This window comes from Notamacropus eugenii, chromosome 7, assembly GCF_028372415.1.
Source record: "Notamacropus eugenii isolate mMacEug1 chromosome 7, mMacEug1.pri_v2, whole genome shotgun sequence".
NCBI lineage: Eukaryota > Metazoa > Chordata > Mammalia > Diprotodontia > Macropodidae > Notamacropus > Notamacropus eugenii.
The window spans coordinates 115,053,378-115,197,556 of record NC_092878.1 but is presented as its reverse complement, the minus strand read 5'-3'; positions in this window follow the sequence as shown (position 1 = coordinate 115,197,556).

The window sequence follows — 144,179 nt, the reverse complement described above, 5'->3', positions numbered from 1 at the left end:
GATGGTTGATCACTTGAGTTTGGGGTGATTGGCTACAGTGTGGTTAAAGCCAATCAGGAGTCTGCACTAATTCAGGAACTAATATGGAATATGGTGAGCCTTTGGGTGAAAAAAGAGGGTCACCAGGTTGCATAATGACAGTCAAACTGGGCCAGGTTGGAAAAAAACATAACTACAGCTTCTGCACCAATCTACGTTGAGATCTGACTCTTGCATGGTTACTATACATTCAGCCAAGGCAAGGCAGAGAGAGAGATCCTGTCTCCAACAGAAATAGAAACAAAAAATAAAAACAGAAGAGGAACAGATCATGCCAAGACAATGATTTTGATTTTTACAAGATTACTAAATTCATTGGTGGAGGGAGTACAGTAGTTATAATTTGTCAAGATTTTAGCAATGTTTTCGATAAAAAAATTTCATGCTATACTTATGGAAAAAATAAAAAGATGTAGGGTAGAAAATATGAAAGGAAAAATAGAACTGGATGCATGATTAGATACAAAAAGTAGTCATTAATAGTTTGTTGTCCACTTGACAAAAGGGCTCTGAGGAATGTGTTTTTGACCATGTGCCGTTTAACATTTTTATCAGTGACTTGGATAAGCCATAGATGGCTTTCTTACTACATTTGCTGATGTTACAAATTTAACTTCCTCTATGGTTGAGTCAGGAAATAAAAAAAGCTCTTGGCAGACTAGGGCACTGGGGTGAGTTTGAAAAGGTGAAATTTAATATATAAAATGCAAATTCACTAAATATAATATGCATATGTATGCATACATATAAAGGCAAAGAAAAAAGTCAATGTCATAAGTCTAAGGTGGAACTATATTCTTAAAACAAAGAACTAACCATATCATACCTGTATTCACTAAACTTCAATGGATCCCTATCACTTCAAAGATCAAATCTTCCATTTGCTGTTCAAAGCCCTTTACAATCTTGTCCCCCTCCTACCTTTGCAGTCTTTTTATACATTAATTCTCCCTCCCCTACATACTCTGCTTTCCAGTAACACTTGCATCCTTGATATTTCTTGTACAAGATACTCCATTTCCAGAATCGGGGTATTTTTATTGATTCTTCAAAAGCCTGAAATATTCTTCCTTCTCATCTTTATCTTCTTCCTTCCCTGTTTTTTTTCATGTCCTTACTAAAAATCCAACTTTCTATGAGGTTTATCCTCCCTTATTCTAATACCTTCCCTCCGTGATTAGCTCCAACTTATCCTGTACATGTCTTGTTTGTGAATAGCTGTTGAGCTCCTTGAGAGCAGGGACAATCTTTTGCCTTTCTTTGTGTCCCCATCACTTAGTAGACACATAACAAATACTTATTGATTTTCTGACTATCTGGTTCTTTTAGGAGAGTGTGAGATCAATATGAATCAAGAGTATGATGTAGAAATAAAAAAAATTAATATGACCTTGGGCTACATTAAAAGATACATTAGTGACTAAGACTAAGGAAACTATCACCCCTCTCTTCTTGGTAAGAGCACTTCTAGAGTATTAAGTTTAGTAATGTTTTTCACTTGTTATCAAGGACATTACCTGGTATATAGTAGGTGGTTAATGAATTTTGATTGATTGATTGATTGATTTTGACATTGACAAAGAAAAGGTAGTCTCAAGGAAGTAACCGCTACAGAGAAGGAAGAGCTCCTAGGTTGAAAGAATGAGGAATGCTTAGCCTGAAGGAGAGAATGTTCAAGTGACACATCACAGTTATCTGCAAGAATTTTAATTTAATTTAACTTTTGGTTCCGAATTCTCTTCCTTCTTTTCTCCCCTCCATTCACTCATGGAGAGGGCAAGAACAACAAAATATGTATAGTCCAGCAAAACAAATTCCACTATTGGACATGTGGAAAGAGAAGGAGAAGGGGAAAGAGAAGGAAGAGGAGGTGGAGGAGAAGAAAAAGGAGGAGGAAAAGGAGGGGGAGGAGGAGGGAGAGGAGGAGAGAGAGAAAAGAAGTAGGAAAGGAAAGGGAGAGAAGATAAAAAAGATACTTCAAATGCTTTAATCTGCACTGTGAGGGGTCCTTTGGAATGGTGATTGGTCATTGTATTGATCAGCTTCTAAGTCTTTCAAAGTTGTTTGTCTTTATTGTTCAAACTGTATGATTAGTATAATATTGTTCTCTTGGTTTTGTTGATTTCATTATGTACCATTTCGTGCAATTCTTTCTAGGTTCTTATAAAATCATCCCCTTCATCATTTCTTATAGCACATTAGCTTTTGACATACTTTCATAAGCTGTAACAGTCTTCATGTAAAAGGGATATTTAGAAGATAAATTAGAATTATTTGTTTGACCCAGTAGGCAGAACTAAGGGTCACAGGAGGAGTCTGCAGAGGCATATTTTAACCTTGATGTAAAAGCTAAACTAAAGCTAAACTTCTTAACAATTAGAGTTAGCTAAAAGTGAAATGTTTTGCCTTGGGAAGCAGAGGATCTCCCTTCACTGAAAGTCTTAAAGTGAAGACTAAATGACTGCTTGTCACATATGTTGTGGTTAGGGTTATTTTTCAAGAATATATCATACCACATAGACGACTTCCCTTCCAACTCTGAAAATTGGTTACTGAACATTATCACAATTAACTTATACAGTAAGAAAGTGATTTAAGACATTTCCCTTTCCTGAAGCAGGAGGTTTTTAACATGGAAACTACCATTTCCAAAGTGCTAATAACTAGGTTGAGTTGGAGCCCCAGAAGAGCTACTCATTGGAGCTGTTGGATTTTAGACAAGCCACTTAACCTTTCATTCTGTGCCTGTTTGATCATCTCCAAGAGGAAAGCAATAATAGTTGCACTGTCTGCCTTAGAAATTGGTTGATTTTTTAATGAGGAAATACTTTTTGTATTTTCAATTGTTATAGAAATGTAAATCCTTAGTAACTACTGTAATTGCTTATGTAACAAAACTTTTGTGATCCTAAGGGTAATAAAGTAACCTCTGTTATTTGCTTTTTGGATTGGCTTTATCCTGTTTAACTCTAAAGAACAAAACTAAAATTGAAGTGTGGAAGGCAGAAGGAAGCAGTTTTTGGCTAGAAATAAGTAAAAATGTTTTAATTAGAGTTGTCTTAAAATGGAATGGATTTCCTCAAGAAGTAGTCCATCTCTTGCACTTGAACTTGTTCAAGCAGAGAAGCTGGATGAACACATGGCAGAAAAATTGTCAGCTGCTGTCCCTCGTTCTCAAAGAGGACCAAAATGACATCACTCTGTTGGAGTCAAGGTATAGTGTGTCCGAGTGTGACTGATCTGACTAATATGAGCTTAGAATGCTCTGCCACAAGTCTAGTACAAATAGTCCATGTGAACATTTGGAGTGGAAATGTCTCTAAATTTGAGCATCTCATGTTTTTTCGATCTACTGCAAGTCTGCTTTACTCAAAGAGCACAGAGTTTCTTTGATTCAAGCATGCCATGCTGGATAATTCTTTGCCAGTGTCTCTCATGTCATGAAATCTATTCCAAAGTTTTCCAGAGAGACCTTGAAAGTATCTTTGTTCTTCTGAGCTCCATGTGAGTGTTTGCCTTGGTAAGGTCTCTGTAAAATAGTCTTTTAGGCAAATACTTTTTGGCATTGGAATAAGGTGACTAGCCCATAGGTGTTGTGTTCTCTGCAGTAGAGTTTGAATGCTTGGCAGTTCAGCTCAAGAAGGGACCTCAGGGGCTTGTAACTTATCCTGCTAGGTGATCTTCAGAATCTTCCTAAGACAATTCAAATGGAATTAATTCAGTTTCCTGGCATGGCCATAGTAGACTATCCAGCTTTCATAGGCATACAACTATGGACCTCAATTTGGTATCCGTCTAATACCTCTTCTCTCTGAAACTTTCTTTTAGAACCTCCTAAACACTGAGTTAGCTCTGGCAATACATCCATCAACCTTATGTGTACATCACTGGAAGGTATGTTGCAAAGGTAAGTGAACTACTGATCTACAGTGTTCCAAATTTCTCCATCTGCTGTAACCAATGGTTTCATGTATGGCTCATGTGGTGCTGGCTGGGTGGAGAATCTGTTTTCCTGGTATTAAATGTTGAACCAAAATTAGCACAAGCAGCAAAGAATCAATCCAAACTTTTTGCATTTCAGCTTCATAGGCTGAACTGAGTGCACAATCATCTGCAAGCAAACAAACAAAAAAAAACATGCACCAATTCTCCCTCCACTTTAGTCTTGACTTATAGTCTTTTCAAGTTAAACGATTTACCATCAGTGCAGTAGCTAATCTTGATGCCACACTCATCCTTGCTGAAGGTATCTGACAACATTACTGAAAAACAGAAATATTTCAAATAGTGGTTACTGAATTTTGAAGTCTCTCGAGTTATGTGTCTAACATTCACTGATTCTCCTGATCATGATAAAAATATAGTGACTTGAAGAAATCTTTCCACCACTTAAATTCATATTGCTGGTAAATGAGTTAGTTGAGTATGCTCACTGTAAACACATCGTACAGGTGTAATTAACTTTGAGATGAAAACAACATATGGCCCTTCTCAGCTGTTTAACTGGGCATCATCATAATTGGGTACGGCCACCTGCATTCCTCTTTTTCTTTTAAAGTGATAATTTTTATTTAAAGTTATTTTGGGCATTTTCAGAGTTGTGATTTTTTTTAAAACTGTAATTGTAAAGTCTAACAAATCAAAAGGAATATTTTTCACTTATAAAAAGACATCTGTCAAATACCCTATATTAAATTTCTGTTAATGATGACCTTGGTGATATAGATAGATATCTACATCAATATCTACATCTATCTGTTTTGAGAGGGGGAAGGGAGGGAAGAGAGAGAGAGAGAATGGGAGAGATACAGAGAAAGAGAGAGAGAGAGAGAGAGAGAGAGAGAGAGAGAGAGAGAGAGAGAGAGAGAGAGAGAGAGAGAATGAGAGAGAATATGGTACAGGCTTTCCATCTTGTGCCTTAGTTCCTATGAATATGCCCAAGGTCCATTTGTTAGCCTCAATGGTCAGTTTCACACATTCGCTTCACAAACCACAGAAAAGACAAATCTGTAACATTCTTAGCGTCAGATATTTCACTATGAATAGATGCTTAGTTCTTCTAGGTTTAGCTGAAGTCAAACCAACTTAAGTTTTACAGGTTATTTAAAGAGGGTATTTTATGGGGGAGAAATGTCAGCATCTTGGTGTAGATTCTCTAACTTCTTACTTTCCTCAGAAAATTTAGACCTTTTAACACGTTCCCTCTTTTCCACTTCCCTTTATGTCAAAATCCCTTGATATTATTTCCTATTCTGACCTTCTTTCCCTAATCACTGACATGAGGCAGCTTTTCTCCTGGTCAAAACCAAACCAACTACACATGACTTTGACCCCACCCCCTCCCATCTTCTTCATGAGACTGCAATCTCAGTCATCTTCTCGTGTCTATCTCTGTGCCTTTGTGTTTGTGTCTGTGTCTGTCTATGACTGTCTCTGTCTTTCCATGTCTCTCTGTGTCTCTCTTTCTCTCTCTGTCTCTATGTCTCTTTGTGACTGTCTCTTTCTCTGCTTCTGTCTTTCCTCTGTCTGCCTGTCTCTGTCTCTCTGACTGTCTTTCTCTCTGTGCGTCTCTGCATCTCTGCCTCTGTCTCTGTCTTTCTCTGTTTCTGTGTTTGTCTCTCTCTGTCTCTTTCTCTCTCTGTCTCTTTCTCTCTCTGTCTCTCTCTCTCTGTATTCCCCTCCCCCTCTATTTTACAGATGAGAATACTGAGGTTAAAAGACTTTAAGTGACTTGCCAAGGAATCACAGAACCCTTATTAGAGATTAGATTCAAACTCTGGTTTTTCTGATTCCAAATTGAACACTGTCTCTACTGAACCACCCAGCTGCCTCCCATTAAAATACAAGCTCCCTAAAGGTAAAAATTTTTCCATTCTTTGTGAAAATGCCCAGAATCTAGTTCAATGTTGGGTATATAGTAAGCTCTTAATAAATGCTTGGTGGTTCATTAACTGTTAGACTAATAGAATCGAATACCTTTAACACTCTCAGGGACTCCAGACATCATCTGATTCAATTCCTCCATTATGTGTTTAGTATGTTTATATATGTATATGTGTGTATATATGTGTGTGCCCATGCATGTGTGTGTTTGTGCATGTGTGTGTATGGAAACTGAGGCTGGCTGAGTCACTTTCCAAATACTACCCAAGCACAAAACTGGAATATGAATCCAGATCCAATGATTTCTGTTGTAGTGATCTTTCTAACACACCAGGCTGCCCTTTCTGGACATGAGAAATGATGCAAAGACCTAATTGTCTCAGGAGTATGTTGATATTTAATGCTTATTCTCCACTGTACTTTGAGTATATAAGCAGTACATTAAGCAGCCTGTTTCAGACAGCACTGAGTTTAAGTTCTCTCTCTGATATGTACAGCCTGTGTGATCCTGATTTTCATTTAACCACTAAATACCCCCAGGGAACTTACTGAGACTGTAAGTTGTAAAACAAGTGCATATTGAATTTGATAAAGAATGTTCCTCCCAGAAATTTTTCTATATCAATTAAATCATGTCTGAGCTAACCCTCTACTCCTCTCCCCCAAACAATCTATATTATCATTCCATATAAAATTTTCTTGGGTTATCTACCCCTTTTTGTCTCACTGGCTTTACTCATTGATATGTAGTGAACCTTTCATCTGTACTCCCACCTAAATGGGCCATTGGCTCCCATGTTTCTGGTGTACACCAACCATAAACCTTTGGTTGATACAGAAAGGATCAAAGGGATGGGGTGAGAATAGTAATGGAACAAGCTTTTCACCAACTTTAGGAAGATAAAACAGCAGCAGTGCAAAAAACTAGCTGTGATAATGAGGCTGTTCCTCAAAAGGCTCATGAGCGTAGGCAGCAGAGGTTAGAGGTATAGTGAGAACAGCGCAGCTAAAGGAGGACTGAAGATCTGAATGAATCCAGATGGCCAGATATCAGCCCTGTGAAGAAATCCGAGACCAGGTGAGACCAGGTGGACCTCAGGTTTCTTTAGCTGACTAGATCTGACCCTCTTGGTAGCCAAGAACTGAATAATACTGGTGAATATGTACTCACATCAGGTGAGAGCCACTGAGGGGAAAAGAAAAGAATCTAGGAAAGTGACCTACATCTAGGAACTCCTGGGTTTGGACTGCATATATATTGTCTTGAGACTGCCTAGATTTGGGGGATCCATGGTGGTAGATATTGCTTCATTCTTTGTACTGGTTGTATCCTCATGGATATACTTTGCAGTTTGCCTAGCTCCACTGGAGCCCTAGCATATGATAGACACTTAATAAATATTGTTATTGTTTTGTTTGGTTTTTGTTTTTTTCCATAGTAACAAGCAAAGACTGTATATGGTTAAACCGTGCCTATGGTCAACTTCTCTAGGCCATGTTTTAATAATTAAGGTCTATTGAATGGAAAAGCACCAGAGAGTAGAAGAAAGTGAAATTTTTCCAGTGGGTGGGAAATTGAACTAAGCTATTTATTAGATAAATCCACATAATTTATGGAAAACACCACTCAAGAAAAGAAAAGTTGGGGAATAATAACTCTCTGAAAACCATACTGAGAGAGGAACATCCTCTAGGTTTCCCTGGGGATGAGTGGAGAATGAAACACCTCATTACCTAGAGGAGAGTGGCTGGACTTGAGTAAGTTATACATTAGCAGCAGATGATGTATTACTAATTTACCCATAAAACCATTAAGTTAATAATGCCTTCTAGCATTTTTTCCAATAATTACAATCCAGCTCAATGACCTTTAGTTGATAGAATTTACCTCCTTATCCTTTTGGAAAATCAAAGCTACAAGTTACCCAGGGCCATTTCTTGACAGAAAGGGCCTTCCCAAAGATTCCTGATGAATATGAAGAATTTGGATAAATGGGAAAATTGCTGGCCAGAGTTAGGATTGTGATGCCTGCACCTGATCAGGAAGTCACACAGGCAGTCTGAATGAACTGATCCCCTAAAGCTTGCAATTTGTTCCTGTTTGATATTGTCATGTCAGAGAACTCATGGACAGGGTACATAGGCCAAACCTCTTCTTCCTTCAGCCATCCTAGAGGGAAGTCACCTTCCAACTCCAGTTTCAGTAAAAACCAATAAGTTCATTATTTCCTTATCTCCTCTTTCTGAGAAGGGATTGAAATTTTGAACATGAAATCTGAAGAAAAATCACATCTCAGATTTGAACTGATCCTTTGCCAATCCGAAAGGCAGTGCAGTGTTATCAAGCATGGACTAACATAGTTAAATACCAAATAAATTAACATAGTAAAATACAAAACAAGGAAGAAAAATCTATTAATTTATCTATGTGTAATACACAGTGTTAGGCACTGGGAAGAGAAAGATTAAAAAAGTAAGATCGCTTGCTCTCAAGGAACGGGTAAGGAAACAGCTCTTATGATCTTATGGACCTTTTCAATGAGATTACATGACTGATGTAATCAACATGAGTTTCTAGAATCTCAGAACCACCAGTATTTAAATTTAAGAGCTAACATATTCTCAAATAGCAAATATAATAAATTAAGAATATTTCCCATTATGCATTACCTATAATACTCTCCCCTTTCATTTTAAGATGATAGATAGACAGATGGACTATAGAAGATAGATGATAAATAGACAGACAGATAGATAGATGATAGAAAATAGATGATAGACAGAGACAGACAGACAGACAGACAGACAGATAGAGATAGATAGATAGATAGATAGATAGATAGATAGATAGATAGATAGATAGATAGATAGGCTATACAAAGATACGACTGATCTTAAAGCAAGAATAAAGAAATGTTCTGTTGACTGATTTATAACAAAGTAACCTAACTCAGCTTGCTTAGCACTATGATTTATGCTGCACCATTTTTTCTGCTTCTGAATCTCAGTTTGAATAAGAAACAGGTGGGTAACCTAGCATGTAGAATCTTACCATCTTGCTTTGTTAGGGCAGTGTGTTCTCATCTTCCACTACTTAATTAGTTAGATGCACATGAATTGAAAGGGGGCGGAAGAAAGTAATTTGATTGGGATGGTTTTTACTTTGTTTCTTAGAGATATCCCAGCATATAAAACAAGGTTAGTGAGGGATCATTAACATCCTCCCATAACTCTGGCCAGAGACACCTTGAGTACTCTTCTACCCATCTGATTTCATTTTATTTGTATATCTCTTTTTTGCGCTGAAAAATGAAGTGTTGCCATCCAGTCTGGGAGCGCCATCTTTTGTATGTCATAATCTGGTTTCCATGGTAATCAGACTCTGCTCCTGAACTTTGCTGTAGCCACCTTTTTTTAAACTATGAATTCCTACCAGGCAATTTGCATAGAATCAGCTTAATTGCTTTGACAAGAGGGCTATTCCAAGCACCCAATAATGACGAGAAGAAAGAATTTTTTATAACCATAAAAGCAGAACTCACTAATGATAATTTTATCTTTTAAAAGATAAAGGAAACAACAAGAGAGTTTTCTTCTGGGCTTAATTCTTACCACAAGAAGAAATTGTTTGCTTAGGTTTAAATCATGGGAATGTTGGAGAGAAGTAACCATGAACCTAACTTGAAAGGTGGGGCAATGGGAAAACTGAATCAAGACCGTGATTGCACTTCCCCTTTTTTCCCCTTCCCTGATTTCAGGTTACCTAAAATGCATCCAGAATGGCTAGAGGTGGGCAGAGAAAGAAAGATCGACCCCAACCAAAAGATCTTTTACTCCTTGCATTTCCCTTATCCCTTCCAGAGCCCCAGACAGGTAGAACCAATCTTGCTACTTTACCACTCACACAGTTTAGATGAGACAAGTTACCAACTCTACTCATTCCAGTGAGATAGAGGACCACCAAGCCTTAATACTTGCCCTGCAACTACTTCCTAAAGTCCTCCAGTGTCTGCCTCTGTACCCTTCACACTCCTGACACTGTCACCTGACTTATTGATGTAGCCTAAGGAGCCCTAGGCTTTGCCATTTGCCTAGCTTCTGTACCCTTAGGAATTCTGGGACTTTGCAACCATCCCACCACTGAAGTTTCTTTTACATGTTATCTCTGATTACATTGTAAGTTCATGAGAGTGGGAACTCTTTAACCTTTCTATTTTTATCCCAGCACTTTCTGCAGTGTTTGGCACATACTGAGCACTTAATAAAAGCTTTTTCATTTATTCATCCATTCATTCATTCATTTATTCTTCCTTTGTAGTGAAGGAAAGTAATATTGGACATAATCTAACCCTGGGGAGAAGCTTCAAAATGTTCAGAAAAAGAATAAGTAGATTTCTACGGACAAAAATTCAGTAGAGAAGTACTCAAGAATGAAATTCTGAAGATTAAGGAAAAGTAAAGAATAAGAATTTCAAAGAGAAAGGAAAAGGGAAAATGTGTAAAAAGATTGATGTAATTACATTATGATTTTATTAACCCACTTAGATTTACTTAAAAATATATACAGAATGGAAGCAGAGGGAAGTGATAAAAGCTAATATAAAAATGCAAAACATCAGGATATAAAAACATCCAATAAGAATAAGACCTGGGGAGATACATCTGAGGATAAACTGAAATGGGTAAGGAGAGTTAAGGACAAAATAGGAGGGATTTTTTTAAAAGCTATTTCTGGAAAAAGGAGATCAAAGAAGGAACAGAACCCCTGCTCTAAGTGGATCTGGTAAACATAGAAAGGAAAAATTACTCAACTCATTTTGTTTTCATTTGTTCTATCAGTGAAGATGGATAAGAATGGTCTTTGGACTGAAAAGGACAGAAGAAAGGTCCCTCAACAGAAAGCTGATACTCAAGATAAGTGATTATGTTACCCTTCATTCTTGAACAGGACCATGACTATGTTGGGTACAGTGTGTTCACTGTGGCTGATCAGATGAATATAAACACAGAAGACTGTACCCCAGGTTGGGCACAACGAACATTTAGAGTCTAAATGTCCCAAAATTTGTGCATCTTGTGTTTCTTTAGAGCTACTGAAATTCTGTTTTGCTCATAGACTATCATGCCTTCTTTCATGAGGGCATACCAGATCTGTGCAGATCTATGCTTGCATTTTCCATGTCTCATGATCAATTCCAAAGTTCTTCAGAGAGGCCTTGAGAATGAACTTGCATTGCTTTTCTCACTTCCATGTGAGTACTTTCTTTGTGTGAGTTCTCTGAAAAACAGTCTTTTAGGCAAAAGTATGTTTGACAGTTGAACCTCATGGCCAGTTCATTGGAGTTGCACTCTCTGTAGTAGACTGAATGCTTGACAGTTCAGCTGGAGAAAGGACTTCAGTGTCTGGTACCTTATCCCTGCCAGGTCACCTGCAGAATCTTTATAAAACAATTCAAATGGAAGAATTCAATTTTCTGATGTGACACTAGTATATTGTCCAGGTTTCATAGGCATACAACAATGAGATCAGCACCACGGCTCTGTAGACCTTCAGTTCTCTCCCACACTTTCCTTTGGAGCCTCTGAGCTAGCTCTGGAAATGCATGCATCAACCTCAGCATTTATGTATACATCTCTGGAAGGTATGCTGCCAAGGTAAATGATGTTGTCCTTATAAAAATTTTTTCCATTTGTTGTAACCAATGATTCCACATATTAAAGGTGTGGTTCTGGCTGGTGGAAAACCTCTGTTTTATTGATGTTAATTGTTAGGTCAAAATTAGCTTAAGTAGCAGAGAATCAATCCATACTTTATTTTATCTCAACCTCAGAGGCCACACTGAGTGCACAATCATTTGTGAACAAAAAGTCATGCACCTTCTCTCCTTCCACTTTAGCCTTGGCTTGTAGCTTTTGCAAGGTGAATAATTTACCATCAGTGCAGAAGCTAACCTTGATGTCATTTCTGTCCTCATTGAAGGCACCTGACCATATCAATGGAACTCAAAATAAGTAAGGAATCAGTAAGCGGGCCTCTAGCCACTCTTCACGAGATTGTAGCTCGGCCCAAATCAACCATGTCCTCAAGTACTGAAAGGACTGCAAGATGTGATTGCTGTTTCCTTGCTAATAATCATAGAAATACTATGGAGAAATGAATGCTACTGTAGTATAGGAAAATGGTAAATTTTGATTTTTGAAAATGGGAAGAAAAGGGAGCCTACAAACTGCAGTCTTTTGGCTTGACTTTGATTGACAGAAAAATTCTAGCATGTATCATTAAAAGACTAATTAATGAAAATCTAGAGTCAACAAAGAGCCAACATGGCTTCATCAAGAACATATCATGATGAGCTAACCTTGTTTCTTTTTCTGATCAAGTTATCAGAGCAATGCTGGAGATAGTTTTGCCTAATTTGGGGGAAAGCATTTGATAAAGTTTCTCATGCTATTTTGTGTAGACAAAATGGAGAACTATGGGTTTCATATAAATACAATTAGGTCAGACCTGGTTGAATGACTGAACCCAAATAGTAGTATTTAAGGGTTTAATGTCAATTTAGAAGGAGATCTTCTTGCCAGTGGAGTGTCCAGGGAACTGTATTTGGGCATGTGCTCAATAATGCGGATACAAACACAAACACTGTAATACAATAAACATATATGAAGTGGTTACTATTTTCCAGGCCCTGTGCTAAGTGCCTAGGATACAAATAAGACACAATATTTCCCCTCCAGAAGTTCATCATTTAATGAGGGAAGATAATGAAAGAAAGGAAGCTGAAAAGCAGAGGGAAGAGGGGCAGTGGAAAAGGAGGTACCTTCAAAAGGGGACATGATGATGGTGGAATCAAATCCAAAGAGTGAGGCTGATGGGAAATGATGAGTCCATTTGGAGTCTGAACCTTCTTTAAATGGAGGCCTTGGGAGAAGAATTTTGTTTCACACGCACCCCCCCAGCCCTGCGATTAGAGGTCGAGAAGCAAATGAGAGCAGCTAATGAGGAATGAATACCAAAGCTGTTGCAATCTCTTCAATAAGGAGCTTCCTGGTGATGAGGTTTTTATGGAGGGGCATGATGGTGGCTGAATCTAATCCAAAGAGTGTGGGTTTTGGAGGGGGGGAGGGAAATCAAATGAAAAAAGAAAGCTTCCTTATTTCAACGAACTCACATTCTAATAAGGAGAGAGAATATGTAAAAGGGAGCTGAAAGAGTTGGGGTAGGGAGAGGTACACTGGGAAAACAGCAACACAACCTAGAGAGGAAAAAAAGATGATTGGCCTGTGTCCCTTCCTCAAAATGGAAGTTCTAGGGAAAAATAATCCATAGGAAAAGGGAGAGGGCTCAGAGGTAGGGGGATTTACATAGTGTAAGAAAACCCCAGGTACTGAAAGAAGTTCCAGGGTGAGTATACTTCTAGCATTCCAGATTCTAGAGATTTGAAATTCAGATTCTAAAGTCAGAAGCAGAACCAGGAAAGGAACAAAGGGATATATTAATCATTTCACCAGCTGAAGATGTTTCTATCAAATCTTCAACTGGCACAAGACTGGGAATTAAAGTACTAAATGAGAGAATCAGAATACCAAAAGATTATTATAAGTAGGAATTATTCATTCTGCTTGTATCTCTAGTGCCTAGCATGTTGTGGGTGCTTAATAAATCTGTGTTGATTGTTGACTGATAAATCAAAAGTCACCTTACAGATGATAGTCCAGAGAAGTCATTTTCCCAAGGGTACAAAGGGAGAAAATGGAAAATTTAATTAAACTCATGTCTTCCATCTCCAAATCCAGTACTCTCTACAGTACAGCCTTTAGGCATAGGATCTAAATAGCCATTGACACTTAAGTGGCAGAGTAGACAGAGAACTAGGTGTGAAATCATTTAGATAGTTCAAATCCAGCCTCAGACATTTGCTAGCTCTGTGACCCTGGGCAAGTCACTTAACTTCTCTCTGCTTTTGTTTTTTGTTTTGTTTTGTTTTGTTATTTATTCTGTCACTTTCAGTTGTGTCTGAATGTTTGTGACCCCATTCAGGGTTTTCTTGGTACAGATACTAAAGCAGTTTGCCATTTCCTTATCTTTTAGATGAAGAAACTGCAGCGAGCAGCATTAAGTGACTTGCCTAGGGTCACAAAGTTGGAAGTGACTGAGGCCAGGTTCAAATTCAGGATGATGAATCTTCTTGACTCCAATCCCAGCATCCTATCCACTGTGCCACTTAGCTGCCTCAGTTTACTCATCTGTAAAATGGACATAGCAATAGTACTTACCTCACCTGGGTGTTATGAGGAAAAAATAGCACATAATAAATACTTCCTTCCTTCCTTGGTGTTCCTGGATAGAGTCATAGAGCTTGGATGATTTTGAAAAGAATGTTAACCACACTCTGACCCTCACACTTTGTCACACTCTTCTAAATCCTCTTCCCACAGCTTGGTTTAATTGCTTGAAAATCAGCCAAAACATGAGAACAGCTTCCCAGGGATGAGCTCTTGGAGCTAAGTAATATTCTTGGCCACTTGCCTTTAAGAATTACCAATAATGCTCCCTGGAGCTTGCCTAAGTTGAAAAGCTGGTCCCAATGGGCATCATTTCTTTCATCCCTACTTAGACCAGGTATTACATACCCAGACTGACTCTAAATGTAAGCTCTTCTGTCACTTTCACAAAAGGTCATCTGTTGCACCTACCTGGGGAAATCTTAATTAAAAAAAAAAAGCTCAAGGCACAATCTGATACATGGAGTTGTATGTTCAACATGAGCATTTATAGCTCAGGAATCAGCAAACCTACCAAGTAGGGCATAATTTATTATTTTGTTGATTTTCTAGACTTAAGAAAGCGAGGGAGAAAATGCAGACTGAAAGTAAAAGTGTGTCATGTACTTTTGGAAAGCTGAGAGTTAAACATTTCCTATCACATCTCTAGAGTTAAGCTATATTTATGTATTGTTAAATGTTCTAGATCAAAAATACAAATACATGGCCCTTCAGGATACATTTCAGACTTCAATACTTCAAGTACTGTTCAAAACTGTTTAAAATGCAATTGGAGAATATTTAATATGATCAATTAACATATGGCTCTCTAAGTCAATATATGGCCCATAGGGATCCTTACGTACAGTGGCCTCCATTTCTACCTGATTTTGACACCAGAAACTTTAATTTGAATCAATCAATGGGTCTTTCCTTATCTTCCCATTGTAAACCTTAAGTGACTATAATTTAAAACAAATAAAAAGCCTGGCTTAATAGTAATATTCTTCCAGTGTTGTTAAATGATAGAGGACAGTAGTACAGTGGAGAGAAATGCTGTCCCTGATCTGAGTTCCAATCTCAGTAGAGGGTGAGAGAGAGAGAGAGAGAGAGAGAGAGAGAGAGAGAGAGAGAGAGAGAGAGAGAGAGAGAGAGAGAGAGAAATTTTCATACAAGTTTGAAAAAAGTGAGAGCAAAAGTAGGTGTTGCCAAGTGTTGAGAAAGAATCTCCAAGAAGATGTAACAGTGAAATCTAGGAATTGTTCTTGTAAAGAACTTAAGTCTCTAATTAGATGAAAGTCCTCCAACTCTTCAAAGATAAGAAAGTCCCAGCATTCTAAGAAATAGAGAGATTGCCTCCACTCAAGAGAAACTGAGAGGGTGCAAGTCTTTTTGTACAGTGGTAGGGAGAAAAGACAAAGATGGACAGAGACACCTAAAAGAACAGACAAAAAGATTTAGTTAGTATCCCCCACTTAGGAAAAATAATGAGAGAGAAAAATAAGAAAGAAATAAAGAAATCTTGCCTTGACTCTTCAGTTTTAGATGTATTTTTAATTTTGAAAAATATATGGGTATCATTGGCACCCCCCACTTTCCCATGGAAAGGATGTATTATTGTTTTTATTATGTATCTTTCTGCTTTTTTATATGTGTACATAAACATATACACACATATATTACAAGTAATATAGTTTATATATCTTTATATATGAATATAATTTATATACTGCGTTTATACACATATTTAGGTATACATGCTACATTATATGTGGTATGCTTTTTATAAACATGTACGTATTAATATGTAAATATTATGATGTGCATCATTACATTAATCATATACTAATATTATAAATATGAATATACAATTTATATTATATACACACATCAAAGCAGTTAGATATCTATTAAAAAAACCAAAAGAACTAGCTATGGAAAGGAGAGAAGAACATCCTGGAATAACACAGTTTGGAATTTGCTCTGTTTCATTCTAATCCAAAACTTGTTGAATGACATTTTATACATAATGTGGGTGAACTGGCCTGTAGTCCCATTCCTAGCTGTTCCCTTCCTGTATCCAGTCTAGCCATGAAAGATGGAGGGAGCCTGAGGACCTTATATAATATGATGATAAAGAGCTCCCTAATTGTATGCTGAGCTGGAAGGATTGATGATCCAGGGGTTACACAGAAGAAAGCAAGTTGGCTCTTAGAAGACTCTTTCAAGTTGTGAAGTATGCATAGTCTTGTAAATTAGTTATGGAGAAAGCCAGGTGGAAGAGGAGATCACTAGAGCTCCTCATTGCTTTTGGTATTCAGGCTAGCAGATATCAATGTTTAAAACCTAAATGTTTAGTCTCCCGAATCAATAAAGTCCCAGGGATAGTTTCAATGGCTTCCCTTAAAAGAAAAAAAGAGAGAGAGAGAGGTAGACAGACAGACAGAAAAACTGGCCCAGGTATATGACCAAGGTCTTTAGAGGTTATTCAGTCAACTAGGTATATGACAGGAAGGTGCACGTCTTCAGTACCTGGGAGACCAAGAAAATGGTCCAGCTATGGTAAGGCATAGTTTTTCCAGGTTTAGTTTAATTTATCCCTATTTTAATTATCTATAGTTTGAACCCAAGATTTATGAGTTATGCAGTATATCTTCATTCCTTCCTAGATGGTTAACAATTAAACCTATGACTGACTGGATAAAAACTACCCACCCCAAAGAAGGAAAATAATGAAGTCTTTGGAGAAGGCCTGCCTCTGTATTATGAATTTACTCTTCCGATTGCTTCCACTTCTTCTGAGTAACTAAAAGAAGTTCAATAATCAGACTGGTTTTTCATGACAAACTGTCTTATGGCTTCAGTATTCCTTTTCTGAGTATTCTAATTAACAGCACACCAAAACTATGGCTAATCAAATGTAGCATACAGTCCTTAGAATTGTGAGATTAAAGGCCTAACAGATGCTGTCTCCTGGTAGGTGGAATATAAAAATAGATTTGTTTGTTCCTGAGAACAATGATCTTCTTTTCCCCCTCTCTCAACCATTTAGTTTAGATATTGAGATCTAATTGTGCTTGCTTAATAAAAGGGAAAAAAGAAAACTGGCAATATGAGTTTGCCTGAGTATTTAGTTACATTTTATCCCCTGAAAATTGATCCTCTCTAGCTATCTCCAGTTAGCACAGTTATCATTACCAGCAGTAAGAAGATAGTGGATGCTATGATGGATACCCCAATAGCTTTCTGTGGGACATGAACCAATTCACCTTTTTATGAATTGTGACTATAAGCAGTGTGTTATGCTGATATTAACATCTCCAGTATGCCTCTAAGGTTTGTTTTCTTTTCACCTTGTCTCCTTTTCTTATACAAACATAGATTTTTTTTTAAAAAAGCCAATAGCAAAATTCAATTTCTACACAGGACAATATGATTTACAGTGCCTACTGTACTTTATATGAGTAGAGGAGAAACTCATGAATCAATGTGAATCAAGTGGCTTTATTGAGCTAAGATGCCACTTTTTCTCTGTTGCAATTTCATTTATCAGAACCAGTTGTTAGATAAAATTTTGAATACATTTATATCAGTTTTTTCATCCATCACTTAGAAGAGTAAGAGAAATGAAAAAAAATGCACTCGCAATTCTCCTCAATTCAGCAAAGATAGATAAGAGCCTGTTCTGCGTTATTAACTACTTAAACATAATTGTTCCTTCTTCATTTTAAATGCATTTAACCAAGGTCACCCTCAGGACAGTTCAAGTTCCTTATGGAACATAAGATTATGTTTTTCTTCATTTAGGAATTTATTTTTTAAATTCTAAACTTTGTCACTTTTAACATTAAAAAAACTTTTTAAAATACGTATATGTAAATTCATAACCTCCAAGTTATTTATGAGTTGAAAATGTTTGATAAATTAGTAATAACACTGATCTTCTAAAAACACTTTACTCCAAGGTCTTATTGTAGGGTAAACTTGATGTTGCGCTCTTGAAGGCTATGTCAGAGAATCACAAGCACATTCTACTATACTGGAAATGCTTTATGTGCTAGCCAGTGCTGCATTCTTAAGCTCTTGTTTGAAGACTGAACTGCTTAAATTCAAAGATGCATCATCAGTTTGGTAACATGGCAATTAAATTTTCAGTTATTGGTGGAGTTAGAGCCATTCTCATGAATTCATGGACCCTGGTGGTATTGAAACAATAACATCAATGTCTCACTTTCTTCTGTATCGACTCAATCTGTTTTTATTTTGTGTATTTTCAATTTTTTCTGTCATTGTTGCTATTATGATGCTTTTATAAAGCATCATGGTGTATGTGTGAACATGTATGTATTACTGATTCTGCTTTCTTCACTCTTTGTGGCTTCATTTAAAACTCTCTAAAGTTTTTTTTTTTCATTTTTCATGTGTCCTTTTATATATAGGTAAGAGGAGGTTAAGTGATTTGATCAATGTGGAGAACCCCCTTGTGTTAACTCCCTATGTTAACAAGTCAAGTCAATAAGCATTAATGAAGTGCTTACTATATTCCAGGTACTGTGCTAAGCCACATATTATGCTTACAAATATTGCAACCTGTCTGTGGTTTAGCACATATAAATGTTAAATAACTCACCCAGCGTCATAAAGTGTCAGAGACAATATTTAGACCCAAGTCTTTTTGACCTAAGCCTGGCAAAGTGCTACCTTACACCATATTCTCTCTTTTATGTCTTTTTTGTGGTGCAAAAAGAGTCCATAACATGCAAGGCATTAACCACCATTCCACTATAATTGGATATGTATGTGGCTTATTTCAGTGTGTTTTTTAAGGATGAATAAAGCTGCTATGCATGCTCTTTATACATATAGATCTCACACCTTCCACAGGCTATTTAGATGGCTCCATGGATACTGATCCTGGAGCCAGACCTGAATTCAAATCAGACCTCAGACATTTGCTAGTTGGACAAATCATTTGACACTGTTTGCCTCACTTCCCCATCTAAAATATGAGCTGGAGACCCCAAATGAGATCACGAAGAGTTGGACATGACTGAAACCACTGAACAACCTCTTCTACCTCCCTGTATTTAATCATATTCTAAGCATAAAGTCATAATATTGGAAGCGTATGAACACATTACAGTCTTATTATTCATTTCCATGTTGTTTTCCAAAAATATTCACAGATCTTTCAAAATAATAGCATCTCCTTCTCCCACTGATTGCCAACAGTTTTATCTCTCTTGATTAATTGAATGTGTATAAAATAGTTCTTCAATGGTGAACATGTGGACTTCAGAAAAACCTGGACTTATATGAACTGATGCTGAGTGAAGTAAGGAGAACCAGGAGAACATTGTACACAGTAACAGCCACAGTGTGCGAGGACTTTTTCTGATAGACTTAGCCCTTCACAGCAATGCAAGGACCTAAAACATTTCCAAAGGACTCATGCTGCAAAATGCCATTCATATTCAGAGAAAGAACTATAAAATTGGAACACTATGTTTTAGTTTGATTTGGTTTTTCTCATGGTTTCTCCCATTTGTTTTAATTCTTCTATGCATGTGAAAATGTGGTAATAAGAATGTATGTATAGAACTCATATAAGATTACATGCCATATTGGGGAGGGAGAGGGGGAGATAATTTAAAGCATATGGAAGTAATTGTTGAAAACTGAAAACAAATAAATTAATTTTAAAAAAGAATGAATACCAGAGACCATGCAAAAAAAAAATCTTCACTTTAGCCAACCTTTTCAACTTCTTTCATCATTAAATCTGAAACCACAGCAATCAAAAAAAAGTTCTTCAGATTTGTTGTATGTGTAATTTTCTAATTATTAGAGAATTAGAACAAATGTTCAAGTGGTTGTTTCCTAGTTGCTTTTTTTTCTGGAACTACCCAGACATTTGACATATAAGCAATTGGGGAATTGATTATACTTAAATATTTATTTCATCTCTGTGGGTGCTAAAGGTCAGTATGTTTCTCTGTTTTGTTTCTTCCCTTTGTATTTTCAACAGTTTTTTTTTTATTTTGTGCTATAAAAAAATCTCTTTTTATACAATCAAATATATTCACACTGTCTCCTGAATTTCATCTATTTGTTCAGGAGATAGGAATTTTTTTCTTCCTCACAAATGTGATAAGTGTATCACTCCTTATTATAATGTCTGGTGGTTATTTTACATTTGTAATTTGGGTAACTGACCCACTTGAAAAAAGTTTTTTAACATATAGTGTAAGATGGGCAGCTAGGTGGTGAAGTGGATAAAGTGTCAGCCCTGGAGTCAGGCTTTAGAGGTTAATTAGCTGTGTAAGCCTGGGCAAGTCACTTAACCCTGCTTGTCTCCGTTTTCTCATCTACAGAATGAGCTGAAGGAAATGGTAAACCCTTCTAATATCTTTGCCAAAAAAAAACCCAAACAAGGTCATGATGAGTCAAACATGACTACTGGACTAAACAGTAACAGCAAACGGTAGAGGACACGAATGCATTAAATAGTTAACACATCTAAGAGCTATGATTATAGTACTTACTATGTGCCAGGCACTTTGCTAAGAGGGTTACAATTATTTTCTCATTTACTCTTCATAACAACCCTGGGGGGTAGGTGCTATTATTATCCCCATTTTACAGATGAAGGAACTGGGGCAGACAAAGGTTGTGTCTTGCCAAGAGTCACACAGCAAGTCAATGTCTGAGACAAATTTGAATTCAGGTCTTATTAAATCTATGTCCAATGCTCTATGAACTGGACCACCCAGCTACTCACAGTTTTTATTTTTCGCCCACATAAACAGTAATGCTCTATTTTTTTCTCAACTTTTTATTTTTGGGGGGAGGGGGAGAGATTGCTGGGAAAGGGATGAATGCTACTTCTCTTCCTCATTGTTTTACTATTGTAGAATTATCAAGTCCTGGTCTATTATGTTGCTTAGACTCTAATTCTAGATTTTCTTTTGGCTTCTCTCTTTTTAATCTGATATTATTTTTAGCAATTACCATTTTGGAGTTTTGTTTGAAACTTGGCTATTTAATTTATTTTATCTTTTTTTATCTTTTCATTTTCTATAATTTCCCCTAATACTATGGTTCTTTGGGAGAGCCCATTTTAAATTTGACATTAAATTAAATCTAGAAATTATTGTTGGTTATATTGGGTTTTTTCGCCCGAATTAGAAGACTGGACATCTCTTTAATTTTTTTAATCCTTCTTTTATTTAAACTTATTTCATATTTGGCTTAATCTATATAATTAGATCTATATTATTATATAGATTATATATAATATTATAAAGCAAGGACCCTGACATGCACAGGAGGACCTGTTGTACAGGTTCTTAGATCTGCATTTCTAAAATGAAAGCAACTTTTGAGGGGTCAACAACCACTTTAATCAAGTACATGTATCAATCCTTTAGTCAAGCACATATATCCTTCACCTAGCTCAGGGGAGTCAACAACCTGAACTCCAAAGTAATCAATAGACATGGCTGACCATAATTCAACAGACAGGTACAGTTGTCAGACCAGTTACCAGAAAGGGAAGCATGACATCTGGGTTCTCAAAGCCAGGAGGCTCCTTAAAACAGCTGTCCAGAGTCCTCCTCTGCTAAACCAACACTTCCAGTCAGTAAGTCCCAAGTAAAACCTCACCCTCAGAGGATTTACACACTTTTTAGAGCCTGAGGACATAGACCTCTGACCCAGTGCCTCAACAGAAAAAATGAAAGGTACTTGGGACCCTCCTATAAAACAACTCCCCTAATCAAGCTTCCCACAATGGGTAGGCCCATCAATGGGTAAGAAAGATCCTCCCCAGTCACATTATTCAATCAGAGGCACTTTTAGTAAAACAAAAACCCACAAAAGATCCTATTTTGATTGCCATTACATTTTATGACTTCCTAAGCTCCCCAAAGCAGCACAGTAACAAGCCTAGTACCAGTTTAGGAACCTCAGGCTTGGCTCCAGCCCTGCAACAAATCCCCATTTACCAACTTGGCTGGGCCTCTGCCCCTGATCTTTCCATCTACCCTTGTCTTGCTTACCAGCTGGGCCTGTGACCCTTACACTAGACAAACCCTAGTCTTGGCCAGAGGTCCCAATATCATTTTGAAATGAGGACAGGCCCTAGCACCTGATACACAAAGCTAGACTTAGGCTTAGCCAGAATTCTATGAACCAGCCCAAATCCAAGCCTTGTCTACCGTGAACACCAGTTGTAACAGGCATGGTATGACTACACCGCTCTGGTAACTAGGTTTGTTCCAGTTTGTTCTGTTAGTCAGATCAAGGAAGCCCCTAGAGGTTCTCCTTCTCTGTCTTTTTATTCCCTCCATAGACTAGGGAGCTATGCCAGTGACCCAATGCTTTCAAAGTTGTATCACTTCCATCGTGGATTTTTTTATGTAAACTTATTCCCAGCCAAATGCTTTTCCTGTCTTTGTTCTAGTTAGTGACATTTCTACCTCTTCTGTAAACATACTCAGGATTGGAATGTCCTTAATAGCAAAAATAAATAAATAAATAAATTTATTTTATACATTTTTGCAGATCTTTTCCACTATTCATCTGTTTGTTCCATCTTTACATGTTCTCAGGGTAATAATAATAGCTAAATTTTACATAGTGTTGACTGCATGCCAGACAGTATGCTAAATGCTGGACAATTATCTTCTCATGTGATCCTCAAAACATCCTTGGGAGGTAAGTGCTATCATTATACCCATTTTGTAGATGGAGACTGAGACAAACAGAGGTTTAAGTGACTTGCCAGGGTCACAAAGCTATTAAGTGTCTGAGTGGATTTGAACTTGTCTCCCTCACTCCGGACCCAACCCTCTTTGCATTGTGCCACCTAGCTTCCTAAATAACATTGCTTAGTCGTGTCTTTTGCCACATCTTCCTTATACTGGCTATACTGCCTTTTTTATTTTATTTTATAAGGCAATGCTATCATAATCTTTCAGCATAATTACTCCTAAGAAGAAGTACTAAGGCCAAAATGCCATAATATCAAACACCAAATTCAAACGCATACTTTGAAAGAGCACAAAACAGAAACAAAAAACAAAATCAAACACATATTAAGAAAAAAAAACAAATTCAAATGCACATGAGAACAATCAAACAGAATCGTATTAGACAATGCCAAAGGAATCAGAGTAAAGAAAAAATGATATTTTAAGAAGCAGAGGAAATTGGTTTGTACCCCCCAAATCATAAAATCTGAAAAACTGATGGACTGTCAGAAAAATGAAAAAATTCACATCATTCCTTCAAAAGAAATGAGGCATACGGAGGGCATTTGACACATAAGCATGCCAAGCTACAGAAACATTTAATTTCTTCTGTTTTAATTTTGGTTTTTTGAACTTAAAATATCAAAAAAAGTCTTCTTACATATATAATAGAACATACAACAAAGGGATTCTATATGAATCCATAACTCCCCATTTCATAATGCTTGTTTTTTTCAAGTATATAAGTAATTTTGAAATTGTACTGTTTGTGTCTCCTGAACTTCTTTCTGTTCTCTTCTGTTGTGCCATTAAAAAGAGCCAGAGAAAATTATGAAATTATGCTGATTAGGTACACTAAAATTTTATTTTACATTATCTCAACTTAATCCTCACTACAAGTTTACAGAGTTAAAGCATCCATCTGAAATAAAAATATTTTCTGCAAGTTTTTTTTTTCTCATTTCATCTCTCAAAAGAATAACCACATACAAACTTACCAGAAGGGAGCTTTTTAAAAACATATTTTTTTTTGGTTCCAAAATCTCTCACTCCTTTCAGCCCTTCCCTGACCATTGAGAACACAAGCGATGTGATACCCATTATACCTGTGACATGATGTAAAAATTATTTTTATTCTAGCCATGTCGCAAAAGAAAAGCAAGATAAAGAAAGTGAAAAAATATGCTTCAATCTGCACTCAAGAGTTCTGTCTCTGGAGGTAGTTATCATTTTTCATCATGAATCCTTTGATTTTTTTGTGGATCATGTACTGATAAGAGTTGCTTAGTCTTTCACAGTTAATTATCATTGCAATTATCGCTGCTACTGTGTACAATGTTCTGACTTTGCTAACTTCACTTTACATCATCATATAAGTCTTCCCAGGTTTCTCTGAAACCATCCCCATTATCCTTTCTTATAGTACCGTAGCGTCCCATTACAATCATATGCCACACCTTGCTCAAGTTTCCCCCAGTCAATGGACATCCCCTTAGTTTTCAATTCTTTGCCCCACAAAAGAGCTGCTATAAATGTTTTTGTACATGTGGGTCCCTTCCCTTTTGCTTTAGTCTCTTTGGGGTACAGATCTAGTAGCAGTATTCTGGGTGAAAGGGTATACACAGTTTTATAGATGAGTGGGCTATAAATTGTTCCAAATTGTTCAACATAATAATTGGACCAGTTCACAATTCCCCAAAAAGTGTCCCTCTTTTTCCACATCCCCTCTAGAATTTCTCATTTTTCTTTCCTGTCATATTAGTCAATTTGACAGGTATGATGTAGGACCTGAGATTTGGGGGGTTTTTTTGAAGGGGGTGAGACAAATGGGGTTAAGTGACTTGCCCAAGGTCATACAGTTAGTAAACAACAAGTGTCTGAGGCCAGATTTGAACTCAGGTCCTCTCTCTCTCTCTCTCTCTCTCTCTCTCTCTCTCTCTCTCTTCCTCCTTCTCTCCCTCCCTCCCTCTCTCTCTCTCCTATTCTAGAAATTCTACTTGCATTTGTGTTCAATCTGCATTTTTTTCCCTCTTACAGGTTTTACATGTAGATGTTTTCACTTCACTGTCCTCTTTTCAGTTTGTGTCTTCTGTTTCCCTGTGACCAAATCAGCTTTAAAAATAGGGAGTTTTCTTGTTGTTTACTCATTTTTCCAGACTTTTTCTTGACTTTGAATTTAATGGTACCTCTGGGGTCAGAGTGGGATCACTGTCCTGAGCTTCAGACTTTTTGCCCTGCTCTTTTTAGAACTAATTCTGAAGGTGTCTGAGTTCTAAGGGCTTCCAAGGAGGTAAGATCCAAGGAGAGGTGTGGTCACTGCTCTCCTGGTGGGTGTTGTATTTCTTACAAAGTCAGATCCCCTCCTCTCTCAAGACCTCAACCCATATCCTTCCTAAAACTGTGAACTCTACCCAGGTAGGACTCCTTATCACTTGTGATTGCAAGAGTTCCCTTCCTCCCTGAAGCTGGACATTGGGCAATGGAGTTGATCAATGGTGTGTGGTCCTGTGCTCAGCATAGGGGTTCCTTAGAATCTCTTTCTAATCAGCTGTTCAATCACCTTACCATTTGTGGACAAGGAGAGCTCCTAACACTGCCGTTGATGAAGCTCCTGTCATCACTGCCTCCAAGGTCCATAGCTGGTATTCCTGTCACACTGAACGCCCATCAACTTCCACCACACACAGCTCCACAGACCCATCATTCTAGCCTCCTAAATTGCCCTAGGCTAGAAAAATTTTTGCCTCAATTTTTTTGTTGGTTATGTTGCTTTAGAATTAGAGTTAATGCATCATTTTAAGATTGTTTAGATGGGGGATATCTGACTAGCACGCTTCCTTAATTCTGCTATCTTGGCTCTGCCTTCCTCATGAGAGCCTTTTCTTTTATATTACCTCATATGTTCACTAGCAGCAGGATATTCTGGAAAGAGCACTGAACTTTGAGAAAGGAGATCTGGGTTACAGACCTCAACAAGCCAATTAATTCCTGAGGCTCAGTTTCCCTGTCTATGAAATAATAATATGGAACTTCAAGGCTTGTAAAACACGTTACAAATAAAATTTCATTTGATGTTCAGAGCAATCCTGAGACACAGAAGCTATTATTGTGCTCATTTTACAGATGAGGCAATTGAGACAGTCAGAAGTTAAGCGACATATCCAGGGTTACACAGCTAACGTGTCTGGGACTGAATTTGAACTCAGGTCATCCTGACTCCAGGTTTAAAGCTCTAATCACCATGAGGTAATTATCTCCCCTAAATGAGGTAATCATATTTAAATGATCAACTCAAGTACAAGAAATCAGCTTTTTATCCCTTTAGAAATGTGAATTTGTATTATCATTCAAGCTTAGAAAACATTAGGAAATAATAGTCTTCCAATTGCCTCCACATAACAGTGACAATTTATCTAAGGATAGTGCTGAGCTCTCAGAAGTTAAAATAAACTCAAACTTGGGGTTGGATAGAGTTTCTTTGTAATTAATCATCTTGTAATTAAGTTATCTGACATGTGAAGAGACTGAGCCACTTAACCCTTAGGAATTTCAAAATAGGGTTCAGATGTCCTGAGCACAATCCCCAATTTTTATTTCCCCGAGGCCATAAGGCTGATTGACATCATTGTGATTACTGTTATCCCAGTGAGGGAGAAAATGTGATAGGTATGGTTTCCAAAGTTTTCTTCAAATAATTCAATTACCTGTTTTTAATCTGATTTTTTATTTCATTTTATCTGATTGATACCTTTGTCATGACGATTTTTTTTTAATGAACGCGACCCATTTCAATGATATGCTTGTATGTCAAAACCTTTATTACCAGAAGTGGAAATTTCTGGAATTTATTCCAGGGTGTCAAAAGAGATATTTGGATTTAAAAAATCATTAGTAGCATCTTAATATTGTCAAATGCACCAGAAAATGTAAAACATGTACCTTCGCGTCTTGAGAGACAGGGAGTTTTAGACTGATTCTGTCTCAGACTGACACCCTGTTAGTTAACATTTGATGCTAGAAATAAATGAGAGACTCGTAAGTCATCCAACAGTTAACACAAGGAGATTTACTTAGCCATAGCAGAAGAATAATGGACAAGGATAGACTCTGGGGAAAGCTTGGTTCAATTCAGCTGAGTGAAACTTTCTTGTCTAAGTTTCCCATCCTGACCCACCAAATAAGCATCAGAGAGTCCCCTGGAAATCTCAGTCTTTTAAAAATAAGGTTGTAGTAATAAATAATATAATGTATAAATATATTTAATAGTTATATAAATATTAATATATTATCTAAATATATATTAATTTATGTTATATTAAATATATAAAATAAATAATAGTAAAATTTTGTAATAAATTTGTCAATAAAAAGGGAGTGATGTCAACAATCTGGATCTTTAGTCTCCTGAGTCAACCAAATTTTGAGGAAATTTTCTTTTTAAGGAAAAACTAGATTAAATTACATGGGGTAAGGTGTTAGATTATTCCTATCCTAGGGAGGAAAATATTTGAGTCTGGTCATAAGAGAGGACATAGGTTCCTTTCCTCACCTTTTCTTCCAATGTAACTTGTGCTTGAGAAAGAAAGAGAAGAAAATGTCCTGGAGAGAAGGTTGTTGATAGGTTGGAGCCGTGTTATAACAGAACTGTCTCCAGATTATGTTTGAAGATAGTAATAACAGGGCAGATGTTCCAGTAGCCCTTGGAATTAGGCTTCCTTCAGCTTTAATCAAACCAGCTTGGAAATTTTCTTTCCCAGGAAATCATGAGAAGAAGAATTTCAAACTCTGTTCTGAGCTATGCAGTGACAAGCATCAGTGGCTGATTGCAGATCTTATGGTTTCTAACATAGACAATGAATATAGAGTGACTAAATGTAAGGGGAGTGGATAAGAAATGCAACAGAAAAGCATTTTGAAGACAGACTTTGTCTTCTCAATCTGGACCATGTGAAACCTTGTTCAATTTCAAATAGGTGTAAGAGAAAAGTTTTTACATGGTAGCATTGTTGTTCTCAGTAGTTAGATGCTCACACTTCTTTGTGTAATGTTTGAGGGTTATGTTTGTTTGAAAATACCTTACTTCCTAATAAAGGAGCTTTACTCCTGGATAATTCCCTGGGGCATTGTTGCATTAATTTATTTCTTCAAAATTGAATGTTTATTAAAGGAGGAAGCATGGAAAGTATAGTTAAAATGGGGAGAGCAGATACCAAATCTTGACTCTAACACTTACCAACCTGTGACTCTGGAAAAATAATTTAACTTCTCCAAGCTTTAATCTCCTCATCTGAAGAGGTGACACATATCTTTATCCTACCTATCTCACAGTGATGTATCTAGAAATCACTTTTTAAACTTTAAAATGTAACTGACATGAGATTTTTTTCTTCGGTACCTATTGTGAGTAGAAGACTGTGACAGATACTTAATATTACATAATCAAGGAAAGAGATTCCACAAATTCAATCATAATGAATTTGTGAAACTTCTGAAATTATGCCAAATCCAATCTAAGTTGTTAAATTTCATCTAAGGATTATTTAGTTTTAGTTTCATCTGAATGCATCCCCAAACTAATAATCAAGGGTCAGGAAAGTTTATTGAGGTGTTGTTAAGCAAGTCATACCTATTGCCTTTAGTTAAATTGTAGCAGAGTTTTAAAATTTAATTTAATTTTATCATAAAGCCACAAATATCTTTCAAGTACTGTACATGCCAAAGACAATGAAAACTTTTTTTTAAAGGAACACTAGATAGAATTTGTTGATATAATTGGATTCAAAATAAAACTCAAATTATTTAAATTAATTAAAAGTTTGTAGCCAAGTCTGAAAAATCAACTCAAATTCAATTTGATTCAGTTTAGAAAAATACCATTATGTGTTTAGAGAAAGTTTGACCAAAGTAGATAGGTAGTCAGCCTCAGTGTCAGGAAGACCTGGATTTAATCTCAGATGCAAACAGGCTGTGTGTCCCTACAGAGGTCACCTAATCTCTCAGTACTCAGACAGCTAAGTCTATAAATTGCAGAATATTTGATAATCTGATTTGGTGGAGGGAGATTTCTCACCATGAGTTCCCTGCCCCAGTGGTATTTTAGATCTGGATCAATTAAAAAAAATAAAAAAACGTATTCAGTGCGGTGACTATGAGGAGAAACAATGGTCCAAACTCTTTCTTCATTGCTTACAAAAATATTTAAAGCTTTTTATAACCTATCCCCAACACACACCTTTCCAGTTTTCTAACACATACCAACCACCCCCAAGAGTAGTTCTTAAAGCAAAGACACTAATCTCCTTGCTGTTTCTGAAGAAGACATTTAATTTCCAGACTCTAGGTCTATTTACTAGCTGTTCCTCATGTATAGAATGCTCAACCTCCTCATTATTTCCTGGCTTCCCTGCCTTCCTTCAAATCTCAGCTAAAATCTTTGGTTTGTCTCCACATTAGCTCCAACATGAGCGTGTGCTGGGAAATGTTTAAGAGACAGCTCTCTGTGAAACGAACATGTACATGACTTCATTTTAAGTTTAATCTGCACCATTAACACTTTCTCCATAATTTTCTTAAGTCTAGAATTCAGCCAAATAATAAATCAAGTTGTGACTTGTAGCATTTGCTAATTCTGAAGTATAAATACTCACATTGAAAATTTAATTGGCTCTCAAGAATACATACAAGCTTGATCCAGTTCACCACTAGCTGCAATCCACTTTTCTAGCTCTACTCAATTCAACTCTTCCACCAAACAAGAGAACTAGTTTTCCTCAAATTTTTTTTCCTGCTCTCCATTACTTTTATGGTGTTGATCATGCTGCCCCCGTCCCATACTTGAAACATATTCTCTACACTTCCTGAAATCTATATCTTTCTTCAAAGCTTAGATCTTTAAAGACTTTTTCAGTCCATCCTCTTAACCTCTAGTTAAAAATTAGTTCTCTTTATATTTTTTATAATACTTCATATAGATAGTCATCTATGCTTCAATCATACTCTACCATATATATTTGTGCATTTATCCCATTTCTTCTAGTAGATATCTCCTTGAAGACAGAGCTCTGTTATGTATAGTATATCTCTGGCATCTAGTGTAATACCATCCAAATAATAGGCGCTTAATAAATGACAGTTGAGAAGGCAATTATTGAACACTCACTATATTCCAGACACTGTGCTAAATGACAAAAAAAATTTGTTGAATAAATGAATTACTATTTGGAAATGTCAGAGAAGTTTGAGTGAGAAGTTGGAATCTAACCAGCATGGCAGCTGATTTCCTAAAATTAGGGATAGTTGGGGAATAACTTGCAAATAGAAAAAAAATTAATATGAAGGAATGAAATCATTAAAGACTCTTGAAATTAAGAAGAGTTTTGAATTTTACATGGAACTTAAAAAATCTAAAGGTTATCAGTTCTAGGAAATCAAATGGGAAAGAATGATATTAAGGTTTAGTTCAGTCATCAAGAATTTGGGTAAAGCTTTTTTAAAAAACAAACAAACAAACAATGTGTACTATTTATTATATCAGCTTTCTTATTTTTAAATATATAATGTATTTATTTTTCAGTTCTTAACATTCACTTCCACAAGAATTTGAATTCAAAATTTTCTGTCCATCTCTCCCCACCCCAAGATAGCATGCACCCCATCCACTCCTTCCAAGATACTGTCTGCCCTTCTATTACTCACCCTTCTTCCATCCCCCTTCCCCTCTATTTTCCTGTAGGGCAAAATAGATTTATATACTCTGTTGCCTGTATAGCTTAATTTCCAGCTGCATGCTAAAACAATTTTTAACATACATTCTTAAAGCTTTGAGTTCCATATTCTCTCCCTTCCTCCTCACTCACTGTCATTGAGAAAATAAGCAATTCGATATAGGTCATACATGTATAACAATGCAAAGTACTTCCATAATATTTATGTTGTAAAAGACTAAACACTTTTCCCTCTGTACTATCCTGCCCTTCATTTATTATATTCACTGATTTTCTCTTTCCCCTATTTGCTGTCCCTTCTGTTATCTTCCTTCTCCTATCCCCTTCCCCCTTGCCTTCCTTCAGGATAAAATAGATTTCCATGTACAATTGAGTGTGTGTTATTCCCTCCTTAAGCCAAATCCTATGAGAGTAAGGCTCAATTATTTCCTTTCATCTCCCCCCTCTTCCTCTCCATTGTAAAAGCTCTTTCTTTCCTTTTTTATGGGAGATGATTTGCTGCATTCTCTCTCTCCCTTTCTCTTACTCCTAGTATATTCCATTCAATAGTAAATTTTATTTTTAGGTTTTCTCCCTTCATATTCAGCTCATCCTGTGCCCTCTGTCTATGTATATGTATATACATACACACATATACCCATATACATATAGATACCTATACATAAATAATATATATAGGCATACATACCCATACACACCTACATATATATATATATATATATATATATATATATATATATATATATATATATATATATATATATATATATATATATATATATATATATATATATATTCCCTCTAACTACCCTAATAGTGAAAAGGATCTCATGAGTTACAAATAACATCTTTCCATGAAGAAATGTAAACAGTTCAACTTTAATGAGTTTCTTAAGGCTTCCCTTTTCTGTTTACCTTTTCATGTTTCTCTTGATTCTTGTATCTGAAAGTCGAATTTTCTATTCAGCTCTGGTCTTTTCAACTAGAAGTACTGGAAGTCCTCTATTTCATTGAAATTCCATTTTTCCCCTGAAGTATAATACTCAGTTTTGTGGGGTAGGTGATTCTTGGTTTCAGTCTTACCTCCTTTGAACTCTGGAATATCATATTCTAAGCCCTTCAATACCTTAGTGTAGAAGCTGCTAAATCCTGTATTATCCTGATTGTATTTCCACAATACTTGAATTGTTTCTCTATGACTGCTTGTAATATTTTCTCCCTGACCTGGGAACTCTGGAATTTGGCTATAATATTTGTAGTTTTCCTTTTGGGATCTCTTTCAGTGGTGATTGATGAATTCTTTCCATTTCTATTTTACCCTCTGGTTCTAGAATATCAGCACAGTTTTCCTTGATAATTTCTTGGAAGATGATGTCTAGGCTCTTTTTTTTATCATGCTTTGTAGAGGGCCAGGCTCTGGACCATGGCCCCCTGGTGAGCCCGGAGATGCCTGGGAGTGAGAACCCGCCTTCGGGTGCTGGGAACACCCCTTCCGGAGCTGAGCTCTGCCTCCAGGGTGGAACATGGGAGGAGCTACGGCAGGGCATATAAGGGGGAACACGGGAAGGTCGGGAGGACTGGGGTAAGCAATAAAGTGCAGTAAGCAGCTCCTCAAGTGCACTGTTTGGTCATTCCCCTCCCTCACAGGAGGGGGCTGGAACCATTGGAAGACCGGTAAAGCAGTTGGAGAGGTAAGCTCCAGGCGACAGCTCAGGGCAGGCCCTGAGCAATGCTTTTCAGGTAGACAAATAATTTTTAAATTATCTCTCCTGGATCTATTGTCCAGGTTAGTTGTTTTTCCAATGAGATATTTCACATTTTCTTCTATTTTTTTCATTCTTTTACTTTTGCTTTGTAAATTCTTGGTTTCTCATAAAATCATTAGCTTCCATCTGCTCCATTCTGATTTTTAAAGAACTATTTTCTTCAGTGAATTTTTGAATCTCCTTTTCCACGTGGCCAATTTTTTAAAACATTCTTCTCCTCATTGACTTTTTGAATCTCTTCTGCCATTTGGGTTAGTCTATTTTTAAAGGTATTATTTTCTTCAGCATTTTGTTGGGTTTCCTTTAGCAAGCTGTTGACTCACTTTTCATGATTTTCTTCCATTACTCTCATTTCTCTTCCCAATTTTTCCTCCACCTCTCTTACTTGATATTCAAAATCCTTTTTGAGCTCTTCCATGATCTGAGACCACTGCATATTTTTTGGAGGTTTTGGATGTAGAAACCTTGATTTTAATGTCTTCCTCTGACAGTATGCTTTGTTCTTTGTTCTTTCCCATCCAAAAGGATGGAAGAAAATGCCTGTCCACCAAGAAAGTAAACTTCTCTAGTCTTATGCTTTTTCCCTTTTTTGGGCATTTTCTCAGCCAGTTACTTGACTTTTGAGTCTTTTGTCAAATGGAGGGTATACTCTAGGGACCTTTAAGTTCTCAGTTCCTCCAAGGTGGCACAATCAAGGGAGAGGAGTTTACTCCTCTCCTGGCCTACACTCTGGTCTGTGAGCAACCACAAGCATTCTTTTCTGGCCTGGATCTGCAAGTAGGATTTGCTCTCCACAGATACCACCAGCTCCACAATGCCAGTGCTTTTCCTCACCCCCAGACCACCACTCAGAACTGGGACCCATATCAGCTACTTGATTCTCCAGGGTCATTAGGCTGAGGGCATCCAAAATGGAAGCTTCTGCCACATTGGCTTCTACTGCCAGACCGCACTCCCCTCTCACCCAGGTGAAAGAGCTTTCTCTCTGAACTTTGAAGCTGTCTTTGGCATTGTGGGTTGAGAAATCTGGGAACCACAGCTGCTACCCATGATTTCACTCCCTGAAGACTGCTCTGGTCCTGCTGCATCGCCAAGGCTCTGTTCTGAGCCCAGTGCAACAGACCTTTCCTTTTGGCCTTTCAGGCTGATTTGGGCTGGAAATCTCTTTCATTATGTCATTTTGTGGCTTTTGATGCTCTATAATTTGTTTAGGTTCTTTTTTCACAGGTATTTAATGGGTATCAGGGAAGAGCTACACCAGGTCCTTCCTTCTACTCCACCATCTTGGCTCTGACCCAATGAAGTTTTTTTCAACAAGAATTACATCATGAAAGTTGTATTCCTGATCAAAAGCTAAATTTGAGTCATCAATCAATGAACTGATTCCTGGACACAAGTTTAGGTTTGACTGATGAATGGAATATGTAGAAATAAAAATCAAAAGATTGTTGAATTTTGTAGGATTGTAGAAATGTATAAGTTAATAATGTAGAAACACACCTTTGAAAACTCCCTGCGAATATTCCAAGCAATGGCAAATTTATTTAGCAATATAAGTAACAAGATATAATTTAAAAATAAAAGCTTTATCATAATAATATTAAACAATTATAAGTAGAAAGGTTTCCTAAGACTAGATGGTCAAACAGTACTTATTCTCAATTAACATTAGATTTGTGCACAAAAATTTTTAGGAATCTGTCAAGTTTGAACTATGTTGGTCATTGTTATTGGCTTTTTTTTATTCCAAACCTTGGCTCTGTGCCTTTTTATTTGCTAGTGGGAAATAACAAGCATATTAGTGCACGTAAATCCTTGTTTAATGCAATGCCAAGACAGGGCTTTGAGAAGGATATGTGTGTGTGTGTGTGTATATGTATACATATATGTATACATATATATGTATACATATACATATATGTGTATGTATGTATATATGTGTGTGTATGTATATATGTATATATATACATATGTATATATATATATATATATATAAAAATATATATAAAGATTGGAAGTTGCTATTGAAAGTTAAAATGTCGATGAACCCAATATCTTTAATTTCTTACCATGGCTTGGGTAGACTGGATGCAAATTTGCAGATTTGGCACATTCACATTTTGGATACGAATTTGGAAAATTAGCAGTATTAAACTTCTGGCTGGTGGGATTCTCAACTGTCAAAATGATTTGTTTTGTTTTGTCTTTACAAGGGCAGACAAGATGTAGTAATTGAGGGCCAGACTTATGATTCCATTGTTGTAAAAAAATTCCTATGAAGAAATTCCCTTTACTTATGCAAAGTAGTCATTGTCCTACAAACGAAACATCTTAGAGAGTTTTCTGTGGCACTTAGAGGTGAAATTATTTTCTCAGGGCTATATCATGAGCATATGGTAGTGGCAGGAGTTAGACTCAAGACTTTCTGATTCCTGAGACAGCACCCTAGGTACTATGCTCAAATTCTCTTTTATTTTTTAAAAGAAAAATGGATAATATTGAGCCTTCAATAACTGATTCTCTAGTTAAAGCTATTTATAAAGATACTTTTCTAAAGACTTTAAACTTCTTGCATGTTTTATCTCATTTGATCCTCACAACAACCCTGTAAGGTAAATTCTAGAGTTATTAATGTTCCCATTTTAGAGATGAGGAACCTGAGGTTCAGAGAGATGGACTGACTAATATATGTTCACACAGTTAATAAATTGGGTGGGACAATTAAGGGAGGACTGATCCCTCTGATGTAAAAGCTTACTGAGTCCTTTTCATGGCTGTTTTTCCACCTTTGGTGTCCACATCTCACGCACTTTTCACTTGTGACTCCAAAAAGCTGTAGCATGTACAGTGACCATACCAAAACTGTCTCAAAAGATAGATTCAACCAGCTTGAAGGTAACCAATGGGCCTCTACCCCTTGGTGAGTCAGGAAGAACTTATCTGCCCAAAGAATGTGAAGACATCCCCCTTCAGAATGGGTGAATGAGAACACTCTGTTCCCAGAGCCATGAAGGTCTCTATTGTGTTCATTGCACCAAATTGCCTCTCAGAACTGTGACATCATGTTGAACTCAGTCAGTGAACAAACATTCAGAGCCCACTATGCGCCAGGCAATGTGCTAAAGAAAAGTGAAAGGCAGTCCTTGTCCTAAAGGAGCTTACAATCTGATGGAAAAGACAACATGAAAGTAACTCTATACAAATAATCTATACACAAGATAAATTGGAGATAATCAAGAGAGGAAATGCACTAGATTTGAAGAAGGACTGGTGAAAGCTCCTTGTAGAAAAGAATATTTTGGGACCTGAAGGAATCATGGGAAACTAGTAGTTGAAGATGAGGAGGGAGAGAATTCTAGGCACTGGGGACCGTTGATGAAAATGTTTGGAATCTCATGGGTGGAATATCTTATTTGAGGAAAATGAGGGAGGCCAATGGATTACAAAGTAAGCAATAAGATGTAATGTGTCAAAAGGTAGAAAGGGGCTAAGATATGAAGGGCTTTAAAAGACCAACAGAGGTTTTCATATGCTATCCTGGATGGCCATAGGGAACTACTAGAAGTGATGAAATAGAGGGGTGGAATGGAATGGGTCAGAACTTTACTTAGTCAAAGATCACTTTGACAGATACATGGATACTAGACTTGTGGCAGGCAGACTAACCAGCAAGGTATTCCAATAGCCTGGGTGTTAAGTGATGAGGGTCTGTACAAGGGCAGCAGAAGTTTAGGCAGACTAACCAGCAAGGTATTCCAATAGTCTGGGTGTTAAGTGATGAGGGTCTGCACAAGGGCAGCAGAAGTTTTAAAATGGAGGATTTTTGAAGTCAAATTGACAAGGAGGTTAATTTAACAGATTAAAAAAGGGATGTGGGGGGAGGAGTGAGGGATAAAGGATGACATTTAGGTTTTAAGTTTGAATAACTAGGAGGATGGTGGTACCTCCAGAGTAATAGGGAAGTTAGGAAGAGGGAAAAAATTCAGAGGGTAAAGAAATAGTTCAGTTTTGGAAATGATGAGTTGTAGATGTCTGTGGGACATCCACTTAAAGGATGGCCAATAGGCAGTTAAAGATTTGAGACTGGAGGCTAACTGAGAGGTTAGAACTGGACAAGTAGATTTAAGAATCCTCAGCATAGAGATAATAATTGAAACAATAGGAGTTGGTGAAATCACCAAGTGACATAGGACAGGAGGAAGCCCAAGACTGAAACCTAGAGGACACTCATTGTTAGCAATTGTAGCCTGGATGAAAATCCAAGAAAGAAGACTAGAAAGGAATTGAGAAATAGGAGGGAAAAGAACCAGCATTAAGTAATATTGCAAAAAACCCAGAAAAGGGAATATCAAGAAGAAAGTGATCAACAATGCCAAAGACTACAAAGAGATCAAGGAGGAGGAGAATTATGAAAGGACCATTGCAATTATGATGTCTTTAGCAACACTGGAGACAGCAGTTTTGATTAGATCATGAAATCAGGATCATAGAAAGTTAAGGAGAAAGTAAAAGAAAAGCAAATATAGGTACCTATTGTAGATTGCCTTCTCAAGGAAGTTAGCTACAAAAGGGAGGAGAGATATGTGGAATTGGGCAGTGAGATTGCATGCATTGTAGGTTCTTTTCAGGATATGAAAGACATGGACATGCTTGTAGGCAGTAGGGAAGTAGCTAGTAGATGAGGCTTCTATTAAAGATCTGTAAGACAATAAATTATCTGCTTCAGGGGATGGGATGGAATGGGATCACTTGTACATGTAGAGGGGTTTATCTTGACAAAGGAAGACTACTTCCTCATGTGAAATAGGAATGAAGAACATAGTTGTAGAAGGCATCTGAGCAATAAGAAGAGGAAAGGGTGTAAGGGACGCTGACCGCCACACCATCTGGGACACCACACTGACGGACATCAGGTAAACTGAGTCCAGTGCAGGGAAGGGTGAACAAGATGGCACTGGAAGGGACAGCCCCACCCCTGGTTTGTGTTTGTTACTATAGTTCTGGCTTGTGTTCATTACTATAGTTTCAGGTTTGTTTGTGTATGTTGCCATGGTTCACTGGGCTGGCTGGCAGAGACTACATAATTAGAGTGCTTGCTTGAATAAATTGGAGTTGCTTCATGACTCGCTCTCCCACCTCATTCTTTTACTCGCGAGCTCCACAAGAGGATGAGCAGCCTGCTGGTCAGGCATAAGACTTGTTCCTCTTGGTGTGCTATGCCATGACCATAGCAAACGGGGACAAAAGGAAATCCTTGACAAATGACCCCAATATTTTTAAGTAAAAAATGAGGCAAAATTATCAGCTGAAAGGAAAGGGAGAGGAGTTGTGGAAAATATAAGTAGGCATGAAAAAGATTAGGAAAAGTTGCTATGGTGAGTGAGATAATGAATCAATTAAGGAGGTGTAACATGATTGTCTTGCCACAGGGAGGGCTCAGTTCAAGTACTGGAACACAAATTTGTAGCGGATCTAAAATGGTTTGTTCAGTTGTACATGAGTAGGAACACGAGTAGGTAATGGATGGTTGAAGAAATTCAAGGCTGGAGTTTGGCAAGGCAAGATCTTCAATAATAGAAAGAAGCAAGTGACTCAAGAAAAGAAGAGTATGTAGAATTGAACTGGTTTTATATCAAAGGATCAAGATTGGGAAGGGAAGGGGGTGTAGCCAGTGCGCAGCTGATAGAAACAAGTAAAGACTTAAGTTATTGGACAAAGAACAGGATGGATCTGTAAAACAATGGGAGAGGAGAACTGGCAACAGATTATAATTAGATAAAGGAATGTCAGAGTTCATTTACATGGATGCTGAACGTTTAAGACTGATGGAAAAATCAAAGGCATGACTGTCTTTAATGGTAGCTGTGGTGAGGTGGAGTACTATGTCATAGGAAGTGAATAAACTGAAGAATTAGGAGGTTAGGGTGTTCACATAAATATTTATGTTCAAGTCCCATTGTAGGAGGACAGGAGCTGAAGAAAAGAGATTGCGAGGAGTTTTGGGTTAAAGGGGATAGGGTAATGAAGTGGTCCTTGAGGATGGAGAATATGATCATTCCAAGGAATTAGTCAGCTGTATGTACCTGGAAAATGGAGAAAGGAGAGTACCCTGGAAGGGACAAGACAACCCCAGTGGAGCTGTAGGTGGGAGGAGATCATGCCAAGAGCACATAGATGGAATGGCTACTCAGAGTAGCAGGCAACCTTTTATATACGTCCATCTATAATTTATGCATTTTCCAAGAAAACATTTAACCTGTTTAAAAAGTTTAAATATTAGCTTCATATGATGAAATTTCATTTTTAAATAGCATCTTATTTTTTCCAGTTACAATTCAAGACAAATTTTAGCATTGATTTTGACAAGATTTTGAGGTTTGAAATTTTCTCCTTTTCCCCTCCTCTCCCCTCTTCCAAAAATAATAGGCAATTTGATAAAGGTTATTCATGTGCTACCATGTAAAACATATTTCCATATTAGTCACAGTTATGAAAGAAGAAACAGACCAAAATAAAAAAAAAAACCATGAAAAGAAGTTTAAAAAGTGAAAAAAAAATGTGCTTTAATCTACATTTAGTGTCCATCAATTCTTAATCTGGATGTAGATAGCATTTTTCTTTGTGAGTCCTTTGTACTTCTCTTGGATCATTGTCTTTCTGAGAAGAACTGAGTCGTTCATAGTTGATCATCACACAATGTTACTGATACTCTGTACAGTGCTTTCCTGGTTCTGCTCATTTCACTTTGCATCAGTTTGTACATCTTTCCAGGTTTTTTCTGAAACTTGCCTGTTCATTATTTCTTATTGCACAATAGTATTCCATTACATTTATATACCACAGCTTGCTCAGCCATTCCTCAATTGAGCATCCCTTCAGAATCCAATATTTTGCCACCACAAAAAGAACTGCTGCAAATATTTTTGCATATGTAGGTCCTTTTCTCGTGTTATGATCTCTTTGTAATATACACTTTGTAGTGATATTACTGGATCAAAAGGTATGCACAGTTAGGTTGTCCTTTGGGCAGACTTCCAAACTGCTCTGCAGAATGATTGGATCAGTTCACAACTCCACACATAGTGCATTAGTGTCCCAATTTTCCCACATCTTCTCCAGCAGTTATCATTTTCCTTTTCTGTCAGATTAGCCAGTTTAACAGGTGTGAGGGGGGTACTTCAGAGTTGTTTTTATTTGCATTTCCCTAATCAAAAGTTATTTAGAGCACTTCTTCCTATGCTTATAGATAGCTTTAATTTCTTCCTCTGAAAACTGCCTGTTCATACTCTTTCGCCATTTACCAATTAAGAAATTGTTTCTATTCTTGTCAATTTGACTTAGTTCTCCGTATATTTGAGAAATGAGGCCCTTACCAGAGACACTTGCTGTAAAATTTGTTTCCCAGCTTTCTGCTTTCCTTCTACTCTTGGTTGGATTGGTTTTACTGTACAAAAGCTTTTTAATTTAATATAAACAAAATTATCTATTTTACATTTTGTAATGCTTTCTGTCTCTTGTTCAATCATGAGTTCTTCTCCCCATAAATTTGACAGGTAGACTATTCCTTGACCTTCTAATTTGCTTATGGTGTCACCTTTATGTATAAATCATGCCAAAGTCTGTCATATCTAACTTTTCTAATATTCTGTTTACCTTCTGAGTTTCTTTCTCATTTATTTTTGGTTGCATTTATTGAGTACTGAGTGAGGACAGTTGGAAATCCTCAATGAGTAGAGTCTTGTTGTCTCTTTCTTCTGGTAATTCAATTTCTCCTTTAAGAATTTGGATACTAGATTGGGGCGGAGCCAAGATGGAGGAGTAGAAAGATTAACATACACTAGCTCTTACCCAACAGCCCATAAAATACCTGTAAAGAAGAACTCTCAACAAATTCTAGAGCAGCAGAAGCCACAGAAAAATGGAGTGGAGGAGATTTCTATCCCAGAGTGACCTGAAAGACTGATGGGAAAGGTGTGTTGCACACCAGACGTGGAGCAGAGACCAGCCCAGCCTTGGCCATGCGGCACTAAAAGGAGGAGATCCAAGCAGGTTTCAGGGACAGAATCTTCAGCAGCAGTGCAGATCCCTCAACCCACAGATGGCAAAGGTCAGTGATAGGGTCTTATAGGCTGGCCTAGAAGGGAGCAGGGTGTTTCCATAACTCGTGCCTCCTCAGGCGGCAGCAGTGGAGGCAGCAGCAGACAAGGCTCCCAAAGCAGGAAGTAGCCGACATCCATTGTTGAAGATCTCAACATAAACCCCCTGCGGGAACTGAGCCCTGTGTGGGGCCCTGCCCCCTCCTGAGCAGCTGATCTTAATCTCATACTGAATAGCAGCCCTGCCCCTGTCTAAAGCCCCTGAGGCTTTGGAGCACCTCATCTGAATCTCAGCCCCCAGTGTTGGCTTGGCAGAACTGGAGGTGAGGTGGTTGTGGAGAGGAAATTCAGAAGGTAAGTAACTTGCTAGGAAAATGCCAAAAAAAGGGGAAAAAAATAAGACCGTAGAAGGTGACTTTCTTAGGGAACAGGTGTCTCCTCCCATCTTTTCAGATGAGGAAGAACAAGGCATACTGTCAGAGAAAGTCAAGGCTTTTGCCTCCAAAGGGAACTTAAACTGGACTCAGGCAACAGAAGACCTTAGAAAACAAGTTAACAGCTTACTAAAGGAGAACCAAAAAAATACTGAGGAAAATAACAGCTTTAAAAAGAAGCTAACTCAATTGGAAAAAGGTCCAAAAATCCAATGAGGAGAAGGAGATTTTAAAAATCAGAATTAGCCAAATGGAGGACAAGATTCAAAAGCTCGCTGAACAAAATAATTCATTGAAAGAGAGAATTGAGTTCAGGGAAATGAATGACTATGAGATAAACCAAGCAATTAGTAAACACAACCAAAAGTTTGAAAAAAAAAGAAGATAATGTGAAACATCTCATTGGAAAAACAACTGACCTAGAAAATAAATCCAAGAGAAACAATTTAAAAATTATGGGACTTACCTGAAAGTCATGATCAAAAAAGAGCCTAGACATTATCTTTCATGAAATTATCAAGGAAAACTGCCCTGATGTTTTAGAATCAGAGGGCAAAATAAATATTGAAAGAATTCACCAATCACCTCCTGAAAGAGACCTGAACAGAGAAACTCCTAGGAATATTGTGGCCAAATTTCAGAGTTCCCAGATCAAGCAGAAAATACTGCACGCAGCTAGAAAGAAACAATTTGAGTATTGTGGAAATACAATCAGGATAACACAGGATCTGGCAGCTTCAACATTAAGGGATTGAAGGGCTTGGAATGGGATATTTCAGAGGTCAAAGGAACTGGGACTGAAATCAAAAATCACCTACCCAGCAAATCTGAGTATAATACTTCAAGGGAATAAATGGTCATTCAATGATATAGAGGACTTTCAATCATTCATATTGAGGAAAAGACCAGATCTGTAGAGAAAATTTGAATTCCTAAGACAAGAATCAAGAGAAGCATGAAAAGGCAAGCAGGAAAGAAAAATCATAAAAGACTCTCTAAAGCTGAACTGTTTACATTACTACATGGAAAGAAAACATTTATAACTCTTGAATTTTTTCTCAGTATTTGGGTAGATGGAGAGATTGTACATACACACACACACACATACATATAGATAGATAGAGAGTACAGGGTGTTTTGAATCAGAAGAGATGATATCCACATGATAAAATAAAATAAAAATTAAGGGGTGAAGGAGGAAAATGCCAGGAAGAGAAAGGGAGAAATGGAACAGGACAGATTATAACTCATAAAAGAGATAAGAAAAATCTTGTTCAATGGAGGAGAAAAGGGAGAAAGAGAGTGGGGAAAAATGAAGCTACTCTCTCCACATGTGGCTGAAGGAGGGAATAATATGCTCACTAAATTTGACATGAAAATTTATATCACACCACAGGAAAGTGGGAGAGGAGGTGACAAGTGGGGTAAGGGGAATGTTAGAAGGGAGAGCAAATAGGAGAAGGGAATTACTAGAAATAAACACTTTCGAGAAGGGACAAGGTCAATTGTGGGGGGAAAAATTAGGGGGGATAGAGTAGGACAGAGGGCAATATAATTAGTATTACACAACATGATTTTGCAAAACAACACATATTTAGTCTGTATTGAATTGCTTGCTTTCTCAGTGAGGCTGGGGAGGGAGGGGGGGAGGGAGAGAAGTTGAAATTCAGAGTATTAGCAATGAAAGTTGAGAATTTTTATTGCATATAATCGGGGAATAAGAAATACAGGGAATGGGGTATAGAAATTTATCTTGCCCTACAAGAAAAGAGAGAAGATGAGGATAAGGGAAGGATGGGGTGTGATAGAAGGGAGAGTAGATTGAGGGAAGGAGTAATCAAAATGCAAGGTATTAGGAAGGGGGGGAGGGGAGTGATGAGGAGAAAAATTGCACATGTTACAAAGTGAGGTAAAAGCAATTAGAATTAAAACAATTGACTGAATTAATTACCGAGAATAAATCAATGACATCTTTAGTCTGGGGAAAAGAATTTTAGTCTAAATTTCCTAGGGGAAGGTAACCTTAGGTAAAATTTGGCATTGATGGAAAAGTTAAGGTTTTAATGGTAAATTTGATTTTATGATTGCTATTTAATCAGGAACTAGAACATGTACAGAAAGGCATGTAAGCCACTTAAGACTTGCCTCAAGAGATGTTCCTTAGCCAAAGTGAAATTATAATCATATTTGAAATCTGGTTATTGGAACCTGCCATTTTTAGATGCTATGGGACTATTAAGTGACTGCTCTTCTGAGTCTAACTTCAGGTATGGATAACAAGAAAGGTGGTCTGAGCCTCCAATCCATGATGCCAGTAAGCCAGTGAGATGCTGGTATGAACTGCAAAAGGTGATCTCATGGGAAGGGCTGAGGTAGGATTCTCCTGACTCAATTTCCCCACTGACACCTAACAGACTTTAAGCCTGACTGAATGCAAGAGAACAATGTAATCCTGCCTTGAACTGACATGAAGTTGGGGAGATATTGTATTCCTGCAATGTCCCTACTCTTGGTGGCAATTTCCTATAGTCAAAAGATTTGTAAGCTTAATACCAGATGTATTAAATTATACATTATTGGTATGGGAACATCCGAGGTTAAGTCTAAAATTAAGCTATTAGGCATAGGACTTTAGACCAACAGCATTAAGTTAGGGTCCTTTAATTCTTAGTAATACTGTGGAGACAATTAGGTCAAGAGCTTGTGAAGTTAGCAACATAAATATTACTTGTGTAAAGAAATTCTTTTGTGGTCCATACTGTAAATGCTTTAAAAAGAAGTGTCACCTGACAAAAAGTTTTAATTGTTTTCTCTGTTACAAACTGTGTTAAAAATGAAAAGTAAAATTAAAAAAAAAAAGAATTTGGATGCTATACCACTTGGTATATAGATGTCCAGCATTGATATTGCTTCATGCCCATGGTTCCTCTTAGCAAAAATATAGTTTCTTTCTTTAGCCCCTTTAATTAGGTCCATTTTTCCTTTTTTTGTCTGAGAACAAGACTGCCACCCCTGCTTGTGTGTGTGTGTGTGTGTGTGTGTGTGTGTGTGTGTGTGTGTGTGTTTTACTTCAACTGAAACACAGTAGATTCTGCTCCAGCCCCTTACCTTTATTCTGTGTGTCTCTCTGCTCCAACTGTGTTTCTTATAAACAACACATTGTAGGATTCTGGTTTTTGATTCACTCTGCTATCCACTTCCATTTTATGGGACAGTTCATCTCACTCACATTATAGATTATTAATGTAGATTAAAGCATATTTTTTCACTTTCTTTCTTTTCATTATAGAAATCCCTATGTATTTCCCTCTGTCTTATTCTTCCTCAAGTCTGTCCCCTCTCTCCTCTCATCATTTCCCTCCTCATCAGCGTTTTGCTTCTGTCCACAACTACCCTGATCTGCCCTCCCTTCTGTCTGTCCCTATCCTTCCTTTACCTGATCTCTTTCCCTCCTACTTCCCTGCTAAGTAAGATAGATTTCTATATTCAGCTGATTATATATATGATTCCTTCTTTGAGCCAATATTGCTGAGAGTAAGTTTCAAGCAATGTTTATCGCCTATCCCCCCATCTTCTCCTCCTCTGACATTGATCTTTCTTTCCTCTTAATGTGAAATAATTTACCCAATTCTACCTCTCCCTTCCTTTGGTACCCATTGTACTCCTCTTTATCATCCTTTAATTTTTTTTGTCATTCCCTCAAATACACCTATGTTCCTTCTATCTTTCCTATTAGTGATACAAATTTTTTAGAGAATTACAAGTATCATTTTTCTGTGTTGGGATGTAAATTGTTTGGCTCTACTTGATCTCTTATGTTTTCTTTTCCCTATTTATCTGTTCATGCTTCTCTTAGGTCTTAATATTGAAGGTCAAATTTTTTGGTTTAGTTGTGGTCATCTTATGAAAACTTAAACTCCTTGTATTTCATTGAATACCAATCTTTTCCCTTTGTGTATTATGCTTAATTTTGGTGTGTAAGTGATTTTTTATTATAATACAAGCTCCTTTCCCTTCCAGAATATCATATTCCATAATCACCTATCCTGTAACATTGTCAAATCACTGTAATCCTGATTGTGATGCCCTGATAATTGAATTGTTTCTTTCTGGCCACTTGTAGTATTTTTTCCTTGAACTGAAAGTTCTGAAATTTTGCCATGATGTTCCCTGGAGTTTTTATTTGAAGAACTCCTTCCTGAGGTGACTGGTGGATTCTTTCAATGCCTATTTTACTCTCTGGTTCCAGGACATCAGGGAAGTTTTCCTTAATAATTTCTTAAAAGATGATTTCCAGGTCTTTTCTTTTTTTATTTTGGCTTTCAGGTAGTCCAATGCTTCTGATATTGTCTCTCTTGGATCTATTTTCCAGGTCAGTTTTTTTCCCATGAGGTATTTTACATTTTCTTCCCTTTTTTCATTGTTTTGAATTAGTTTGATTGATTTATGATATCTTATAGTCAGTTTCCACCTGCCCAATTCTAACTTTTAAGACATTGTTTTCCTTAATTAATTTTCGTACTTTCTTTTCCCTTTCTCCAGTTGTGCTCTTCAGTTGTTTTCTTTGGTGGATTTTTGTATCTCCTTTTCCATTTTGCTAATTCTACTTTTTTAAGCAGTTTTCCAAGTTGTTGACTCTTTTCTTCATAATTCTCTTACATCACACTCATTTCTTTTTTTCTTCTTCCTCTCATATGATTTTAAAGCTCTTTTTTTAGCTCTTCCATGAGTTCTTTCTGGGCTTGACACCACTTTCCATTTTTCTTTGGGGGTTTTGCCCATGAATGCTTTGACAAACTCTTCTGAGTTTGTGTCTTGGTCTTCCCTGTCACTCTATGGTCAGATTCTTTTGTTGTTTTTTTTTTCTCATCTTTTTTTTACCTTTTAAATTTGAACTCTGCACCCAGGGTAGAAGGGGCACTATTTCAGGCTTCTTGTGTGAGTGACTGAAGGCCCTGGCTGTTTACCTAATATTACCTAAGGCCTACAGGAGGCCCTTGTGTCTGATGTTGTGCTGAGGGGGTGGAATGGTAGCTGACTGGCACTGTTGGAAGTTTTATGGGTGTAACAGCTTATTGGTGCTGAGCTGAGGACCTTGTGTTGGTGTCTGGTGTGTGGTGAGGCATGTTAGGGTATTTCTCCATTTCTCCAGAGCTGCACTGAAGCACTTGGAGCTCTGGCCCCCTAGACAATGCCTTTTTGCCTGGAGCTAAGCTGAAGCACATGGTGGTTCTCAAATCTGGAGTCTGCCAGTTTCCCTGACTATGCCAAAACATGTGGGGAATCTTGATGCTGCTATTTGCCTGCTCCACAACACTGGAGTTCAGGACCTCCCATACAATGACATTTTCATCTGGTGCCTGGGTCACTATATTCTCAAACTCTTACTTATGAGCTTACTAATGTAATCACATACCACAATAACTGATTTGTATAATATCCTATCTTGGCCTTCTTTCCAAACACTTACTAGTTTTCAAAAAAGGAATCATTCAAACCTAGTTGGCATTAGCCACCTATTGAAAAGATAGAAAAATTATGTTGTTTCATGAAGAAGTGATTTGTGTTTTTATTTTTAATCATTCAAAGTTTTCCGTGGAGACAAATCTAAATCACCCAACTCCCTCCTTTGTGATTTCTCATTGGCTTATTTTAAACAGGCAGGAAATATTCAGTAAAATATTTTCCTCCAGTTATGAACTGGAAAGTTCCAAAACATTGTTTCAAAGACTACTTTATTAAGCCTTTGATATTGGGTTTGCTACTGAGCTAGAGAAATAAATGTAGTTATCATTTGATTATCTGAGGGAGCTCAAGGGTTGCCTTTGTTAAATTCCAAAGCATCCAGTAATTATGAAATGATTTCTATCAATGCCTGAAGCAACTTCAGCATATCAAATGTTTAATAAATTTGTTTGTGCCTGCCTTGGAGAAACCCTTAAACTTGTATCAAAAACTGAGCGCTAAATCCCTTACAATAGAGCCACAATTTTGATTCAAATGCATGGTTCAGATATGAAGATTGCACAAACTAAATTATGATTGCTATTGAATAACTATAAATTCCCCTACTGTGGATGAAAATAATCTGGGGGTAAAAGGAGGCTACTTCTTCGATTACATTAAAGCAAGGCCTATAATGATAGAATATTAGAGCTAAAAGAGACTTTTTTAAAAAATATTTTACTGATATATTCTGCTTTATATAACCTAAAAATTTCCCCATATCCTTCATGTTCCTTCCTCCAGAAATTCCACAAAGAATTCTTTAAGATATAAAAGAGGCAGAAGTGAAAATAAAATTGCTAAAATTAATTAATATACATAAAAATACATATGTGTGTATATCCAACCTTGTAAACTCTTGACTCCCTGTTCCACATGGGCAAATCTAGCTGTCACCCAACCTGGAAACTTGTTAAACAGGAGGCAAAGAAGTCATTATTATAGTTTGTTTTGCAAGCCCAGGACATCTGTCTGACATCTGGAATCACAAGATATCAACTTAGAAGCAAACATACAAGTAAATTAAGTACCAAGATGTGACAGCAGTTAGTCTGAGATAATATCATTTTAGCACTGAAACATTTTCAGACACACCAGGAAGACCCATATAAGTCCCCCCACCAATTATCAGATCTTATCACCAAGGTATATTCTTTTCCTCAGGCTTGTCCACACTTCTGCTCCAAAAGGACATTTGCATGAACCCCATGCTCACCTAGGATCAAGTTGACTAATAATGAATTTCCTAGTCATATTCTTTGCTAGTGCCATTAAAGAGCTCTCATCTTTTCTTTTTTCCCCTCATCATGGTGGGAACAATCACCAAGGGATTCTTGATGGTTATGTTAATGGAGTCCTAGATCTGGAACCTGCCAAGCACCAAAGCCTCTGAGTATGGGGCTCACAATGGACTGAACATTGTCTTCTGAGTACTAGATTAACCCTGTTAGAAGATACTCATCACTGGTTTGGTCACAAAGGGGTCAATTTCTTGTCTATAGAAATTCTTTAAGAATAGATGGTGTCCACCTAGGCTGATGGAGGAAATATTCTCACCAATGAAGCCTGGGACCATTAAAGGAGTGAAGTTTTCCTTCCACTCTATCATGTTCCTCATTCAGAGTAGGCTAAGTGATCTCAGTCTTTTATGAGGTCTTAACAACTCTCTCAAAAAGCAATGTTTACATATTTCATAAACTTCAAACAAATTGTACTCTCATTGATGTAGGGAAACTACTAATTATTAAGACCTTCTCCTTTTCTGCTAATTACAAAATTGCATAGTTGGAAGAGATCTAATTCAATCCATACCTGAAAAAGGATCCCCACTACAATATACTTAAGAAATGTTCATCTAGAAAGAGGACTTCAGAAAAAAACCTCAAAAGACTTGTATGGACTGATGCTGAGTGAAATGACAAGAACAAGATCATTGTACACAGTAATAACCACATTGTACAATGACTGACTTTGATAGACTTAGCTCTTCTCAGCAGTGCAAGGATCTAAGACAACTCCAAAAGACTCACGATGGAAAATACTATCCAAATCCAGAGAAAGAACTTGAGAGTCTGAATGTGAATGGAAATATACTATTTCCTCTCCTTTTCTTTTGTTGTTCTGTTTTGTTTCTTTTTTCTCATAATTCCTCGCATTGATTCTAATTCTTTACATCATGACTAATGTGAAAAGGTGTGTAATATGAATGCATCAGTAGAGCCTTTATCAGATTGCATGCTATCTTGGGGAGGGGGAAGGAGAAGGGGAGAAAATTTGAAACTCAAAATCTTGTGGAAGTGAATGTTGAAAACTGAAACTAAAAATAATAATTAAAAAGAAACGTTCATCTAAAGACTCCCTAACTTTCCTCCTAAACCTACCTCTCTTTCTAACTTCTGTTTTTCCCCCTGGAGGCCATCACCATTCTTCTAGTTTCTCAGGTTCACAAGCCAAGAATCATTCTGAACAAATTGGTGTTTAGTGAGCCTGGAGTCAGGAATACCTGAAATTCAAATCTGCCCTCACACAACTTAATAGCTATGTGACTCTAGACAAGTCACTTAACCTCTCTCTGGTGAGTTTCCTCAGCTATAAAATGGGAATAATAATAGCAAACATCTCCAGGGTTGTATGGAGGGTCAAGTGAGATTATATTTGTAAAGTACTCAGCACATAGTAGGTGATTAATAAATGCTTGTTCCTTCCCACCTTATCTTTTCCTTCTCATTCTTTTAACCAACTGCCAAGTCTTATTAACTCTAACTATTCACTGTCTCTCACATCTGTTCTGTCTTCTCTATCTTACCATAATCAACCTTATCCAAGACCCAATCCCCTCTATCTTTGATTATTACAATAGTCTTTTAATTGGTGTATTCATTTTCTATATCCATTCTTTCCCCCTCTCTAATCCATCCTCTTCCCAAATGACATTCCTAAATGTTCAAGTCTGGCCGTGTGTGTGTGTGTGTGTGTGTGTGTGTGTGTGTGTGTATGTATGTGTACGTGTCTATGCATGTGTATGTCTGTGATTTTCCTAATCTAGCTCAAAACTGCCTCTTCATAACTCTTCATAACTCCCTCCTACTTTTGTTCCCTGGGGCCAAATAGAATAAGTCTCATCCCTCTTATACACGATGACCTTTCAAATAGTTGAAGATAGCCATCATATTTCCACCTGTTTTCTCTGCTCTAGGTTAAATATTCCCAGTTTTTCAACTAATCCTCATATAGGATTATGTTAACTTGAGATCATACACCAACCTGGTTGTTCTGCTTTGGATGCTCTCCAGATTAATGAAGTCCTTCCCCAAGTGTCACCCAGCACTGAACATAATGTTCCAATTACCCAGGGCAACATATGGTGGGACAATTAAATCTCTGTTTACTCATGGATATTATGTCTCTCAATGCAACCTAAGGTTGCAGTTGCATTCTACATTGCCACATGTATGTTGACCCCTACTGAGCTTTCAGTACTTAAAAACTCGCTGGTCTTTTGCATACAAACTAAAATTCAACCTCTCCCATACTGTATTTATAAAGTTGCTGTTTGTTTTTTTTTAACTTAAGCATGACTACATTTATACTTCTTAAATTTTATCTTGTTTAATTTGACCCAATCTTCCAGTATGGCAAGATCTTTTTAAATATGAGTCTGTCATCTGTGTTAGTTATACCCTTTATCTCTGTGTCATCTACAAAACAAATAGCTATGTCATTCACACCTTTATCAGTATAAGACCAACCTCCATTAGAAATCTACTTTCATTTAATGTCAAACCATTACGACCTCCTCTTGACTCCAGTCATTTAACCTGCTGCAAATTCATCTGACTGAATCCTCTTGTTCCATCTTTTCTATGAAAATACTTATTATTTTAGCTGCTACTTTTGTTACATCACAGTCATTCCACAATATTCTAATTATTCAATATATTGCATGTATTAACTTATATGTGCAATTTTGCCCATTAGGATGTAAACTTTTTTGAAGTCAGATATTATTTTTGCTTTTTCTTCATATCTATAGTTGTTCTCATAGTAACTGGCACATAGTAAACCCTTAATAAATGCTTGCAGATAGAACCTTCCTTTGTTTCAAATACACACACACACACACACACACACACACACACACACACATACACACACGCACACATAGTTAAGTATAAGTGACTGAAAAATCAATCAAGTTTTTCAACATATACTACATCCTGCACCTGTAGTCCCTCACTTCTCTATCAAGAGGTAGAGTACATATCATATCTACAAGAGAGATTTTGCTAAATACTTTGTTAAAATCTTCATTAAAATATCCACTGAATTATACTGATCTGCCATATTAGTAAATATCCAAAAAGGAAATAAGGTTAGTCTTCATGACATTTTCTTGGTGGATAAATCTTTCCTTTTTAAGATATTTACTAGTCAGGCCTTTAATAATACAATACAGATTTTGCTAGTAATCAAAGTCAAGCTCATTAATCCATATTTTTTCACATGCATTCTCTTCCTTTCTTTGAAAATCAGCACATTTTTGCTTCTTTCCAAAGCTGGGATACATTTCTTTATGCCAAGTCAAATCAACTATGTGCCAAGAATTATATTAAGCACTGAAGATACAAAAAGGGGAAGAGGAAAAGATCCTGCCCCCAAGACACTGTTTTCTACAATCTTTCAAGGATCTCTTATAGTGACTAAGCATCACATCATATCTGGAATTTTTCAGCACCCAAAATTTAATTGATTTGCATGAGGTAGCATAAACTCATCAAAGGCAACTAGGTACTTGATACAGTCTTCTTACTCATCTAAAGTATCAAACACTCTAGTAGCCATATTTTTTTCCTGTCTATTCTATTCCAAATAATCTCCCTTGGCAGAGAAAATCAAAATTAGAGTTGAGTTGTTCTCTCTTAAGAATCCAATGCAATTTTCATGACTGTTCCCCCATTAAGAATCCAAAGATTGTTAGCCCAGTGTTCTTGAATATCTTGCTTTAGGCCTTTTTACATTTGGGGGCTGCCAATATATCATTCTGGTTTATCATGTAATATATCTCTCACTTTTATTATATGACAGACCCACCTCTTTTTCCCACCATCACATCCTGTGTGGCATTTTTTATACAACTTTTTGACAATCATTGGAAACATACTACTATATATTCATGCCCATCATTTCCCTCTTCTCATTCCTTGAATAATTTAAAACTTTGATTTTTCAGAGATGGCAATGCCCTAAAATTCTCAACTTCAAAGGGGGAGCACTAGTGTTTAAAAGATAGACTCTGTGTTCCAGGAAGCAACATAGATCACTAAAAGCTCTACTTAGTCTGTCAAATATAATGCAGCCCCTCTCTCCCTTCTTTTCATTTCTGAGCTCAGCTCATTGTTTAATTGCATTGCTTATCCAAGACATATGTCCCAATAAACTAATTCAATGAACTCAGTATCCAACGCATGTTGCAGTCTGGAGCAAATAATTTTTAAAAGAAAAAGTAAATTGTGCTGATGCATAGATTTTTTTTATTAGACAACACAATAAGAACTAAATTCTGGTTGATATTTCTTCCAAATAGTATATCAGATTCAGCTTTGGGTCAATTGAATCCAAGTATTTGGAAAGATTTATTGGAAAGCTTTTCTGATAATGTAATAAACTCCTCTCTTTCCTCTTCCTTTCATTATCACTCTTTTGTAAAAAAAAGATTTGCCAAAGATCCAGGTACAGAAGCAACACTGCTGATGAGCTATGCCATGCAGTCTGCAGTATTCAATGAATATTAGGTGTTTATAATGAAGACAGTCTAGGAAGCTGTGAACAAAATAAAAATGACTATTTTCTCCTATTTTAAATTAAATATCTCCTTTTAAATTACAGCTCACTATTTCTATATGCACCCAGGTTTCACCTTTCTTCCTCTTCCCTCTTTAATATGAAATCTTCATTCCAGAATTCTATTAGAGCAGGTGTGCCATTCTCACCTCTAACCCCAGGTTCTGGGTCACTCATCAGGCTCTTCCCAATGCATAAAATACTGTGCCTTCTCCCATTCCCCTAACTAAATCTTACCCAAAAGGAGTGAGCTCAAATTTCCATCTCTGCTATCAAAGCTTCTCTGACTTAATAAAGTTTATGGAGTGTTCAACAAGGACTAGCCCCTCTGGTTAAGGGCTTACTTAGCCCTTTGCAGGGCTGCTCACCCACCTTTGGTGTCCACCTGGTACTCAACTCTCACTTGTGGCTCGAAGAAGCTCTGGAAGTGCAGGGGCCACACTCCAGTAAAAACATCTCAGCAGATAAACTAAACCAGATGGAGGGTAACCAACAAATCTCAAGCCTGTCGGTGACTTCAAAGATGTCTCCCCCAAGCATGTGAAGGTATTCCTGGCAGAATGGGCAGATGAGGACAATTTGTTCCAACATGAAGGTAGCTGAAGCAGTCATTGCGGAGCTCTTAGAGGTCGGTCAGATATCAGACGCCAAGATCATCTGTTGCATCCCAAGCCATTGCCAGTTATCTAGAATTTGTCTTGCCACTACACTTAAGTGACTCTGGAAGAGAGAGTGAAGTTGACAACTTTCACTATGTGCAACTTTGCCTCACTTAAATCCAATTCACGCGCACATCAAGACATCACCCTATGGTGCCATTGTTCATCTTAGAAGATAAAGGATCAACCACAAATACACTAATAACAAGTTTCATTAGGCTTACATTGTGACATTGATTTTTTTCCAAACTTAGCGCTATGAAAAAGACCTTTCAGTATGAAGCATGTAGTTTAAAGCACAGGTGAGATTGGTTGTTTTCTTATTTTGTAAGTCAATCAGTCAACATGAGTGTATCGAGCATTCACTGTGTGCCAAGCACTGCTAAGGGAGAAAAAAATAAGTAAGATTAAGAACCAACTTATTTATTTAACCAATCAAAAACCATATATTTAATGGTCAGCATGTATGTACAGGGTCTCTGACCTCAAGGGTTTGCAATCTAGTTGTGAAGGCAAATTATGCTCATGAATTCAATTCAACAGATGTTTCAGAGCACCTACTATGAAAAATCAGTCACAGTCAACAAGCATTTACTATGTTTCAGGTACATGGTACATCAAAAAAAAGGTAGGTATTCTAAACCTTGAGTCCACGGAGTTTTTAAAAAATATTTTGATAGCTGTATTTCATCATAATAAGTTTCTGTTGCAATTCTAGATATTTTAGGCACTTAAAGCATTTCAAGAAGGGATCCATAGGCTTTGCTGGGTTGCTAAAAGAGACCATGATATGCAAAAAAGACTAAGAATCCTTGATAATAAGGACAAGAAAGCAGGAATTATTATTCAGGAAGATCATGGTTTGAGTCCTGCCTCTGATGTAAATTGGGCTCATAACCCTGGGCAAGTTATTTTCCCTCTCAGTGTTTCAGGCAGCTCTGGGAGACCAAATATTTCAGAGCAGGTGCTAATCTTTGTTGGTGCAGGGAGTATCTTCTTTGGAAATTCCCCTTAAAAGTAGAAATCCGAAGTCTGATCCCAGTCACCCCCAGCCCCAAAGTGAGGAAAACGCCTTAGAACTGATGGACACTGGAAAAAAAATATGATGTTTTCCTTGCCTCCTTGATTTTATATTCTAATGGGGGATTTCACCCATTCTCAAATAAGGGAAACAAGTTCAAAATGATTACAATACAGTATATCAACATAAAAATGTAATATAATAGGCAACTAGTAATATACTAGATTGTGCAGTGGATAGACGTAGGGAAGATGAGTGTTCAAATCCTCTCTCATATGGTTATTAGTTATATGATCCTGTGTAGGTCAATTAACTTCTGTTTTGCCTCAGTTTCTCCCTCTGTAAAATGGAGATATTAATAGCACATACCTCCCAGGGTTGTAGTGAGGATCAGATGTGTAGTAATTGAGAGGCACTTTGCAAACCTTAAAGCCCTCTATAAATATTAATATAATGTGTATCTATTTGACACACAAGTGATGAAGGATTCATCTTCTCTATTGAAGTCATTTTAACTGATTAAAAAAATCCATGTCTTGTAAAAGAATGAAGCATCACCAACTAAACAGCCAATTTATTTCATGTTGCATCACATACTTGTAAACATTAATGAAGCATTTTCAGCTGAGAAGCAACTCTCTTAAGGAAAAGAATTTGCCCTGATATCCTGATTTAAAAAGTAGAATTTGTGCAACTAAGAAGCTTTTTTTTTCCCTTGGTGTTTTTAATAATTAAGTAAATAAAAGGCAGGGTGATTCATATGTTAAAATTATACAGCTAGGGGTCTCAGAAGAGAATCAAACATTCTTCAAGCCCTTTTTTGAAAAAAAAAATCACACAAGTAGTCATTTGTTAGTCATCAGTGACTATTGTGTCCACAAGTGCAAACATTTTAGAGCCCTGCCCATATAACAGAATGATCAGACATGACTCAAAAAATAGCCCTAATGTCATTTTGATGGTATTTGACTAAAAGGTAATTTAGGAAAAATATTATTCTTTGCCAATTGAAAGAGGTCACTGTTAAAACTATCATGAAAAATTCTCCCATGTTATACCGAGTAATATTTGTATAAAACTGATACCCAGTAATAGAACATTGCATAATAGCTGATCATTATTTGTAAGGTTTCTTGTACTACTGAAAAGGAAGGCAGGAAGGGCGAGAGAGAGAGAGAGAGAGAGAGAGAGAGAGAGAGAGAGAGAGAGAGAGAGAGAGAGAGAGAGAAAGAGAGAGAGAGAGAGAGAGAGAAAGAGAGAGAAATCATAGGGACCACATTGACTCCACTGCCTGAAGGCCAAGTATGTTATATCTCACCTCTATCCTAGGATTCTATGATGCTCTTAAAGGAGGTTTGGGGGCATACAGCCTCTCTGTCATTAGCTCCAACTCCCACTAATGGAATACACCCAATTTGAATAGGTCCCCTACACCACATTTCAATCTAACTACTCAGGGTACAAAGAAATAACTATTTCAAAGTTGTAACAAGAAAAAAACACTCAACACTGTTGATCATAATCCTTTCCTGTACTATCTGAGTGTCCACCAGGAGGAAGAAGATTAGGTTCACAATTCAGCTGTTACTATTATAACATAGTCCCACCAAGTTCCCAGTCCAAAGCTTGCCATTGGTTTGAGTTCCACCCAAATAGGTTCATGGCTCCAGTTCTGAGAGTGAATAGGACCTTAACCCTCTTTGGATGCAACTGGGAGGCTTTCCCAGTTTGGTGATCCCAGCCCATTCCAGCTTTATAGCCAAGAAAAAGAAACTACTCCTTCCCATGCAGTAGAGGAACACAATATATTCTCCCAGAGACTGGTCCTTTGCCTCTCCCATATGGGTGCTTCCATCTTAAGTGATTTGGGCAAGTGCAAAGTAAAGCTCTGTTACATTAAGATCCTATGAGAAAACTGGAGATAATGTTACTGATTTGGATAAAGCCATCATTTTCAAGTCATTTAAGCTTTCTTGGCCTCTGATTAGATTAGAAGTTGTCTGAGGTTCACTTCAACTCTTCTTCTATGACCCTATGAGTCTTATGAAAATATGCAAATGAATTTTGCCTCTATAATAACCCTGAATTAATATTAATTAATAGGAGTTGGGTCTGACCCTAAGGATTGACTTAGGTTCCCAAAGCTCTATTGTCATCATCTCTTTTTTCATTGTTCTCTGAGACAATGCCTTCTCTGCATGTCTGTTCCATTCTGGAGTATCCTGGGTCCACCTCAAAGAGAGCCTTCAGGGAACCATTTAAAAAGTCACTGCATATTAACTCAGTGCTCACTAGAGTCATTTTTGCATACAAGGCCCACAACACTTATTGCTAAATCACACATTCCAGAAAAATGAATATAGCAGTGCCCTGGAATAATCCCTTTACCAATAAATGTCATTAAGCAATATTTAGAGCACAAACATAGACCTTTGATGAATAATTTGAAGATCAGTTAAAATTAACATCATCTTTACCAGCTCTGCTAAATGTCCTTGTTATTCAGAGAAGGTAGTTTCTGATAATTTACTAGGTAGAAGTAGACACTTCATATCTTGATGTGTTTCCATTTTTTTTTCTTCCCTCAGGAAGAAAACCAGGAAACACTCTTAGAAAAATCTCTGCACAATTGTAGTCATCAAGTCGGGTAACATGCCCTACCCTTCTCTCTATTTTTATCTTAATCCAATCTAATCAGAACCTTCTAAGATTTTGGCAGAGAACATTAATGCTGCCTGGTTTTTTATAATGTTTTGATTACTTTGCCTTGTTATATGAGGCAACTTTTGTTTAATCTTACTAGAACCTAGATTGGAGATATTCCTGTCTGGAACTTGTTTAGACCTACAAAACCTATTATAGAAAACAGATGAGGGACTGATCTAACTGATAGCAACTGAGTGGCAGCATATCATATCTTCAATTAGAAGTCCACCATGAAGGTTTCCCCAGGTCTGAGAAAGAGGCATCAGTCAAGTAAAAAACTGAACTCTGCCCCACACATGAGCAAGCCCTTGGAAGCTCAAGCCCTTCACAGCTGAAAGTGCCATTTTTATGATAGCATTTAACCAGGAAATCATCAAGATTGCTCAATGCTGAAGAGTTCAGTGGCTTTCCCATGATGTAATGTTCCTTGGTAGCTTGGTGTCAGGCTGAGAAAGTGGGGTACATGGGGCAAAACTAAGTGGAGATTGTGACCTTCACCAGAAATTTTCCAGGTTCCCTCAGATTACAGGGTTAGCTCCAGACCCATGGAGGTACTTGTCTCTGGAAGCCAATATTTTGGACTGTGAAAGGAAGGGTAAAAAATATATATTCTGCTGTACAATTATCCCCTGCTTGCTTCACAATAAAACTTTTCTATTCAGTGAGATCAGAGCACTTTTCAACGTTCCTATTATGCTCCAGAAACTTTGGGCAGTTTCGATTTGCTTCAAAGAATGAGTAAGGGTGAGGGTGTTAATATGGTGCTTAAGAGAAAATGTCACCCTTGAGTTGGATTTATTGAAAATCATGATGGAGGCAAACTAGGGGACTTCAACAACACCTTCATAGTTATAAATCCATAAAGAATGATGGAAGAAAACTTTTTGACACATTTGAAGAAACACCCCAGCTTTAACGTAAAGAAAAGAGAGAGGAACCATGTACGTACACGATAGCTAAAGCCTACCCTCATATCTACTTTGCCATTATCTCAAAATGACAAATTTTTTTCATTCTTTTCTTTCTTTATATTATTTCCACTCTAACCTACATTGTCTTCCATCATTGGGAGAACAATGGTAATTGAGATTTTTGATATTTTTTTCTATAAGAAACTAGGGAAAATGGTAAAATTAAAAGGAATGGGGAAGAAATAAAAGGATAAATTCAGGGTTGTGCCATGTACATTTTTTTTAACAGGACAGGTGTATATATTAGTGGCTAAACAGTCCTGAGTGGTTTAACCGAACGACCAGTGCAACAGGGTAGGGGCAATGGCATGCTGGAGCCAACTTTCCATGGACATATGACAGCTAATTCTTAAATTTCGGTATGAACATTTACATCTCAAAATCAGTAAACACTATAAATCAGGGCTTGATTAATTGTTTGTTGATTTTTAGACTTAAGGAAGTACTGAAGGAAAATTTAATCATGCAGATTAAAGGTTGAACTATGTCCTGTGTACATTATTTTTCCCCTCAGAGAGCTAGTTGTTAAACATTTACCAGTACATTTCTGCATAGGGGACATAGTGAGGCACTAATTTATAATTATTTTGTCGACTTGGAATCATAGGCTTTAGAGTTCATGGTGTCACAAGAACCTTGTTTCACAAATGAAGAAAGTGAGACTCTAAGAGAGAACTTGATTCCCTCAAAGCCATGCAGGCTGTAAATATCAGATCTGGGATGCAAAGTTGAGACCTATGATTCCTCATCATCTATTCCTCTTTCTATTTTACTACATGATACTTAGCAAAGAGGTCATTGCCAAGGAAATCAATTCCATTCTCTCCATTTGGAAGCAAATGGCACTGAATTCAGGGACATTAATTTCCTGCTTTCATCCATCCTGTTTCTTGGTTTTAATTTACAACCAGTACCATTTATCTATGCTGGCTCCATAGGATCAAATTTCTCTGAGAGAATGCAGCTTTTCTTCAGTCAGTACCAAAAGCTTATCAGATTTAAGGTAAAATAGAGGTAATTAATATACACTGCTGGTTAGTTTTTTTTATTTTGGTTTGTTTTTTCATTTGTTTTCGTTTTTGCCTTTCTTTCAGTATATCTCTTCTATCAGAACCAGAAGGGCGGGTACCAGTCCTACCTCAGATCTCCCATTTCATCTTCCAATTCATCTATTCCATCTAGTATTACTTCTATAGTGTGTAGAAAATTGAAGAACATAAAATAGGTTATTTGGCCTTGTTGGTCTCTAAAGTCTTTTACAACTCTAAATTGATGACCATGTGATTTTATGACCTGAGTTTGAATTCTGGCTCTTCCACTTACTCTATCTCTCTCATGCAATTTCTAAAATATTTATAGCAGCTGTCTTTGGGGTGGCAAAGAACTGGAAGTTGCAAGGGTGCCCATCAATTGGGAAATACCTGAATAAGTTGCAACATATGATTGTGATGTGCTCTAATAAATGATGAGTTCAATGATCTTAGAAAAACATGGATAGATTTGCATGCGATAATGAAGGATGAATGAGCAGAGCCAAGAGAACGTTGTATACAGTAATAGCAATATTGTTTTTAAGAAAACTTTGAGCAAATTTGTCTTTTCACTATTATAAATATCCAGATTAACTATAAAGGGCGTATAAAGGAAGACACTATCTGTATCCAGAGAAAGAACTGATATATAGAAGCATGTAAACAATGATTTCATATATATCTATATATATATATATATATATATATATATATATATATATATATATATATACACACGTATATATATGTATGCACATGTATATATATGTATACACACATATTTGTGTCTAATGGCAGCTATTTCTGGGGTGGGGTGGAGGGAACAAAGGAAAAAAAGAAATTTACATTATAACTTTGTTATATATTTTAAAAGAAAGGCAAGTAAAAGATTTGCAGTTTCATATGCAATCGTATTTTTTAAAACATTATAGCATGTTATGAAAATGCTTATATTATTCCATAAATTAAAAATTAAAAAACAAACAACTTTTGCCATGAAAAAAGACCTTTGATAATCGGGAATTTTCAATTTTTTCAGATTTATAATTTACTTCCATATAACACAACAAGAATGTCAGTATGAAAATCATTGGATTGATGTAAGCAAGTAGCTTGGAATCTCTGAAGGCATATTCCATTTTCTTAAAGGCCAGACACCCTGCTTTCTTGTTCCTCTTCAAATCTAGGTCAAACTTAGCTTTATGTCCAGTACCTTTCCAAGTACTGATGAACTAAATCAACGGGATGCTAATCCAGACGCATGTCATGATCAGAGCAGTGTGCAACGTTCATCCACTTAGCTTTTTTTCCTATGTAAATTGCTGGGACAACTTCTTTTGAGTTGTCGTTGGTCTCGTTGAGGCAACTTTGTAGTATTCCAGGACCCAATGCATTTAATACATTTTTACCCATAAACAAGATCATCTCCTTTTCTGTTTATTGTTTATAGAGAAATATCTTTCATCACACTAATAAACTCTTTTTGTGAAAATACATCTCCCTGTTTTATGGGATGGTTGGTCTAGCATCTTAACAAACCTCAGAAGTCACCTAGTCTAATCACTCATGCTACAGATGAGACTCATGGGAGTTGAGTGACTTGTTTCAGGTCACACAAGTAGTCTCAGAAGTAAGATTTAAGTTCAACTCATCTGACTGTAGAGCCACTGTACTGATACTCAAAAACACTTATCCCTACAGTTGTATCTATGAAGAGATCTTATATAATCTTAACAGATATATATATATATACACACTGGGAAGAGATATTATTGGAGGAGAACTTAGAAGTGTGTATTTTGCTCTATGGTTGTATTTTACTCTACTAACAATTTTTTTTAACAAAATCAACAATAAACACAGCAGGAATTTTCATTCTTTTTACTGTTCAGTCTCAGAAAGAGTATGATTTTTTTTTTTAGAAAATCGTTTGCAGAGGTCCATTTCTTCCTTTCTAATATTTTATCAAAGATTTCCTTGATGTATACACAGACAATTCTCATACATATTTCATAGAGATAAAAAATAGTTGGACATGTCATATAAGTCCCCTCCTTTTTATCAGAAGAATAAATTCCATAGTCTTTTCTATTCTTCTTGAAGTTTCCCCTCTTTTGAGGTATGTTTTAAAAAAGTAATTCTTAACTTTTATCACCAAGGGAAGACAGAGGGGAAGGTCTCATACACACCAAAATATTTATAATAGCACTTTTTGTAGAACAAAGAGAAACAACATGGTCCTATCTATCAGGAGTGGCTGAACCAACTGGAATTATGAATGCAATGGAATATTACTGCTATGACAAAAAAAGGATGCAGATGAAGAATGTTGAGAAAAACAGAAAAAAATACCTATCAACTGGAGAAGAGCAAAGTAGATGGAGTCCGGAAAACAATGTAAAAACAACTGCAATAATATGAAGGGAAATGATGTTAAAAGATATCAGGACTCAGAGAAATGTGATAAATGTATCAGTTAACCTTGCCTCCAGGAGATGTAGCATGTATCTTGCCTCCCTCCTCTTTCTTGCAGAGAGGTGATGGAATTTAGTTACGGACTCAGACATATGCTCTTAGATATGGTGTGTTCATTTATGTTACTTAACTATACTACTGTGTGTGTGTGTGTGTATGTGTGTGCTTGCTGTGAGGTATATGTTGGGAAATGATAGTAACTAAAGAGAATCAATAAAACACTTTAAAATGAAGTCTATCCATCACATAACTGGGGGGGACGAAGAAGAAAAGGAAATAAAATCAATTCTTGAGTGACTTTAAAATTGTTTCACTGTCTGATTTCACAGTGCTGATTTCTTTTATATGTGTTTGACCAGGTCCTAGCGACAATTTTGGCTGCTGTCTTCATTCATTCATTAATTCATTCATTGACTTCTTCACATAGTATATCAGGTATTGAGGTGTTATCATTCAAATAGAATGACTCCATTGCTGACAAGCATGACAACTGGTTGCTATAGAGCTACTGACAGATCTGTTGCATTTCATATCTATTAATTGTTCTTTCAGTTTTATTTCTAAGGACTGTACTAATGGCTTAGTTGGGTCTCACTCCAAACTTCCTATCAGGACTTTATGTTCTCCACTGCTTTTCATTGTTTTGTTGAAGCAATACTGCTAGTAATAATCCAGCATCCTCCTCTATAATATTTTGCAGATGAGTTTATATTCTAAACCTGCCTTGCTCTTGACTACTATGTCTTTAAATAAACTGAAATCTAAGTTTAGGGTAGTAAAAAAAAAAGAGCAAGCAATAAATTGGGGAATTTATTGTTTTCATTTCAAAAGAATTCCTTGTTTTGTAAAAAAGATTGACTTCAAGGTTCTGTTAATGATCATCTAACCCTTTTGGCATTTTACATATTCTAATTATAAGAAATTAAGAATTTTAAGACTCTATAGTCTCTATAGAGTGAGACATGCCTCTACTTATTTACTAGGGCTAGAAACTGAAGATTTGATGGTCACAATCATTGGTTGAACCATGGAGCATCAAATAGAACTGATCAATTTTGCTGTGTTATAGCAACAGAGAAAGCAAATTTGGGGTTAGTCATGATTTTAATCCATCCATTAAAATCTGATCCTTATAAATAATAGCTTATTCTAAGAACATCAGGAAACAAGTTATAAAATACTCAAAGATATGATTATCAGCTTTAAGTTTCAAAAGAGGTTATCCTCTATTGGACTTAAACCAGCAAAGACATCAAAGAAAGAACAAAAGTATTTTATTACATTATAAAAGTATTTATAATAGCTCTTTTTGTGGTAGGCAAGAACTGGAAACTAAGAAGAGCCCCATCAACTGGGGAATGACTGAACAAATTATGGGATATGAATGTGATGGAATATTATTGTGCCATAACAAATAATGAAATGGACAGTTTTTAGGGAAACCAGGCTCCAAAGTGAGTTCAGTTTTTACAGAGCATGGCTCCCATCAAGCTCATGTCCATATACAGCACAAATGTCAGATAAATCTTTCTGCTGGAGTGTAGTCCCCACAGTGGCTCCTTATTCCTCATGGTATTGATGCTGTACTTGCTAAAGAACCTGGCCTGGACTCTGATTCCCAGATTCCTGGGATTTGCTCTCTCAACATTTCCAAACTCCTGAGACAAGAGACTCCACTTCCTTCACCAGAATCTAGCTAGACTAGCAAGGACTCATACATTTCTTAAGTGCCAGGAACTGTGCTAAGCATGTTATTGATAGGATTTCATTTAATCCTCCCAACAAGTGAGAGGTGAGATAGGTGTTATTATTATACCCATTTCATGGAAAACTAATCTAGATCAAGATGAAGTGATTTGCCTAGGATCACACAGTAACTGTCTGAGCCAGGATATGAACTCATCTCCTCGTGACGTTAGACTTAGTACTGTATCCTTGCGGCATTTAACTGCTTCTGAAATAGATTCAGTGACATCCTTCAGAACTGAACAAGGCAAAGACAGTAGCTGGAACTGATGGGTTTTTTTTAATGCCTCCATAATCTAGCAACGAGCCTTTTTTTCAATACAAAGTTAGAAGACCAGAACCAGTTATAGATTTGTCTAGGCACATTCCACAGACTGTGTTTGCAAAGCATTTTCCTTCTAGATCATCATGATTTTCTAAAAGACAGCTCCCTAGCATCCTGGACATAAAGAAATGTCATGTGAGGTTTTGGAAGATAACAGATCCCCTGCATGTTTGTATGAAATAACGCAGACTAAGTGAACAGATCCAGAAGAAAGATTTATACAATAATAGCAATAATGTAGAGAAAAGATCATTTTAAAAGCTTAATCAATGTAATGACAAGCCATTATGATGAAACATTGCCTCTTGATAGAGAGATAATGATCTCAAAATGCAGTATGAGATATACATTTTTTTAAAACGTGGACAGTATGGGAATTTGTTTTGCTTGACTATGAATATTTGTGTCAATTTTTTAAAATGTATTTTCTTTTTCAGTAATGAGGGGAGAAAGTAGAAGGAGAAAGGAAGCTAGGTATAGATCTCAAAGGTAACTAGATGGCACAGTGAATAGATCATTGAGTCTGGAGTTAGGAAGACATGAGTTCAAATCCAGACTCAGATGCTTATTAGCTGTGTGACCCTTGCTAACTCACTTAATTGTTATCTGCCTCAGTTTACTCAACTGTAAAATGAGGAAAATAATAGCACCTACTTCTTAGAGTTGTGAAATTACAAGAGATAATATTTGTAAAGTTTCTTAACACAGTACCTGAGATATAGTAGTAGATACTTTAAAAATCTTTGTCCTTTTCCCTTTAAAAAAATAAGAAGAGACTAGAAAATCAGAAGGAATCACAAACAAGCAGGTCAGCTTTGAAAACTACTTGTTGAATTTATTATATATGTCAAAAGGAAACAATCTCTGTAGTCACAGAGATTCACAGATTCAGGTACAATCCACTCCTGTTCAACAATGTATTTGGAAATGTTCATTCTATTTGGTATTTGTTAAGAGCAGAATAAAAAAAAATTAAATTAAAAGCAAACAAAAGTGTTTAGCCAGTTTTCCCCATAAGTAAGAAGAAAATATTTTCAGAGCTTTCTTCTATATGAGCCATCTTTGCCTTTAGATAATAAATTTTATTAATGGAAATTTCTACAGAGCCAAAAGAAGAAAAAGATCATGCCATAATAAAAAAAAATAGTTGACATTTCCAGAATGCATTATGGTTTTCAAAGTGCTTTGAACCTATTAGCTTATAGGATTCTATTATAATTCTATAGGGTAGATATTGTGGGTGTCATTAACTCCAATTTATTGATGAGGAAACAGAGGCTCACAGAGTTAAGCAACTTGCTCATAGCCACACAAAAAATATTGGAAGTCAGATCTGAACCCAGATCTTCCTGACTCCAAGCCTATATCTCCTTCCACTAAATTTATAGTTCTGTTAGTAATTAGAGAGAAAGAAGGAAACCTAACCTTTAATGGACAGGCCATCTACCTCGGCTGGAAACTATATACTGTTTCCAGTCTTCCAAGCCTGGATTCTTTAGGATGACATTAACAAGTTGTTACAGCCTGTATCATCATTATCATCATTCTTCAACCTGAAATTTTACTGAATAATTACTATATGTTTTATCCAGTTCTAATTACTGTAGAATTCTAAACGATAGACATAATATAGCTTCTAGTCTTCAGGAAGTTAACAACATAAGCTTTGCTCACAGGGTTTAATTGCTGAAACCTCACAAGATATCTTGGGGTTTTCAGGCTAGTTTTCTTCTTTTAAGGATCATAGCTTAAACTCAAATCACTCTGGCTCTCATGGATTGACCAACATCATAGATCCCAGCCCAAGCTTCACTTAGTCATTGTTTGGGCTCTGATAGTTCACAGTGAGTGTAAATAGCAATTGTTTCTATTTTAGACAGAAACTTTGAAGGTCTTTCCCTCTCAGATTGATTTTTCTTTTTTGCTTAGGTAAAAGAGACCCTTCTTTGCCTCATTTCTTACCTAGCCTAATCTCTGAATAGTTTTTGTTTCTGACAAACTGAGACCTTGAAAGAACTTAGCATCTGGGGCTATCTCTAGTCATCCTGATTTATATGGTTCTGGAGAAGAGACTGAGGTTGGTGACTTCACACAGCCCTGCCTCACTTAAATTCAAGTCACTTGTAAGTCATGACATCACCTTCCTGATGTCATCGGTCCTCTTTGAGAATAAAGGACCAACAACAACACTTAATTAAGCCATTATATCTAGCTCCTTCCCCTCCCTCTTACTCTCTCCTCTACTATGAAGTCACTGATCACATAGACATACAGACAGGAAATACAGGATTTTTAAAATGACTTAAACAAGAACACAAAAGTAAATTTCAATCATAATACAAACAACGATTCTCTGATTTCTAATTCAATTAAATTCTACAATCATTTATAAAAGCACCTACTATGTACCAGACACTCTTCTAGATACTGGGAAAAAGAGAAAGAGGAAAAATTACCTACCCTCAAGGACCTTGAATTCTTCTTCCTCCTCACCAGAGTTACATAATCTGAGTGTCTCTTTAAATACATTCAGTGATTGTCAGGTGGGTTTTCAGAAAGCTCTGTCCCCTAAACCAACCTAACTCTAACTTGAAAAGCAAATACAGCAAATATTCTTATTTTTAAAATCTGCTATTGACTTGCTTTTTGATGGTGAGCAGGAATTTCCCTCCCTCATCACTGTTGCACTGTTCTTACTGTATGATTTCCTTCTTTGAAGATCCCAGGGATGGGATCTTAGCACACTTATTGAGCGTACAGAGAAGGCATAAAGTGGAAATGTCTATTGATAAGAATAACATGTGAGAAGATACTCAAGCTTTTTCGGATGTTGCTATGGAACTGAAGAAATTATTTTCCACCCTTCCATGTGGATTTTAAAAATCATTGCTCAGGGATCCCAGGTTCTGTGGAGGTAGCCTTTTGCTTAAGTTCTTACAGTATTTTCTAGTTCATACATGAATTACCATGATTAGTCAAACCAATTAGATATCTATTTCCTATTCCATATTAACATTTTTTTGAATGATTTTAGCTTTGCATGTTACTATACCTCAGATCTTTGACCTAGGAAGTGGGCACTCATTTCAGCCTCCTTGTTTCTCACCTCCATATTCAATTTCATGCCATGGCCTGTTAATTTCACCTTTGCAACATCTTTTCAACACACCCACCACGTCTCCTCTCACATGTGCCACCACTCCAGTGCTGGTCCTCATCATCTCACACCTGGACTACTGTAATACCCTGCCAGTCAGTCTATCTTCCTTAAATGTCTCCCCTCCCCACCACTGCACTCCATCTTTCTATGATTTCTTCTTTAACCCAACCCTTCTTTAGAATTAGATTATTTAGTTTCCAATTGATTTTTGGTTTCTCTTTCCATGGCCTTTTATTACATGTAATTTTTAATGCATTATGATCTGAAAAGGATGCATTGATTATCTCTACCTTTCTGCACTGGATTGTGAGATTTTTATGTCCTAGTACATGGTCAATTTTTGTAAATGTTCCATGTACCGCTGAGAAAAAAGTATATTCCTTTCTATTCCCATTTAATTTTCTCCAAAGATCTATCATATCTACCTTATCCAGAGTTTTATTTACCTCCTTAACCTCTTTCTTGTTTATTTTGAGGTTGGATTTATCGAGTTCAGAGAGGGGGAGGTTGAGGTCCCCCACTAGTATAGTTTTGCTATCAATTTCTTCCTTCAACTCCCCCAACCTCTCCTCTAAGAATCTGGATGCTATACCACTTGGAGCATACATGTTTAGTAATGATATTGCTTCATTGTCTATGGTGCCTTTTAGCAGGATATAGTTTCCATCCTTATCCCTTTTGATTAGATCTATTTCTGCTTTTGCTTTGTCTGAGATTAGGATTGCTACTCCTGCCTTTCTTACATGAGCTGAAGCACAATATATTCTGCTCCATCCTTTGACCTTTATCCTATGTGTATCCCCCCGTTTCAAATGTGTTTCTTGTAAGCAGCATATTGTTGGATTATGGCTTTTAATCCATTCTGCTATCCGTCTCCGTTTTATGGGAGAGTTCATTCCATTCACATTCACAGTTATGATTACAATCTGTGTATTTCCCTCCACCCTCTTTCCCACCATTTGTGCTTTTAGCTCTCCCGTCTCCCTTCCCCTCCTCAATAGTATTCACTTTTCTCCCCCTCCTCCTGCAGCCTTCCCCTCCTTCTTTTGACCCCCCTCCCTTTTAGTTCCCTTTACTCCTATTGCTTCTTTCCTCCCTTTTAGCCACCCTCCCCTTTCTTCCCCCTTCCCCTCCTACTACCTATAGAGCTACTTAGGCTTATCTACTTAAGATTATTGTTCCCTCCTTTGAACAAATCAGATGAGAGTACCTCTCAAACAATGCTCATCTCCCTCCCCTCCTTCCCTCTACTATAGTTTTGTACTTCTTCCTGTGATATAATTTGCCATTTTCTGCTTCCCCCTTTCCACACCTCCTATTACATTCCCTTCTCATACTTAAATCTTATTTTTGACATGACATCATTTACTTTATGCCCGTTCCCTCTACATATATCCCTTTTATCATAATAGCTGCACAGTTCTCAAGATTAACAGGTATCATCTTCCCTCATAGGGAGGTAAACAGTTTGCCCTAATTGAGTAGCAAGTTTTTGTTTTTGTTTTTTCCCCTCTGTTTACCTTTTTATGATTCTCTGGAGACCTGCATTTGAAGATCAAATTGTCTATTGAGTTCTGGTGTTTTGGTCAGGAAGCTCTGGAAATCCCTTATTTCGTTGAATGACTTTCTCCTTGCCTGAAATGTTATGCTGAACTTTGCTGGGTAGTTGATCCTTGGTTGAAGTCCCAACTCCTTTGCCTTACGGAATATTGGGTTCCAATTCTTTCGATCTTTTAATGTAGAAGCTGCAAGGTCCTGTGTGATCCTGACTGTGTGTCCTTGATATTTGAATTGTTTCTTTCTGGCTGCTTGTAGTATTTTCTCCTTCACTTGATAGCTCTGGAATTTGGCAACTATATTTCTTGGGGTTTTGAGTTTGGGATCCCTTTCGGGAGGGGAACGGTGGATTCTTTCGATGACTATTTTGCCCTCTGAGTCTAGTACTTCTGGACAGTTTTCCTTGATGATTTCCTGGAAGATATTGTCCAGACTCTTTTCTTCATCATGGGTTTCTGGCAGGCCAATGATTCTTAGATTTTCTCTCCTGGATCTATTTTCCAGGTCAGTTGTTTTTCCAATTAAATATTTTACATTTTCTTCCATCTTTTCATTCTTTAGATTTTGTTTGACTGATTCTTGTTGCCTCATTGAGTCATTAGTTTCTACTTGCCCAATTCTAATCTTCATCGTAGTGTTTTCTTCAGTTAGCTTTTCCATCTCCTTTTCCATCTGACCAATTTTTCCCTTTAAGGAGCTATTTTCTCCATTTAATTTTTGTACTTCTTTTTCCAATCGGCCAATTTTCCCAGTTAGGTTTTGGGTTTCCTTTTCCATCTGATCAATTTTCCCAATTAGGTTTTGGGTTTCCTTTTCCATTTGATTAGCTCTTCCTTTTAGGGATTATTCTCTCCAGTTAATTTTTGAACTTCCTTTTCCATTTCTTCAATTTTCTTTTTCAGAGTGATGTTCTCATCAGTGAATTCTTTTTTTATAGTTTTAAAATCATTGGCCAGTTTTTCTTTTATATCCTTCTTCAGACGTTCCAGTAATCTAGTTGTGCTTGCGAGAAATTCATAGTCCCATCTGAGGTTTCAGATGGAAGTACAGTCTCAGCTCTGACCTCTTTGGTGTTTGTGTTTTGGTCCTTATCCCCATAGAAAGATTCTATGGTTTTTTCACTTTTCATCTGCTTTTTCCGATTCATGATGTTGGCTGAGTGTTGTAGCTTTTTCTCCATCTTTCATCCATTATTCAGCCACTAAAGTGATTTTCCCTAAAATGTGGGTCTGATTATTTCACACATCCCATACACATCTCCCACTAAACTCTATGTCTTCCTATTTATTCTGGAGCAAAAACAAAATACTCTGCTTGCTATTCAAAGCCTTCATAACCTATTCCCTTCCTATCTTTCCAGTCTGCTTGTACTTTACTCCCCAGCATATACTCTTCCATCCAGTGATACTGGCTTGTAGGCTTTTCCATGAACAAGACACTTCATTTCTCAAATGTGAGTATTTTCTCTGGCTGTCCCCCATTCTTGGAAAGTGCTCCCTCCTCCTTTCCAATTACTGATTTCCCTGGTTTCCTTTAAATCCCAATCAAATCCCTTCTTTTACTGGAAGCCTTCCCTAATTCCTCTTAATTCCTATTTCCTGTTCATCTTGTATACAGCTTGCTTTGTATATATTTGTTGACAGATTGACCCCCCCCCCTTTAGATAGTAAGCTCCTTGCGGGCAGTAACTGCCTTTTGCCTCTTTTTCTCTTCCTGGAGGTAAGCACAGACCCTGGCACACAGTATATGCTTAACTAATGTTAAATAACCAACTGCTTTGCAGTATCATTTACCACTTGTGTTTGCCAAGTGCACAGCTCACTAGTACCATCTACTGGATCATAGCTGCCACCATCTTTCTCCTTTTTCTCACCTGGAGGGAAGTAGGAAAGAATGTGATTTCTTCCAATTTTCCTTCCCCGATTCCTTAAAGCAGAGCACCATTCTTTAAAGTATTATTTTTAAAAAATATCTTATTGTATAGTGAAGGGGCACAGCTAAAATGTCGGATTATCGGCAGGACCTGCTGAACTCTCCCAACATTCTTCTCCAAACAACTTTAAAATAATGCCTCAGATCAAATTTTGGAGCAGCAGAGGCAACAAAGGTGAGAGGGAGACATTTTTCCAACTTAATACAACTTAGAAGATCTGAAATAGGGGTCAATAATGAATAGGGTAGACAGGTGCCAACAGCATAATGAGACCACCAATAGTGGACCTTAGAGGGAGCTGTAAAGTGGCGGCAGCAGCAATACCTTCAGGAGCTCTCAGCCCAGAGATGATAAGCTGGTTGGACAATTGATCAAAAAGAGACTACAATGAACCCTTTGCTATAACTTATTGGCAACTCTATTTCTCATAAGTAATTCTAGGTTGTAGTGCCAGGGTGGAGAGGATCATCTGTGATTGATCACAAGGGTGCAAGGTCCCTAGTTCCAAGGCCAAGAGGAGTACTAGTTCTTATGACTGCATGGGAGCAGGGACTGTTTCTGTGTAAAGAGCAGAGTATAGACCAGGAGAGCAGTGATCAGATCTCTCCCAGCATAACACCACCTTGGAAGCAATGAAAACTTGGGGACCCCCAGAGCTAGCTCTGAAACTGGCAGCATGAAAAAGCCTGAAGTTTAGCACAATGCCTCCCACCTCTTAACATAAAGTTCAAGGGAAGAAATAGTCTGAAAAAAGTCAACATACAACCACAGAATGTTACCATTAAAACTACTACAATAGCAGGAAAGACCAATTAAAATGAAGACAACAACATGGCAACAGCTACAAGCAAAGCCTCAAAGAAAAATGACAATTGGAACCAAGCTCAACAAGGATTCCTGGAAGAGTTAAAGAAGGAGATAAGAGTGGCAGAGAAAAAATTGGAGAAAGAAACGAAAATGATACCAAAATTATGAAAAGTAAGTCAACAGTCTGATAAAAGAGGCACAAAAAATACTAAAGGAAATAACACCTTGAGGAGAATTGGCCTAAGGATAAAAAAGAGGTACAAAAATTCATTGAAGAAAAGAACTTCTTAAAAAGTAGAAATAGTTAAATGGAAAAAGAGGAATAAAATCTGACTGAAGTAACTAATTACTTAAAAATTAAACTTGGGCAAGTTGAAGCGAATAACTTCGTGAGACATTAGGAAACAATAAAACAAAATCAAAAGAAGGAAAAAAGTAGGAGAGAATATGAAATGTCATTGGAAAGCAATTGACCTGGAAAATAGATCCAGGAGAGGTAATTTAAGAATTATTAGACTATCCAAAATCCATAAAAAATAGACATTGTATTTCAATAAATTATGAAGGAAAACTGTGTCTATATCTTAGATCCAGAAGATAAAATAGAAATTAAAATATCTGCTAGTCATCTCCTGGCAGAAATCCCAAAATGAAAGCTCCTGGGAATAGTTTAGTCAAATTCTAGATCAAAGAGATAATATTGAAAGCAATCAGAAAGAAACAATTGAAATATTGTGGTACCACAGTTTATCATATAAGATATAGCAGTTTCCACATTAAACAAGCAGAGGGCTTAGAATTTCAACCCTCTAAGAGGAGCTAGTATTAGGAGCTAGAATTACAGCCTAGGAAACCCCACTCAGTAAAACTGAGTATAGTCTAATCTTTCAGGGAGAAAAATGGATGTTTAATGAAATATAGGACTTGCAAGTATTCCTGATGAAAAGACCAGAACTGAATAAAAAGCTTGACATTCAAATAAAAGACTCAAAAGAAATATTAAAAGGTAAATGTGAAAAAGTAATCATAAAGAATACAATGAAATTGTTTGTATTCCTGTACATGATACATGTAACCCCTAAGAACTTCGTTATTAAGGCAGTTAGAAGTCTGCATAGACAGAGGGCACGCGTGTGAATCAATGATGTTAGGATGATCTACACAAAAAGAATGTAAAGGTGAGAAACAGGGATGTACTGGGAGAAGAAGGAAGGGAAAGGTAGAATAAGGCAAATTTTTTCACACAAAGGAGTCATTCAAGGAAAAGGTTTTATAGTGGAGGGCAAATGTAGAATGATAGGTTATGTTTAATCCTCTCTATCATTGGAATTGGTTTAAAGAAGGAAGGAGAAAGAGAGAGAGACAGAGAGAGAGAGACAGAGAGACAGAGACAGAGAGAGAGAGAGAGACAGAGAGAGAGAGAGACAGAGAGAGAGAGAGACAGAGACAGAGAGACAGAGAGAGAGAGACAGAGACAGAGAGACAGAGACAGAGAGAGACAGAGACAGAGAGAGAGAGAATTGTTGAGTTATTTCAAATGTGTCTTGTTCTTTGTGACCCCTTTTGGATTTTCTTGGCAAAGATACTGGAGTGGTTTTCCATGTCCTTCATTTTACAGATGTTCGTTTTACAGATGAGAAACCGAAGCAAATAGTGTTGTGACTTGCCCAGGGTCACACAGCTAGTAAGTATTCAAGGCTAGATTTGAATTCAGGAAGATGAGTCTTCCTGACTTCAGGTTCAACCTTCAGCCCTCTATCCACTGTGCCCCCTAGCTGATACATACATACTTACACACATACACACACATGTATATATACATATACATATGTACACAAACACACTCAGAATTGGGTATAGAAATTTGTCTTACCAACTGGTAGATAGGAGGGGAAAGAAATGTGAGATTTGGAGGGAGGAGTGTTAAGGGAGAAGGTGGATTGGAAGAAGCAGTGGTCAGAAATAAGATACACTGGGACAGCATAAAAGAGAGAGAAGGAAAAACCAAGGAAAATGGAATGGAGATAAATGCACAGTTAGTGATAATAAGTCTGAATGTGAGTGGGATGAGCTAACCCATAAAACATTATTGGATAGCATAATGGTTCAGAAACTAGAATCCAACAATATGTTGTGTACAAGAGACACACAGAGTTGAAATGAATGGCTGGAGCAGAGCCTTTTATGCTTCTGCTTAAATGAAGAGAACAGGGGTGGCAATCATGATCTCAGACAAAGAAAAAGTAAAAATAGACCTAACTGAAAGGGATAATCAGGGAAACTATATTTTGTTAAAAGGTACCAGAGACAATGAAGTAATATCAAAAAATTTCACGGCAAATTTCTCTGATAAAAGCCTAATTTCTCAAATGCACAGTATTGAGCATAGAAATGAATCAAATTTATAAAAATAAAAGTCCTTCCCCAATTGATAAATGACCAAATTATATAAACAAGCAGTTTTCAGAAGAAGAAATCAATGCTATCTATAGTTACATGGGAAAATACTCTAAATCACTATTGATAAGAGAAATATAAATTAAAATAGCTCTGAAGTACCACCTCACACCCATCAGAAATGACAAATGCTAGAGGAGATAAGGGAAAATAGGTGCACTAATAAATTGCTGATGGAGGAGTAAATTGATCCAACCATTTTGGAGAACAATTTGGAGCTATGCCCAAAGAGTAATAAAGCTCTGCATACCTTTGATCCAGCTATACCACTATTAGATTTCTACCCTAAAGGAAAAAGACTCATTTAGTAAATATCTCTATAAGTATAGATGTAGATATATAGATTGATAGGTAGATAGATAGATAGATAGATAGATAGATAGATAGATAGATAGATAGATAGATAATCAGCTCTTTTTGTGGTGACAAAGAATTAGAAATGGAAGGAATGTTCAATAGATAGGGAATGACTGAACTCAATCTAGCATATAATTGTAATGGAATGCAGTTGTGCTATAAGAAATGACATGGGGGGGGTAGTTTCAGAAAAAAAAACATGACAAGAGCTATATGAAATGATTTTGTGAGATTTGGAGATCATTTTGCACAGTGACAGCGAAGTTGTCATGATCAACTGTGAAAGACTTGGCTATTCTCATCAATACAACGATCCAAGATGATTTCAAAAGGCTCATGATGAAAAACCACTATCTACCTCCAAAGAAAGAACTGATTAACTCTGAGTGCAAATTGAGATATAATTTTCTTTTTTCTCTTCTTTTTTCCTTCTTTTCCTTCTTTTTTGTTCTTTCCTTCTTTTGTGAAATGGATAATATGGAATTATGTTTTGCAAGATTTTACTTGTATAATTTATATCAGAATAGTTGCTCTCTCAGTGGGTGGGAGAGAGGGAAAGAATATAGAACTCAGAATTTTAAAAGAAAGTTGAAAATACATAATATTTTTAAGAGTTATTATCAAGCACTACAAAGGATGGCTTTGGCAAGGATAGTGGAGTGGTGAAGGGATGAGAAAATGGTGCAGTAATAGGTTGTAAAGGTTAAAAGTTTTGCATGTTCATGGTTCTTACAGATTAATTGCAGACCTGAACTGAGCAATGGCTAATGGCAACATTTTAATGTCATATTATAAGATAGAAAAGAGACTTGTAGGCATAGTATACAGAATACCAGTGTTAGATTCAAAACACCTGGGTTCCAGTTCAGCTCTTGATATCTACCAGTTGTGTAATCCTGGTCAAGTATTTAACCAATCTATTTTCCCAGGCAATTTCCTAAGAATATAGGTCACGGATGAATCATGGATTCTGTGTAGAAAGATGGAGTTTCTACATTGATGAAATAATATATCTGGATATCCACCACTCCCCTCAAAAAAAAAAAAGTTTGTTGCCTAACTGAAGTTAAGCTTCTTTGAAGTAGCTTTAAGAAACCAAAGTGGGATAAAAAAGAAGAAAGGAAGAAAGCCAAAAGACCATGATTCTCTTCTTTTGTAAAAGAATGTGGTAAAAGGTGATTATCTGTCATTTTACAATACAGAGAGAAGATAATTGTATTTTTTATTGTGTGTGTGTGTTTTTCTTGTAAAGATCCATTAGAAGGAACTACAAACCAATCTAAGTCTGTTTCTACCAAGCACCTTATAATTTTAGGTGAAAATTGTGCCATGATTATAGTTATTACTTATACTATTGCTATTTCGTCCTCATCTAAAGACTGAGTGCACTTGGCATTTGAATTTATCTCATCTACGGGTACCCTATGTCTGTTGAAGCCTAGTTCTTCCATTCCACCTGTTCAAGGTACCACAAACTAGAGAGGAGGGGAAAATCTTTGATCATCACGCCTGTCATTGGGAGGTAGACTTCTACCTCCCTGAAATCTGTGGAGCACCTTCCAATAATAAATACCATCTCCCATTTCTATAGCATGCTAAGGTTTTTGAAACCCTTCTCTCACAATAACCCAGAGAGGCAGGTGAGAAACATGCCTTCTAAACTCTTTGAGACTTTCAAAATCTGGCTTTAATATTCTGTCCCCACAAAAATGGAAGTACTGACTCAAAGTCCTATGCTAGACCATATTGCTAACCAGGCAATTGTAGATTCCTTAAGGAAAAGAATTGTTTCACTTTAGTCTGTGTATTCCTGGAGAGTCAGGGTGGAAAGGGGAAGGCAAAGATTTTCTAGTGCTCTAGCAAATACTTTTTGAAATTGAATTAAATGAACCATCAGTTAAAGAACTAGCCACTTGAAAATAATATGTATGAATCCATTAAGCCAGCAAGGACTTATTAAGCACTTATTTATGCCAGGAAGTTACAAGACACACACACATGTATGTATATATGTGTGTGTGTGAATAAACATATATATGTATGCATATTCAGGATACATACCAAATGAATATGAAATATTTTGGGGAGTGAGAGAGTAGTAGCTGGCCAAATCAGGGAAAACTCTACGTAGGAAGTAAGTCTTTGAGCGAAGCCTTGAAAGAAATCAGGGTTTTCCAGAGTCAATGGTTAAGAGAGGGTGCATCCCTAGAGCACCATAGGGAACAGCAAACCGATCACTGTAGCTGGATCACAGAGTGTGTAGAGGGAGCAACATTTAGGAAGGGGAAACATTGTAAAGATTTTTAAATTCCCAAACTAGAGTTTATATTTCTTTCCCAAAGTAATTGTCATTAGTTATTTATTGAATGGGGATTGGAGAAGGGGGAGGAAGATTAACATGGCCATGTATTCTAGGAACAGGATTCTGGCCACTTCCTGGAGGATGGATTAGAGTGCAGAGAGGATTGCGGCAGGGAAACCAATTAAGAGTCTATTGTAGCATTCCAAGAGAAAAGTGATGAGCCCAAGGGAAAACCCTGAACTAATGTAGCAGCTGTATGAATGAAGAGAAGGAAATGTATATGAGAGATACTAAAAGAATTATGAAAGATATCGTGAAAGTTTGAAAGTCAAGATTTGTCAATAGTTGTGAAAGGTGAATAAGAATGAGATGAGGATGATGTTGAAATTGCAGCTTGGATGACTGGAAGCAAGTTGGTGTCCTCAACAGGAAGACAGAAGTTCAGAGAAAGAAAAGGTTGAAGGGAGAGTTTTTGACATATTGAATTTAAGATATTTATGGGATCCACTTCTAAATATGTAATAGGCAGTTTGTAGTGCATGACTGAAATTGGGCACCATGACAGATAATACTGGGGAGGATTAATTGTCACTCTTTTCATGCTTTCCTAAGTTGTTCATCCTTTGTTTTCAAAGAGGAGTACGAACATCATGGTTGACATCTAGGAAGAGTACAAAATGTATAGGCTATCGATAGGCTTCTGGGAAAATATCCAGACACCCTCAGAAATCATCTGATACTAGAATTTCCAAGACATTTCTTAGTTAAATCTTCTAATTTTACTTATTTGTAATTGAAATTGTGGAAAATATTTTGTTTTCTGAGAAGAATGTTATGGGTTAGTTGGTCAAGATTATTATCTCTTTGAAATACATCAAGAACTTCTGTTTTCAGTGGGGTAGATGTTTCCTTGTACACATTCATCCCTCAAGGACTTCAATCTTTGATAGCTGCTATGACCAAAACATTCATTACTAATGATGAGCCTTTTAGAATGTACCAAGGCTGGTCCAAAAAATAAATAGACAGACAGACAGACAGAGAGATGATAGATAGATAGATAGATAGATAGATAGATAGATAGATAGATAGATAGATAGATAGATAGATAGATAGATAGACAGACAGATAGATAGATCAACAAATAGATGAATGAATGAATGAATGAATGAATGAATGAATGAATGAATGAATGAGTGAAAAACATACAGATTTCCAGATCAATATTTTAGGTCTTTCTTCCTGGGTATACAGAACCTGAAAGAGTTTGCAGTGAATCTAAACTACTTGCTCTCCAACCTGCTATACCCCCATGACATTCCATCTCTTGTCTCAATGGCATCACAGATTGTCCACCATTTCTGGAATGTGTTTGTTTCCTCTTCCTCTTCCTCCTTAAGATCCCTCTTTTCCTTCCAGGTTCATCTCAGATGCCATTGCCTACAGAAATCCTATCCAAATCCCAAGTCATTAGATCCTTTCTCCATGCTAGATATTACTTTCTTACTATGTATTTTGTGTTTGTTTTCCTGTGCATGTATTCCCACCCACTCAATAGAATATTCTCCTTGAAAACAGGAATGCTTTCATTTTTTTATTGCTTTTTTAGTACCTACAACAGTACCTGGCATACAGCATGCCTTAATCAGTTAACATTTATGGAACTTACATATATGTACCCTTGACAATAATAGGGAAATTTGGAAGAGCAGAGGGTTTTGGAAGAAAGATGAGTTTTATTTTGGACATGCTGAGTTTGAGATCCCTATGGAACATTCAGTTCCAAATATCCATTACAGTTAATGGCGAAGACTGGAGAGGAAGTTACTGGTGATCAAAGACAAAAATTAAAGATCTCTAGTCTCAGGGACCTTACATTCTATCTATTATAAGCACTTGATAGGTGTTTGTTGAATGATGGAATATATAAATGATATAGTTGATGACCCTCATAGAAGGCATGTTGGTACCACATGAGCACATAAGTTTATTCTAGAACAGCATAACAGAGTGCAGGCACAAAACTTAGGATCTTAGGATCAATTTTAGCAATTGGTACACTATGAAAGTTTATTACACGCAAGGAAACACAATATAATGAAAAGAGCACCATATCTAAAGATAGGTCATCCATATTCTAGCTTCAGTTCTCCCACTAAAGCTGTGAATACTTGTGTAAGTCATTTTCAAAATAAGGAGGTTGGACTAAATGATGGGCCTAAAGTCCTTTAGAACTCTAATGTTCTGAGACTAGAATTTTTTCTGAGAGACAGCTTGGTATAATGAATAAAAAGCCAACCTTGTAGTCAGGAAGATCTGAATTCAAGACCCACCTTCCATACAAACAGACTGTGGGAGCTGGGGCAAGTCATTTAACTATTAAGTGCCCCTAGGCAACTCTGGAGACTAAGCTTCAGAATACTTGCTGATTTGCAGTGGTAAATGGAGTTTCCCCACTGTAAGTTCCCTCCCCCAATGAAATCACAGGAATAGTTCCCACCATCATCATCACACACACACACACAGACACACACACACACACACACCTTTACCATTATACTCTGAAAAATAATGCCCATCAGAAAAGACCAGTATGGGAACTATCTCTGATGAGCTCATTCCTGTAATGTGGAATATGTGAAATAAAGAGATAATTGAAGATTTCTGAGACTTCACTGTGTTATTATAATTGCTGTTGTTTTCCAGAAGGAATGGAGATTCTATCAGAATTTCAAATAGAGCCTCTGCACCCACGGATTCTTTAGGAGTCATTCCTCTTATCATGATATTGAAAGTGAAAGTTTGTGATTCTAAAGATAAAATTTTAAATTAAACTATAAGAGATAGAATTTTCTGGAACAATTGTCCATGCTTAACACCTTTTTATAAGCCTCCCTGCCCTTGTCTTCCCCCCACCCATTACCACCAAATCCTACAATCACCATTCCAAACTATTCCGCAAATGATGGTTAATATCTCAAAGTGATTTTTTAAAAAAGAAAAATGACCTACACGCCCAAAAATATTCATAGTAGCTCTTTTAATGGTGTCAAAGAATTGGAAATTGAGGGAATGTCCATCAACTGGTTAATGGATGAACAGGTAGCTGCAATGATTTTGATGGAATGTTATTATGCTATAAGAAATGACAAGCTAGATGCTCTCAGAGAAACCTGGAAAGACTTTTATGAACTGATTGAAAATGAAATGAGCAGAACCAGGAGAACACTGTATACAGTGACAGCAATAATATGATGATCTACTTTTAATAACTTATTCTCATCAACACAATGATCCAAGACAGTTCTGAAGGACTTATGAAAGGTACTGTCCATCTCCAGACAATGAGTAGTAGAGCCTGAATGCAGATTACTTTTTTTTCTTTGCTTTCTTTATATTTCTTGAGGTTTTTTGTCTGTGCTTTCTTTCATAGCATGACTTATATAGAAATGTGTTTTGGAAAGTGGAGCCAGGATGGTGGGAAAAAGCAGGGACTCCCTGGAGGTCTCCCTCAAAACCCTTCCAACCTTTTTAAAATGACTCAACAAATTCTAGAGTGGCAGAACCAACAATAAGGAAGGATAACACAATTTTCCAGCCTAAGAAAGCTTAAAAGGTCAACAGGAAAGGTGTGTTGCACTCAGTGAGAGAGGAGAACAGTCCAGCATGGGCCATGCCACACAGACCCAGGCCTAGCAAACCAGGAGTAGACCTTGGGGCAGCTGAATCAGTGGCAGCAGTGGCAATTTCCAGACCTCTCAGCCCACAGATGGTAAGGGGATTGGAAAATGGGTCAGCATATTTGCAGGGGTCCCTTTGCTGGCACCAAAGGTAGCACTCTGTTGATTTGTCTATACTTGGATCTGGGTCTCAGTCCCGCACTTTAGTCCCTGTACAAGAAAGAACACTAGAACAACAGAGCTTGCAAACCACGGAGGAGCAGGGACCTGGTCACAATTCCAGGTTTGAAAAGACCGCTTGCTATAACTCACAAATCAGTGCACAGTACAGAAGACTAGTAAATACACCTGTCTCTACATCACACCATCTTGGAAGCACCAAAAACTTACAGGTCCCCAGAATTACCCCTGAACACAACAGCACAAAAAAACCTAAATTTTGGAACAGTACCATTCTTGAGAGTAATTTGAACCTACGCCAAAAGGGCCATATAACCATGCAGACCCTCTGACTAATCCATGTCTTTACTAGGTCTGTATCCCAAAGAGATTAAAAAAAAAAGGACCAATGTGTCTTACCTCCACGCACTTAGAATCTTCATGATACTTTAAGCTCCCCATTTTCACGTAGGCTTGTTCAACTGTGCAAAATTTTTCATGCTCACAAATTACTGCCTCCTTCCCCCTCCCCATTCTTCATTATCAATCTCAGCTCACATGCCCTCAGTATAGCTGTCTCAGGTAGGTTCTGGGAAGTACAATCTGAACTAATTTACACTAATTTGTTAACTTGCCTTGAAAATTTTCATTTTTAAAGGAAGATGCTCTTTAACCTAAATGAGTCTTTAATTGAAAGAAAGTGGCAAACAATGTAATGGAGTGAAATTCCATTACCAGAGAGTAAAAGGATGGATATTGTAGAAGGCATCTCCATTGTGTAGTCTGCTCTCAAGGCCCACTCCCCTTTGACATTCTTAGATTTATCAACTTCTTTTCTTTCTTCTCTTCCAAATCTACAACTTCTCTAAAATCTCTAAACATTTTTTGGTTTAGTTTTGTTGTGTTTTTTTCCTCCAAAGACCCTTCATGTTAATGGCAACAGAGATACAGGTCTCCATGCCTATTTTTTCAAGTACCTTCATATCGACAGAACACTTTCCTCTCAACCAATCCTTGAAGTAGGTAAAGTAAACAAAAATAAAACAAGCAAAACCAACTCATTTTAACTGAGGAAATCATTGAGATGCCCAGAAGTTCAGTGACTTGTTTAGGGTCATGTAGCTCATAAGTATCAGTAGCTGGACTGATTTCTATGTTTCTTGACTCCCAGTCCAAAGGTTTTTTGCACTATATCACATAGTTTCTGTGCAGTAAGGAGCAGAACTGCACAATGCAGTAGATGGAAGTGAACTATGTTCCTAATAATAATATTTAATATCTACAATAAGATAAATCCCTCAGGATGGAAGTTTTATATTTCCAGGTAGGAAGAAAGGAGTGGGTACAGGTTGAGTCATTGCGGGAGAGAAAGTTTCTTGCCTCTTTATTGATCAAGCCACATAGACTTCAGAAATGTTGCATACGTACAAACTGATGTATGTATTGATGGAGGGAGCAACCATATTTATAGGAATGGTATAGATCCATTGAAAGGCTGAAGTATGTCTAACATACTTCATCTGTGAAAGATGTCAATCAAGTTGTTTGTGACAGCCATGTAGAATACAGAGATAATAACAGACTTATCTGCTACTGTTAAATTTCTAGTGTGCTTCATGTTTAGAATTTTTCTTGTTTCTTTCCTCCTTCCTTTCCCTTCCTTTCCTTTTCTCTCCCTTCTTTTCCTTTTCTTTCCTTTTTCTTCCCTTACTTTTCCTTTCTTCCTTTCTTTTCCTTCCTTCCTCCCTTCCTTTCTTACTTCTTTCTTTCTGTCTCTTTTTCAATATGGTTGTTTTGTTTGTATTAATTTCTCTAACTAGACCATGTAAGGCAATCTCTGGATCTGAGTAAGAAGATTTATTCCCTAAATTTTTTATGTCAACTCTTCCTTTTGGTGTGACACTGGGCAAGTCATTTGAGTCTTTTGAGTCTCCATTTCTTTCCTTGGGAAATGAAAGAATTAGACAATATGATCTTCAAGAAGACTTTTATAACCGAATGTGGGCTTACATAAATTGAAGATAATATTTACTTGATTGTTTTCAGTTGAGACATTGGAACCACTATCACTTTGGGTTAGTGAATAGGGAGCTGGTCTTAAGGTCTGGAAGACCTGGCTTTGAGTCCCACCTCTGACATATTCTGACTGAGTGACTGGGTAAACACTAATTTCTCAATGTTCCAAGGAACTATTATTTTCATTTGCCAAGCAGGTGCCAACCTGTATTAATAGAAGTTTTATTATATATCCCCCAAACCGTGCAACTTTGTATACAATTAAGTTACACGTCTATGTCCTCTTACGAGCTAGGCAACTACTTCAGGTCATGTGACTATAACTTGACATGTCATCATTAGATGAACTTCTGTTCTTATTCAATACCCAGCTATACTCTCCAAGTTTTTTTTATTATTTCTTGTTATTGAAGAATCTTGAGACAACTTTCATTTTCTAAGCAAAGTTAGAACTAAAATAGTTGTCTATTAAATTATCAATAAAATTATTAATAATATATTTGACATCAGGACAATCTCAGAATTGAAATACTTATTCCTGTAAATAATAAAAAAAAAATACGTAAAATGGTGGCCCAATTTAGAGTCTCATCCCTACCAGTGCAATTGTTGTTAGGTTACTTTTTAAATAAACCTTGGATGTACTCCTTGCGTGTCATGACACTGAGTTGATCTTTCATAAAAGTCAGAAACAATTCTTGCTGCTCAGATGGGACTCCAGCATTCAAACAGCATTATATTCACTATTTGTAGAAAAGAGCCTCAAGCTATTTGGGCTTGTCAAGTCTTAAAAACAACTGGACTTCTGGGTTTTCCTTTATTCTTATCCGTAATTATCTTTTTACCACTAGTGAATCTTTTCTTGTTTGACAAATACAGTATGTCCCAAACCATATTTTGAGTTCATGATTATTTTACATATGTATATGTGTATACACATTAACACACATGAAGAGAGACAGAGACAGAGAGAGAGAGAAATATGCATCTATACATAAAAACTTGAATATAAAGTGTCCCAAAATTCTAAGTGCAGTTCTAAGCCTTCATACCTTAGAACTGCACTTAAGACTTTTGGGGCAGTCTGTAAATATACATGTATCTTACCTAGAAAAACTCAATAAATGATAAATATTTGTATCCATAACTAATTCCTTTGGATGCATTCCTGCTTTTTAAAGATAAAAAAAAGCACAAGGTTCATTACTTTACTCCACTTTACTCCACTGGAATACATCATACCTCCAAGGAATGAAAAGCAATTCCAGACCTGAATTGTTTTCTGAAACTACCATGACCTAAGAAAGAGAGAAGTTAAGCAGCAGTGCTCATCTATTTGCATTGATGGCAGCGTGGTGAGAGCCTTGAAAGAATTTAAACTTAATTTGCTATTAAGTGCAAATATACTCAGCAGGTCTGTCCTTAGTGCTAAGACCTCCAATCCATAGTATTATTTTGATATTTCCAGGAATAAGTGAAGCTTTCTATGTTTACCTTATTTCCTATACATTCTCAAGGTTAGGAGGCTTGGGGGGAAGGGTGATCTGATATTTAATTCTAACTCATCCTCAAATCTTTTCTGTGATTCCATTCCCAAAGCTCTCCATGACACTTGAGGGAAAATATGTCAACGTTAAGTAGAATAAGTATTTAGTTTTCCATTTACTAGGAGCTATATTTAAACATTAGTAATTTTAGAGGGTGAATAATTTCTGAAAACATTATAAACCTTATTTTATCCTGGTCCCAGTATGTACTTATGCATATACATATACATAACATATATTCAGACGTATATTTTGTATTTATATAGGTATATGTAAATTTACATATATGTATATGTATGTATGTATGTATGTATGTATACCTGACCCTCTTTGTCTCCTTTGCTGGATCTTCATCCAGGCTACTCCTACTGAAAGTGGTCACTCTGACTACCCAACTGAAGGTCTACAGAGCCATTGTGCTGACCTCATTGTTGTATGCCTGTGAAACATGGATGGTCTACCAGCGCCATGCTAGGAAACTGAATCATTTCCATTTGAATTATCTTAGGAAGATTCTGAAGGTCACCTGGCAGCATAAGGTATCAAACACTGAGGTCCTTACTCAAACTAAACTACCAATCATTCAAACTATGCTTCAGACAGCACAACTCCGATGGACTGGCCACATTGTTCAAATGCAAAAAGTATACTTGCCAAAAAGACTATTTTATGGAGAACTCACACAGGGCAGGAGATCACATGGTGGTCAGAAGAAGTGATACAAGGACACTCTCAAGGGCTCTCTCAAGAACTTTGAAATTGATTGTGTGATATGGGAGACACTGGCACAGGACCACCCAGCATGGCAGGCCCACATTCAAGAAGGTGCTGTGCTCTATGAGCAAAGTAGAATTGAAACAGCTCAAAGAAAACATAAGATGCACAAAGTATCCACCCCAAATGTTCACATGGACTATCTGTACCCAACCTGTGGTAGAGCATTCTGAACTCGTGTTCGTCTAATCAGCCACGGTCGGACACATTCAAACTTGACTTTATCATAAGGATGTCATTTTGGTCCTCTTCTAGAACAAAGGACAACAACCAACTAAATGTGGGTATCCTCTAGGGGACTCTTGTCTTCCTGGATGTGATTTCACTTGGTGATCTCATTAGCTCCTGTGTTTTCCATTAGGATCTCTATGCTGATAACTCAGATCTACTTATCAAGACTTAACCTCTCTGTTGACTTTCATACTCATGTCTCCACTGCCTATTAGATATTTCAAACTGGATATGCCATAAACTTCTTAAACTCAATATATCCAAAATTGAGCTTATTTTCTTTTTCCCCAAAACTGTCTGACCTTCTGAACTTCGCTATTACCTTTGAGGTCACCACTATCCTTCCCATCATGCAGAATCACAACCCAAGTATTATCTTTAATTCCTCACTCTCTTTTACTCCACCCCATATTTAATCTCGTGCAAAGTCCTATTGTAATATCTCCTATATACCCCCTTCTCTCCCCTGATAATTCCATCACTCTAGAACAAATCTTTTATCACCTCATCCTTAGGCTATTACAATAGCCAGTTGGCTGGTTTCCCTGCCACAAGTCTCTCCCTTCTCCATCCTCTACTCAGTTGTCAAATTAATTTTTCTCAAGTTCATATATAACACAACTCTCATTCAGTAAACTCAAGTGGCACCCTATCACCTCCAGGATTAAATATAAAATCTCATCTTTGACCTTTCAAGGTCCCTCACAATTTGACCTCCTCTTAACCTTTTCAGTTTTCTAGAACTAGACCTTCCAGTACAGCAAGGACTAATTCCACCACCACCACCCCCCCAGCTTTCCCTCCCATAATTTTTGTACTCTGCCACCCAAAGACACTGGCTACCTTACCATTTTTTTTTTGTTCAAGATTCTCCATTTCCAGATTGGTCATTTTTCCTGACTATCCCCCATGATTTGGACACTATCCCTCCTCATCTTCACCTCCTGACTTTTTCGGCTTTTTTTGAAGTCCAAGCTAAAATCCCACCTCCTACAAGAAGTCTTTCTTAATTTCTCCTTAATTCTAGTGCCTTCTTTATGTTGATTGTGTTTTATATACAGGAGATAATATATAAACTATATATCTGTCTATCTAATCTATCTATCTATCTATCTATCTACCTAGTTTGTGCATAGTTGCTTTGCTGTTACAACTTCTCTATTAAATTGTGAGCTCCTTCAGAGCAGAGACTGTATTTTGCCTTTGTTTTTGAATTCCCAGTGTTTAGCACAATTCCTGACACATAGGAATTTAATTCTTATTCATAGGAAAGAAAAAGAGAAAGGTGGGGGAGTTTGTTCTCTAACATTCAACTTTGATTTTACTGGGTAGGGAACTCACTGTGGGAATTCTTTTGACAGATATGACTGATTCAATTTGGAGACATTATTAATTTATGGTTTTCCCTAATCTCCTGGGACATGGAGAAGTTAAATCACACAATATATACATATATAGGATTCTGCTCCTGTATTCTATTGATCTACTTTACCTGTCCAAGGAAAACATCATCCACAGGATAGATAATGAATTCATTCATAGTCTCCAAGTATTGAATAATCTGATTGAAATTTTGATTGCTTGCCTGGTTGAACACTGTTGTAAGGAGAAAAAAAGGATAACTATGTCCATATTGATCTGCTATATCAAAACTGATGATTTATTGAATTGAACTAAATCAACCCCACTCTCTTCCTCAGTCTAGGTTCAACAGGATCTCCCCACATCAAGAAGTTAGCATACCTTGAGATGAGGAGGAGAAGGAAAAGGAGGAGGAGGAGAAAAATAAGCTAAATACTTCAGCTCCCATTGATATGATCTGCCCAGCCCCCTTTTTGTCATCTTTTCTGAATAAGACACCCACAACAATCAACGTACACTCTAGTTTCGCTAGAACTACTAGGCCAAAACTTTCCCTTCCAATACATAGAACTCCAACTCTCACCAGGCCATTTAACCACATCAGTGATATGCTACTGTTTTTAAAAGTACAGAATAAACATATCAAATAAGCAAGGCAATAAGCATTTATTAAGCACTTACAACATGTCAGGCACTGAGCTAAGATCAGGGGATTCGATCACAAGCAAAAAGAAATACAATCTTTGTCCTGATGAATCTTATATTCTAATGTTTTCCCAAACAGTACATAAAAGAGAGGTAAAAGTCATGGAGGGTGGTGGTGTCCAAGGGGTTATCGGTGTGGAGGCTTGATATTAAATTCCATAAAGTCAGAAACAGAGTCAGGAAGGGAAGGAATGGTGGCCAGCTGGGGATCCCGCACTCAAAATGGAGGTCTAGGAAGAACTCACCAATGGAAGAAGAAGACCTGCATATTAGATGGATGTTCCACTTTTAAGATATCCCAGGCATTGAGGGAAGTCCCAGGGTGAGATCATAGCTAAGGCATGGTGGCAAAGTTCAGAAAATCAGAGGAAGTACTGGGAGAGGAGAGTAAATAAGAAAAATGTTCAATTTTTGTATGCCCTGCTATGCTTCTTTTTCTTTCATTTAAAATGTTTTATGATGTCTTTTTTCTTCTCTATTATGACCCATTATTCACCATTCAAAAACAATAGAAGCCCACTCTTGTCATTGTAACAAATGTGAATAATTAAGCAAAGGAAGACAATGTAATTGACCATATCTGAAACTGTATCTCTCATTCCTTATCTATTCTCTTTGACAAGAAGCAAGATAGAGGCTCCGTTATTAATCTTCTGAAATTCTGACTTTAAAATTATGTTCTCATGTAGCCAGGATACTTGCCTATTTGGCTGACAATATTTCTTGATTTTCATCTGGAATCAAAATGTCTACATTAATTATTAGTTCCAACTCCAAGCTCCTCAATTAATGAGGATTTACCATGGTAGGGCTGCTAGGTTTCTCTGGAACCTGATTACCAATCTTTTCTCTAAATGTGGAGCTCTGGCTTGAGTAAGATACTGACCTATTTGACACCAAGAATTTCTCCCATGGTCTTCTGGATGTTGCAAAAGCTGATGTAAGCACCTTCTTTATGACTATGACCCTTTTTGAAATCTTACCTCTTCCTTTTCAACCCAAATTTTTAAAAAAGTGCCTCCATAACGGACTTCAAAGAGCCTTTTCTGTTCATCCCACAATAACTTTGTAGTTGTCTATATCAACATTGAATTTTGATGTTTCTGGTTTTTTTTTTTAATATCCAATTTCACTCAAGACAAATTCCTTTCTTTAGTGATCATGTTTTGTCAAACTTCAAACTTTCTGATTCCAGGTCTAGAGCACTATCCATTGTACCATCTAGCTTAGTTACAGGCAACAAAAAACATGCTGTAGAGATGAGCATAAAACACTGGAGATCCATGAAAAAGAATCCATTTTTAATGGTGCCTAGAAATGTTACCTTGAATTAGAAGTTTACTCAGACAGAAATTTTCAGCCCCTGTACATTCTGAGAAGATCCAACATACTGTTACATTAGCCTTCAGTGTCCTTCAACTCTATTCCTTCCTGTCAGATAACTTACAGATTCCATCCTTACTGCCAGGTTCATGTCCTTTATAAAATGATCCAATCATATCCCTGCTTTGTTCAAAATCCTCCACTGACTCCCTATGGCTTACTGAATAAAGTACATTTATAATAAAATATAAATATTTTTAAATATTTATAAGTATATAAATACATTTATTCTATATTAGATTATATATGCATTTATCATATATTTATTATATATAGCAGATAAATATAAAATAGAAATATAATGAAATATAAAAGAGGAGCTAACCTCCTTTTCTGGTCTTGACTTACTATATAATTTTTCATGAGTTTTTTCCTAGTCAAATTGAACCATTTGCCATCCCTTGCACATATCTTTCATTGTCCAGACTTTGAGGTTTAATGAACATTTTTAACATTCCCTATCCTCCTATTCTCCTATTCTCTTTCACCTCCAATTATTTAAAATCAAACAAAACAAAATCCCACATCAGCCCTGTCAAAATATCTATTTCTCATTTTGAGTCTTGAATCCATCCTCTCTCAGGAGCTGGGTAGCTTTATTCATCATCTGTCCTGATGATGATGGCTGACCATTGACTTGAACAGAGCTCTTAAGTTTCTCCAATTTATTTGTCCTTTTGTAGATCCTGTTCAGCTGATTAGTAATATCTGGCTCTTCACAATCCTGTGGACCATACCGTTCATAGGGTTTTCTTTGCAAAGATACTAAAGTGATTTGTCATTGCCTTCTCCAGTGGGTTAAGGGAAACAGACGTTAAGTCACTTAGTGTCCAGGCTCACACAGCTCTAAGTTTCTGAGACCAGATTTGCACTCAGGTCTTCCTGACTCTAGGTCCTAACTCTGTCCAATAAGCCATCTAGCTGCCTCTCTACTTGTCTTTACAATGTTGTTATTATATAAATTGTTCTCATGGTTCTGCTACCTTCACTCTGAATTATGCATTATTTCTTACGATTTTTTTCTTTTAAATTTAAATTTTTAATTTTTTCTTTTAAATTTTAGATTTTAAATTTCTTCTAATTCCTTTGGTAGAAGGAAGAAAATCAATTTTGGTTATTTTTTTTAATTTTAGTAAAATGAAATTTATTAAAGTAAAAAAAAAAATCTTACTCATCTTTTAATGATCTTTTCACATTTCATCTGTTCCATGATCCCCACACTAATTTCTTCTTCATCAGATCATTACTTTACTTTTCCCTTTTCTCATGTACTCTTCATGTATCATTTTGCGTTATATCCATTTCTTTAAGCAGAGGTTGAATGACCATTCATCAGGTTGATAACAGTGAAGCTTTATTTTGAATATGAGTTAAACTAGATGACTGGTATGATTTCTTCCAAGTCTCAGATTCAGTGATCCTGTGGTTCTGTTTGTAGATGTTATGTCATATTTCACAGCAGGAATGTGAGCTCCATGAGGTTAGGCACTGTATCTTCACCTGGGCTCTGTACATAGAAGCTGCTCATTAAGTGTTTGTTGAAGTTAAAGTCACATTAATTTAGTCTTGGTTTTTATATAATGACAACAACTTTTTAAAGTTAATTTTTGATTTAGGCAAACTACTTTTCCTTTCTATAGTTTCAAACTCATTCTAAATTATTGAGTTCATCACAGTTTAATTTATACCAGAGATGAATATTCAGGGAAAACAGATGTTTGCTTCTTTCCAAAGAAAACTTATTTATTTTCTGTTGGTTGTTCTTACCAGACGTAACCCTTGAAAGAAATATTTCTTTTGATTAAATATTTTTCATTATATTTTGCCTACTTAAATCTCTGTGGTTGGATCCTCCTCTTCTGGACAATAATGGTATAACATTTAAGATTTTATGCTATATCATTAATCATTCCATGAGTAAACTCGAGCTGATTCATTAAAATTGGTCAATAATAAATAACATAATTTCCATTTTACTCAATAGTATTGTAGGAAATAACAGAAGGAATATAAGCTCCTTGCCTTTATATTCCCTAGGTTGATTAAGTTGTGTGGTTATATCAAATCCACCAACACTGAAGAGTCTAATGGAAGAGATACATAACACTCAAAGGAGGTTAGACTAACCATCCACATAGAAATAATAATTATTATAATGACAATTATAACAATAGAAACAATAAATAACATTTATGTGGATCTTACTATACGCCAGGCGCTGTGCTAAGCACTTTACAATTATCTCATTTGATCCTCACAACAACTCTGTGAGGTAGGTGCCATTATTATTCCCATTTTGCAGATAAGTAAACTGAGGCAAATAAATACTAAGTGACTTGTCCATGATCACACAGCTAGCAAGCGTCTGAGGGTGTATTTGAACTTACCTCTTCCTAACCCTGGAGTCAGCTCCATCCACTGGGCCACTTAGCTTCCCTAACCAAATAGATGAAAAAAGTCTATTGCCCAGAATATAATGAGCAGTTTAGAGGACCATAGACCAGAGGATTACAGATTTAGAACTGTAAGTGACCTTAGAGGTCCTGGTTGTGTTGTCAACACAGCAGTTCCCAAAGAGATGAAAAAGAATCTTACATAGAAGAGTAATGGAGAGGTATGTTGCAGGTTTGAGCAAGCTGCACCATATAACCAATGAAGAATACCAAAGAGAAAAAGGAACAAAAAATGTCATCAGGGAAATGAATGACAAAAGGAGATGAGCTAGTCATAAGGTAAATGTAAAGGTTGGCAGATAAACAATGTTATTTCACAATATCGGAAAAAAAATCAAGGAATGGTTCCAGAATATTACTATGGTAAATTTGTGTCCCAGAATAGTTTATGCTTTTTAGTTTGGGCAACATTTCTGTAGAGGTTCATGAATTTGGTATTTCAAGACTTCTGAGTCTTTGAAAGTGGAGGAGTGATCCATCACACAGATATCTTCATGTGCCTATAGGATTCTGCCCAGACATTAATTTGACCTCCTTTATCGTCTAGCATGGTTAAATGGGAGAAACACCCATTTGAAAAGAAGGTAGAATTTTAAGGATCTATACTAGAAGCATTGTGGAATTCAAGAGACAATGGTGTGGAATGATGAGAGAGTGGAATAGGACTTGTTAATTTATGTTGTATTAGAAAAAGGGCAGAGTCAGAGATAATAAAAATGTTTCAAATATGGGAGACACAATGAATAATGTTACTACTAAAAAAAAAGTAAAAATCATGATGTTTAGGGCTGCACATTTGTGTATTGTCTCCCCCATTGTATTGTAACCTCCTTAAGGGCAGGGACTCTTTTTTGCTTCTTCAACCCCTGTTTAGGAGTGATCTGTGGAGAATGAGTGAAAATGCAGCCTGGAAAGGGTGGCCAGGGCAGAAAAAAGAAAATTAGCTGTATTTTCCATAGACCTTAATAGTTCCTCTTGTGCCATTAAAATTCATTTCACTGTTATTTTTCAAGGGCTTGTAATACTCCTTGTGTCTCTGAAGTACAGGTGCTATTGTGAAATGGAAGTCTGAGGTCAGAGAAGTTCAATTCACATACTGGAGTTGTAATTCATTATGGAAGAATAAAAATCTCTTTCAGTACATGTTCACGTTCAGTACATTATGACGGTTGATATGTCTCCTTTACATTAAAGTCTAAAGTGTACATTATGCAGTTGAACTAGGTAAGCATGAAAAGAGAAAACAGCACTGGAATGATGAATGGAGGAAAACCATTGACCCTAAATATGCCAGTCTCCAAATAATTGTTATTAATTCAAATACAGAGACAAGGAAAGATCAGTTAAATTTCCAGTGAGGCAATGTGTGGTAGTTGATGGTAGACAGTTAAAACAAATATTACAATCAAGGAATAATTGAATTCACTGGTGAAAAGAAATTTTGTTGTTTCCTGGAGATTCCGCAAAGAGCTACTTCTAGCTTTTAGTTGAGAAAGGTAAACATAGGTATTCCCCAAACTGGTTGGAGAATTATCACTATCCAGACATTAATCATAGAACAAAGGAAGCCTAGAAGACCCAGACTCCCACATTAAAATATATGAACCTAATGCGTTAGAATGTAGAACAACACCACAGTTGGCAAAATTAAATTTAAATGAGAATTTATTCAAATTTATATTTTAGTCATTTAAAACTCATTTCCTATAGTATAGTATTCTTCAAAATATTAGGACCTAATTTATACAATTCCTGACTATTGATCAATATTATTATTATTATTATTTAGTCTAGCATTACTGATCATTTTGTATTTTACTTATTGTTATTTGTAACTCACTAGACACACCATGTTGATCCTTGACAATTTATACAAGCCCATTAGAAATTTTTTGCAGCATTGGAACATTATATAGTCATGTCATATTTGAAATGAGGGAAAATAAGCAACTTAATTTCTAATTTCTTTTAATTGTATTAATTTTCATATACAAGATAGTCTGTGGGTCCATATTTACTTAAAACCATAGCTCATGAGCCCTTATTAATATGTTTGCTTTTTCTAGTCAATCAGAAGTCAGAGGAATTTCATTAAAGATTATAATAAGAAAAATCGTCCTGTGAACCATCTGGAAGACTTCACCATTTAGGAAGGTAGCCCCCCAAGTCCTCAAATATTGGCCCTTGAAAGCTATACACAATCCAAGGCATATTTTAATTTGGAATCTATTCAAACCCACAGTTCATGAACCCCACAGATGGTTTCCTTTTATCAAACAAAAGCAAAAAACTCCTAAATCACAATAAAAGCATTTAATTAAACAGAATTGTTAAGTAAATAAGAATAAAATCCTCCAAAACACATGGAGACACACTGTTTCAGAGTTTCTCATACCAAGAATGGGAAAGAGAACACACACTGCAAATGTAACTCATGCCAGAGAGCTGCTTCCCAAGAAGAGCAATTCCAGGTCTTTTAAATTATTGGGGGGTTTTTTGGGTTTTTTTTTGCTTCCTTCCAAAACCTCTGATCTCATCCCTTAATCTACTGAACTGCCCTCAACTGGTTCTTTGCTGAATTGCTGCCACCATCTCCTGGTTCTCTACTGAATTGCAAATACTAAGCAGCTTCTCCAGAAATTCATACAGGTCTTTATTGTAAGCGTAGCCTGTTGCATATTTCAACTCTTTTATGAGTCAGACCCATAGTCATGCCCGGTTCTAGGGGGAAAAAATGACCTTTAGATAAATATGACTTTTTGAGTTCTTTGCTTTCCACATCAACAACTCCCTCAATCCAGATTGATGTTTGGGTTAGGGTCGGTAACTCCTTCCAAACTCCAATATACCCCTAGCCACAGTTCTATTGCCATGTAAAGTATTCTAGAAGTTGAGTTAGACAGACTAGAGGAAGTGTATTGAAAATGGTGACTTTTGTTCTGACACTAAATTACTCTCCCCCTTTCACCAAAATCTCTAATCACTTTGTGGAATTGTTCCCTATGATAGTGCCTTCTGGCAAGCATACACCCTAGCTGTTTTAGACCTTTTCTGATACTATTAGAAAATCACTAATCAAGATATCGTGGCTGCTTCTCTCAGGGAATCTTGAATAACTTTAATGTATTCATGGCACAGTAAACAAACAGAGAGCTAGATTGGGAGTCAGGAAAAGCTGAGTTTAAACTCTTCCTCAGATATTAACTGTGTGATTCTGGGAAAGTCATTTAACTTCTGTCAGCTTCAGTTCAGTAAAGTGGACCTCCTAACATTGCTGTGAGGATCTAATGAAATAGCATATATGAAATACTTTGCAAACCCTAAAACATTATATAAATACTAGTTACTATATTCGTAAAAGAAACTTGTTTGAATAAAGAGTCTTTAAGGCTGTACTCTATTGAGTCAAATGCTAATTGAATAATCAACAGACAATAAATTTAGCAGAATCTTATATTCTCTATATCTTTCAATTAGACATATGTTAAGATATATTCTATGGTTGAAAATCATATTTGAAAGCATGACTATTACTTTTTCATATTTTTATTAAAGATACTCTCATAGCGCATGTTTATCATGTTCAGAAACATTTTATAGAGAAGTGCTCTATATATGTGTATATGTGTGGTATGTGTGTATACACATAGTATAATACTTGGCACATAGTAGGTACTTAATAAATGTTTATTGATTGATTAAAGTGAAAATAGACCTACTCTTAGCTGGAATGGTCAATACGTGAATCTGGGGTATCTTTGGTGAGATGAGAAAAGAAACAGGCAGAATTTCATAGACAATTCTATAAAACAACATCTCTACAGTCACACAATTCACTGAGAGGTATGGAAATATGAAAAACAAACTCAATAGATCAAAGACAGGTTTAAAGACTCTTCTCTAAAAAGATGTTTCATATACCAATAGGAATTTGATACATTTCTTTATAGATACAACAATCATTTGATTATAAATATTAAGGGTAGAACAGGTAGACAACTAATCACCAGTGGTCTTCACCAGGACCATGGAAAATATCCTATATAACTTCCAATTAGGAAGGGAATTTCTACTAGTAGATCAAATTCTTCTCAGGTTTCCCATTTATAGATGACATTTTTGGTTATACGTTGATCCCTGGAACACTAAAGGATCTCTGCAATGAGACACTAAAATTTAGACTACCAATACATAATTTAATAAAATGAATGAATGCCAGTTGTCTATTTTTCTAAAATATGATATGAATTTGAATGAATAGTACCTTGAGTTGATCCATCAGTACATTACACTTGACTTAGAAAAAATTCTGAAGGTGGACATTGAACTCAACACACAAAATTGAGTATAAAAGGCTGAATAAAGCACTTGATAAGTATTTACTATGTGCTAAGCATTGGGGATGAAATCTAAAAGTAAGACATTCCCTATTTTCATGAAACTCACATTCAAATGGAGGGGACAGTACATATGGCTGGTTTTAGCTACAAGCCAGATGGAAAAGTAAAGTGGTACTTTAGGCACAGTAGCTAACAGAAATATATGCTTTTTCTTTAAGGTCATTTCCAATGATAAAATCATCCTCATTTCTGAAGCTGAACCATCAAACAGAAGCAAAAACTTTGGTGACAAGAACATTCTTTTAAGGGTTGTCAGCAGCTATGACTATAGCATCTGGAGGAACAGTTGTCAGGTTACGTCTCCACAGGGGTTGCTTCTCAGAATGATTGCTTCAGGCTGGAAGCATTGCTGTTCCCAACGATCTTAGGTTTTAGAGTTCTGGACTGTCACCATCAGGGTCTAAGGGAGTTGGTGGTCAGGACAGTGATGGTAGTTTGACTAGCCTGGGACAAGCTACTTCCTGTCTTTCCTTCAGGATGCCTTGCAGCTTCAACTAGGCTGGCTTGCCTTGCTCTGTGGGTAGCAATTGATTTGCAAATGCTAAGGATGACTTGGGGAGAGAGAGTAAACTATTACATTTCAGAAATTTTTCAGAATTTTCAAGAATCCTATCTACCCCCTGACATCAATGCACATTCTTTTTAAGTGTGTGGGGGTTTTTCCCCAGTAACTCTCTATGACTAATAAACTTGGGATACTAGTCTCCAAAAAATAAAAATATTTGGTTATACAAAAATGCAGTGGAAAAGTATATTGCCAAATATAATGGAAAAGTATATTGACATATATTGCATCTTCAAGAAGTAGCCAAGCTGGCATCAAGATTGTATGTGGCCAGAAAAGGAGGTGAACACATAATGGAGTAAAAGCAAAGGATAAAAGATGGACAGTCCAAGTGTTGAGCTGATATTCAGAGGAAAGTTGCCAGAGTATTTGGTAGATGTTTTATGGGAGATTAATGGAAGACTGTAAAGAGCAAACCCATAGGAGGATACAGAAAGGATGCATTGTACAAAGATCGCAAAGTTTATACAAATACTGAAGCATACAGATTGTGTCTATATGATCACTATATATTAATATGTATTATATATAATTACTACATATTATTATATAATATACTAATTATAGTAGGATGTGGCTATTATCTAACACTGTGGATCTATCAAGCGTCAAAAATGATACAAAGCTATATACTGATATTTTTACCTAAATGTATATTCATAGATGCCCCAAATGAGAGATTTTGATTAGAGTTTAATTTTGATACTAGACTTTATATCATCAGTTAGAATTGTGATCAAATCTTTCTGGTTGGCTCATATAGAAATGTGTGGGATATTTTTAAAAAATCATCAAAAGTCCAGTGAATTTTCCTGATTTTGATACTGGCTAAAGGGAGGATCTTTGCTAATTAAATCTTTGCTAATAAAGAATAAGTAGACTGAAGTAGGATCATGATTTGAAAGCTAGAAAATGCTTTAGAAATTATTTAATCCCCTCATTTTACATCAGAGAAAACTGAAACATGGAGAACTGAAGTGATTTTTCCCAAGAGTCCATCATCATCTAGTCACAGGCTGCTGTTGTGTTTGTCCTTTGTTTTGAAGATCATGCCATCAAGGAAATGATGATATGACTTGCAGTTGACTTTGATTTGAGTGAGGGAGAGCTGTGCAAGGTCACCAGCCTCACTTTCTTCTCTAGAGCCATCTGGGTCCAGTGACCAAACATTCATCAGGATGACTGCAGATTGCCCAGGATGCAGTGAGAGAAGAGACCCTTGCCCTTTTAGGCTAAGACCTTTTCAGGTACTCACTTAAAAGTGAGGCAATGCCTATTCAGGCAATAGACCTCACCTCCTCTTTAAGAAGTGAGTTAAGGGTTGGCCCCTTTTATTAAAAAGAAAACAAAGCAAGACAAACAATCAAGCTGGTCAGGGAAGAGTCTCAGGGTTGCTGTTCCAAGTAGAAACAGTTACCATTGACATTCACTGTAAATTCACTGAAAGCTGGGAGGGACCAATACAGTCATTAAAGGGTTTCAGAGTGAACTGGGGAGGAAGGAAGGAAGGAAGGAAGGAAGGAAGGAAGGAAGGAAGGAAGGAAGGAAGGAAGGAAGGAAGGAAGGAAGGAAGGAAGGAAGGAAGGAAGGAAGGAAGGAAGGAAGGAAGGAAGGAAGGAATGTAGGCAGTAAACCCCAAGTTAACTGGAAATCTATCTCTCTTTGGAGAAGAGAAGGAGAAGGGCAGGGAGAGCTGAGTTGCCTGACTAACTGGGTCCCCATTCAGGCAGGTTGTATTTGTCCTTCGTTTTCGAAGAGGACCATGACATCAGGGAAAGGATGACATGACTTGCAGTTGACTTTGATTTGAGAGAGGGAGGACTGTGCAAGGTCACCAGCCTCTTATTCCTCCTGAGCCATCTGGATCCATTAAGGATCTACCATGTGTCAGACACTGTGTGACAAAAGAAGATAAAAAACAACTGTTCTCAAGAAACTCATGGTCTGATAGGGAGAAAACACTTGAACAACTATGTACAAACCAGACATATACAGAATAAATTAGAAGTAAGTAGCAGAGGGAGGGTCCTAATATACCACCAAGGGGTATTAGAAAAGGCTTGCAGAAGATGGGATTTTAGTTGGGACTTGAAGGAAGCCAGGGAAGCTTAGAGGCAAAGATGGAAAGGGAGAAAATCCTAGGCTTGAGGGATAGCAAATGCAAATGCTGGAGATGGAATGTCTAGGGAGAGGAACAGTAAGGAAGCCAGTGCCTCTTGGTCATAAAGTATTGAGGAAAGGAGGGAAGGGGTGGGGATAGGAGTAAGAAGACTGGAAAGGTACAAAAGGCTAGGTTACAGCAGTCTATAAAAAAAAAAAACAAATAGAGGATTTGATCCTCGAGGCAAGAAGGAGGTAGTGGAGTTGACTGAAGGAGAGGAGTACAGGAGGTATTAGTCAATGAGTCAGTCAAGAAACATTTATTAAATGCCTACTATATTCCAGGCATTGTGCTCAACTCTGGGGATACATAGAGATGCAAATGATAGTCCCTGCCCTCAAGGAAATCACAATCTCATGGGAGAGACAAAAAGCAAACAAATAAGCACAAAATAATTATATGCAGGATAAAAAGGACATAATTAAACTTTCTTTTGGTTTCCATTCTAAATCAATCAACCATCTACTATGTACAAAACACAGAACACTATGCAAGGAATGAGTGTACTTTCTAAGAACGATGCTATTTCTTCTCACTTTTCACATAATATTCATTTAAAACAAACCTAAAACATTAATTTCTAATAAAGAGTAAAGTCACAAGATTCCTCTTAGCATTTTCTGGTCTGTGACTATGTTTATTTTTTTCCTCTTTTCTCTAGTATTTAGTACAAAAATGTAAAATCCTTCTACCTGATTAAAGAAACTGGAAGTCATTATCTTGAGGAGAATATGTATCTATAACTGCAAAGAAAATTAATGTCAGCACATAATTAAGGTGCTATATTTAGATGCATTTATCTTTATACAATTTATGTAGCATTAGGAGTGATGAGTTTCTAACAATAATATAATCACTAAGGAGTTAGGAAGCAGAGATGAACCGAGGGCAAATTTATGAATTAAATTTGTGTTCTTACTTCTATTGTGAATAACAGCCCTAACTTAGAGAAAGATTCACTGCCATGATTACAAGTATCATGATATGAAGATATTGCTTGAACCTACTTTCTTTTCTTTTAAAGGAGCAGAGCTGGGAGACACTACTACTAGATAACATTAGGGCTCCCCAAGACCTTGAGAGGTTAGAGCATGGAGCTGAAATAAATAAGATAAAATTTAATAAAGGTAAATAGAACATCTTGCCATTGCGTTAAAAAAAATAAACTTTGTCACGTGCAAAATGGAGGAGATATGGTTATATGGCAGTTTATCTGAAAAATACTTGGGGCTTTTAGTGGAGGATAAACCCAGTAAGCCAAGAATATATTATGCCATCAAAAAATAAAATAAGAAGCAAAACTTAATGTTAAGTAGGGCTACACTAAGTGAGGCATAATATCCAGGAATAAGAAGGTTCCATTGTACCAATCCTGATTAGATCACAATTTGCATTCGATTTGGGGTGACATTTCTAGAAGGGCATTGATAACCTGGAGACCATCTAAATGAGGGTAACCTGGAATGGTAAAGGACCTTGAATCCATGTTATATAAGAAGCAATTGAAAGAATGGGGGATATTTAAAGGGGAAGTGGGAGAGATAACTCAAATGTAACTGTTCAGTTTGGTTGTACAGAAATATGGAGGAGAGATTAGATTTGTGTAGTTTGATTGCAGAGAGCAGAATCAGGGGAATGGATACAGATTTTGCAAACGGACTGCTGATAAAACCTACTATCCATGGAAAGAACTGATATTGTCTGAATACAGACTGAAGCATGCTATTTTTCACTTTCTTTCATTCTTTTTCTTTTATTTTAGTCTTATTGTACAAAATGACTAATATAGAAATGTTGTATCTGATTGCTTACCATTTCAGGGAAGGGAGAGAGAGGGATAAAATTTAGCACTCAAAACTTTTTTTAAAAAAAATATTAAAAATTGTTTTAATATGTAATTGGGGAAAATATAATATTTAGAAAAGAAAATTTAAGCTTGATTTAGAGAAAAACCTTCTAATATTAGGGCTAGATGAAAGTAAAAGATGCTACTTCAACAGATAGTGAAATCTACATTATCAGAGGCTTTAAATGAAAGCTCATTTTTCAGGCATGTTGTGGTGGGATTCTCTTTAGAATAGGAGCTGGACTAGATGACCAGCAATACCACTTCTACCCCTAAAGTTCTCTGCACCAAGTATAGTCATTCATAGGGGTATTTTAAAAAATTTTTTTAAGATTGACAGTAACATTTGCATCATTTCCCAAATATAGAACTTAAGGCAAAAATAACTTCTTATACCATAGGTTCTGTTAGCTTGTCATTGACAGTAGACACAAGATTATAGTCACTGAGCATCTCTTGTTTAGTTTCCTAGAAGTTTCTGGGTTGTTTTCTCTAAGGAACCACAGTCACAGGAGAAGGGAAGTAACTAGTACAAAGGCTAAGAAATTAAATTAGGCAACCTGAAATGAAATGACAAGACAAATGTGATGGACATGCAGCACACAGATATGGTGGAAGCTCTATTTCAGAATGAAGTAAAACATGAAAAGACTCTGTTAACATTAAAATAGCCATTCTCAGCTTCTTGACATAGAATATAGTGATATATAGATATAGATATAGATATAGATATAGTGCAATATAGAGATGGAATCATCAGGTTTATTAATATAAGATTTAAAGTCCAACCCTGCAAGTCCAGTCACACAAATTGAGCTCCAAAACATGAATACTGGATAACATGATCATAGTTCTAATGTTGATAAAAATACATATTTACAAATATTGATAAAAAATACAAAACAAAAAATTAACCAAGTCAACATCATTCCACTTCCTGGTTCTTCCTGAAAAAAATTGTTTCATTTTTTTTTTTAACCAGGAGAGGGCAAAATTTGACTACTTATGTGTGAACACATCTGTAATTCATCCAGTACAAATGTTTGAAGGGAAATAACCTTTCTATATTCTGGTCACGAGTATCTGAAGAAATACTCTAAGGTCTTTTGAATGAATACAGTTGATCTCGAAAAGCCTCTTTCTCTTTTTTAAAAAAAAACCCTAAATGTATTTTCTTTTTCTACAAGAAATCTTTCCTAATCCCCCCAGTTGTTCGTCCATTTCCCTCTGAAAATAACCATATTTTGTGTTTTGTATGTGTCTTCTTGTACATGTTTGTAAGTTCCATGAGAACAGGGACTGTTTCATTTTTGTCTTTACATCTTTGGCACAAGGCCTGGTACAGAGTAGGCGCTAACTAAATGCTTTTTGATTAATTGATTGCTTCACTGCTTGTTTGCTGAATTTATGCTTGAGAACTGCATATACATATGACTTTCCGACTCCTGGGAGTTGCATCCAATGAGATGGAGACTGAGGGGGTCGGAGTCCTAATGGCATAGATTTAGAACTAGAAGACACATTAGAAAGTATGTGGTTTAATACCTTCATTTTATGGATGAGTAAATTGAGACCCTCAGAGGTTGAGACTTCCCGAAACTCATAAAATTATGCTTTGATACAGGTTTCATGTGACATTTGTTGGGGGCAGAGGAGGAGGGACGCATGTTTTCTGTGTGATTTGGAAGGGGCAGTGCTTAATTTAGAACTGGAAATATTCAAAGTTTCTGACTCATTGGTTAACTTCATCTGTAGCTTCACCTTATCCTAACACTATTTTGAAAATGGAGAAACTAGATGATTTACTAACAATTAACTTACAGCTACTATGCATGGCAGAGCAGGAATTCTAAATCAGGGAAACTCCTTGCTACCAATCTACTTAGGCACTGCCTTAGAAATTGTCATGGTAGGACTGCCTTCTTTTTGAGTTCATGTGATAGGTTGTTGTACAGTCTTTCAGTCATATCCAACTCTTTGTGACCCCATTTGGGGATTTCCTGGCAAAGATACTAGAGTGGTTTATTACATCCTTCTCCAGCTCATTTTACCAATGGGGAAACTGAGGCAAACAAGGTTAAGTGACTTGCCCAGGGTCAGATGGCTAGAAAGTGTTTGAATCCAAATTTGGACTCAGGAAGACGAATCTTCTTGACTCCAGGCCTGGCACTCTATCCACCATATCCCCTCATATGGTAGGTAACTGTTGCCCAAATATATATGCTAAATATAGCAGTTAAAGAGGTTAAAACCTAAGCTGCATCATGCTTAAGCACAGGTTCAGATCGCAGACAAAAAATAGTATTAAACCTGAACAAAGATTAGAATTCTAACAAGATCTTTTATGGACAAAATTCCATCAGAGTGACAGAAATAATTCTACATATTACAATCTTGTACAGTCCCCTTAGGCTATAAAAGTTATAAAGAAGACGGATTCATAATCCCATGCTTCCTTCAATATCATGAAGGTTAAACAAACTTAGTTAAACAGAGTCATAATCTCATACATCCCCTAAGGAAACAAACCTTGTTAAACAAACTCTATAGGTAAACTAAGTCAGGTTATAGATTAAAATATATTTAGAGGTTTCACAAATAAGCTTAGAGATATGGGATTTACATGTTGCCAAAGAGTCAAGAACTTGTAAGAATATTTGCCAGGCTTCTTACAGAAGGAATTTTTGAGACCTTAAGTAAATTCCTTATCCCAGAGGATAGGTTTCAGACAGCTCCTAGCTAGAAGAAATGATTGTGACCTTCACAAATAATAAAAATTAATGAAAGGAAATCAATATTTTAAAAAATTCCCACGACAAAATAATGTTCTGATTGTTTCACTTGAGACATTACATGCATCTTATTGAACTAATGGGTGTGGGGGATATATGAAGAAAATAAGCATTTACATAGTGCCTCCTCTCTGCTAGATACTGTGCCAAGCACTTAGCAAATACTGTTTCCTTTAGAGGTACTGCATGGACCACAAAAGTACAATTAGGAAAAAAAAAACTTAGCCAATCATACTTACCTCCTTTCCAAATAGGAATTGTCCTCTCAGTAGAAAAAGGAAAGAGTGAAAGTGGGTAAAGCCCTCTAACTGTCCTTAGAACTGGTCCCAAAATTTTAGACATGAATGGAGCTTAAGAAATTGTAATGCCATGAGGGATGGGTTTGGTAGTGAGTAGGGGAAGGGAGAGTACACACACACACACACACACACACACACACACACACACACACACACACACACTACTAACTGTTCTTGCCGATTCATCTCTGAACCATTAAATCTAAGACCTGAGTTTACCACCAACCATTAGCACATAGATAGGAAGCTTTGGACTGGAGAGGAAAAACCCTAAGCTCTTTCTCTTTCATCTTTTATTTTTCTTTGTCTCTGTAATAATATACTAACATATTAGATTTGGGGAAAGGGGACAGATTACAAAGCACTCTAGGGGAAAATAAAGTAAGGGGGAGGGAAATGTAACATGTGCCATTGTAGACTGAGGATAAGAAGATGTGGCTTCACCTCTAGGCTCTGCTCCCTGCCAGCTGTGTGAACTTGAGAAAATCTCGTAACTTCTCTGGGCCTCAGTTTCCTCACCTGTCAAACTAGGAGGCCAGATAATGTGATCCTTCGGCACCTTCCACCTTCCTGTAAATGCATTTATTTGAGTCTCAAGTTTCTTGTGGCTGAGTTTTAGTCCTGTGCAATAACTATAGAGGTCAGATACACTTTTCTCAGTCATGTCTTTTCTATTTTAGACTTCCTGCCTTATCCTTGGGATTTGTTCTTTCTATCTTTTACTGTGGACTTGACTGACAAAGTTAGCCTTAAACTTCTTGTATCTGTTCATTCCAATGCTTTAATAAAAGATAAGCTCTTTATGGACATAAACTATGTCCCTACCACGTGACATAAGGCAGTGGGGTCACAAACTTCAATAGAAATTGGGGGGTAAGGAGAGCATTAAATGATACATAAAGATCCTTACTAGCCACATACTGACTTAGAAAACCACATATTAACATTATCTGTGTTCTATTCTATTTTCATTTTGTCAAATATTGCCCAATTACATTTTTATTTGATTCTCACAGCACTAGGCAGTGTTGTGGGTCTCAACAGGGCCCAAAGACCTCTTTTTTGACACTTCTGGGATAGTGGATGGAAAGACAGCCTCAGCTCCTGGAACCTGTGTTCAAATACTTCTTCACGTTGCTGGATGACTTTGGGGTGCTCTGCAGTACTACAAATTACAGAGAAGGTACCGACCCAAGTTGTTAGAAGATGTTTCTCATCAAGAAGATCACTGAGTCAGGGAAATAATAGGTCTAGTCCCTATCCTGTCCTTAGTGCCTGGTACACAGCCTACCATATAATAAGTAATGGATAAATGATTGTTGATTGATTTGATGGTCAATTGTTATGGGAATAGGAACCTCATATAAAGATACTGAGGTATTTCTGGTCTGGAAGAAGACATGGGCCCAAAAGAGTGTTACCTCAAACACTGATTGCTGCTTTCGGTCCTTCATTCTCAAAGAGGACCAATGACATCTTGACTTGATAGCAAATTGGATTTAAGTGAGGCAGAGCTGTGCAAAGTCACCAGCCTCACTCTCTCCTCCAGAGCCATCTGGGTCCAGTGACAAGACATAGATCAGAATGACTGGAGGTGGCCCCAGAAGCAGTGGAGACCCTGGCCTCTTTAAGCTAGGGTCTTTAAAACCTGGGATCCATGAACTTTTTTTTTTTAATATTTCAATAACTATTTCAACATAATTGGTTTCCTCTGTCATCTTATGTATTTTATTTTATGCATTTAAAAAATAATTCTGAGAAAGGGGTCCATGGGCTTCATCAGACCACCAAAGTGATCCAAACCACACAGAAAAGTCATTTAAAAACCTACACTCAGCAGCTAATGCAAAAAGTGGGTCATTCCATTGGCATTTATTGCCAAAATATGTGATAACTTTGGAGAATAGGAAGGAAACACGTATATGAGGTTTAGTGAAACTGGAAATGGAAACTGGGTAATATTTGAATATGGTTGGGAAAATCAGTGAGTTGAATGCATGGTGCCTCTGCCCGAGCTTCCTCTCCTTGATCTGTTCCGGTGGTATGTTGGAGGTATTTTTTTTTTAATAATCCAGGTCATGTTTTATCCTGCTACAGAGAGCAGTATGTGCCAGAATGGAAACCAAGGAAAACATCAAATAAAATCCAGTTTGGCATTGTTTGTCTGAATGATAGTAGTTCCCTTTGCTGGAGCATGGTGCCCACTAGGGATCACTGTACACACCTAAAACTAATATCTGAGCTGGGCACCTCACTTCTATATCCTCTAGTTTGGCTATCTATGAGATCTGTGACTGGATCTCGAGAGAGCTTCCACCTACTTTTCTCCCACTGTCTCCAAAGGAGACTTGTTCCATGAATGAATGAGTGAGGGACTAAGTGTGAAAGCATTTATTAAGTGTTTACTATGTGCAGATACAAATAAGAAAGCGGCATAGTTTCTGCTCACATTCTAAGAGAATTCAGCTAGAGTTCCATAGAAGGATTCAATGTTTCTTAAGGTACATCAGTAAGGCAGATGGTGATGGATCTTCAGTCTCATTTCCATGGATAATATTATATCAATTTCTTTTGTTGAACCATTTCCCAATGGCAAAAAATTTGGTGGGGAAAACTTTGTTTTCCGGGTCTTCAGTAGCTGTGGATGCTGAGGAAGCAGAGAAGGGGGATGGGAGGCTATGTTACCTGCAGAGGCAATCTTCAGATCAGCCTTCAAAGTAAGCCTCAGTATTTATCTTTTCATATGGTTTCAAACTTTGCATTTTCTTAATCTTTAGAAATCATACAATTCTGAACATCTTGAAGGTAGCTCTATGGTTCACCTTTCCTCATACAATGGCTGGGCTTCCTGAAACAAATTCTGCTACCTCATCCCTTTTGTTTTAAAATATTGTTGACTCTATCTTCAGTGGAAGATCCATTTTGAATTCTCTACCCTACATTAGCCTTTATTCTTGTGACCTGGACCTATATCCTCTGGGCCTCTGGCCTCTTTTTGGTACCAGGTTTTTGACAGAACTACAAAGAAAACGTTGCATGTTCATATCAACTAATAATATCTCCCTCAAACAATCCAAAATCACTTCATTTCAGCCATCATCTAGCCCAATTCCTTAATTTTATGCATTAGAAAATGGAGAATTAATGTGATTAAATAACTTTCCTGAAGTTGCAAAAATGAAGTAATCTCGCAGGGACTAGAACTCAGGAGGCAAACCAGGTATCACACAATTTAAATATAATCAGGGGTGTGACACAGCAGGTTCTAAGAAGCTCATAATCATTCGATTTTTAGTATGAGAATTTAAACCTCAGAAACTGACAGTTGTTTTAATCATTGTCTAGACTTAAGAAAATATTAAGAATGCAGATTAGACTTTAAAAGTGCATCAGACCTTTTTCTTCCCCAGAGAGCCCCATTGCTAAACATCTACCAGCTTAGTTCTTTATTGCTTTCCAAGTATTAGTTTTATCTCCGCAGGAGGACAGTAGAAGGCTCAGGGAATGACAACATCACTAGACTGGAGCCCTAAATGGTAGGCCATATAACATTACAGTCCAGTTACCTAGGTGAATACAGGCTGCTACTGCTGAAAATAATGGATGTTTATACTATGTTTTATGGTTTGTAAAGTTCTTTGCATCTGTTATCTTGAGTCTCATAACACACCTGATTATAATCATAAGGCTACTTCTTTGACCTCCTAATTTATCTCTATGAACACGTCTTGTTTGAACCAGTAGAAACTATAATTACAACCGTACATTTTTATATGCTCAAATGATGGTGATCTCACTGATTTCCCTTTGACTGAACAGTTCACAAACCATCCATACCTACCCATTCTTCCTATTCTTGTCTATACCTTTCCTAGTCCCACAAAGTTGTTGTGGGAATCACAAAAAAACAAAAAAAAATGTTAATGAAAGTATTTTACAACCATCAAAGTTGAATTACAGTTGCTATTTTTGTTGTACTCTCCCAGGATAATAAAGAGGGGCATCAGGGTTAAAAAAGATATGTCTCCCTTTTTCGCTTATGACTCCTGATCCCCAACTTGACTCATATAACAGGGAATCATGGAATTATGGGGACCTATAAGCATCCTCAGAGGCTATATGGTTCAATTCACTTGTTTTTATGAATACACTGAAGAAACAGAAAAGTGACTTGACCAAGGTCATGTGGGTTATAAGGAAGAGAGAAAGGATTTGAACCCAGTTTCTCTGACTCCAGCATGCTTTCCATCGCACAAGTATTGCAATACAGACCTAGATTCTATGACAATCTATTCTTAGTGCCTCTGTTCATCTTAATCAATTGTTTTGACTGTGAAGATATTATCAACTTGAAGAAATGTTTGTAGAGAAAATTACCTACTGTTTTCATCTCATGCTTCATAAAGATACTGTCAATATATGCTTAGATCATTCTCAAAAAAGATTTTATAGCCAGAAGAGAATGTATACTTGTGGATTAGCAATTGCTAAAATCTTCTAGTGGATTTCATTTTTAATAATAATATCATTGTGGTCAATTCTTTTCTTTTGGAATTTCTCCCTCTTTGAGATCTCCAGAAAGTCTCATTGCCCTGAAAATTGTGAAGACCTCCAACATCATTAGAGGTTTAAAAAAAAAAAAGGGTGATAAAACTGTGATGCCTCCAACTGAGTTTTCTCCATTTATTTAGTCAGGTCCACCCACAATGCCCTACTTCATCTTCTTAGTCTTTCGTTTATTCAACCAACACTCATTTCTTAAACACCTGCTGTATGCAGACACTATGGCAGGTGTTGAAGATGCAGAAACAAAAATGAAACAATACATGATCCCAAGGAGTTTACATACTTTAAAGAGGGGAAATATGTACATCTATAAGCATATACAAAAGAAATACAGGATTTTTCTGGAGAGATATTTGGCAGTGGGGGAGAGGGTAAGAAAAGGTTTCAGTTTAGGAGGTGACGATTGAGTTGAGTTTGTAGAGAACTAAAGGTTTAAAGAGGTAGAAGAAAAGAGGGAATTCACTGTAGACATGAAAGGAAGGCAGAGTCACAGAGGTGGAAGGCAGAGTCACAGAGGTGGAAGGCAGAGTCACAGAGGTGGAAGGCAGAATGGGATCAAGTAGGAAGAGTAAGAGGGCCTGTTTGTCTGTGCAGAAGAGTGCATGAAAGGGAACAATGTATAATAAGCCTGGAAAAGCAAGTTGGAGACACATTGTGAAGGGCTTTAAATGTTCAGAGAAAAAATTAGTTTCTCAAGGGTGGTTCCTACTTTGTCATGATGAGTAGGGCAGTTGCATAGTACAGTGGATAGAGCAATGGGCTTGAAGTCATAAAGACTCATCTTCATGAATTTAAATCTAACCTCAGATACTTACTAGCTGTGTGACCCTTGGCAAGTCACCTTACCCTGTTTGCCTCATATATAAAATGAACTGGAGAAGGAAATGGCAAACCACTCCAGTACTTTTTCCAAGAAAACACCAAATGGGGTCACAAAGAGTCAGACAAAACTGAAAAGACTGAATAACACGATGAATACTTGGTTCTTGGGTGACAAATACTAAAAGAAATGAATTCCTGGTCAAAAATTATTTTAAAAAACCATTAAGAGAAAATTTGGCAGCCTAAATTAATGCCATCAAAATATTTAAAACAAAAAAAAGCAGAGGAAGCCATCCCTAATTTTACATAGTATCATTATGGAGAATTTACAGAGGTATATGCACATATAAAATGGCATCTATGTCATGGAGATAACCAAGAAGTAGTGAAGATGGAAAGATATAGCTTCCAAAAAAACTTAATAATATAGAAAACTGCATCAGTAAGCATTCCAACATACATAGGGAGATCTGATACCACAGGTTCTTAGATTTGCATTCATAAAAGGAAAGGCAACTTTTGAAGGGTTAACAATCCCTTTAATCAAGCACATGTGCCATTCGTTCCTTTAACCAAGTACATATATCATTCAGTTTGTTCAAGGAGTCAGCACCCTGAATTTCAAAGAAAAACAGAGAAATCAAAAGATCAACAGACATGGCTTTCTCTGCCTGAATTCAACAGACAATTGGACCCCAACTGTCTGAGCATAGTTACCAGAGAGGGAAGCACAATAGCTGGGTTCTCAAAGCCAAGGGCATCCTTAGTGGCTTCCCAGAGTCCTCATCTGGTCAAACAAACACTTTCAGTCAGTAAACCCAAAAGTAATCAACAGGCATGGCTTGCTCTGCCTGACCATAATTCAACAGACAGGTTCAGCTGTCTAATCATTGTTACCAGATAAGGAAGCATGAGAGCTGGATTCTCAAAGCTGGGGAGCTCCCTAAAGCAGCTTCCCAGAGTCCTCATTGGGCACTCAAACCTTCTTACCAAAAACTAAGCCCCAAAATAAAACCTCAACTCAGAGTATTTATGCCTTTTTTATAGCCAGAGGGTATCACAACCCAGTGCCTCAATAGAAAAAACAAAAGATACTTGGGACTCTCCTACAAAACAACTCCCCTAATCAAGCTTCCCACAATGGACAGGCCCATCAATGGGTGGGAAAGATTTTTAATCACATTAAAATAATTAACAATACAAATTCATACACTTTTTAATTAAAGAAACTCTTGTTTCTGTACTTTACTCCTTGTAAAGACTCTTGATTGATAAAGGCAAGATTCAGTCAGAGGCACTTGATCATACTAAAACAAAAACATCAAAAAATCCTATTTTGATTGACATCACAATTATTCACATATATATATATGTATATATATATATATATATATATATATATATATATACAAATCATTACCCAACTGATAAGCAGTCAAAGTATATGAATAGGCAGTTTTCAGAAGAAATCAAAGCTATCTCTACTCATATGAAAAAATGTTCTAAATGACTATTGATTAGAAAAATGCAGAATAAAACAACTCTGAGGTATCACTTCACACCTATCACAGTGCCTCAAATGATAGAAAAATCAAATGGTAAATGCTGGAGAGGATGTGAAAAATTAGGACACTAATTCATCATTGGTGGAGTTTTGAACTGATTCAGCCATTTTGGAAAGCAATTTGGAACCATGCCCAACGGGCAATCAACCTGTGCATACTCTTTGATTGAGCAATACCATTACTAGGTCTGTATCCAAAAGAGATTATAAAAAAAGGGAAAGGAACCTCCATGTACAAAAATATTTAGAGAAATTCTTCTTGTGGTAGCAAAGAATTGGAAATTGATAGAATGCTCATAACTGACAAATGGATAAGTAAGTTGAGGCATATGAATTTAATGGAATGCTATTGTGCTATAAGAAATGATGAGCAGGTGGGTTTCAGAAAAAAACCTGTAAAGATGTACATGCACTGTTGCAAAGTGAAGTAGCACAACCAGAAGAACATTGTACATAGTATCAGCAGCATTTTGTGATGATCAACTATGACTGACTTAGTTCTTCTCAATACAATGATCTAGGACAAGTCTAAAAGATTCATGATGAAAAAAACTATCCACATCCAGAGGAAGAACTGATGGAGTCCAAATACAGATCAAAGCTTACTATTTTCACTTTCTTTCTTTTCTTTCCTTTTGGTCTGTTTCTTCTTTCACAACATGACTAATGAGGAAATATGTTTTATATGATTGCACATATAAAACTGATATAAAAATTGTTCACCATCTTAGGAAGGCGGGGAGAGGGAAATGTGATGGCAATCAAATTAAGATCTTTTGCTGTTTTTGTTTTACTAAAAGTGCCTCTGATTGAGTAATGTGATTAAAGATCTTTCCCACCCATTGATGGGCCTGTCCATTGTGGGAAGCTGGATTAGGGGAGTTATTTTGTAGGAGAATCCCAAGTATCTTTTGCTTTTTCTATTGAGGCACTGGGTCAAAGGCTTGTGATGCCCTCTGGCTGTTAAAAAAGATATAAATACTCTGAGTTGAGGTTTTGCTTTGGGGCTTAGTTTTTGCAAAAAGGTTTGAATGCCAGATGAGAACTCTGGGAAACCACTTTATGGACTCCCCCAGCTTTGAAAACTCAGTTGTTGGTTCTTCTTTCTCTGGAACTATGGTCAGACAGTTGTACCTGTCTGTTGAATTATGTTCAGGCAGAGGAAGCTATGTCTGTTGATCTTTTGATTTCTCTGTATTTTCTTTGAAATTCAGGGTACTGACTCCCCTGAACTAAATGAATGATAAATGAACTTGGTTAAAGGAATGATACATGTACTTGATTAAAGTGATTGTTAACTTTTCAAAAGTTGCCTTTCCTTTTATGAATGCAGATCTAAGAACTTGTGGTAGCAATCCCCGCCCATCCCCATGTAGATGTAGGGTAGCACCGTGTAGGGTGCTTACTGAGACAGGAAAGGAGAAAACTTGGAACTCAAAATTCAAAAAAAGAATGTTTAAAATTACCCTTACATGTAATTGGAAAAAATAAGACACTGTTTGAAAGAAAAAAAAATTGAGATGACAGTCAAACTGTCCTGTGCTGTCATCAGGCCACATGTGGAATATGTTTATTTCTTTTGGCAAAGCTTTGTAATATCATTAATACACTGAAGAAACTCCAAAATAGATCAATCAGCATAATAAAGGACATTACGTCCATGTTGTATAAAGGCTGATCAAAGAATCTGTGAATGTCTAGTCCAAGGAAGAGAAGACTCATAGGGAAAATAGTATCTGGCCTCAGATAATTGGAGACCTGTCATATTGAGGAAAGATTATATTTATTCTATTTGATGCTAAAGGCAGAATCTGGAAAAAATTATTAGAAGTGAAAGAGGATAATTTAGACTTTATAGTGGGTGGAATTTCCTAATAATTAGAACTCCCTAGAAATAGAATGAAGTTCCTTCCTCTAGAATAAAACACAGAGTTGTATATTTAGTATTTAACTCTGAAAAAAAAAAAGAAGGAAAGAAAGAAGGAAGGAAAAAAGGAAGGAAGGAAGGATATATTGCTCATGTAAACCTCATGCCTCTGAAACATGAAGAACTGCATGATAATAGTTAAAAGTTTCACAAATAAGGATGAAAGAACTAGGATTGTTGTCTTGGGAATAAGCATAAAGTCTCTGGATATGTATGGATAGGGGATACAGGGTAGTGGCATGTAGCTAATGAACCAAAGCAAAACAGCTAAGCTGAGTGTCAGATCTGGTTTTGTGGTTTTGCAGTGTGGAATAACAACATATGAATCGTTAGTGCAATGGTGATGAGAGTCCCCTGGTGTTTTGCCATTCAAATTCATAAGACTAGATTTTGAGGGTTGCAAACTGAGCTCTAGCAACAAGTCTCTATTTATTTAAAAATAAAATCAGATAAAAATAAAAGCTTAATGAATGTGACTGAAAAAGACTGAAGTTTGTTGAACTAGTGTTAATCTTTGAGATGTGAAAAAAAAAAATCAGTGAAATTTCAACTTCCTTTTCTCTCTCCTCTGCTTACAGATGACAGTGTTTACTTTTCTTTTCCTATTTCTTGAAGCAGTTAAGAATTCCTGATGCTTTATATAAAAGTACTACTGTTCATAACTGCTCTGTGACTCATCTGTTATAAATGCTGCAGAGTGGAGGAAGTTAATAAGTGGCAGGTATTACACAGAGCTAAACATGATAGAGGTTTTAACATTGATTTAAAATAACTAAGGTTTTGGAGGCTCTGACCTGTAAGCATGACAGAATGTAATAATTCGTGACTATTAATAATTTTTATAACTTATAAAAGCAGAACTTAATACTGAACGAATGTCTTCTGCCTTTCAGGCTAAAAACACAAGCCAAGAAGCTAGAGTTTTTAAGTGAGGGGAAATGTTATGTGAGAGGTATGTAGTTTTCAGATTCTTTTTTCCCTATAAACAGGGAGTGAGAATGGTGACTGAGGAATAACTTTACTAGGGAGGATGAGAAAGGTATGAACTGGGAAGGAAATTCCAAAGGTAGAGATGACATAATTCCTATTCACTTTCCTTTCATTTTCCACCCATACTGCCAACCTTGCCAAACATCACCTAGAGATAACACACAGTATAGAAAAAAAAATTTTAAGATCTATTTCTAAAGTGTCTCCAATATATCTATTAAAATTATCTCAAGAGGTGAAGCCAAGATGGTAGAATAAAGGCAGGGACTCGCCTGATTTCTTCCCCAAGACACTCCAAATACTTGTAAATAATGAATGACTCTAATTCATTTTGCATCATTTCATATAATTCTTACCATGTTTTATTTTCTTAAACAACCCTTTCATGATTTTTTACAGCATACTCCATCACAATCATATTCCACAACTCATTCAGCTATTTCCCAATTGATGAGCATTCCTTCACTTTTCAATTCTTTACTACCACAAAAAGAGCTGCTATCAATACTTATATATAAACAAGTCCTTTTCCTTTTTCTTTGATCCCTTTGAGGCATAGGCTTAGTAGTGGTATTGCTGGGTCAACAGGGATACACAATTTATAACACGTAAACACAGTCCAACTTGTTCTCCAACTTGTGCACCAATTCACAATGCCATCAAAAGTTTATTAGTTTACAATTTTCTCTCATCCCCTCCAACATTTGTCATTTCTAACAGATGTGATCTGGTACCTCAGATTTGTTTTAATTTGTGTTTCTCTATTTAATAGTGATTTGGGGCATTTTTTATATGATTATAGTTACATTTGACTTCTTCTGAAACCTACTGGTTCATATCCTTTGACTATTTAATAACTAGGGTGATGGAGTCCTAATAGAACTGCTCCCAGCCCCAAAAGTCTAACTTTGTTGCAGACCCGCTGTACCTACCTAGACCCCCATCAGTGTCCTAACTTCTTCATATATGCCTCACTGCTCACTAGAACAACAAGCATCTCCCTGAAACTCATAGTTCTCACAGAAAGAGCAGGTGTGGGAACCCAGCCATTGCCTCTCTCCAGCCATGACACCCAGACCCATTCCCACAGAAACAGGGTGTGTTTTTGTAGTCAATCACAATCACATCCATCTAGCCCAAGACAGGACCACAATGTCTAACTATCTATCTTGACCATGCAGGACCACCATAGCTATACAATTGGAGGGCAGCATGGCCAGAATGTTTAACCACCAAACCATAGATGGGACCCCTCCTCCATTACCTAATCCCTTAACAAACTTCTCCTGCCTTTTAATATTAATCACATTCCTATATTCTATGTAAATATCTGTTATGTAATTGCATCTTTACCCTATAAAAACCATCTTGTTTTTTCTGAAGTTACTGGTTCCTCTTGGAACTTAGCCCACTTCATAAGAGGCATTAATCTCAATAAATGCCTATACTTGGATTAGAGGAGGTCTGACTCTGAATTCTTTGAGACAGTTCCACCATAACGCATCATGAAACCTCAACAGTTTTGGTGTCCCTGGGTTCCAACTTCAACAAAGGTATGGCTTTTATATGTGTGTGTGTATGTATGGATATGTATATATGTATGTGTGTATGTATGTGTATATATATATGTATATGTGTGTATAAATTTTTATATATACACACATATATGTTTTGTAAATTTGACTCAGTTCTCAATATATTTGGGAAATGAAGTCTTTATCTGATAAACTTGCTGTAAAAATTTTGATATTGCTTCATTGCCTAGGGTACCTTCTAGTAAGTTGTAGTTTTTACTGATTATCTTTTAATAATCTTTTGCTTTGGCTTTATCTGGGATCATGGTTGCTACCATTGGCATTATTACTTCAGCTGAAGCTCCAATCTTTTATTTTAACTCAGTGTGTGTGTCTTTCTGTTTCAAGTGCCTCTCTCATGTACAACATATCAGTGGATTCTGGTTTATAATCCTTTCTGCTATCCATTTCCATTTTATGGTAGCTCATCCAATTCACATTCAGTTATGATTACTGTGTATTTCCCTCCATCCTAATTTATTCTATTTATTCTTCTTTTTCTCTAACCTATCCTTCCTCAAAAGTCTGTTTTGCTGCTCTTGCCTCTGTTAAACTACACTGATTTTTATCATCCCCCACATATTTTTTATTCTCTTCCCTTCTTATTCCCCTATTGGGTAAGATAGATTTCTGTACCCAACTTAATTAACTCATATTCATACCTTTGTCTATGAAGACTTTTTTCTATCCACCCTAATAATGACATTGTTTTCAGAAGTTGGATGTATCATTTTCCCGTATAGGAAGGCAAATAATTTAACATTATTGAATCTCTTATGATTTTTTTTTCTTCTTTACTTTTTTATGCTGCTCTTGAGTCATGTTTTTGAATGTGAAACTTTCTGCTTAGCTCTGGTCTTGTCATTAGGAAACCTTGAAAGTTCTCCACTACACTCAGATTTGCTGGGCAGGTTATTTTTGGTTATGATCTTAGCTCCTTCATCCTCTGGAATATCATGAAAGCTGATAAAACTTGTTATCCAAACTGTGGCGACATGATATTTAAATTATTTCTTTTTGGCCACTTATATTTTCTCCTTAACCTGGGAGTTCTGGAATTTGGCTCTAATATTCCTGGGAGTTTTCATTTTTACCCTCTGGGGCTAAGATAATAGGGCAGTTCTCCTTTATGATGTCTTGAACTTTTATGTCCACACTTTTTTGATCCCTGCTTTTAGATAGACCAAGAAATCTTAAATTATCTCTTCTCCATCTCTTTTCCAAGTCAGTTTTTTTTATGAGATATTTTATGTTTTCTTCTATTTTTTCATTCTATTGACTTTTTTACATTGTTTCTTGATATCTCAAGAAGTCAATAGCTTCCATTTACCCGGTTTTAATTTTTAAGGAGTATTTTTTGCATGGATGAGCTAACCTCTTTTTCCATTTGGCCAATTCTACCTCTTACGGGGTTCTTTTCTCCCATGTATTTTTGTGCCACTTTTGCCATTAGGCCACTTCTGGTTTTTTAAGATGCTGTTTTCATCCATATTTTTTATCCTCTTTTTTCACCAGGCTATACTTCTCCTAAATTTCTTACATCATTGTCATTTCTTTTCCCAATTTCTGCTCATCATTGTCTTTAACTCTTCTAGGAATTCTTGATAGGTGTGAATCCAATTAGCCTTTTTTGAGGCTTTACTTGAAACTGTTTTCACATTGTTTTCTTCATTTGACTTTACATCTCAGCCTTCTCAGCCTCCATAGTAGATTTTCAAGTTTGTTTGGTGTGTGTGTGTGAGTGTGTGTGTGTGTGTGTGTGTGTGTGTGTGTGTGTTGGTACTGGAGGTAGTGTTTTGCTCATTTTTCCAGCCTATTTCTTGACTTTGAACTTCATGTTAAAGTTGGGCTCTGCTCATCTTGGGATGAGGAGGCATTTCCCAAGCTTCAGGTTTGTGTGTGTGTGTGTGTGTGTGTGTGTGTGTGTGTGGCACTAATGCTGCTACTGCTGTTTTCAAAGCTAGTTCTGGAGGTCTGAAAATTTTCAGTGCTTCCAAGGTGATGTTCTTTTGGAAGAGATGTGATCACTGTTCTCCTGGTCTTAGCTGTGGTCTTTAATCAGGAAGGGCCCATGTTCTCTTGCAGCATCAAGTACCCTAGAACTGCCCTAGAACTGAGACCCAAAACTGCAAATGGACAATAGAGTTGTCAGGCAGCATCAGCTACACCCAGTGTCAGCAAAGGGTCCCCTGGGATCACTTTCTGATCAGTTATCTAACACCCCCCCTTTATGGGCTTCATCATATCTGACCCCTGAAAGTTCTTTCTGCTGATGCTGCCCACATAGCTATCATAAGTGCCTCCAAAGCCCTCTGTTGCCACTGAATGACCTCTTCTGAATACTTCCTAAGTTGACTTAGACTGGAAAAAAGTCTCACTTTGACTTTTTATTGACTCTATGACTCCAAAATTTGATTTGAGGCATTATTTTAAAATTGTTTGGAGGGGAATGTTGGAAGAGTTCAGCTGGGAAAGGAGACAAATTTGCTAAAAAAAATAAAATATCTCATCCATTGTAATGCCATGTTCAAAGGTAACTTCTTGGAGACTCTAGGAAGAGAGAAAGAGACTCTAAGAGCCAGGAGTCAGGAGGTAACCCTTTGACCTTACTTACTTTCTTCATCTATGCATTGTATTTTAAGTATAAGCCCATTTGCCCCCGCTATTAATGTGTGTAAATTGGAAAATGCACCCTCTATTTGGGGATTTTTTTAAATTCCTTTCTTGCTTTGCCTTCTTGTTAATTAATAATTTGTTTGTTTGTTTGTATTTGTATCCCTAGCACTTAGCACAGTGCCTAGAGGGGAGGAGAAAGTGTTGATTGGCTAACTGACTGAAATACCACAGTCACAGAGGAATCAAAGAAGTAGCTAGCTCAAGAAACAATGGAAATATTGATGGCAGGCTTGGGGGGTCTGAAGCACCTTACTAATGATAGCTTGCCTACCTTGCAAGCATTGAAAATGTTCTTTGCAGTGCCCCAGTTGTACTATACTGTGATAGTTATTAGTATTTTTTATCATTCAGGTTGCACATGCATGCAACTTTGGAAATCCCAATAATGCCTGAAGCAGCGGAGGTTTCAAATGCTCAAAAAATTTGCATTAGCTTAACCTACATTTGTCATCCCAACTACATTTTATCTTCATATCACTGGACTAAATTAACAGAAGGCTATGACTAAGGTTAATAGACTCAGAGTTCACCTACAAATAAATTCTAATTAAAAGCTAACTAAAAATGAATGGATAGGCTTGAAATGTCCTAAATCATGAAGGAACTTGCAAAGAAAGCAAAAAGGAACATTTGAATTTTGAAACTTGGTGTTTGCAAAGGGGGGTTTGGGAATAAACTTTTTTTTTTATTAATTTATTTAACTTTTAACATTCATTTTCACAAAATTTTGGGTTCCACATTTTCTCCCCTTTTGTCCCCTCCCCCCACCCCAAAACACCGAGCATTCTAATTGCCCCTGTCTGCCAATCTGCCCTCCCTCCCTCCCCACCCCTTCCCTTTGGAAGGCAAGCAATTCAATATAGGCCAGATCTGTGTAGTTTTGCAAATGACTTCCATAATAGTAGTGTTGTGTAAGAACTAATTATATTTCCCTCCATCCTATCCTGTCCCCCATTACTTTTGTTCTCTCTTTCGATCCTGACCCTCCCCATGAGTGTTGACCTCAAATTGCTCCCTCCTCCCCGTGCCCTCCCTTCCATCATCCCCCCCACCCTGCTTATCCCCTTATCCCCCACTTTCCTGTATTGTAAGATAGGTTTTCATACCAAAATGACTGTGCATTTTATTCCTTCCTTTAGTGGAATGTGATGGGAGTAAACTTCATGTTTTTCTCTCACCTCCCCTCTTTTTCCCTTCACTAAAAAGTCTTTTGCTTGCCTCTTTTATGAGAGATAATTTGCCCCATTCCATTTCTCCCTTTCTCCTCCCATTATATTTCTCTCTCACTGCTTGATTTCATTTTTTTTTAAGATATGATCCCCTCTTCTTCAGTTCACTCTGTGCACTCTGTCTCTATGTGTGTGTGCGTGTGCATGTGCATGTGTGTGTGTGTTATCCCACCCTGTACCCAGATGCTGAATAGTTTCAAGAGTTACAAATATTGTCTTTCCATGTAGGAATATAAACAGTTCAACTTTTGTAAAGTCCCTTATGACTTCTCCTTGCTATTTACTTTTTCATGCTTCTCTTCATTCTTGTGTTTGAAAGACAAATTTTCTTTTCAGCTCTGGTCTCTTCATCAAGAATGCTTGAAAGTCCTCTATTTCATTGAAAGACCAATTTTTCCCCTGAAGTATTATACTCAGTTTTGCTGGGTAGGTGATTCTTGGTTTTAGTCCTAGTTCCTTTGACTTCTGGAATATCCTATTCCACGCCCTTCGATCCCTTAATGTGGAAGCTGCTAGATCTTGTGTTATCCTGATTGTATTTCCACAATACTTGAATTGTTTCTTTCTAGCTGCTTGCAATATTTTCTCCTTGATCTGGGAACTCTGGAATTTGGCCACAGTGTTCCTAGGAGTTTCTCTTTTTGGATCTCTTTCAGGCGGTGATCGGTGGATTCTTTCAATATTTATTTTGCCCTCTGGTTCTAGAATATCAGGGCAGTTTTCCTTGATAATTTCATGAAAGATGATGTCTAGGCTCTTTTTTTGATCCTGGCTTTCAGGTAGGCCCATAATTTTTAAATTGTCTCTCCTGGATCTATTCTCCAGGTCAGTTGTTTTTCCAATGAGATATTTCACATTATCTTCCATTTTTTCATTCTTTTGGTTTTGTTTTGTGATTTCTTGGTTTCTCCTAAAGTCATTAGCCTCAATCTGTTCCATTCTAATTTTGAAAGAATTATTTTCTTCAGTGAGCTTTTGAATCTCCTTTTCCATCTGGCTAATTCTGCTTTTGAAAGCATTCTTCTCCTCATTGGCTTCTTGAACCTCTTTTGCCAATTGAGTTAGCCTATTTTTCAAGGTGTTATTTTCTTCAGCATTTTTTTGGGTCACCTTTAGCAGGGAGCTGATCTGCTGTTCATGCTTTGACTGCATGTCTCTCATTTCTCTTCCCAGCTTTTCTTCCACCTCTCTAACTTGATTTTCTATGAGCCCTTCTATGGCCTGAGCCCATTGAGTGGGCTGGGATATAGAGGCCTCGACTTCTGTGTCTTTGCCTGATGGTAAGCATTGTTCTTCCTCATCAGAAAGGGAGGGAGGAAATGCCTGTTCACCAAGAAAGTAACCTTCTATAGTCTTATTTCTTTTCCCTTTTCTGGGCATTTTCCCAGCCAGTAATTTGACTTCTGAATATTCTCTTCACACCCACTTCGCCTCCAGATCCTCCCAGCCAGCGCTTGGGGTCTGAGATTCAAATGCTGCTTGCCAGCCTCAGGGCTTTGGGCTGGGGCAGGGCTGCTGTTCAGTGTGAGATTAAGTTCAGGTGCTCAGGTGGGGGCAGGGCCACCTCACGGGCTCCGTTCCCTCAGGGGGTTTATGCAGAGACCTTCAACAATGGATCCAGGCTCCTGCCTGCTTGGGGAGCCCCAGTCTGCTCCCCCGAGGGGGCCTGAATTATGGGGCCACCCTGCTCCCCTCTCGACCCCCCAAAGAGATCCTCTCACTGACCCCTGTCACCTGTGGGTGGAGGGACCTGCGTGGCCGCTGGAGATTCCGTCCCTGAAGCCCGCTGGGATCTTTTCCTCTCGGTGCCGCGGCCGCGGCAGGGCTGTGCTCAGCTCCCAGTCCCATCTCCCAGTCCCAGCGCCCAGTCCGAGGCGCGAAGGACCCTCCGCGAGAGGTTTGCAGGTCTCTCTGGAACAGAAATCTCCCTCGCTCCAATGTTCTGTGGCCTCTGGGTGCAGAATTCGCCATGAGTTACTTCTTTGTAGATGTTCTATGGGTTGTGGGTTCGGAGCTATGTGTGTGTGTGTCTTTCTACTCCGCCATCTTGGCCGGGAATAAACTTTTACAAACAGTTGCTCAAAAGTGTGTGTGTAGTTACGGCTTAATGTCTAATTTAGCCTCATCTTGTTAAAAATGTTTTAAAATTAGCCAAAGCATTCATCAAATTAAGAAAGCTGAAAGGGTATCACATTATGGGATGAGAATTGAGGTTCTCTTTGTGACAAAAATAACTTTGCTTATCAGTCAACCACAACCTAGTTGCGTCCTGTGTACCACACAGTGGTATACTGTAAATGACAGATATTTATAAATATTTTGGTCTTTTACAAACAAGGCACATCAAGCATTATGTTGTAAAGCAGGAAACTGTGGCTGTGTGTGTCACTATTTTTACTGTCATTTAAATATCAACATTTGGAACAGTTAACACCTTTACAATATCAATCTTAACATAAAGTTTTGAGAGTAGTAAGATAGATAACCATATGTTTAATAAAATCAATAATAATTATAATATTTGGCACTTGTGGTTTGCAGATCATTTGACATGGAATTACTTCATTTTATCCTCACAACTCTGGGAGGCAAGTGCCATTCTATTATCCTCTTTACAAATAAGAAAACTGGGGTTGACAGAGGTTAAGTGACTGATCAGTGGGCACATAGATAGTAAGTCACCTCTGAGGCTGGATTTGAACTCAGTTCTAGCTTTAAAAAGTATCCAAACAAAATCCTATACAATATTAACCAAACACAGGGACCAGGACCCCAAGGTAACTATAGAAAAATTAACATTTCGGTTTTAAAAAAAAGAGGAAGATATTCTCAAATCACATGATAAACAGTTAAATATTTACAGAAATACTTCTAGAATAAACAGTTCCTCAAAGAGCAGCAGTAAAAGCTGACAATGGATACACAGCCCTGAATTGGACAGATATAACTGGGAGAAGGCCATGAGACGCCTAATTTCCAAGAGAGAAACCTAAAGCCCCTTCTTGGGTGATATCCCATCGAACTCAAGCAACACCACATCAATCAAATAATTAAGATTTGCAGATTTGACTGCTTCTAACAGTGATTTAAGACTGTCATTACTATCACTTAATAGAAAGTTTGTCCTTAAGAAGTCTAGATTTATTAATTCAAGTTTTACAAGGAAATGGTAGAAATTGAGACATATCACTTAAGCTTGAAAAATTCAGCACCTAAGAAATATTTAGAATGATTCAAACAATTGACTGGAATTATGCACCAACAGTACAGCCACTCAACAAATAAAAATTACAAAATACTCTTAAAATTCAATAAATAAACCAAATTTGAATGTGAGCACTCTCCGGTCAAAACTATTGCTGACAAGTGCCAAAAGAAAACATTGATCTATAAAAATTTAAGAATACCATTTCAATAGGTATTTCCATACCCAGTACTCCAAATCACTTTCAAAATATAGAGATCTGGTAGCAGAGCTCAGATTCATGTGGCAACAGGATGAGTTGCATATTTTCACTTTTGTTCTACTGCTGAAGTCATTCAGAAGATGATTTTTATTCAATTAGCAAAGAAAATTATTTTTCCACCTGAGTAGGCATCAGTTGAGCAGGTAGGGGTACAGTGTAGAGCATGCTGGGCTTGGAATCAATAAGACTCATCTCCCTGAGTACAAATCTGCCTTCAGACACTTACTAGTTGTGTGTCCCTGGGTGAGTCACTTAACCCTGTTGACCTTAGTTTCCTCATCTGTGAAATGATCTGGAGAAGAAAATGGCAAACCACTCCAGCAGCTTTGCCCAGAAATTCTCAAAATGGGGTCACAAAGACTTGGACACGATTGAAAGTGACTGAACAATAAAATGTAGCAATAGAACGTTAAGTGTAAAAGAAAAATAACTGGGTAGAAAATTGTTTCTAGACCATTTCTATGTAAGTTCCATTGAAAAAAATAAGATGAATGAGATAAAGTGAAGAGCCTATCTCCTTCCTCATAACTGGAATTATCTTCCTCCTCACCTCTGCCTCTTGTAATCTCATTTGATGGGTTAATGCCCTTTTAATTAAAAGTGCTATTATAATGTCCACCATAGTTCTGTTATATTGCCATGTCTTAAAACAATTCTTCTGAATACCATGGAAAATTATTTCCTTCCTTGATTGCTTACTTCCTTCCTCCCTTCTTTCCATCCTTCCTTCCTTCTTTCCTTCCTTCCTTCCTCTATGCTTCTTTCTCCTATTAGAGAGGTTGCAGTCATTACCCTGTGTAAGATAACAATATTAATAATACCTAACATTTACACAGCACTTTAAAATATATTTTTAAAGTCATTATGTACGTTATCTTATTGGATTCCTATGATCACCTGTGAGGTAGCTGCTCTAATTATCCCACTTTACAGATGAAGAAATTGAGGCTGAGATAGGTTAAGTGACTGGCCCAGGGTCACGCAGCTAGTAAATGACTGATGGAGGAAGAGGATTAAAGCCTTTCTGACCACAAGTTCAGTGCTTTACCCACTATGCCACCTGTTACCATCAATGACAAAATATTCACTGATGATGAAGATTTAAGAAGCACCTACAGGATGCAAGACATCAGTCTAAGAACTCACTGGGAAGGCAAATAGGTTCAGGCCTGTTCCAACCTCGGGCAAAGTCACAGGCTCACCAAATCCCAGGTCTCTATCCCAAGAAATATAGAGCTCCCAAGGAACAGTCTAAGGGGGAGAATGGTAATCCTGCCAGACCTCTTGAGATGATGGATCTCCTCCCTCCTCCACCCAACACCCTCCACCCTCACAGAAGAGTCCTACAAGGCATGTAGTCCTACTATCTGACATGGATATTGATAATGCTTTAGGAGAGTGAAAAAAAAATCCAAAAAGAATAAGTTTATCATACACAGCTGAGGCCCCTTGTATAACCAAAGAATTCCATCCAGTGGGCATAGTAACCAAGAGGATCAGTCAAACCAACAATCTATCAATCAACATGCATTTTTAATGCAAGCGAGGAAAGTAGGAGATCAGCCTGCTCCAAACAATGAGAATCAGACTGTTATGTCAGCTAGGTAGCAAGGTATGCATAATTAAAAGCCTCCAGCTCTAAATAATAGCACTTGCTTCCCCTACCCCCCTGCACTAGCACCCCCACCTCACCCCAGTCATCTATATCCTTTTAGAGAGGATCAGGGTTAGGGAGAAACTACTCTTTCAGGTAGCTGCATAGAAAGAAACCAACTTTTCTATGGTTCTATTAGACAAACCAGCTGGCTGCATTATGGATTTTCTTTGGCTTCTCTGTATTCTTCTCACATTGGGTTCATAAAGAAAGAGGATAAGTCTATGATTCAAGTAATCATTAATACATTGCTAGCAAATCAATTGGGCTCTCTCTTTCTTCAGCTCTGCCTGCCTCCCGAGCTTCTCCTTAAGGGGATAAATTGTCTCCTGTCCTTTAGAAGGTTTTGGCTCTGTCTCTCTCTGTCTCTCTCTGTCTCTGTCTCTCTCTGTCTCTGTCTCTCTCTGTCTCTCTGTCTCTGTCTCTGTCTCTCTCTCTCTCTCTCTCTCTCTCTCTCTCTCTCTCTCTCTCTCTCTCTCTCTCTCTCTCTCTCCCCCTCTCTCTCTCTCTCTCCCCATTTAATTGCCAAGCAGGCTCAAAGTTAATGACCATCAAGTTTATATAAAACTGTTTAAATATAAAAGTAGACAGCCATGGAAAATACAATCCCCCAGTACCAACAGCTTTGTCTAGCAGCTGAGAAGGGCCAAGGGGGAAATCCAGAAGTTAAGGGATTGACTGGCTAATGGACTAAGATTGCTTCTTCTTGGAGAGATGAGAGGAGGGGGGGAACAAAGGTGCTATGAATGGAATTGATGGTCCTTACATCCCCAGGGTCATTGCAGGTCATTATTTCACTCTTCCCTAACTTCCCTAGCTAAGGTCCAGTCCATCCTCAGTTCCCAATCTAATGACCTCCATAGTCATCTATTCCTGACCATTGATTTAATGTTCTGTCCTGATCTTCAGTCAGCCATGAATTAAGTCTCTTCCTCAGCTACCTCTTTCCAGAAGTCTATTCAAGGATGAAAACAAGACTACTGTGACTCAGGGAAACCTAGGTCATCTACCAAGCTCTCAGGTTCACTAATTGTTATGGCAAAAATCTGGGGCCAACCAAGCTTGCATTATATGAAGTACCTACTATGCATCAGGCCCTGTCTAGGGGCTAGTTATATCTGGAACTGTGAGAATAAAAGCCCTCTGAGTCAGTCAGAGTCACCTCTCTCCCACATAGATATTTGGACATGGTGGTTATTCAGTTAGCTGAGGTTAGTGGATCTCTTGAACTCAGGAATTCTGAGGTACAGTGGGCTTAGTTTATTGGATATCTGCACTACACCAATACCCATAAGGTGAAGTCCCCATGTTGGAGGCAGGCCTATCACCAACACTCTCTTAGTTCAGGTTTGATTTGGGGGCAAATGAGGCACCTGTAAGTCACTAAACAGTTGAGGAAAAGGTTAACTTTGCCCAAATGTGAAAACAATATACAACAAGGACACAGTGGCACTTCACTTTAGCTTTGGTAGATGGCTCCCAGCGTCTATTCATGGAAACACATCATTCAGTAGACCACCAGAGTACAGAGTGCAGAAACTCTCCTAGTCTCAGGCACCCACCAAGTCTGAGTGGCCTAGAGTCATTTTTTTTTTTTTTTTTTTTTTTTTTTTGCCTTTAGGAGATCAGGAAGCTACATCAGGGAAGCTGGGGCCAATCAGATACCAAGGACAATTTTTCCCCTTAGGTAAAGAGAATCTCTGTCCAAAGAAGGACCTGGGCCTGCCTAATGTTTTAGCAGAAGGCAAGAAACTCTCAGATAAGCAAGAGCCAATCAATCAGGTCATGGGATTGCTTTGTCTTCTTTATGGGAAAGCTAATCCCTAGAGAGGAGGCAACTAGGTGCCTCAGTGGATAGAGCACTGGGCCTGAGTTAAAATGTGTCCTCAGATGTTAGTCATGTGACCCTGAGGAAAGTCAGTTAACCTTTGTTTGCCTAAGTCCATTGGAGAAGGAAATGGCAAACCACATTAGTATGGTCTAGTGTGGTCCACCAGATCATGAAGAGTTAGACACAACTGACTCATTTAACAATAACATTCTCAGGGGCAAGAGGGAAGGATGAGAAGCCAGAGACTACCCCATGTTATAGTGCAAAGAAAGATGAAACAGGGAAATGCTAGTGAGTATTAGTCCTGTCACAACCCAGAAGCAAGGGGTGGCATCAGGCTGCTTAAGGAAGGGTAAACCAACTGGTTCAGGTCAACACAGAATAGGTCAAAGCTCCCATGGTAATCAGAAGGTGGATGGCGCCTGGCACCTGTACTTTTAAGCCTGGGAGACTTAGTATTTAAAAAAAAAAGTATCCAGGTCACTGGACTACTTCTATTTGAAATCCATCCTACTCCCAATACATTAAAGTAGCTTCTTTTATCTCAGTGCCTGAATGTCCTAGATGGAAAGCAAAATTAAAGCTATAAAACGACATTTGGGGCACTTCTGAATTTCATCCAGCTATGAATTGTTTGTTTTTCTCATTCATTTTACATGGACCTTGAACACCTCATTTTTAACTGCCTTCTGTATTATTCACTTATGCTGACCCAGGTCTACCTGGATATCGACTATTACCTATGATGGTGGTACCCATGAGATCAGCAGCAGGATCATGTCTTGGTCTGGTTCCAGGCAGTGATCACAAATGATCCCTAATGTTCAAGGGCTTATTGACTAGACAAGTTGCTTCAATATTCTAACACCTAACGGATCTCCAATTTTGTAGCCAAAACCCTGCTACAACCAAGAAAACAATATCTGAGAGTGGCTATCACTGAAAAAGTCGTCATGTTCTAGTCAAACTAACCTCATCATGAGCCTCTCTAAACTTAGCTAGGCTGGCCTTCAGAAAGTCTAGAAGTATGTCATCAATGGGCTCATTCTAGATGACTCCAACTGTTTGTAGATTTCCCAATGAGGACAAGGGAAGACTTATTAAGCCCTTTCTATGTACCAGCCACTGGGTCAGACACTGGAAATACGAAGGCAAAAGAGAAATAGTACAAGCTCTCAAGAAGATTCATTCTATTGGAGGAAACAACATGTCTCTATACATATGTGCTTTTGTGTATATATATGCACGTTCTACATATATATGCATGTGCATATATCTATGTGTACGTAAGAATGGTAAAATACATGGTACAAGATATATGTGTTATACCTACCTCGCAATATTTTCTGAGCATCAAATGAACTAATACCTATAAAGTGCTTAGCATTGTGCCTGACACATAGTAGGTGGTTAATATTGGCTTGCTTCCTTCCTACTTGTATTAGTATACACGTGCATATATATATATATGAAATATTATATATAATATATATTATTATATTATACATTATATATATTATATAATATATATTATACATATATATATCACATATATATTTGTAAAACAAAGTGCACGTAGGAGGTACCATATAAATATTAGCTCTTACAATCATCAGTATTGTTACATACATACACACATGTATGGGTACATATCTACATGTGTGTACTTAGGTGTGTATATATGAATGTGTATATACTTTGAGTATATATTTATATACACATATGTATACAAAATGCATATATATATATAATGTCTATTACAGATATCTCTTGATATAGATATCAGTATCTACATGTATATAAATACACTGATTAGTATGTGATTAATATAGGTATTTCCTAAATGTATTTCAATGTCGTCTATATTTAGATATATATGTATACATGTACCTATATCTATATATCCTGTCTATATCTGTGTATATGTATTGTATAGCTAGGTTTATCTCTATCTAATGCAAGATAATTTCCAGAGCTTCTGGCAGAATCAGGAAGGGACTTGGTCAGGAAATGGCATTTAAGCTGAGCTTTGAGGAAAATCAGGAATTTCAAGGGGAGTAGGCAAGGAGGAAAGTACCTTCTAGGAATGGGATAGCCCCAAAGCCACAAAGGTAGGAGATGGAATGTTAAATGTTAGAAACAGCAAGAAAGCCAATTTGGCTGGAAAGGTAGGTTGAGGCCAGCTGAAGAAAGACTTTAAAAGCAAAAAGAAAAGAGTATATTTGATCCTAGAAGTAATAGGGAGCCATCGGAGTTTATTAAGGAGGGAAATATCTCAACTTGATATAATTTAAGATTAGCACTGTGACAGCTGTCTACATAGAGATAGATTTGTCAACTACATAAATTTAATCTTGCAAGTTTGTATATTTTTATCGACTTTCTACCCGGGGCTACCACCCTAGTAAAGAAAGCTCACTCAACTACCTTTAAATTGCTTTCAGAAATATCCTAGTTACTCAAGAAAGCCCTTGGAGTGCAGATCACAAAAGCAGAAGGGATCAAAGTCAAGGATGTCAGAGGGAACCAGATTGCAAGAAAATAGCCTAGTTAGTGGCATTTAGCAGAAGAAAACAGTCATTAGCTGGCACCTTTTGTGGGTGGCCCCTCTGAAAATGGCACTACATAGTGAGCATACAAAGTAAGGAAGCTGCGGGAATAAAGCAGGCTGCTTATGGTTGACTCTCCTTTAAGAGAGGTCATTTGTAGGGAGTACTGAGGTAGAACAGGTTGTGCCTAAGTGCCAGAAATAATGTACAGAACACTTAGTGTCTCAGGCATTGGGGTTTTAGACAGCATTCCCACTGAATAGTCTTCCCTGCATCCTCTCTGTTTCACTAGGTTGCCAAGAGATAAAAAGCTCTCACTCTGAAAGACAAGGTTTTCTCCCTGGAGTGTTTGAGTTGTTAAAACTATTATGTTCTATTTGGGTTATGGATTATGAAAAGCACAGTCAAATGCAAAGCCATGGGAAACCTTCTTTAACTCTTAGGGGAAAGCCCATAAAATAGACAAATGCCACTAAAGATACATCTCAAGCCTCTTCCAGCATCCCTAAATGTCCCTCGTTCTATGCAAGGATACACTTTTCACTCCTTGGGACAGTTGTCCATGAGAGGGCTTGCAGAGTATTCTGGCATTATCCAAACAGACTTCATTATTGTCATCATGGCGACTTAGAATCATTTCATTCCGTCCTTGAGGAGGCCAGAGTGTCTTTGACTCCACTGTATGCATGTCTTTCACATTTCTGGGTTGATTCAATAACATATTCTTATGAAATGAAAGGTGGCTGAAAAAACAGCCCTGTATGATATCATACACTAAACACGAAAGCTCCAAGGAAAAATGCCTTGTATCTAAGTGGGCCCACTTCCCATCTAATCTTTCTTTATTGTCATGTAGACCAAGGGATCTTAGTCCAAGGTCCATGAACTTTTGACATAATTGGTTCCTTTGCTAGTTCTATGTATTTGATTTTATGTATTTAAAAATCTTATCTCTGAGGGGGGGGTGAAGAAAAAGGGGAAAATAATTATATGATAAATATATATATGGAATAGCAAGTTGTACATAATAAACTGACAGTTTCATGTGCAATCATCTATGGTCAGAAAAACTCATCTTTCTGAGTTCAAGTCTAGTCTCAGAGAAATACTAGCTGTGTGACTTGAGTGAGTCCCTTGACCCTGTTTGCCTTGGTTTCCTCATCTGTGTAGTGAACTGGAGAGGTAAGTGGTGAACTGCTCCAGTGTCCCTGCCGGGAAAGCCCAGGTGGGGTCATGGAGAGTTGGACATGACTGAAAAAATAACTTATAACATGTTCCAGGCCCTGTGCTAACAGCTAAGGATATAAAGAAAGTCAAAAAACATAGGCCTCTAGTTGAGGAGACAACATAGAAACCACTAGGTACAAACAAACGTTAGAGAGGATAAGTAGGGAATGTTCAGCAGAAGGAAAGCACCAGAAACAAGGATTGAGAAAGGACTTCTTGTAGAAAGCAAGGCCTTAGCTAGGTCGTGAAGAAATCCACAAAATGGCAGCTAAGGGAGAACTGGAAGTATGGAGGGTCTTCAAGAAAGCACCAAATAAGAAGACTGTAAGAGGGTGGAAGGTCAGGTCATTAGAAGTTGAAAGCTATGGTTTCAGAATCCCACCTCATGCATGGGACCTTTGAGTCACTGCACCTCTGAAGGCTCAGTTTACTCATCTGCAGAATGGATTGCAGTAGACCTCAAAGGTCCCTTCCAGTTTATGTCCGCAGGAGTGTATATGGCTCCCTTGGATGTGTCTTTACGTTTGGGGTGGGGGTATGTTTCTAGTTACTTGTGTAAGTCAACAGTGTTCCCCTCTTTCCAAGTTGGACCCTTTTTCTCAGGACATTTTCATCATCCAAGGATCTTGGGGAGTCCTGGCCTGAGAGCATGCAATCACCTCTTGCTTCCCAGAGTCTCACTGCTCCCCACCCTACCTGCTCCCTAATCTCATCATTTAGATAATTTTTTTGAGTCAGCATAGAGTGAGAGAACCTTTCCTCACCTGAATTTTATCCTTTTCAATAAAAACAAACAAAAAAAGGGACGGAGGAAAATGTTAATTATACAGATTTAGTTTTAAAGTATATTATGGGTACTTTACCCAAAAAAAAACAATCTACTTGCTAAATATTTACCATCCCAGCCTCTGTCATTTACTCTCTGCAGAACTCAATTTTCTCCTCTGTAAAATCATAGAGATCAGTTACATAACCTCGGAGTCCTTTCTACCTCTGCATCGCCAATACTGGACATTCAGCCATAAGATTGAGAAGCAAGGATGGAAAGTCACCCATAAAGGCAGAAACACTTAGATCTGAATGTGATTTTTTATATATATTTCTGGTGTGCCTGTGGTCTGGTTGCTTAGCCTCTCAGAACTCCCAGGCAACTGTATAATTAAATAAATATAAGTTGTGGATGAAGTTGCAGATTTGAATAAGGGGTGGGAGTTCTCTTACTAAAAAATCCATACATTGAGGAAATCACAAGTAGAGATCAACTTTATGAAAAGCACTGAGAAAGAACAGAAGGAAGGAAGGAAGGAAGGAAGGAAGGAAGGAAGGAAGGAAGGAAGGAAGGAAGGAAGGAAGGAAGGAAGGAAGGAAGGAAGGAAGGGACAGAAAGAAAGTGATAAAGAAAACAAAGGGAGGGAAGTAAAAAAGTAGGAAGAGAATGAGGAAGGAAGAGAGAATGAGAAGGAAGGAGGGAAAGAATTGCTTCCCTAAGGAGCTTACATTTCACATTAAATTATTTAATTTAATATAAACATAATTAAATTATTTAAATTTATTTTATTTAAATGTTTTCACTTAAAATTTATATTTTATTTTATTATTTTTAATTTTATGTATATTTGTATTCTATTATATTAAATTAATATAAAAAATTAAAATTTTAAATTATTAAAACTATTTTAGTTATTTTTCATTCAACAGATTAAAAACAACAATAAAAGAGGGAAAAAAACCTCTTTGGTACATTATATAATGCCTGGCACATAGGCAGTTAATAAATGTTTGTTGAATTGAATTAAACTGAATGTAAAGTCTAAAAAGGAGCACAGCAGAATCACAAAACAGACTTGAAACCAGCCAAGAAACCTCAGAGGGAGATGAGAAAGTAGGAAGAGCATTAAAAAAAAGCACCGAAAGTCATTCTGGAACATACACAGGATGCCTAGCCAAGACTTTGTGCCACATGAGACTTGGAAGGAGTCATGTAAATGTCAGAGCAGATATCAGCAACCCTGCAGTATCTGAGGCATGGATTGCCACTCCACATGGGCCCTGCTCAGATATTTTCTCTGTTTATGTCCCCCTCCACACATGTGTCCTGGTCACATGAATTCTCTAATGCATGTGCTTTTTTCTCTATTCATTTTCCTTAATTATGTGCACTCTTCCAACTGATGGTATGTGATAATAATAACACTAGCTAGTATTTATATATGACACTTTAAATTCTACAAAACACCATCTTATTTTATTTTCACAATAACCCTAGAAAATAGATGCTTTTTGAACAAAGCCAATTCAACCAAGATTAGAAGTGAAACAGAAAACTGGGAAATAATTTTTACAACCAGTGTCTGATAAAGGTCTCATTTCTAAAATTTATACAGAACTGAGTCAAATTTATAAGAATACAAATCATTCTCCCATTTATAGATGGTCAAAAGATATGAAAAGACTGTTTTCAGATAAAGAAATTAAAGCTATCTACAACCATATAAAAATACTCTAAATCACTATTAATTAGAGAAATGCAAAATAAAACAACTCTGAGATACCACATCATGCCTATCAGATTGGCTAACATGACAAAAACAGGAAAATGATAAATGTTGGTGGGGATGTTCATTAATTGTTGAATGACTGAACAAGTTGTGGTATACAAATGTAATGGAATACTATTGTGCTATAAGAAATGGTGAGCAAGCAGATTTCAGAAAAACCTGGAAAGACTTATATGAACTGATGCTAAGTGAACAGAAGCAGAGAAGGTTGTGTGATGACCGGCTTCGATAGACTTAGCTCTTTACAGGAGTGCAATGATCTAAGACAGTTCTAAAAGACTCATGATGGAAATGCTATCCACATCCAGAGAAAGAAGGAAGTCTGAATGCAGATTGAAGTATACTATTTTCTCTGTGTATGTTTTTTGTTGTTTATTTTCCTTTCTCAAGATTTTTCCCGTTTGTTCTGATTCCTCTTTCACAACATAACTAATGTGGAAATTAAAATAAAATTTAAAAGTGACTTCTTTGTATGAGCTCATAAGGCTGGGGATATCACAATTTGTTTTTTTCTGGTTATTATTATTATAAATAATTTATGCATATTACTCTTTTACATAAAAATTATCTGACACAAGACATAGATTTCAGAGATGCAAGCTTGATTTGGCTTCTTTTAAGTCCTAAAATTATCCTGTCTTAGGTTGTGGAATCTTGGACTTTGGGTAGGTTGGATTGGACCATGAAGGTCTCTTCTAGCTCTAAATCATGTAATCCTATAAATATTAGTGTTGAACTTACCAGGACCAACAGAGGAATGTTTGCTTTAAAATTGAATTTTATATTAAATTCAAATTTAAATTCAAAACTTTCAACTAGAACTACACTCCACAGTTTATGTCAGGGTTTCTTTCCTTGGGTTCCATGAATTTTGTTTTAAAAAAAAATTGATAGGTGCTGTATATGGTAACAGCAATACTGTATGAATGATCAACTGTGAAATACTTAGGTACTCTGATCAATTCAATTATCCAAAACAATTCCAAAGGTCCCAGGGTGAAAAATGTTAGTCATTTCCAGAGAGATAACTGAAGAACTCTGAATACAGATTGACTTTTACAATTTAAAAATTTCTTTATTTTTGTTTTATTTTGTTTGTATTTTCTTTTGCAATATGACTAATATGGAAATACATTTTGCATGATCTCACAAATATAATCAAAATCAAATTCTTACCTTCTCAAGGAAGGGGGAGGGGAAGAAAGAAGGAAGAGAATTTGGAATTCAACATTTTAAAAAAATGATTGTTCATTTTTTTTACATACAATTGGGAAAGATTTAATGAAATAAAAACAATGAATAAAAATATCTTGATAAGGAAGGAAACAAAATTTTATTAAGCTCCAATTATTTGCTATGTGCTGAACTAGGTGCTTTGTGAATATTATTTTACTTGATCCCACCAACAACCCTGGGAGGATCAAGGAATGACTGAGCAAGTTGTGGTATATGAATGCAATGGAACACCATTGTGCTATAAGAAATGATGAGTAGGGCGACCTCAGAAAAACCTGGACAGACTTATATGAACCGATGCTGAGTGAAGTGAGCAGAACCAGGAGGACACTATACATAGTAACAGCCACCGTGTGTGATGATTGATCTTGATAGATTTAGCCCTTCTCAGCAATGCAAAGACCTAAAACATTTCCAAGGGACTCATGATGGAAAATGCCATCCACGTCCAGAGAAAGAACTATGGAGTCGGAATGCAGAGTGAAACAGATTATTCTCTTTTTTTGCTTTGTTTTGTTTTCTTTCTCATGGTTTCTTCCATTCATTATAATTCTTCTATACAACATGACTAATGCGAAAATGTGTTTTAATAGGAATTTATATGTAGAACCCATATCAGATTGCATGCCATACTGGGGAGGAAGGAGGGAAGGAGGGAGAGAATATTTAAAACATATGGAAGAGAATGTTAAAAACTAAAAATAAATAAAAGACTAAAGTGGAAAATAAACAACCCTGGGAGGGACATGCTTATTATTAATGAATAATAATGAGATCATTATTCTCATTTTATAGTTGAGGAAACTGAAGTTGACACAGTTGAAGGGACTTTCCTAGGATCATACAGTTAGTAAGTGTTTGAGGCTGAATTTGAACCCATTTTTCTGATTCCAATTTTCAATATAATTGGTTTTCTTTCTAATCCTATGTCTTTTATTTTATGTGTTTAGAATCATTCTTCCGAGAAGAGGACTCATAAGCTTCCTCAGACAGTGAAGGGATCCATGAGATGAAAAATGGGAAAAATTTCTGGTAATTGACAGAACAAACTCACGCTCCTCTACGTGAGGTATTTGTTTTTCACTGTTGCCCTGGTCATTTTTTAGGAAACAGTTCACAACATATTTTCTATTCTTTCATAAGCTATATTTTCTTTAATACTTATGTATACAAATTAACACTCTGTTATGCTCAAAAGAAAAATAAATGCTAAAAAAAAAAACTTGGAACAGAGACTCACTATGGAAGTACTCCTCTGAATCTATATAGAATGAGAGACAGAGACAGAGGGACAGAGAGACAGAGAGAGAGAGAAAGAGAGAGAAAAAGAGAGACAGAGAGAGACAAAGAGAGAGAAAGAGAGAGACAGAGATGAAAATGAAAACAATACCTACCATTTATATAGCACATGAATTTTCAAAGAATTTTCTATACATTCTCTAGCCTGAGCCTCACAACAACCCTGTGAGGCAGAGGTTATTATTTGTCCCACTTTACAGCTGAGGAAAGTGAGGCTAAGAAGCTAAATGACTTGCCAAGGTCACTCAGCTGGTGAGAATATAAGGAAAGATTAGAGCTCAGGTTTTCCTGACTCCAAGTCCCAATACTATCTCCATGCCACTTAGGTCCTGTTAAAATGGTGAAGACTAACAGGACATCCTTTGGAATTAAGGACATTGTAATTTCACAGGTTTTTTTTTTCTTTCTTGTTATATAGTCCCATCCTTCTAATGTTTAAAGATATTTTCATGTTCTTAAAAACAAATATCTCCTGATATTAAGAAGCTGTGGACTCTTTCCTCAGCAGAAGGGTTCTGCTGAGTTTAACAGTATAGACTCCAAAATTCCTGTGTTTGACTATAATTTAATATAATCACTCCTAAAATCTTTCCTTTTTGTCATCTAGTTGGGACTAGTGAAAAACTGCTTTTTATCTTCTTACCATAGGGTGGCAATGTAACCTCAGAAAATTCTCTGCCTGACTGGAGCCCCTATGCCCATTCCAGACGTGTTGCGCTGGACAGCAATTCTCAGTTTCCATCATCTCTCAGATACACAAGAGCCCTCCTAGAAAAAAAAAGTCAGTATATTACCTCTATGACTTTAATTCCTTTTGAAGATATGGGAAAGCAGGTGAAGTGGTTTTAAAGGAGATACTTTTATTCTCTGGTGCACCCTGACATGCTCTTGTCCCCTGCATTTTTTCTTCCTGGCTAGAAAGGCAATTTCCAAGATGCACTTGGAAAACCATATAAAAGGTATACAGATCTTCTGGAAAGGAAAATCCCTCTCCTTGTGTGTATCAGTAACTTCTTCAATTTATAAGAAGTTACATGGGATATTAAGTGGTTAAGTGATTTTTAGAGGTTAACAGTCATTAACTATTCACAGCTGAATTTAAACTGAGAAATATGTCCCTGACTTAGTGGTCAGATCCCTACCCACTACACATACTTTCTCTCATGATCCCCTATTATCTAAAACAATCTCCATGCATATAATTTTTGAGGAATTTATTTTTAGTAAAGGATTTGCCTATAATATTAATTTTCATTTGTTTTCAAGACCCAGTAGTTACTGGAAAATATATCAAAAGGTAAGGGTTAACCACCAAAGGAAAGGCTGTGTTAATTCACTGAATTTAAAGGTGGAATTAAGACATACCAATTTACCACAATGAAGAAAGCATGCAGGGGGATTTATTGGCCTATTAAGCTCTCCACGTAGCACTACAGTTAGGAGGAAGGAATTTGCTTAGCTGTTTGAATGAAATGACCATGAGAATGTTGTTCAGCTGTTCTAAAGAAGCAGCTTTGGTTGATAAGATGTGTGTGCATAGCTCCTTCTTTACAAACAAATTTCAAAATAATTTTAAAACTGTAGCACTTACACAGATTCTACTCTGCCCCATACTTATTTGCCAGGGGTCTCATACCACCCTGAGTATGCTCTATAGAAACAGCTAACCTTTGGTGTTATTTCATTGGTATATGCACTCTTAAGTGGAAAGATGACTTAGCAAACCAGTTGTCACACTGGTTTCCATTTCTGCAGCAAGAGGAAATATGTCACCCAGGATTTGCAATTAGCTTAATTCCTTCCCAAAAGGGACACGGAGAATTCTAACTTATAAAAATTTAGTTCTTTGGAAACATCTTCCTGTGAGATGACAGAGAATAAGAGAGAAAGAGAGAGAGACGGAGACAGAGACAGAGAAACAGAGAGAGAGAGAGACAGAGAGAGACAGAGATGGGAGGGGGGGGAGAAATTGATTAATTTAGGGATTAATTCCTAACTTGCCACTTACGACCTATGCCTTATTTGTCAGGTCACCTAGTTCCGTTTGTAGCTTGAGCTTGATTTCTCCATCTATGAAATGGAAATAGGGATATTGATTTATTGCACAGATGTACAGAAAGGAATCATGGGTTTTTAAGTAACAGCTATAATTATTAGTGATCCGTATGGATGCATAGGGTATAGAGATGTCCATCTAGAGTTTTTGGCAGGTGTCCTTAGGGCAGTTTGAAGACAAGTCAATATTATTGAATTGGTTGTAAAAGCATCTGGTAAATCCCTCAACTGTGCTTTGGCCAATGAAAGGAAATTATGACCTAGGTCACAGACAAGAACCACAGCTTAGACCATGTTATGGACCATAGATTTAGTACTGGAAAGACATCAAAGATCATCTAGTTCAACCCCTCTCATTTCACAGATGACAAAACTGAGGCTCAGACAAGTTAAGTAAATTGCCTAAAGTCACACAGGAGCGAGAGGCATATTTCCAGCCATATCACTGGACTCCAGTGTGCTGCTATTAAAACACTTAATTGCACAAAAAGAAGGAAATGAAAGATATTTAATATGAGACAAAAAGTTTTGAAACATTGGAAAAGTCACAATGCTTTCCTTGATCTCGGTAGTCAAACAGTTATTAAGCAACATTTCCTCTAAGAATTCATCTTTCAAGGAATCTTGTATGATCTTAACATAATTATAGGATAACTTTGTAGGAAGAGAGTTATTTAAGTATATTTAAATCATTTTTCTCTTTTATAGTCAATGCAACAAAAAAATGTATTTTTCAGTCAAGTAGGTAATTTCAATAGTTCTGTGCTGTAGTGTCTTCCTGCTCTTTTCATGGTTTAACCCAGGTTACCCTTGGTTTATGTATGTATGTTTGTGTGTGCATGTGTATTAGGGATCTATATGGACACATAGAGTATAGAGAAGTCCGTCTAGAATTTTTGGCAGGTGTCCTTAGGGCAATTTGAAGACAAGTCAATATTATTGAACTGGTTGTGCAAATTGGTGTGTATAAATTTATATATCTAAGTTTTTATATAATTTATTTATATGTATATATAAACATGCATATTATTAGCATAAACATTTTGTGGGGATGTGAAAGTAGAAAAATAGGTTGACACAAAAAGTGATTAATAAATTATTGTTCTTTGATTATTAGCATCCAATTATTTTCTATGGTTGCTTGACTAAAAACACAGATAAGTGTCACATGGGATGGGGAAATATAAGGTTGAGTGTATTGAAATCAGTAGCTATACGAGGGAGCTGGATGGCACAGTGGATAGAACACTGAGTCTGGCATCAGGAAGACCTGGGTTCAAATCCAGCCTCAGAAATTGACTAGCTGAGCAAGATGCAATTCTGAGCAAATCACTTAAAGTCTGACTCCTTCAGTTTCCTCATCTGTAAAATAGGAATAAGAATCAGAGCATCTACCTCCCAAGGTTGTTGTGCTTAGCACTTTACAATTCATTGGTGGCTAGGTGGTACAACAAATGGAGTGCTGGCAACCTCAAGCACTTACTGGCTGTGTGACCCAGGGCAAGTCACTTATCCTCTTGCAGTCTCAGTTTCCACATCTAAAAAACTGGAATGATAATAATGCCCATCTCCCAGGCTTGTTGTAAAAATCAGACAGGATAGCACACATAAACCTTCAAGTGTGCAAGCCATCAAATGTTTGTTACCTGTTGGTATTATTTCTATTAATGTCATCTTTCTCAATCATCTTTTTCATTAATAATAGCATCTTTCTTTTTATTTTTCAGTGGTTCCGTCCTTTTCCCCTTTTATGTATTTTCATTATGGTTCCCTCAATGGTCTCACAATTGTGTGACTTGTAACTGGCCTCCATATTTAGCCCTGCTGTTGCCCATAAAGCAAACACAGGTTGTCATTGGTACCATATTTTCTAGCATGGCAGAAATTTCCACAGCTTACAATCTGCTGGCATATCTTTCAGCAACCTTGCATCATTTACATACAATTATGTGACATGGTAATAGGACTTTTGTGGCATCTTTTCCCTATCTTTTCTTAGTATGTGTGTGTGTGTGTGTGTGTACTTGCGCATATGCATGCATACATGCATTGCGTTACCTTAATTGCAAGGAACATATATATTAATAGGCTTCCTTGACCCAATCCATATTCCACGTTAAAATGATTCGAATATGTTGCAATGGAAACTAATGAAAGGAAAAGATTTCACTTTCAAAATCATTTTTATCAAGACTTTTTTTATGTCACCTTTATTAACAAAGATAATCCTACCCCATTCACTCCTTAGCAAGCTTGCCCATGTAAACAAGATTAAAGAAGAAACAGGAAAGAAAAACAGTTTAATAAAGCTATTTAACACATGGACCATGTCTGAAGTATATGAAATATTCAACATCTACAGTCCCCCGATTCTGGAAGGAAAGGGAAAATGTCATTCTTCAATTTGTCTTTGGGACCAGGTTTGATCTTTAGAATACACAGTATTTAATACAATTTTTTTACAGATAGATAGATACATACATACACACATATACACACATACATCCATATATATTTATACATAGAAAGTTTTATATATATGTATAATATTTTTTGTTTCCACTTATCTCACTCTAAATCAGTTCACATGAGTCTTGCCCAGCCCACCTCTTCTCACGTTTTTCTGACTTCTTCATATTCATTGTTTCTTATGGCACAATAAAATCTTGTTATATTAATCTACCACAGTTTTTAATCATTCAGTCTATGTAAGTCATCCCTAGTCATATATTCTCATGCTTTTCTTCATATTTGTGGTTTCTTAAGACAGTAATATTTCATTACATAAATGTGCCACAAGTTAGGTGGTCACTCCTCAATGGGTACCTTTCTTGGTTTCTAGTTCTCATCTACTGTGAAAAGTGCTTTTATAAATTTTTAGTGTATGTGTCTATGTATTCTTGTATGCCCTTTTTGACTTTGTGTCCCATTAATCTCTCTCTCTCTCACCATCTCTGTCTCTCTCTGTCTCTTTCTCTCTCTCTCTCTCTCTCTCTCTCTCTCTCTCTCTCTCTCTCTCTCTCTCTCTCTGTCTCTCTCTCTCTCTTTCTCTCTCTCTCACCATCTCTTAATCTTTGTCACTGCCTTCCCTCAGGTACCTCCAATTACTGTTGAAATATTAGTTGATCCCTTTTCTCTCTGACATGTATACACATTTAACACTAAATATTGGAGACCAGCTTAAGTGCAAACTTTTTAATGAGAAGTTTTTTCTTTCCTATTTTATGGGTCGATAGAATTGCTCTGTATAATTTGATCATTTTGTTCAATGTTTTATCTTGTGAAGACTTCAAAATGGTGGGCACAACCTTAAGAATAAAATGTATCCTGGCTTAATCAAAAGGGTAAGAATTGAGTCATCAGTGGCAAAGACTATGTTTGGTTTCATTTTCCAATGAATGGTCCCTGCATCCTTAACTAAAAACAGAGACACCCACAGTCACACACTGAATCTGTCAGAACAGTGTGTTCAGCTGCAAAAGCATTGGTATTGTTACTGATTCCAGGTCTCAAGACCCATGAAGACTGGCCTTTCCACACTTACAACAAATGGAGTACTGGCGACCTCAAACACCTACTAGCTGTGTGATCCCGGGGGAGTCATTTATCCTCTTGCAGTCTCAGTTTCCACATCTGAAAAACTGGGATGATAATAATGCCTACTCCCAGGTTTGTTGTAAAGATCAGGTAAGACAGCGCACATAAACCTGTTCAGTGTATCCCATTCCACCAGGTGTCATGGCCTTAGCATTTGGTTTTCATAAAAATCATTTATTATTTTTATTCCTCTTCTAAAGGTATATTTGACCATCCAAGACCAACTGGTGAGCAGTGGTTTTCTGAGAATCCTAACCACATTTATGAAATACTTAGGAGAGCCACAAGGCTCTGAGTTGCAAGCCTAGTTGTGTAATTTCCTACCTATGACACCAAGGGCAAATCATTTTTCCTCTCTGAACACTAATCATCTCATCTATAAGAAGAGAGGACAGGAACAGATGACCTCTAAGGCTGACTCTAACTCCAAGCCTATGATTTTAAGTATTCCCAAATTCAGTTTTAATATATAGAGCAATCTACCTCACCACATCTTTTAGCTAAAATTTTATCATTACCACCAAGGAGATTTTTATATTTCATTTCTAATCTTTGTTTCTTCTAGTCACTCTCATTGATCAAGAACTCATTCACTCTCCAGAAGTGACCAGTGCTGAAGAATTAATGAGCTGGGAAAGACCACCAGATTTGTGTGTATGTGTGTGTATGCATGTCCTAACCACTGTTTAGAGAACACTGAAATTGAAGTAACAAGTCTCATTTCAATCCATTGAACAATAGCTTATTTCTCCCACAAAAGACCTTTCTCTGCCAAGTTCCAAAGAGCTGTGAGGAGTGAAATGAAAAAAGAACCAAGTCTTGATTAGAATAATTGTTTAAGACATTTGTCTCCGTTTAAACAGATGAGATTGAAAGAAATCCTTCAGAACTCCTATTGGCTCAGTCTTTAAGGATGGTGTGGCTAAAACAAAATATTTTGATCATAAGTAAATCCGTTCATACAGTTTCAGGTGGTGGTTTATTATCAGACAATTGTCAGCTGAACAAGTTGTATTTACTTGGAACTGCTCTAGGAGTTAATGGGGAAGAGAAAAAGGGGACACAGAAGAAGTACATGGTCCCTGTTTCTCAGGAATTTATTAATAAACAGAGGCAGTATGAAATAATGGATAGAAATCTTGCCTTGAAGCTAGAAAGTCCTGGGTTCAAGAAATGCCTCTGACACCTATGCCTCTGGTTGTGTGAGCTTGATAAGTCATTTGACCTCTCCATGTTCTAGGCACTCTCTAGGACTATAAGTTTCAGAGAGGCACTATCTTCATGAGGAGGGAAAATTTCCTTACCTGAAAGTTCCCTGTACCAATAAAATTATAGCTCCCACACTTATCTCTTATGAACTAGTAAGATGTAATTAAAACAATTGCAAATATTTTTAAATAGTATTAAATATCCCTTGCATTCAATGAAATAAATCAATTACAAAAAATAGTAATATAAAATTAAACTGAGGGTCAATAAATTCTAGGTTCAAATCCTTACCAACATTCAGGAGTAGGTAAATCACTTAATTTCTCCCTCATCAGCCTGTTTCCTCCTCAATAAAACTGTAATAATAATGACTTCAATATTTACTTTAGAGAGTGGTTCAACAAGATCTAAAAGGATAGAAGTACTTTGAAAAATTTGAAGTTCTATATGTAAGCATCAGATATTATTACTATTTGTCAGGGAAAGCTTCATGGAGTAAGCAGGCATTGAGCTGCCTGAAAAGGATTTGGATAGGGGAGAGAAAGGAATTCAAAGAGAGAAGAATGGAATAGAAAAAAATAAGAAAGGATGACATGCTTCTAGGGGAATGAAGAGACAGGTCTGTCTAGAGTAGAGGGAATATTTAAAAGAATAATGAGGATGAAAACTGGATGAGTAAAGTGGGACCATATTATGGAGGACATTGAAATCCACAAAAGAGAAGTTTTGACTTCATTTTTTTAGCATAAATGTGCCAGAGTTGGGTATGGTGGCCCATACCTACAGTTCCTGCTACAGGGGGCACTGAAGTTGGTAATAACTTTCATCTGGAAGTCTGCACTTCAGTAATGCTATAGCCAGTTGAGTTTCTGCACTGTCTGGCACCAAGGTGGTAAATCCTTGGGAGCATGGAGCCCCCAGGATACCAGCCCAAATAGAAACAGAGTAGGTCAAAATATCCACACTGATCAACAAAAGAGTGAGGCCTGTGAGGGACCCATTCGTATTTAATGTCAGCAATAAAGTGACCTACTCTCAAGAAAGTAGTATAATAAAATTAAAATCATGATCATTGAAGATTTGTCTGATTGTGGCATTAAGAGAGGATTAGAGAGAGAGGAATATACTATTATGGCAATCAGCCAGACTATTCCAATAATCTAATTGTGAAGTTATGAGGTTAGTCTAATTAGGAAGTTATGAGGACTTGAATCATATTAGTAAAAATAGAAATAGAAAAGGATGGATGGATATCAGAGCTCTTTCCAATGAAAAATAGACAGAACTTGAGATTAAGAATAAAGGAGAGGAATGACCTCAAGTTTTTGAGCCTCAGTTATTAGAATCACGAACAGATTGTTAAGCAATTGGGCTAAAACTAATAAAATGAAATTTAATAAAAGTAGATGTAATGTTTTACACTGGCTCAAGAAATACATTTTATATGTACAATATAAATAGGTTGTGGCTAGACAGACATCTGAAATCACTTGACTACAAGTTAAATAAGAGTACATACTGTGATGGAGCATCCAAGAAAGTAAATGTAGTCTTAGGTTATGTTAAAACAAAAAGGTATAGCATCTAGGACCAGGGAGAAATTAATGCTGCTTTACTTTATCATAGTTAGACCATGTGGATTATAGGTTTAAAGCTGACGGGGACCTAAATTTTCATCTAGTACAGCGCCCCATCATACAAATGTGAAAGGGAATCTCAGAGAGTTCAAAGGATTTGCCCAGAATTATACAGACAGAAAATGCCAGAGTCACCATTCAAGTTCCAGTCTTGTGACGCCATGTCCTGATCCCTTTCTACTATACAATGTAAATTAGTAGCATTGCAGCCATGTCTGCGCATCATATTTTGGAAAGACCTTGACACACTGGAAAATCTCTAAAAAGATCAGTCATGGTGGTAAAGGGCCCTCAGTTTATATTGTATGAGGATCGTCTGACAGAAATAATATTGTTGAGCCTAACGAAGAACAAACGTGAGGAGGTAGGAAAATAATGATTTCCCTCAAATATTTGAAAGTCTATCACATTTCAAATATAGAGAGAACTTCCTCAAATTTGTAAGAATACGAATCATTCTCCAGTTGATAAACGAAGTATATATGAATAGGCAATTATTGGAGGAAAGAATTAAAGCTATACATATATATATAAAATATATGAAGAGATATTCTAAGTTGTTCTTAATTAGACAAATGAAAATTAAAGCATATTTGAGATAGCATCTCACATCAGTCAGATTGGCTAAAATGATAAAAAGCAGAAATGACAAATATCAGAAGGGATTATAGAAAATTGAAACATAAATATACTATTGGTGAAATTGTGAACTAATGCAACTATTTTGGAGAGCAATCTGGAATTATGCCCAAAGAGTTATAAAACTGTGTATCCCATTTGACCCAGCAATACCTCTATTGGATCTGCTTCCCAAGATGATCAGGAAAAAAAGGAAAAGAATCTCTTTCTTCCAAAATATTTGTAGCACTCCTGTTTGTGTTGACAAGGAACTGTAAATTGAAGGAATAGCCATCCACTGGAAAATGACTGAATAAGTTGTGGTATATGATTGTGATAGAATGGTTGGTTGGTGACTTTTGTACTTGGAGAGGACCAAAATGACATCACTATGTTGGGGTCAAGGTACAGTGCATCCAACTGTGGCTCATCAGACCAATATGAGCTCAGAAGACTATACCACAGGTTGGGCACAAATAGTCCATATTAATATTGTAGTAAAGATTTCTCTAAATTTATGCATTTTGGAATTCTTTTGAGCTATTGCAATTCTTCACTCATAGAGCACATCACCTTCTTTGATGAGGGTACACCATGCTGGGTGATCCAGTGCCATTGTCTCCCTTACCTCTCAATTGATCCCAAAGCTCTTCAGAGAGACTTTGAGAATGTCCTTGTTTTGCTTCTTCTGACATCATATGAGTGCTCGCCTTGTGTGAGTTCTCTATAAAAGTCTTTTAGGCTAATGTATGTTTGGCATTCGAACAATGTTGCCAGCCCATCCGAATTGTGCTCTTTGCAGCAGTATTTGAATGTTTGACAATTCAGCTTGAGAAAGGACTTCAGTGTTGGAAATTTTATCTTGCCTGGTGATCTTCAGAATCTTCTTAAGACAATTCAAAAGGAAATTATACCGTTTCCTATCTTGGCATTGATATACTGTCCGGGTTTCACAGGCATACAACAATGAGGTCAACAAAATGAGTCTCTGTAGACTTTCAGTTTATTAGGCAGCCTAATCTGTCTGTCCCACACTTTACTGCAGAGCCTCTCAGACACTGAGCTAGCTCTGGCAACGTATGCATCAATCTCATCTTCTACGTGTATATACCCCTGAGAAGTATACTGCCAGTGTAGATGAACTTATCCACAGCATTCAAAATTCCTACATTTGCTGTAACTGATGATTCCACATATGAGTGACATGGTGCTGACTTGCAGAGAACCTGTTTTCTTGCTGTCAATTATCAAATCAACATTAGCACATTACCGAAACTTGATCCCATACTCCATTTCATCTCAGCTTTAGAGTCTGAATTGAGCACACAATCCTCTGCAAACAAAAATTGCACACCAAATCTCCTTCCACTTCAATTTTGGCTTGTAGTCTTTTCAAGCTAAATAATTTACCATCAGTTTGATGGTAAATTAAGCGGATCTTAATGCCATTTCATCTTTATTGAAAGCATCTAATATCACTGAAAATATCATGCTAAAAAGCATGGTAGTTAGCAGGCAGCTCTGCTTCACTCCATTGGTAACTAGAAAATGCAAGAGCATCATCCATTATCCACAACCCATGCAAGCATGCCATCATGGAACTGGAATACAATAGTGATGAACTTCTCCGGGCAAATAAATTTTGCAATGATTTTCTATAAGCCCTCATGATTGACAGCATCAAAGGCCTGGTAAGATTAACAAATAT